Below are 114,676 nucleotides of genomic sequence, written 5' to 3' on the forward strand. Positions count from 1 at the left end.
ATGCAGGTGGGCTTCAGCCCACACTGCATGCCCCAGTCAGACTGGGGTTCTTTAGAAGTGGAAACAGATGCATTTACAAGTCCCTGTGGACCCACAGCATGGGTGGGTGCCAGGAAGCCATCGGCGGTACATAAATATATCCCATTGCATTGCCCAACACAGCGGATGTAACGTCAGCTGTAATGCAGGTGGGCTAAAAATTAAGGAATTTCACAGGCAGGAAAGAAAGTGGCGCAAGCCTGCTGTAAAACGTAGCTGGCTGTGTCTGATTTTTTTACGTTCTCCGCGCAGCACACACGTACCCAGAGCCCTGAGGACTGACAGAGGCAGGGCAAATATACTTTTTTCCCTTTTTTTTTTTAAAGAAAAGGCCCACTGGCTATATTCAATCAATAATATATGTCTTCTAGCCCTGCCTACACAATTCTGTCCCTGTAGTATCAATGCAGGGTGCAATGCTCTGCACAGCCGATTTTGAGAAAAAGAAAAAAAATGCAACACAGCTAACAGCAGCCTGCACAGTACTCCACACGGGTAAATGTGGCCCTAGAAAGGACCGTTGGGGTTCTTGAAGCCTACACTCACTCCTAACACTCTCCCTGCCTAACCACCACTTCTGTCCCTAATGCAGGGTGCAATGCTCTGCACAGCCGATTTTGAGAAAAAAAAAATATATCCACTGCTAACAGCAGCCTGCACACAGGTAGATGTGGCCCTAAGAAGGACCGTTGGGGTTGTTGAAGCCTACACTCACTACTAACACTCTCCCTACAGCAGCTCCGGCACCAGCAGCACTGTCCCTCAGCTAACTCACAAGGCATCTGAGGCGAGCCGCGGGAGGGGCCGATTTTTGGTGAGTTGTTATACCACGGTTGTTATTTTGTTATCCTCTTTGATATATCTCACTCCTGATATATATATAGTTTTTTCTTGCTCTCAGAAAGTTTTTTTTAAAAGCAGAGATCGTCACGAACAGGATTTGAACCTGTGCAGGGAAACCCCATTGGATTTCGAGTCCAACGCCTTAACCACTCGGCCATCGTGACTGTTACATGAGGGTATGTCTAGGATTTGAACCTGGGACCTCTCATACCCAAAGCAAAAATTATACCACTATTCTGAAGCCTGTTTTTCTAGTTAGGTTTTTTTCTTCAGCATCTTTCACAGATCACCTAAGTCTATACACGAAAGACCCGTTTACATGCTAAGATTATCGCTTAAACAGCCGCAAGATGGAACTTATTGCCGCCATTTTTGAATAAAATTACACCCACAGATAATGGATTTGCATTTCCTCCACAAGTTCTTTGCTCAGCTGGGCGTGTGTTTATGTGATGCTTATCTGGGCCACAGGATTTCATTGTCTCCTCCCTGCAGATTACATAATGAGTAAACAGTGTACTCATTATGTATGCAAGGAAAACAAAACCCATCATGCAGCAGCTCAAAAGCCCCTCAAAAATCCATTCAAACATTCATTTTGGGCTCTGTTGTGCATAGAAACATAATATAAGGGTCACAATGGGTATCTTTCTGAACATAGGACAAACGGGTATCCATTTTGGGCTGTAAATTCTCATTTTCATGTGTACTATAGAAAAAATATGTCTTTAAAATGACATATTTGCAAAAATAATTTTTTTTTTCTCCTCTAGATTTCATTAATTCCTGGAAGAAAAAAAACGTGAGGTCAAAATACTCCTGACCCCCTCAGTGAATACATTAAGGGGTATAGTTTTTAAAATGGGGTCATTTGTGGGGGTAGCTATCATTCTGACACCTTGCGTTGATTTGATCGCTCCTGCAGTATGATGCAATACTACAGTATTACATTATACCACCATCTGACAGGCAATCTGCAACGACAGCCCTGTATGTCATGGAACGTTAAAAAGGTATTCCCAAAATATCGATGGGATAGGTGATAAGTGTTTGATCAGTGGAAATCCAACCTCTTGGACCTCCACCCTTAAGGAAAATGAGGGTCCCATGTTTGAATAGAATGGCAGCTCAACCTATGCGTTGCTACTTCATTCAGACTCTATGGGACTGCCGGGGATACCCAAGCTTTGTACTTGGCTATGTTTAGTAGTAGGCCATATTTATTGGTCCAATAGAGTTTCAATGGAGCAACAGGACATATTTTTAGCTGCTTCATTCATATGAGGGACATGGGAAATCTGTTCTCATAATCAATGGTGGTCCGAGCGGTCAGACCCCCCCATAGATCAGACAGTTATCACCTGGATAGGTGATGTGTTGTAATTCTGCAAATACCTCTTTAAAGGGAACCTGTCATCAACTGTAAGGACACTCTCACACATGCGCTTTTAATTGCGATTACCGCTGCGTGTTGAACTCCACGTTAATCGCGGTATAACGCTCCCATTGATTTCAATGCAGCCTCGCAGACATGCCCTTAAACGTGGTGTTATCTAATGCTACAATCTTCGGATGCTGCCTGCTCTATTTTGCTGGAGTGCATTAAAAACCGCTGTCAGATGCAGTAACCCAAGTCCAAAAACAGCGGTCAAAATGTTGTGTTGTTTTGCCAATGCTATGTGTGAGAGTGGCCTAAGCACCATGGTGCCTATAGTTTAGGTGATGTAGAGTTCGGGGAGCCTCTTTTTATACTCACCCACACAGCTAGCTTGACTGTGTCCAGAGGGGCTTCCCTAAAGGGGAGTAGGCACTCATCGATTGGCTGAGGCTGCGATATAAAAGGATAATTTCTGCTGCAAGACAGGAAGCACACAAGATGTTATCTGCTGAGCTGGAGGTGATGCAAGAGAGCTACTGGAGATTGCAGAGAGCAGCTGTGGAGAGCTGCTGGCATAGAGCGAGCACAAAGAAAGCAAAGGCGAGCCGAGTCCCGGGCTCTAAGGAGGGCTTGGAGAACAGAGCTGTCAGAGGAGGATTCCGCAGCTCTGAAAGAGAGAGAGACGACCAACATGGTCACGGAGAGAGGAGATTGGAGAGTTTTTCAGCAACGACTTGTGAGGCACTTCAAGGAGTGGAGAAGCAAACAAAATATTGTTAATTTCTTTTTTTTCCTTTGTTTTTAATAAATATTGTATATTTTGGTGACTCCTTCTGCTGCATCGTACCCTGAATCCTGCGCTGCAACAGCTCACCCGTGACATGCACACACTCCCATTCATCTCATGATCAGCCAATGTACACTCATTGTCAAAAAAATCCAGCACTTACAAGGAGTTGTCAGAATAGAATGAAACTTTATTTGTGTGATTGTAATGTTGATATAAGGGCTTCTTCACACAACCGCGTTTGCATAGGTATTTGCGCGTGAAAAATCTGCAAGCACAAAGCAGAGACAATACAACCCACTGATTTCAATATGTTCGCTCTCACGAGTGTGTTTTGTGTGCGTGCAAAAAAGTAGGACTTGCTCTATTTACCTGCGTTTTGTGCAGCAAAGGCCCCCATAGAAGTCTATGGGAAGTGCGCAAATATGCAAGGAGAAGCGTGAAACACTGCGCAAAATGCAGGCAAAAGAACACATCTCGACCTCATTAGGCTAAATAGCCTTTTATTCCATGGAAAGGGTGTTTCGCGTGCCTGTGAACTGGCCCTACATGCACAAAACGTACAGTACTATGCGCAGACATGCACGCTAATGTATCTATAAGTAGAAGAAGGAGATTAGCGCTCCAATGTGAGGTGGAGAAAATGGCAGGGTAAAGAAAAATAAACGGAAATCCAATTGGACTCACCCCAGACGTACCGGACCCTGTGTAAGGTCACGGTGCGTCTAATGATCCTGGCAGGCAGTAATATCCACGGTCAGGTTCTTTATTCAGCCGAAACGCGTTGCACCCTGTGAATAAAGAACCTTTATAAACGTCATAACCTGGACAAGCCTTATTTCTACGAGCTGACCTGGATTTTCAGGGGTGTCATTTGCACTGACACCCCTGCTAAGTAAGTTCCTTCTGCCTTCTCATTTCGCCTATCCGATCACTGGAGCACGGGGGTTTTTTCTAAATTGTTGTCTATTGCTAATGTATCTATCCAACTTTGTTCATGCGCAAATACAGTGCACTGCAGCGAGCATATTTGCGCATACGGTCGTCTGAATAAGTGAGTACAATACTGGCGCAAAAGCATAATTTATTGTGGAGAACTGAACACTTGAAAGGAGCCTTTAGGACCCTGTTGTACCGCCTCTAGCTTGGATGCAAGATGTGACAAAGGCGGGCATGGAGGCTCTAGTACCCTGTTGTACCACCTCTAGCTTGGATTCAAGATGTGATATAGGCGGGCATGGAGGCTCTAGTACCCTGTTGTACTGCCTCTAGCTTGGATGCAAGATGTGATATAGGCGGGCATGGAGGCTCTAGTACCCTGTTGTACCGCCTCTAGCTTGGATGCAAGTTTTGATATAGGCGGGCATGGAGGCTCTAGTACCCTGTTGTACCGCCTCTAGCTTAGATGCAAGATGTGATATGGGCGGTATGGAGAGTCTAGTACCCTGTTGGGCCACCTCTAGCTTGGATGCAAGATGTGATATGCGTGGACATGGAGGCTCTAGTACCCTGTTCTACTGCCTCTAGCCTGGATACAAGATGTGATATAGGCGGGCATGGAGGCTCTAGTACCCTGTTGTACCGCCTCTAGCCTGGATACAAGATGTGATATGCGCGGGCATGGAGGCTCTAGTACCCTGTTGTACTGCCTCTAGCTTGGATACAAGATGTTATACGGCGGGCATGGAGGCTCTAGTACTCTGTTGTACTGCCTTTAGCTTGGATACAAGATGTGATACAGGTGGTATGGAGATTCTAGTACCCTGTTGGGCCACCTCTAGCTTGGATGCAAGATGTGATGTGGGCATGGATGTATACAGTTTCTGAATGGTCCACATTTGCTGTATCTGAGCCTCTAGATGGTGCAAGCTTATAAGCTGTCGAAGTTGGCATTGCAGATGGTGCAATACATGTTCTATTGGCAATAAATTAGGCGACCGGGCAGTTCACAGAAGTGTTACAATGTTGTGGGGACATTCCTGTGACCCCCTTGTGTGTGCGGCCAAGCATTATCCAGTCCTATCATTAGAGGAAACACGCGTGGCTGCAGGATTTGAGCTGAGCTCTCACTGTCCCTCATACCAGTACTAGGAGTGACCAACTGTTGTATGCGATGACCCCTTAGACCACCACACCAACAGTGGGGGCAGTGTGCCGCTCCACAGCCAAGGCAGGATTGAGGCGCTCACACCTAAGTCTCCAGACACGAACATGGCCATCAAAAACTGAATTAAACCTGGATTCTTTGCTGAAGACAACCCGGTTCCACTCCGTAGCAGTCCAGTTTCATAATTCATGTCACCACTGCAAATGGTGGGTGTCAAAGTTAGTACACATAATAGGCACCGTGAAACCAAATGTCCTTCAGTCACGTGCCTGGTAATAGTTCCAACAGACACAGGGGTCAGTAACGATGATGCCACCTATCTCTGGATGGTGGACAATGAAACATTTGGATGCGTATGTTTTTATCGGACGATCAGACAATACTCTCTACTGGTGGTCAGTCGAGAATGTCCTGCGCCCAGCTGCGTTGTGTGCCCTCACACATCCACTGGTCCCAACACCTCCTAACAGTCGGGTAAAAAGGGCCCAGGTGGGGGACAATTCGTCAACCTGACCATTCAGCTTTGAGCATTCTAAAAATGCGCCCCTCTCAAACTCTGTTAACTGGACGAAATCCGTGCGTGAAAAAATCTGCACCCCATCGGAAAGCATTGACCATCCTCAGTTAATTAAATAGCCGTGGATAGTATCTTAAGTGAATTGTGGATTTCACGCGCATGAAAAAAAATGCGGCATCCGGCACAGAAATGTCAGTGGTGACGGGCCGGCTCCTCTCTGCGCATGCGCCGACAGCCAGCGCATAACAGAGAGTGAAGACGCCGGGAGCAGGTAAGCCACAGGACTCTGCAGGGGCACGGGTCTGCATTCCACTGCGAGAATTCTCGCAGCGGGATCTGACCCGGCTGTCTGCAGGCGGTCTTAGTGCGGATTACACGTGCGGGAGCTCATACAGCTCATATCTTAATTGATCTCCCGCATGAAAAAAAGACAATTATACTGCATCCGCAGCAGAAATCCGCGCTAGCCTGATTTTCCCCATGGACATGAGCCTTTAGGGACTTAGGTGACAAGACAGTTCATCGAATCACATCACAACTCCAATCATTGGCATATGCGCCTGAGATGCTGAGTTTTGCAACAAAAAAACAACTCAAATGCACTGCACATGTGTTATATGTATGAAGCTTGCATATATCTTAGCTTGGGTGGGTGCTCTATGGCAACTGATGATTACATGCAAACCAGAGGTGTAATTTGAAGCTCCCGGGCCCCGATGCAAAACCTGTAACAGGGTCCCCAACTATAATGCTTTACCTTTAGTACTGGGTTCCCTATATGGAGAAGAGAGGCCTTATGGGCCTCTTAAGGCTCCTGGGCCCAGGTGCAGCCGCATCCCCCGCATCCTCTATAGTTACACCCCTGATGCAAACTACATGGGAAAAAGAACCAATGAATGTTGTGGGAGTAGTGTGTGTCGTGTAGATAGATGAGAGATAGATAGATAGATAGATAGATAGATAGATAGATAGATAGATAGATAGATAGATAGATAGATAGATAGATAGATAGATATGAGATAGATAGATAGATAGATAGATAGATAGATAGATATGAGATAGATAGATAGATAGATAGATATGAGATAGATAGTGTCGCGGCAAAAATATATGGCCGTCTAGGGAAAGCGGAGTGTACCTCGTGAATGACGTCATATGACCCATGCTACGGCGATAGCCTGATGAGGGACAGCAGAGTGTACCCTGTGACTGAAGTCTAGGTGGCCCGTGCAGTAGGGCTGCTCACACCTAGAGTTCAGTACGTCATATGACGGAGGAATTAAATGACAGAGCCCACACAGTTATGGATTCATCAAGGAATTCCCAACAAATCGATGTCGGGCATCTTTATTTATAGTCCCCTTACAATGGGGTGTCGCAACATCATTGGACAATTAACTATGCAGTTTATTGGTTAGTTTCCAATCCAACATTTGTCATAGGTCAACTTAACCCTTCATTTGCATACCTTCCAGAATCTTCCAAGTCAGCAGTGAATAACCTCTTGATGGAGTGCTGAGGGGCCCAAGTAGCTCGAAGTCCTTATCTTATCTCACCATATGTGTTCCTTGTACTTTAGCTAAGCATGTGGTCGGCCATTTTGTGTAGTCCTTTTCATCTGACTGTGGCGTAATATTAAATATTACTTATATACCCACATTTACATACATATAGGCACACATACATACATGTGCACCTTCATATATACATACACATACATATGCACATATATATATATATACATATACATACATGTATATCCATATATATACACATCCACATATTTCTAGTTTATGAACATTATTCTCTAGTCTTAGTGTGAGGCGTCAACCCCTCCCTTAGTATCTTGTTATTCCTAGGGCCCCTTCAGCTAACATGTGGAAGCTTCTTGATATTCTTATCTCATCCAGACATATGTCCCTAGTTTATGAAGTAACTTCTCCTGGTATATTTCAATGGTGTCTCTCATTGCGCATTTTAAATTCATATAATTATTATAATACCTTACAATCAAATAATTTCCATTACAGATAGATACATAGATATGAGATAGATAGATAGATATGAGATAGATAGATAGATAGATAGATAGATAGATGGATATGAGATAGATATGAGATAGATAGATAGATAGATAGATAGATAGATAGATAGATAGATATGAGATAGATAGATAGATATGAGATAGATAGATAGATAGATAGATAGATATGAGATAGATAGATAGATAGATATGAGATAGATATGAGATAGATAGATAGATAGATAGATAGATAGATAGATAGATAGATAGATAGATATTAGATAGATAGATAGATAGATAGATATGAGATAGATAGATAAATAGATAGATAGATAGATAGATAGATAGATATGAGATAGATATGAGATAGATAGATAGATAGATAAATAGATAGATAGATAGGCACTTCTCTCCTTTGTGTTATGCTTGAAAAAGGCAACTTTGTCTTTACCTGTGAACAAAAACAGCAGAGTTGACATCATGATGTGGAACTGTGATGATTGCGGGTACAGAGTAAAAAATGCAACTGAACTGGAGGTGCTGCCCAAGACTCAGGGTACTCACTCAAATTCACAGTTCATGATACAGACTTTTGTCCAGGACTTGGGGTTCTGAGTTCCAACTGAGACAGGTCCAAGATCTGGACACAAACAAGGACAGCCCAGGTCAATGGATGTTCAGGAATGCCTAAATAATCTCTACATAAGAAGGCGGTCCCATCAGTGACTGACAGCTGTCTGTTATGGCTGTACATACAAGCTGTCAATCACTGGTAGGACCACCCATTGGACTGTTCAGCTCAGAATCTGCAGAGGTTTAAATGACTAACACAGAAGTTATACTGAATCTTTCCCCATAAACCTAGATAACAATCTGCTCCGCTCATCCTGCCGTTTGGACAACATGTTCCAGCTGACAGATTCTCTTTAAATAAAGTGACCAGATTTTCCCACGTTCAAAATGGGACAAAGGGGTGTGGCCAGAGGCGGAGCTTATCACGGCGTATGATTTTACGTCCGTCGTCATAAAAAGTACAGGGCCGGTTCAAAAAAGACAGGGAGCAAATTCCGCAGCATTTCTGCATTCAAAAAACAGTCAAAATCTGTACCATTGGTGTGGATTTTAATTGGAAATCAGGCGTGAATCCACAGCTGATTTCATAGTATGTGGCGCTCCCTCTCACCTCCTCTGTAGGATTCACGCTGTCAGTGTTTCCCGGCTTCTGGTTCTCAGCGGCCTGTAGTGGCATCACCTGACCAGCGGCGTTGCACCTGACCAGACTGCTGGGAAGCAGGAAACCTTTGGTATAGGGAAGGGGGAGCGCTGCATAGCATGAAATCAGCTGTGGGTACACGGCTGATTTCAAGTCAAAATCTGCCCCTACGCGACAGATTTTGACAGTTTTTTTAGATGCCTCAGTAGTATTAGCGCTCCCCTATACCAGCCGCAGCAAAATTTGTGACCCACACACTAGCCCAATAGTAATAGCACTCCCCTGTATCAGCTCCAGCAATAATAGTGACTCCCACAGTAGCCACAGTAGTAATAGCGCTCTCCTAGATTAGACCCAGCAATAATAATGACCCCCAAAGTAGCCCTAATAGTAACAGTGCTCCCCTATACCAGCCCCAGCAATAATAGTGCCCCCCACAGTGGTTCAATAGTAATAGTGCTCTCCTAGATCAGCCTCAGTAATAATAATGACCCCCACAGTAGCCCTAATAGTAATAGCGCTCCCCTATATGAGCCCCAGCAATAATAGTGAATCCCACAATAGCCCCAGTAGTAATAGCGCTCCCCTATACCAGCCCCAGCAATAATAGTGCCCCTCACAGTGGTTCAATAGTAATAGTGCTCTCCTAGATCAGCCCCAGCAATAATAATGACCCCACAGTAGCCCTAATAGTAATAGCGCTCCCCTATATGAGCCCCAGCAATAATAGTGAATCCCACAATAGCCCCAGTAGTAATAGCGCTCCCCTATACCAGCCCTAGCAATAATAGTGCCCCTCACAGTGGTTCAATAGTAATAGTGCTCTCCTAGATCAGCCCCAGCAATAATAATGACCCCCACAGTAGCCCCAATAGTAATAGCGCTCCCCTATATGAGCCCCAGCAATAATAGTGAATCCCACAGTAGCCCCAGTAGTAATAGCGCTCCCCTATACCAGCTCCAGCAATAATAGTGCCCCTCACAGTGGTTTAATAGTAATAGTGCTCTCCTAGATCATCCCCAGCAATAAAAATGCCCCCTACAGTAGCCCCAATAGTACTAGGGCTTCCCTATATCAGTCCCAGCAATAATAGTGACTCCCACAGTAGGCCCAGTTGTAATAGCGCTCCCCTATTCCAGCTCCAGCAATAATAGTGCCCCACAGTGGTCCAATAGTAACAGCGCTCTCTTAGATCAGCCCCAGCAATAATAATGACCACCACAGTGGCCTCAGTAGTATTAGCCCGTCCCTAAGACCCATATAATTACCCTCCTCTTGATTTTCACAGCGCCGATGCTCCTCTCAGCGCTTTTCCCAGCGGAAGTGTGTGCGCCTGCAGCACCGCCTCCTCTCTTCCAAAACCAAAGAGAAGAGGTAAGGGGAGGAAGATCCTGGATGCACAAACTGCTGTCAGCCACGGTGCTGCAGAGTGAATACCATCTGGGGAGCTGCAACACCCTGGCTGGTAATCACTTTAATGGTGACCAGACTTCCCAAAAAGCGAGACAGACGTCCTGAAAGCGGGATAAATCGCTGTCCCGCTGGGGTCACAGCAGAAAGCAGAACACATGGTCCCAATGCGGGACTGTCCCGCCTAAATCAGGAGTCTGGTCACCTTACTTCAATACATGACTAGAAACAGAGAAAACTTATCTGGATAAAACCAGAATAAGCAAAGCTCTAGCAGAATCGGAAAGGCTACAATGCACAACAGGAAAGTTCAGGGTTGACATATACAGTTTCTGATACCATACAGCGTGGCCTAGTGATGAACAGCTCACTGAAAAATGTGGGACCTAGGAATGTCTCAGCCTGCCCCTTGGAATGGTCTCATAATTATAATACATATTATATGTTACTGTGCATTTACAAGGAATGTGTAACACACTTGGTCACAAGCATCGTGCTTTTAAATATTGATGGCCTATCCTTAGGACAAGCCATCAATAGTAGATCAGCAGGGTCTACCGCCTGGCACCTGTGCCAATCAGCTGTTCACCAGGTCAATGCACTCATACACTCAGCTGATTTCTGCAGGATGCAGACATCTTCATTCTTACTACCGTAGTCAAGTTTGGTATTGCAAGTAAAGTTCCTATGCACTTTAATTGGGATTTGGCTTGCAATACCAAATCTGGCCACTGCAGTGAAAATGGAGCTGTCTGCTTCCTGCAGAAAACAGCTCAGTGCACTAACACACCGGCCCAATGAACAGTTAATTGGCAGTTGTCCCGGATGGAAAACCGCTGCTGCTTTATCTTTGATTGCCTTTCCTTATCCTACGGATAAGGCCATGACTAGTTTACAACTAGGCAAAGTCTTTAAATGGTCAAAGAACACTGTGCCATAAAGGAACTAATTTCCCAATACCTCAGTTCCAATGAGCGTTATATCTGCTTGTGAACTTGCACTGATCTAGCTGCGTGGAATATTTTCCTTTGTAACCCGTAAGACCATTTGAGATGGTTTATAGCACTAATATCCTAAATGTGATGTTCCTTCACTGTTCATACCTCTCTTATTCATTTTTCTATGGTGTTGCCAAAAGACTGTTTTAAGGAGGACCTTCTCTGACTCTGTCTTCTCTCCTTCACTGTGCCTGTCTCTGTTCTGTCTGTCTGCAATGTGTACTAAACAAAGGACTCCGGAAAAGTATATTTCATACATACAAAACAAATCCTGACCTCGCTAGGAAGCGGCACAGACTCCTCTAGACTGACTGCGAGTAGAAGCATTGATTATCTTTTCACAGACTTTAGAATGGGGTTCTGTGACTTAAAGGGCTCGTCTGGTTTAACCCCTTAGGCCTCATGTCCACTGGACAATTTGAATTAGCAAATCCGCATGGGTGTCCCGCACGCGTGATCAGCGCCCATAGGGATGCATTGGACACCTGCAGGTAAGTAAATACCTGCGAATGTCAATTTTCCCTGCCGCGCGGAGGAAAACACCCGCAGCATGTTCCATTTTAGTGCGGGTTTTCCCGCGGGGACGGCTCCCGCAGACTTCCATAGAAGTCCCCCCGAATCTTTTCACCCGAGTACGGAAGTACTCGAAAATCGCGGTGCTTGATCGAGTAATTACTCGAAACGAGTAGGTTCGCTCATCTCTAGTCATAACTTTTTTATTTTTCCATCGATGCAGACGTATAAGGGCTTGTTTTTTGCGTGGCGAACTGTAGTTTTTATCAGTGCCATTTTTTGGGTACATAGACTAAATTGTAAAACTGTTTTTTTTTTTTTTATGATCATAGGGAGAGAAATCGCATCAATTCTGCCATAGATTTAGAAAAATTTTTTAAAGCGTTAATTATGCAGCATAAATGACAATACATTTTTTTCTGCGGGCCGGTACTGTTACGATACCAAAATTCTTACTTTTTTTTAGGTTTTTCCACTTTTCTGTTATAAAAACCCTTTGTTTTGAAATCTTTTTTTTTTTTCTAAATCGCTGCATTCAAAGTCCTGTAACTTTTTTATTTTTCCATGGGCGGAGCTCTGTGGGGGCTTATTTTTTTAAAGACAAGCTGTTGTTTTTATTGGTATCATTTTGGGGTACATAAGTTTTTTTTAATCACTTTTAGGGCGCATTCAGACGATCGTAAATCGGCTGGGTTTTCACGCCCAGCCGATATACGGCGTCCCTCTCTGCAGAGGGAGGAAGCTGGAAGAGCCGGGAGTAGTGCACTGAGCTCCTGCCTCCTCTCCACCCCCTCTCCTACCCTCGCCACTATTTGCAATGGGAAGGGCATGGCAGGGGCAGAGCTACGCCCGGAAACGTAGCTCTGCCCCTGCTCCTGGCTCTTCCAGCTTCCTCCCCCTTGCAGAGAGGAACACCGTATATCGGCTGGGCGTGAAAACCTAGCCGATATACGATTGCCTGAATGCGCCCTTATTGCATTTTTTGGGAGGCAAAATGCTAAAAATTTGCATTTTGCCTCAGTTTTTTAGCGGTTTTTTTTTACCCTTTTTGCTATGCAGGATAAAAAGTATGTTCAATTTATTGTACGGGTCTTTACGGACATGACAATACCAAACATGCGTTTTATAGTTTATTTTTCAGTTTTTTTATGCCAATATGAGAAAAAACATAAAAAAGGGTGTTTTTTAACATTTTTTTTAACATTTTTAATTTTTGTACATTATTTTGATTTTTTTTTTTACACCATGTGTGTCCCTCTGAGGGACTTACACCACAGCACTGATGATCGCTACGATAAGGAATTCCACGACCTTCAATGCCTTATCACATAGAGTGATCACAGGATATGGCAATACAGGACTCTGGTATCTGGTGTCCTGTTGCCATAGCAACCAGCTGGGCTCTCTGCGATAGCATCGCGAGAGCGCTCTCTCTGTGAATCCTTGCCCTGCCGATCTACTTAGATAGCAGCAGGAAAGGGATTAACAGCAGGGGGGCGCATCTCCGATGCACCCCCGCTGTTGCAGCGGGAGGTCGGCTATCAGTGACAGCCGTCTCCCGCTGCCGGATAGCGCGAGATCTGTCATGATCTCGCACTATCCTTATGACATATGGGTACGTCATTTTGCGGGAAGTACCCCGCTCCGATGAAGTACCCTTACATCATGGGGAGGGATGGGGTTAAAGGGGTTTTCCAATTTATAATCAGTAGTAGCACACATACTCACCTCTTGCTGCTGCAATGCTCCCCCGTTTCCGGTGGCAGCTGTCATGTGAGTCGTTTACCCATGTGACCACTGCAGCCAATAGGAGGCCAGCAGGTACATCATCAGTGATGTCTCATAAACCTGCCTTGTGGCTTCTACATTAGAAGTCCACATGACAGGTTTACAGGATGTCACCTGGCCTTTTGGCTGGGTGACATCACAAGCCAGATGCCGGGCGGTAGACCACTGAAGAGGCGGTTCATCGCCTTAGTGAATATATTTCTTTTATAGTTTTGGGCATTTGCAAACAAAACTATTAAAAAAAATAAACTTCGAAAACCCCTTTAACTTTACTGGCACTATATGAGGTTATACTAGCAGTGGAAACACTGTAATGAATCTGTATGGCACTCAATGACACTATTTGGGGAGAGTATACACTATTTTACTGACAATGTATGCTAGAAATGTACTGGAAATGTATGCAGCTCCCTGTCCAGCGCTGGAGCCCCGGTGCCAGCTGCTTGGAACCAAGAAGAAACAGGCGGGCGGTCACGTGCCACTCAGTTTATCACAGTTTATTTATGTATCTGTTCACTTGGCTGTATTTTTCACAGGCGTGTATTAAAACGGCCGCATGCACTATTTTTGTCAGTTCTTGCTTTCATTGCTTTTATTTTCTATTGGGCAAATACAGATCTAAGTTTGGAATTACAGGTAAAGTTCCTATGCACTTCACTTGGGATTTGACCTGCAATACCAAATCTGGCCACTGCAGTGAGAACGGAGCTGTCTGTTTCCTGCAGAAAACAGCTCAGCGGCCTAACACACTAATTGGCAGGTGTCCCAGATGGCAAACCCTGCTGCTTTATCTTTGATGGCCTTTGCTTAGGCTATCACTATTTTACAACTAGGCAACTCCTTTAAATGGTCAAATGGTCAAAGAACACTTTTGTAACAGAATTATGTGCCATAAAGGAACTAATTTCCCAATACCTCAGTTCCAATGAGCGTTATATCTGCTTGTGAACTTGCACTGATCTAGCTGCGTGGAATACTTTCCTTTGTAACCCGTAAGACCATTTGAGATGGTTTATAGCACTAATATCCTAAATGTGATGTTCCTTCACTGTTCATACCTCTCTTATTCATTTTCCTATTGTGTTGCCAAGAGACTGTTTTAAGGAGGACCTTATCTGACTCTGTCTTCTCTCCTTAAAGGGCTCGTCTGGTTTAACCCCTTAGTGAAGAAGCCTGCTTGTGCTTTAATGAACAACTAATTTTTCAGGTTTTTTTTCATTGCCGCATTCCAGGAGCCATAACTTTTTAATTTTACACATAGCTATAGGAGCGCTTGTTTTTGCGGGACAAGATGTTTTTTCTAATGGCATCATTTTTGGGTACATATAATGTATTGTATAACCTTTATTTATTTTTTTAGGGGGATTGGGTGAAAAAAGAAATTCTGTCTGTTTTTTTGGATTTCGTTTTTACGGCGTTCAGTGTGCACAACAAATAAATTCCAGCGATACCAATTTCGTAAAGTTTTGGCCCCGGGGCCAGCTGCTTGGAAGAAGAAGCTAGCGGGTAGTCACGTGCCACTCAGTTTATCACAGTTTATTTATGTATCTGTTCACTTGGCTGTATCTTTCACAGACGTGTATTAAAAACGCCACATGCACTATTTTAATTGGTTCTTGCATTCATTGCTTTTATTTTCTATTGGGCAAACATGGAGGCAAATACTGATAACATACGGTTGCAATGTCATCTGGAATACGTCCATATTACGGATGTGAGAATATGCTCAGGTGGAAATGGCCTAAGGCCGGTTTCACAAGGCCGAGATTCTTGCGCGAGATTTGTGTGTTGCGAGATTCACAAATCTTGCACGCCATTCTTTTAATGGGGTCATACACATGAGCGATTTTTCCTGCACTACAATGCACTGCTGGATAAGAACAGCGGCATGCACTATCTTTGGGCGCCCCCTTGCATCGCCCATTGTTTTCAACGGGTCTGACGGCAGCTTCACCTGGGTCGCTAGGTGCACGAGGTGCAATGCGTGGTTATTCCATTGGAAACAATGGGAGATCGCTACTTCCCTGAAGCGATGCTAGGCGGCTTTGATACAAAAACGCCTCGCATCCGTGGGGGAATCTCATCTTGGCACGTGCGATATCGGGTTGAGTTTCAGGGCGAGATATCGCACTCGTCTGTGTGACATTAGCCAACATGAACGTCCTTTTATCACCTTATACAACCATTATAACTGGACAAACCGATCTTCTGATCTCTATGGGATTTCAGTGGTTCTGTTTTCACTATCTTTGTTCCCGACCGTGATTTGTACGGCTGGGAATAGATAGGACGTGCCCCATCCTCCCTGCACGTAGTGAACAACACATGTGGAACAGACCGGTCAGCCGCTAGCTTTCCACCTCATTTTACAAACTCCTATGCTCTGGCGCTGAATTTGAATTGCCGGCAAGAGAGAAGGGATTCCCCCCATTCAGGCGCAACTACTCTCCATGATGGCAAGCATAGTAGCGCCTTTGCCAGTGTAAATAAACCGTAAGGCTGGTGTCACACAGGCAGTTTTTTGAAGCATATTTTTAAGCAATGTGCCGTGATTAAACAAAGAAATCACACAGCTCAGTGCCCAATTTTGTGTGGACAGAGTGCACATTTGCGCACCCTCATAGTGTCCTATGGTGCCTTGGGTGCGCAAATGCGAAAATATAGTGCAAAAAAGCTGAATGTGAGGGAACCCTTTGAAATCAATGGGTTCTACTCTCTGCGGTTTGCGCAAGCGATTTTGCACATGCGAAAGCGCGCAAAATCGCCCGTCTACAGAAGCACTTAGTCCCCATAGTAACCTGCGTTACAAAACCATCACACATTAAAATAGCATGCAAATCGTACGGCACACGATCGCAGTGCATTTTTTAACGCTCCCATAGAAAATAATGGGAGATTCTTGAAGAAGAGCAGAACCTGCATCAGAAAACTGCCAATGTGAATACACCCTAGGGGCTTATTCAGACGACCGTATTTACACAGGCATGTCAGTGCATTAAAAAAGAAAAAAAAAACGCACATAAAACGCTACTATGCGAAACATTGGATTTCAATAGCTTCATTCAGACGAACAATTTTTTTCCGGACAGAACATTCGTGCGAGAAAACAAATAGGACCTACTCGACCTTGCTTTCAATGGCGTTCGCGGCAAAATCGCCGGCCCTATTGAAAGCAATGGGGGAAACTCTGCGATCCCCGAAGTGATGTGAGGCTGTTTTGCCATGAAAATGCCTTGCATCTTTGGGAAATCCCCATGGTGGGGAGCGCAAGTTAGCCTAAGGCCTCATGTCCACGGGGAAAATCAGGCCCGCTACGGATTCCTTATGGAGAATCTGCAGTGGGTCCCTCGTGCCCCGCGGACATGAGCACTGAAAATAGAATATACTCACCTGCAGCTGTCCGTGCGTGTCTTCCCTTCTTCCCGGCCGGATCTTCTTTCTTCGGCCCGGCGAATGTGCTCGGCACGCCGGCTGCGTGCCGCGCGCATGCGAAGGGCACATCCGCCAGGCCGAAGCAAGAAGATCCGGCCGGGAAGAAGGGAAAACACGCACGCCCCGCAGCAGGTGAGTATATTCTGATTTTAGGTCTCCCGCGGATCCGGATGGCTTCTATAGGCTTCAATAGAAGCCTGCGGGAGCCGTCCTGCGCGGGAAACCTGCACCAAATGGAGCATGGTCCAGATTTTTTCCTGCACGCGGATTTTAAATCCGCCTGCGGATTTTAAATTTTAATTTACAAGTGGACATGGGGCCTTAATGGACATGATAATCACGGCCGTATAACGGGGACAAAACGAAACCACTGATTTCAATGGATTTTAGTGGTTTTATTTTCACTATCGGGATTTCTCGTCCGCGAATACTACGGCCGAGAGTAGACAGGATCAGCTCTATGTTCCCCGCACGTAGTCTTCACGCGTTTATTTTCAAACTCCTGCGTTCTGGCATGTAGTTCGAATGGCCAGAAAAGGGTAAGAAATCTCCCTTGTTCAGGCACAGCTACTCTCCGTACTGCCAAGCGTAGTTGCGCCTACTCCAGTGTGAATCCGTCCTTAGCGCATAAAATATACGTCTGCAATATGCAGAGAATAGAATCCATTAATGTCTATGCGTTCTTTCACATCAACAATTTTTTAGCGCACATTTCAGTCAAGCACAAAAAAGTAGGACCTGCTCTATCTTTGTGCGCAAAGTCACCATAGCAGTCTGAGAGGTGCGCAAATGTGTGTGCAAATGAGCAGTACGCTGCGCAATTCCCTGACAGAGAATCTGGACTTCATTAAGCTAGATAACTTTTTAAATCAGCATATTTGCACATACGCTTGTCTGAAGAAGACACATGGCAGGGTTCAAACGGGGCGGAAATCCCGCGGGAATCTCGCAGAATGTCCGCAGCGGGACCGCACAAAAATTCCGTGAGATTTCCCCTGTGGTAAGGCAGCGGGTTTGAAGCAGCTTGTCCGCCTGTATTCCGTTATGGGAATCTCTCGCCTTAGAGAGGAGAGAGCCGGCAGCGGAAACAGCAATACAATGGACATGCTGCGGATTAGAATTCCGCATGGCATGTCAGTTTCTGCGTGGCTTGGCCACAGCGGACTATCCACACTATCCACTGCTTAGTCTCGGGTTCAAGATTGCAGGCGGAATTTATATGTGGAAAGTCCACACTGCAGCAATTCCGCCCCATGTGAACCCAGCCTTGGCCTCATGCCCATGGCTGTGACGGACTTCGCTAGTGGAATACTGCAACGGAGTCCGTCACGACGCCACCCCAAAGACCCCATACTCACCTTTCGGATCTGCAGTACAGGGCATGATGCGCCGGCAGTGTCATATGGCGCGGCCGGCAGGAAAGCGTATACAATGGAAGATGGCCGCGCGTATTCCCGCGACATTCTGAACATGCCGCAGTTTATTTCACGCTGCGGAATTCCGTAGGGTGAGCATTGAGCTATTAGGTTCAATAGAATCTAATAGCTGCGGGGCAATGCCGCGGATTTCCGCCACGTAAAACGCGGCAGAAATCCAGCCGTGGGCATTAGCCCTTTAGGGTGGCTTTACTCGGAGGAATGTGCGTTTACTAGTACTTCAGCACAACATATTTGCGTCATGCATGAGTCTTTTTTTTGCGCACGGGACACGACCACGCCCTGATTTAAATGGCGAATTCATCTAATGATGTCCAGATGTGTTCTTTTTTTACGGACAGTTTCAATTCCTACATCCCCATGTGTATTGCGCGCACATTCGCACATCACCCATGGACTTCCATAGGGACATTTGTACACAAAAGTAGAGCATGTAAAGTTTTTTTTCGCAGGCAGGAAATGCGCACACAAAACACGGAAATGTGTATGAACCCATTGAAATCAATGGGTTGTATGCTCCGTGTGTTGCACACACACGTTTTGCGCATGTGAAGGAGCCCTAAAGCTCACCACCACGTTTAATGACCCTGAACTACCAGCATCATAGATCCCTAAGGGCCTCCGCAGATGAACGTATACGCTAATACGCTCGCCGCCACGGAGCGTATCTGCGCCTGAACAAGGTTTTGAGATGGCAATAATCAGGCTGATATACACATGCCAGCGTTTAGTACTGCAATATTTGCGTTCGCCATGCCAGTTTACACGCGTGATACTCCCTTTCTGTGGAATAGAATGGCTATTTAAAGCCAAATTCGGGCCGGCTGTCTTCTCTTCCCTGCGCCGTCCGCCGCGTCACACCCTTCTGCTTGCTTTTTTAACCCGCCATTGACTTTCATGGCAGCTTTATACGTAAGAGCGTCTTCACGTGAACGTATTTTTGTTATGTTTTGCAGCCGTGAAAACCACGGCCACGAAACACGGTGAAACAAAACCATTGATTTCAATGGTTTCATTTTCACGAGTAGGATTCTCGCGCGTTAATACTACGCACGAGAAAAGATGGAACTTGCCCTATCTTTCTCACACACAGTTTCTCTACGTGCGAGAAAGATTCGTCAGGACCCATCTTACACTTTTCTTTTCTTTGCCGGCGCTTATTAACACGAAATTTGAACGGTAAAAAAAAAAAAAATTACTTTTACCTGGTTCATGCGCTAATACACTCTGTAACGGCGAGCGTATTTGCGCATGCGCCAGTCTGCTTTGGCCCTTACATGCAGAAAATAGGGCAGGCCCCATCTTTTATGGTGTGCAGAAAATGCGTGTGGGAAGCACGCTTGTGAGAATGGACTCATTGAAATCAATGGCTTCAAAATGTTGCGTTGTTTATACGGGCGTGATTTTCAAGCGCGCAAAAATGTGTGAAACATGTTCGCCTCAGATGTTGGTAATTCAGCACAGTAAACCCAGTGGTCAGGCCGGTACATATTGATTCTGGACGCAGAAATGCGGATATAATACGCTTGCCAATGGCTGTCCTTAGGGGCCGATTTCTGAGAATGTGTTTTTGTTGCCCATAGCAACCAATCACAGCACAGCTTTCATTTTGCTGTCAGTTCTTGAGAAATGAAAGCTGCGCTGTGATTGGTTGCTATGGGCAACAAAGCCAATGTTTTCATTAGGGTTTTCATAAAGTTGCCCCATAATCTTTTGAAATAGGTGTTTTACTATATATTATATATTTTTTTTAATGCTCGTGTTTTTGGGCGCGTTTCCTGCAAATTATGACGCGTATTACATGCCAAAACGCCTGTAAAAAATGAAGACTTCATAAAGGAAGACATGAGATGTTTTTGTGGTGTTCTTTTTAACATCCCACCACAAAAAGCCCAGTGGTCGGTGTGAGGGGAGCGCCGTGCAACTGCGCCCATGACGGGCGCGTCACCCCGTCAGAGCTGTCGTTAGCGGCTGCAGTACCAGTGCCTGCCTGAAGAGGCGCTGCTGCAGCATCTGCAATGTGAATAAGCGGCTGCGCTGCTATACCGGGGAGGAAGCGGAGACAGATGCGAGCAGGGAGATAAGACGGAGGAGGCTGACAACCCTGTGAGGACGGAGGTAAGGAGCTGACAGGCTGTATATGGGGTAGGTAGATAGGGGGACATGACTGGGGGTGTAGCAGAGATGCGCCCATTGTCTGTGCCGGGATAGCTGTTGGGGTCCATTGTGTGCTCGTCCTCTGCAGATGGTGCCGGGATGCTGCATTGTGTGCGCTCTGCTCCAGCCCGGGGCTAATGGCGATGCCTGCCTGACGTCTGTGTAATCTCACTGGTGACATGTAATCCTACAGAGCCGGATTATCATCTGCTAGTCTGTATCCTCTCTATGTACAGTCGTATCCTCTCTCCATGCTCCATATATACAGTCGTATCCTCTCTCCATGCTCTATATATACAGTCATATCCTCTCTCCATGCTCCATATATACAGTCGTATCCTCTCTCCATGCTCCATATATACAGTCATATCCTCTCTCCATGCTCCATATATACAGTCGTATCCTCTCTCCATGCTCCATATATACAGTCGTATCCTCTCTCCATGCTCTATATATACAGTCGTATCCTCTCTCCATGCTCCATATATACAGTCGTATCCTCTCTCCATGCTCCATATATACAGTCATATCCTCTCTCCATGCTCCATATATACAGTCGTATCATCTCTCCATGCTCTATATATACAGTCGTATCCTCTCTCCATGCTCCATATATACAGTCGTATCCTCTCTCCATGCTCCATATATACAGTCATATCCTCTCTCCGTGCTCTATATATTCAGTCGTATCATCTCTTCCTGCTCTATATATACAGTCTTATCCTCCCCGCATGCAGCATGTATACATTCATATCCTCTCTCCATGCTCTATATATACAGTCTTCTCCTCTCTCCATGCACCATATATATATATACAGTCTTCTCCTCTCTCCATGCACCATATATATATACAGTCATATCCTCTATCCATGCACCATATATACAGTCATATCCTCTATCCATGCACCATATATACAGTCATATCCTTCCTGCATTTACCATATATAGTCATATCCTTCCTGCATGCAGCATATATACAGTCATTTCCTCTATCCACGTACAATATATACAGTCATATCCTCTGTCCATGCACCATATATACAGTCATATCCTCTGTCCATGCACTATATATACAGTCATATCCTCTCTCCATGCACCATATATACAGCCATATCCTCTTTCCATGCACCATATATACAGTCATATCCTCTATCCATGTACAATATATACAGTCATATCCTCTATTCATGCACCATATATACAGTCATATTCTCTCTCCATGCACCATATATACAGTCATATCCTCTATCCTTGCACCATATATACAGTCATATCCTTCCTGCATGCAGCATATATACAGTCATATCCTCTATCCATGTACAATATATACAGTCATATCCTCTATCCATGCACCATATATACAGTCGTATCCTCTCTCCATGCTCCATATATACAGTCATATCCTCTATCCTTGCGCCATATATACAGTCGTATCCTCCCTGGATGGGAATGGAAGGAGAGAGATGTCACTATTTCATGAGTTGCTTTTCTATGAAACGATTTATAGTTCCATAAACAATTGAATGATAATGGTTCAGGTGTAAACACGGCAGCTGGTGTGTGATAATTCGTTAGTTTATCATTCATTTCATGCGTGAAAATCATTGTCAGCTCCTTCGGTGAATGGTAGAGGCCAGTTTTCCTCATTTAACCCCTAGTGACCAGGGTGTTGTGCACCTAAAGTACCAGACAGGTTTCAGGGATTTTTCCCATGTGGCGGTTTTACTGCCCTGTGTTTTTTCTTCAGTCACTTAAATTACTTTTGCTGTGTTTTCCCGTCACATACAGGGATATTGTTTTATAGCTTTTTTTCACAATTTTTTTTAAAGCTTTTTTTGTTAAAAAACGATTTTTTTCAATTTATAGTTTATTTTTAAAATTAGTATATTTACGCTAAAACGAAGTACAGGAACGGGTTCCTCAGTTTTGCTATATTTTTTATATATAACTTGTATAGTCTCGGATTACAGGACGCGTATGGCGACGGTTTTGGTTGGCGTCGGCGGTGGGTCATTTACTTTTCTTTTTATATATAGAGGAGAAAGGGAAATATGAGCAACCACGGATATAGGAAGGCCTATGAGGGGCCGCCTGCATTCAGTCGCTGCGGGGTCCCACAACATGCCCTTGCAACGCAACATCACCGAAAAAAGGGGCTCTAAAAAATGTATATTCCAATTTAAAAATGGCTGTTTTTGTTGGCCTGTGTTTTTAGGGTTAAAAATACCACCAATAAAGTGCGCGGGGCTCATTCACGGGGCGTATGCGGTTGCGGTCTAAATCCGAAAAATCAGATCTGTTCAACTGAACTGGTGTGCGCACACGGGTTTTTTTGTTACTCGGACTGATAGTCCAAGTGAGGGCAAAAACACGTGGGCGCCTGTCGTAATACGCTTGCCGCTACAGAGCGTATTAGCGCATGAACCGTTTTTTTTTTTGACTATTCAAACTTCGCGCTAATGTGCGCCAATTTAAAAAAAAATTGGGGAGAGAGGTCCTACCTTTTTTTTGCACATACTATCTACAGACGAGAACGCCGCTAATGAAAACGGAACCAATAAAATCAATTTGCTGCGTCCTATTATGCAGCCATGATTTTCACGGCCGCATAATGCGACTAAAACACGCCGATGTGAAGAAGCCCTAAAAAAAATAATAATTCACAGCATGTCCTATTCCTGTCCGATTTCCGTACAGGTTCAGCACATTGGACAGCACACGGACGGGATGACCAAGCGCTGTCCAATGCGGGTTGCTCCCCAGAATCTTGAGCGCAACATATAGAACGCCTGTGTGTGCGGGCCCGAAGAAAGATGTGCCAAATTCACTGTGTGTGCGTCGCACGATACTTTGTCGCATTGTTACATCCGCGTCTCATTCATTTTTCACGCAGACAAAAAAAAAGAAAGCACAAAAATTGAGGTAACTTTTTTTTCTTACAAAATATGTAAAAATCGCGGCGCAACCACATGTAATATCCGTGTTCGCTGGGTTTTTATGCTCCCATAGACTTTTATGGGCAATTTTGAGCATTTTTTTTTTGCGCAACATTGATTCTCATGAAAAAAAAAACGTATTTGAATACAGCAACTTACTTTAAGGGGTCCGTGTTCTGTCAAGGCGGTTTCAGGGCGTAGTTATACATAATATTTTTTTTTCTACTCCGGCCGTTCCGTGCCATTGCACAAGAGTTTAAAAAAAAAAAAAAAAAGCGCGGTAAGATCGTCCCTGCCCTCGTTGTATTAACCACCTGTGGGAAAGATAAGCCAAGCCCTATCTTGTCTTGTAAGTAGAGTTCGCACCCAAGACGAGAGCTGGTGAACACGAAACCGCTGCAATGAATGGTTTCCTGTCGTCCCCCTGTGCGGACGTGAACATCTCGGCCGCATAACGGGACTAAATCATGTAGTCTGTTTAAGCCCTTAGGCCTCATTTACACGGACGTCATTTTAGCGCTCTGATAGCCACGCTTAAAAAAAACGTGGCTATCAGAGCATTCAATCGCGTGAATGAAGACTAGCTGCCTCCAGGTCGCGAAGACCCCCTTCATCCTCACAGGGAAGTTAAACGCCCTTCCCCTCCCTTTGCTGGCCGTCTCGCATAGCGAGACTATGGAGCCGCCGGCGTCGTGCCGTGAAAAAACAAGACAAGTCCTATCTTTGACAGTGAGAAATTTCAGCGGCAAAAAAAATTGCGCCAAAGTCCTATGTTTTGATATGCGATTTTTTTTTCTTTAGGCACGTCAAAAAATCGTTCATCTGAAAGAAGCCATAGGAAAGCGTAGGTTCTTTTAGATACGATTTTTTGACGCATCTACTCTGCATCACAATGGCGCTCGTGTGAAAGAGGCCTAAGTCCGTAAAAAATACGGACAGCTCACAGGCAGAAATACTTCCATGCAGGCGGAATTGTCCTGTAGGACGCAGCAAACTTTGCCGACATTGCTCATGCTTCATATTCATTGGAGATTTGTGCGTCTTGCAACGCACAAATCCCGCGCAATTTTCTCACCCGCGTGAAGCCGGTCTTACGCCTTCACACAGCTGTATTTTGCATCAGTATTTGGAAGCCAAAACTGGTCCAAAATACAGAAGAAATGCAAATCTTTCCATTATGGCTTCTTCGCAGAACGAGGTTTGAAGAGGTAGATTTGCACACGTCTGCGCATAGGGCTGTACTTTTCGGCAGGCAGGGCCCGTTCACAAGCGTGTGCGACATATATCCTTTCTATGCAATAAAAGACTCATTCGTGTTTTGCGCAGTGCATCACGCTTCTCCCTGAGTATTTGTGCCCCTCCCATAGACTTCTTTCTGACTTCTTTCGCATGCGTGAAATGTGCGCGCAAAACGCTCTGGTGGGGTTGAACCCGTTGAAATCAATGGGTTCTATTTATTGTGTTGTGCACACGCAGACCATGCGTGCGCAATTTCCGTGCAAACACGGTTGTGTGCAGAAGCCCTTAGACGTCCTGTAGACGCCATGTCTGGTTTTAGCGTCGCACACACGGCGTACAAGTTGTTAAATATTTCCGCGGATCTCTCCCCCGCACGCCGCTTGCACTTTGGGGTAAAATTGTCTGCATCTTTAGGGCTTAAACAGACGAACGTGTTTGCGCAGGTTGTGTGGAACATGAGAACGCAAAGCCATTGATTCCAATGGGTTCATACTCGCAAGTGTCTTTCTCGTGCGCAAATCCTACGCTCAATAAAAAATAGGACGCGCCCGATTATTCTAGCACATTTTTGTTATTTGTGCGAGAAAAGATAGGACTTGCCATAGAAGTCTACGGCAGGTTAAAAAAAAATAAAGGGAAGGTGTGATGCGGCGGACGGCGCAGGGGAAAGAAGACAGACGGCCTTGATTGAGCTTGCGGCAAGTATATTTGCACATACATTCATCTGTGGAAGCTCTAAGGGGGGCTTCACACAACATATGTGCAAAAAACGTTCGCCTTAGCGCACATGAAGGAGGTTGATGAGGTACATTTGCGCACATATCAACCTTTATTACCACATTGGCCAGTTCACACGCTCGCGCGACACACCTCTTCCGTGAATTAAAAGACTATTTAGCCCATTGAGGTCCAGACGTGTTCTTTTTTGCGCGGTTTTGCGCAGTGTTTCCCGCATCTCCTTGTGTGTGCTCGCCTCCCGTAGACTACATTGGGGGCCTTGCTGCTCAAAAGATGGAGCAGGTGCTACTTTTTTCCGCACACGTAAAATTTTCCAGCGCAATTGCGTAGTGTTTCGCAAACACTAAAAACCCACTTCGGCAAGCGTGACATGCGCTCGCCCGTGTGAATCCGGCCTTAGGGGGCCTTTACACTTGCAATAAAATTGCGCGACGCGAGAATGAGTGAAAACACAGAATTACGAGATTTTCAATGGTTTTATTCCCATTTGCGATGCTTTAACTCATGCGATGCTGCAGGGGAAAAAAAATCTCAGCATGTCCTATTTTTTTTAGTTTTTTTTTTTATTATCTCCCTTGTCTCCTTTTTACCGCAATGCGTTTTTAACATTAAAAATTCCTATTGACTTTTACGCGACAAAATTGCGAATATCAGCAATGGGATACGAGATTATTCTCACCAACATGCGGTATTCCCACGCGATGCCTTTTTGGGAAGTAGCGATCCTCCGGCGCGGCTGACAGCCACTACAGAGGATCGTGGAGTGTCACTGCTTTCAATGGGGAGGCCTCGCATCGCACCTTGCATGCCATGCGGTGCTGCTGCCGGCCCATTGAGGACAACGGGCGATGCGATGGCACGACCAAGGATAGGACATGCTGCGATCGCGCATCTGAATGACCCCATTTAAAACAATAGGGTTCATATTTGTGCGTCTTGCAATCTCACACGATTTTCTTGGCTGTGTAGAAACGGCCTACAAATCTGCAGTAACCGAGGAGCTGCACCTTATTACAGCTGCAGTCTTTCCTGTAAGACCCGTTTTAGATTCACGTAGTCAAAAAAAAGGAAATATGCCAGGCATATATATACATAAACTTACACCCTAAGGCTTACACATACGATCGGGATTTCGTCATCTTTTGCGGGCGTATGAAAACATTTATCTCAATGGTTTCATCGTAATTAGCGCGATTCTTGAGCAATTTGATCACGAGCGAGAGAAGGTAGGGCCGCACCTATCTTCCTGCTTTTTGGGTTTTTTTTAACGTAATTAAACAGTAAAAAAAATTGAGTTTTTTTGACTTGTTCATATGCAAATACGCTCCGTAGCGGCGAGCGTGTTAGCGCACGCACTCGTCAGTTTAAGCCCTCGTGGCGGCTTCACGCGGTGCAGCAGGCATCCCTCTTTCTGCTTCATTTACTCGTGTGCTTCTCTTATTCCTCCGTGTTGATGGGTGCGTGAAAACCTGACGCCGGGCTGTAAACGACGCACCGCGTGATGTATACAATAAATTCGGCGCCATGCGAGAGTGAGTTTAAAGGCAGAATTATGAAACCAATGATCTTCAATGGTTTCCTTCCCATTAGCAATGTTTTTACTGATGTGATGTTGCGAGAAAAAAAATCACGTGTCCTATCGTTTAGCGACGTGCGTTTTTTGTATTTTTTTATTGCCCAGGTTTCCCTATGGAGCCTTTTTTTTTTTAATGCAACATACGAAACTTTCAATTTTCATGCAATGCGGTTTTATATTAGAAGGTCCTATTTTCTTTCGCGATAAAAAAATGCGCGATTGTATCGCGGGCGGCAGCGCCGAAAGATACTTCTCAAGAAAAAGCATCGCTGAGGCGCAGAAATCGCGGGAATGAAGTAAAATCGCGGTCACCCTTGTAAAACTAGCCTTAAACACACGACCGTGTTTATGGAGCTTTTTGTGTCCGTGATTTTTTTTTTTTTACGCGCAATAGATCGGGGGGGGGGGGGGGGAGTTTTTTTTACACATTAATGTTGCCAGACACATGTGATCTTCTTGTGGACCTAAGAGCTTCTTCAGATGATCGTACTTGCGCATTTTTTGAGCGAGTAAAATATACGCGCGATTGGCAGAGAGTAGAACAAATGGATGTCAGTGGGTTCGTTCTCATGACCGTGTCTTGCGCGCACATTTTATACACGCGAAAAAAATAGTGCCCCCTCTATTCTTCTGTGTATTTGCACATCGAGGGCCCCATACAAGTCTATGGGAGGTGCGCAATTCTGTGAAAAACAGGAACGCATCTGGACCACATTAGGCTAAATAGCCTTTCATACCATAGAAGGGGTGTGTCACGCGCACGTGTGAACTGTCGTACGCAAAAAGTACAGTACTATGCACAGACGCGCAAAATCTATCAAACCTCGTCCACCGCACAAATATGTTGCACTGAGGCGAGCGTATTAGCGTATACGCTCATCTGGTTCCGCTCAAAATCTTGAAGATAGGTCAGCAATATCTGAGTCCCGGAAAACCTCTTTAAGGCTACTTTCACACAGAAATTTTTTAGCAAAATGCGGATAATTTCTGCATCAAAAACCATTGGCGCGGACTAGGATGTAGAATTCGGCTGCAGTTTTGCAGCTGATCGCAGCTCTTCAGCGACCGCTAGCTCCTGACAGAAGTACGGAAACACACCTACAAATGGACGCTTGCTGCATGCACATAGCGGCAATTCTCTCAATACTTTTCACAGTAACAGACTAAAATATAAATTCTTTATTAGGGATATATTAAAAGACATAAATGGGCTAACACACAAACAAAAAAAATATAAACCAGAAAAGTCCGTAACTTTTTGGTATACTACTGGCCTCCACTCAAAAACCAGATATGTGTGTGGGGCCAGATAACAGATCAGTGCTACAAGCAAGTAGTAGGAAGAGCTTAGTCACTTCCTAAACTGGTAAAGATCATACAGCATCAAGATATGGAGGTATGATGCTCCTCTAACTTGGTATTGAAGTGCTGTAATGATCTACCAGAGTGATTGCTGTCTTAGACAGTATCCAACATAAAGACGTGTCGATATCTCAAACTCTTTAACATCAATCACGGGCAATGAGAAAAAGTTTTCCTATAATAAGGATTTTTCACAATCGGACACTCATAATCGGAGTGTTTAAATGAACTGTGCTCGACGCGTTTCCCCACAAGAAAAATTGTGGTTCATCAGGAGCTCAGATGAACCCCGCCTGCCTTCTCCTCCGGGTTATCAGCTGTGACTAACAGCTGACAACCTGTCCTGCCTCTCTGATTGATTGTAGAAGCAGGAGGCTTAAATCCCCGCCGTAATTTTACATATGGCTGGGCTTTAAGCCCAGGATCGGGCATCGTATATTTACTGTGCCTGGTCCTAAATGGGTTAATTAGTATGAAATATTATTTTCCAACTTTCTGTTGGCCAAACCTGGGGTGCGTCTCTGAAAAATATAGTAAATCCATGTACACACTTCAAAGAAAGTCGGCACCAAACAGATGCTGGAATGAAGAGTGTGTTCTGGTTAATTTAGGAGGGATAGAATAATGTAGCAAAGTCTATATTATCAATATATTTCCAAGCGATTAGATAATGCGTCACTATTACAGTTGATGCCCTGTTTAAGGCTGGTTCACCGGTCGTCTTGTGTGCCACATAGCCAAGTACCCCTGAAAATCTGAAACAATCAAGAGGGAATAACAGAGAGGTTCCATAGTTGCCTAAGGAGATATGGCTTCACTTTTTGAGGACTATATTATTGTGGGATTCCTGGAGACTGTGTCTGGTTGTCCAGTTATAAACTATGACCTATATGCAGAATAGGCCATCAAAAGTAGGTCAATAGGTCAGGGTCCTCTGCCAATTAGCTGTTTTGTTGGGCCGCTGCGCTCATGCATTGAGTTGATTTCTGCAGGATGCAGACAGCTCCGTTCCCACTGCACTGGCCAGGTTTGGTATTGCAGACCAAGTTCCCATTGAAGCATGTCCTATTTTGGTAAGGATTACATGCATAATATGCACTAATATAGGCTGTGGGGGTTTAATATATGCAGCAAATATGCATATACATGTGTATTTGCTGTATACTGTGTATTTTACCCATGTGAAAAATACACACATAATGCATACACCTGTGTGGGTGAGCCCTGAGGGGTTCTGTGCGCAGTCAGTTGTAAACACACTGGAAGTACGCCTCTGTGAGTAAGTCATAAGACTTCCGTCACACAGTTTATTTTGTGGCCTTCTTTTGGTTGAAAAACATTGCATTTAAAAATGCTAATTTTTTATGTTACATACTTTATTTAATGAGGCTTTTACAAAATAGTGTGTGTTAGTACCAACATTTTTTGTTTCATCTTCTTACTGGGGCTTTTAACTTAAATGCAATTAAAATTTTTTCTTCAAATCTAGTCGTCTCTTTAAAATATTCCAAAATACTGCAGCAGTTACGGCGGGCCCGAATAAATCGACCTTTTGGAATATTTAAAAGCCATGTGTGCAAGTGGACAGGATATAAAAACTTTGTGTCAATATCCTTGAGATAACTCTGTCAAGAGTTTTTTCTGGTACTGGTCTATATATATGGTGATGGGTAGAAAATTGTAATTCTCCCTACTATAACAAGGAACAAAAAGAAGTCATTAGAGTTGATATAGTTAAAAAAGTGATCCCGTTTTGCCTCCTCACCGCTCCATATAAAGATGACATCATCAATAAACCGCTTCCAGAGGACCAGGCCCGACCCAGAGTCGCCAGCCAATGAGATGTTAGATCTTTCCTACTCACTAATGTATGGGCTGGTGTAAGTTGGGGCGAACTTGGTACCCATTTTTTAACAATTTCACACGGTTTGGAAAAATTAAGATAGGAAAAACTCAAAGAAAAACTTTGTTGCAGTTAAAGTTTAATAGACGCAATGTAATGAACAGACAGGCTTGATTTAAAAAAAAAAAAAAAAAAAAATCCGTAAATATTGGCCACTCCTTAAACAAGATAAAATTATTGGGCCACTCCTATCAGTTTTGTTTATAGAAAGGCAAAATATTTAGAGAACCTTGTGGCCCCTACGCTGGTGAAAAAAAAACTACATATGGAAAATACAAGAGTAGGTTTAGGTTTTACCCCTTCTAGAAATTGCTCATTAAAAATCATAGTCCTATTAGAGGTTTAAAAAAATGCAGATATGACCCTGTCACTCAAAATTAGGGACTCAATGCATTGCGCCACCAAGGGGATAATTTATATAATGAAATACCCTTGCAATAGATTATATGTAGGGCGGACTAAGCGTACTTTCAAAACCAGAGTGGGAGAACATTTAAGTAATATAAAAAAAAAAAATAGTAATTGTGGATCATTCCCTTTCGAAACATTATGCCAAAAAACATGGGGGTTCCTTAAAGGGCACCACCCACAGCTTTGCTATTGAGAATGTGTGTCCTAGCATGACGGCCGGTGATTTTATTATGAAAATGTCATGAGCGGAATCCAAATGGATTTTTAATTCGGATATGTTGGCCCCAAAGGGGTAAAAATGGGGTATTGAATAATTTACTTTTAATAAGTGATTTTTGATTAAAAGGTATTTTTTTAGTGTTGGGTTTTTTGTTTGTTTTTTGATTATAGATTGTCTATTTGTTTTTTGAACTATAATGTATAGTTTTTTAATTTGCTACTGATTTATAAATCTTTTTGCTATTTTTTTCTCTTGGCTATTATTTTTTGGTATGGAGGGTTGTCATGGCTGGACTTCTGGTTAATTGTACTGATTGGAAGGGGTTTTTCTTGTGAGGCACCTACTGCTATATGTAGAACCACTTTGGCGCATGTGCGCTATATCTGAGGAAGAAACATTTGTTTTGAAACGCTTTGGGTTTTGGGCTGCTGTGTGACATTGTGAGTTAGACGCTACCGATCGGGGCGACTCTTATAATATTGTTCCTGCTGACGTCTATCCAGTAGTTCATGTAGCCTTCCTATCTTTATAATGGGAGAGTTTTACCCGGCGCCGCTCACCCTTGCGTATATGAACCACGCGTCCCACATGGTTTTCACCTCATCAGTGGCGAGATAAGATGTATTGGTACTATTGCTTTGTATTTCACCTCTCCTCTTTAGCTCTGTTATATTTGCTTTTATTATTATTTTACCAGCTCGATACTCTGGCATCGTTATAACGCATATTGAATGTGGCTTTTATTAATCTCCTCAGTTTTGGACTAGCAACGTTACTGTTAATTACCAGAAGAGGAAGAATTAACTTCTTTGACCTCTCAAATGAATACCGTAAAGAGGATCATTCCACACCTCAAAAAACAGAAGAAATATTCAGGTTGCTGGCCCAGCTTCAGAGTGTTTTGGCGGTAAAACATGATATTATATATGTAATTTTACGCACATGATAACCGTACCGTGACACTACTGGTCAAACAGCTTAAAAGTCTAGGGAAAACATGAGATGTCTTTTAGAATCTCCCGGGCATAAAATTACCCATCCACAGGAAATTGCTAATGCATTAGCCTCTTGATACTCCTCCCTTTATACGGTAATCTAAGAGAAGATACAAAACGCATCAACCCCAACCGAAAGACATTTCAAACTATCTTCAAAACATTAATCTCCTGCGCCCGTATACCGACCATTTGGCCTTTCTTTCTACACCCATCTCTATGTCTGAAGTTCTAGAAACCATAAAACCTCTCAAATCTCTGGGCCCAGATGGCTTCTCTCATGGTTATTATATAAGAAATAATCTTCCCTTCTGGACCCATATCTGGTGGCCCTTTTTTAGTGAGGGAAAGTATAGGATAGGAGTTCCTTTCGATATTGTTGTATCTTGTCTCCACCGGAACTTAGGGGTGGAGACAAGGGTTTGGCAGTGTCTCTGACAGGGAGGGGCTAGCTCACACCCCCAGCAGTGGATTGGATATAAGTGTCCCCGGAATGGTGGTTCAGTTCTCCAGCAGCGGGGTGGCTGACCGCCAGCTGCCGCCACCTGTCACTCACTGCTGGCGTCCTCTTCTGTCACTTACCCCGCCATGCTCTACGTTCTAGCAGCTGATACTGATAGCTCACACGCCGGAGCTCAGACTCTTCTTCTGCCCAAGCACCTTCCCTGTATTGGAGCCCGTTGCCATCACTGTGTTGGTCTTCTGCTGACAAGCAGTGGGCACGGCACTAACGCAGCTGATAGTGCACCAGTGTTGCTTTCGTGGCCACCTTTTCCCCATGGAACTTTCCCCACTGCGCTCACATTGTTTCCTGCTCCACGCTGCCCTGCGATGAGTGCTCCCTGGTCCACTGACACACTCCCGTGCCACCGTCTGTCTGCGATTTCTGTATGCTGCCTCCTATGCATGGATGCTTTTACGGCATCCCAGTCCCCGGCATCCTCGCATGGCTACTACTTGTACCTCTATTCAGCCCCGCCGGATCACTGCCGCTGCTCTATTCTGTCTGGCAAACACTCAGTGTCCCCGGATGCCTTGCTGCCCACTCACTTGCTGTCCACATACACACTGTCCTGCTTGCTCCCCTGGCCCTTACTGCTGTATCTTGTCAGCCAATCCGAAGCTAGACAGGGGCATTAACTCCTGGTGACATCTGTCACACTCCTACCTTCCGGTGGCATCAAGATACAATACTACCGTTCCTTTCCCCTAAAAATGCTAGCGGTCCTTATAGCAACTTTAAACAAAACTTCTAAAGAAGTGATATCCTCAACTCATTTTGGCCTATTTTCTTATTGAACACTGATGTAAAAATATGTATCACATATAGAAAAATACATGTGGAGAGGATGCAGCTCTTGTATCAGTAAGTATCTGGCCGCTCTATGTGATTGTTTGATGTAAAATATGTGCTAAGATCCTCCGCATCCGACTTTTTTCTACCCTTCCAACGTTAATTGCTGTAATCAAGTAGGCTTTGTCCCACCGAGACAGGCTGCCGATGGAACCCGTCGGTTCCTGAATCTCATCAAAACTGCTGAACTTCGTCCTAGAACTTCTTTATTTTTAGCCCTAGACGTAGAAAACACGTTCGATCAGATTCACTTGGGTTATTTGAGGTTGCCTTAGAGAAATTTGGTTTCTCTGGCCCCACTAAATCTGCGATCCTGTCATTATATTCAGCACCATCTGGGTGCATTTCCTCTTTATTTCCATTGGTTCTCGGCAGGGCTGCCCTCTCACCCCTTATTTTTGCCCTTCTTATGGATTCTTTAGCTGAACTGATTAGAGTGAATAATAACATTAGAGGAATTAAATTAGGACATCAGAAACATAAAATAGGACTACATGCAGAAGACATCATCTTAGCTTTAGGCCTCATGTCCACGGGGAAAATCAAGCCCGCCGCGGATTCTTCATGTAGAATCCGTAGCGGGTCCTTCCTGCCCCGCGGACATGAAGCCTAAAAATCAGAATAAACTCACCTGCTCCGGACGATGCGGAGCCTGCGGGAGCCGTCCCCGCGGGAGACCCGCATTAAAATGGAGCATGTCCATTTTTTCCCCACACGCGGATCCGCGCCTGACGGGAAAAATGACACCCGCAGGTATTTAACTACCTGCGGGTGTCCAATGCATCCCTATGGGCGCGCGGATCCACGTGCGGGAGAAACGCTGCAAATTTTAAGCCCGTGGACATGAGGCCTTAGTGAACCCTATCCCCTCTTCTCAATCTAATCTCTGATTTTGGAAACATTTCGTGCTATTGGGTAAACAATACAAAATCTTAATAGCTGGGTATTGGGATTGATGATAAAACAAGGCAACATATAATTAATTCCTTCCTGTATGTATGGAATAATCACCCCATACCTTATCTAGGTATTCATTTAACAAGCCCTAACTCGTACACATTCAGCAAAAATTATTTGCCAATGTTAACTACTTTCCACAACTTTTAAATAACTTTGGTAAACCGTTTATTCCCTGAGCAGGGAGGATAGCAGCAGCTAAAGTAATGGCTTTGCCACACATTCTCTACATTTTTAGGACGGTAGCGATTTCAAACTGCTTTACTAAACTACAGACTGTTCTTAACAATTTTATTTGGGTTTGTACTCATGCTAGAATTTAATTTTCCACTTTAGCTAAACCCTATGAAATAGATGATATGAAGGTCCCTGACGTTAAATGTTATTTTCACATAGCGATCCTGGACCAAATCATACATTGGTGGGAGTATTTAGCCTGCAAAAAAGAAGGCTGAGATGAGACTTAATAGCGGCCTACAAATATCTGAAGGGCTGTCACAGTGCAGAGGGATGAGCCCTATTCTCATCTGTACAAGGAAAGACTAGAAGCAATGGGATGAAACTAAAAGGGAGGAGAGACAGATTAGATTAGAGTGGAACAGGTTGCCACGGGAGGTGGTGAGTTCTCCTTCAATGGAAGTGTTCAAACAAAGGCTGGACAAATATCTGTCTGGGATGATTTAGTGAATCCTGCACTGCGCAGGGGGTTGGACCCGATGATCCTGGAGGTCATACAGGACAGAGCTCCGATGTTGGAGGCTGTTCCACATATGTATGTTACAGTATACAGGACAGCGCTCCGATGTTGGAGGCTGTTCCACATATGTATGTTACAGTATACAGGACAGCGCTCCGATGTTGGAGGCTGTTCCACATATGTATGTTACAGTTTACAGGACAGCGCTCCGATGTTGGAGGCTGTTCTGCATATGTATGTTACAGTGTACAGGACAGAGCTCCGATGTTGGATGCTGTTCCACATATGTATGCTACAGTATACAGGACAGAGCTCCGATGTTGGAGGCTGTTCCACATATGTATGCTACAGTATACAGGACAGAGCTCCGATGTTGGAGGCTGTTCTACATATGTATGTTACAGTATGCAGGATAGTGCTCTGATGTTAGAGGCTGTTCCTCATATGTATGTTACAATGTACAGGACAGAGCTCTGATGTTGGAGGCTGTTCCACATATGTATGCTACAGTATACAGGACAGCACTCCGATGTTGAAGGCTGTTTTGCATATGTATGTTACAGTATACAGGACAGCGCTCTGATGTTGGAGGCTGTTTTGCATATGTATGTTACAGTATGCAGGATAGCGCTCTGATGTTGGAGGCTGTTTTGTGCATGTATGTTACAGTATACAGGACAGAGCTCCGATGTTGGATGCTGTTCCACATATGTATGCTACAGTATACAGGACAGAGCTCCGATGTTGGAGGCTGTTCTACATATGTATGTTACAGTATGCAGGATAGCGCTCTGATGTTAGAGGCTGTTCCTCATATGTATGTTACAATGTACAGGACAGAGCTCTGATGTTGGAGGCTGTTCTGCATATGTATGCTACAGTATACAGGACAGCACTCCGATGTTGAAGGCTGTTTTGCATATGTATGTTACAGTATACAGGACAGCGCTCTGATGTTGGAGGCTGTTCTGCATATGTATGTTACAGTATGCAGGATAGTGCTCTGATGTTGAAGGCTGTTTTGCATATGTATGTTACAGTATACAGGACAGCACTCCGATGTTGGAGGCTGTTCTGCATATGTATGTTACAGTATGCAGGACAGCGCTCCGATGTTGGAGGCTGTTCTGCATATGTATGTTACAGTATGCAGGATAGTGCTCTGATGTTGAAGGCTGTTTTGCATATGTATGTTACAGTATACAGGACAGCACTCCGATGTTGGAGGCTGTTCTGCATATGTATGTTACAGTATGCAGGATAGTGCTCTGATGTTGGAGGCTGTTTTGCATATGTATGTTACAGTATACAGGACAGCGCTCTGATGTTGGAGGCTGTTCTACATCTGTATGTTACAGTATACAGGACAGAGCTCTGATGTTGGAGGCTGTTCTACATCTGTATGTTACAGTATACAGGACAGAGCTCTGATGTTGGAGGCTGTTCCATATATATATGCTACAGTATACAGGACAGCGCTCCGATGTTGGAGGCTGTTCCACATATGTATGTTACAGTATGCAGGATAGTGCTCTGATGTTGGAGGCTGTTCCAAATATGTATGTTACAGTATACAGGACAGAGCTCCGATGTTGGAGGCTGTTCTGCATATGTATGTTACAGTATGCAGGATAGTGCTCTGATGTTGGAGGCTGTTCCACATATGTATGTTACAGTATGCAGGATAGTGCTCTGATGTTGGAGGCTGTTCCAAATATGTATGCTACAGTACACAGGACAGAGCTCCGATGTTGGAGGCTGTTCTGCATATGTATGTTACAGTATACAGGACAGAGCTCCGATGTTGGAGGCTGTTCCACATATGTATGTTACAGTATACAGGACAGCGCTCCGATGTTGGAGGCTGTTCTGCATATGTATGTTACAGTATACAGGACATTCTTCCGATGTTGGAGGCTGTTCTGCATATGTATGCTACAGTATACAGGACAGAGCTCCGATGTTGGATGCTGTTCCACATATGTATGCTACAGTATACAGGACAGAGCTCCGATGTTGGAGGCTGTTCTGCATATGTATGTTACAGTATACAGGACAGCGCTCTGATGTTGGAGGCTGTTCCATATATATATGCTACAGTATACAGGACAGCGCTCCGATGTTGGATGCTGTTCCACATATGTATGTTACAGTATACAGGACAGAGCTCCGATGTTGGAGGCTGTTCTGCATATGTATGTTACAGTATACAGGACATTCTTCCGATGTTAGAGGCTGTTCTGCATATGTATGTTACAGTATACAGGATAGAGCTCTGATGTTGGAGGCTGTTTTGTGTATGTATGTTACAGTATACAGGACAGAGCTCCGATGTTGGATGCTGTTCCACATATGTATGCTACAGTATACAGGACAGAGCTCCGATGTTGGAGGCTGTTCTGCATATGTATGCTGCAGTCTATAGGATAGAGCTCTGATGTCAGATAAGAGACCAACACTGAATTGGAAATTGATAATTTTTATAAAAATAGCTAAATAAAATCTTTTTTTTTTTTGAGTAATTCCAAGGAATCCGCAATGCGCTTTCCCACCTAAAATAAATAAGAGCAGGGGAGTGTGCAGGAGGCAGGGAAATTGGATTGGAAAGGGTTAATGTCGGCTGTTTTGTGATATGTTTATCGAGTCTGTTGCCCGGACTGTTACCTCTCAAGTTTGTTATTTTATGTTAATTATTTTAAAATAACTTCAATAAAAAAAATCATGAAATTAATGGAGTTTTTTTTTTGCAAGCTAGAAAAACACGATAAAAAACTGTGCAGGATGGAAGCCCCGTGCAGCCTGTATAGACTGAGCATGCTTGTAAGCATATATTCTGCACTATTGCACAGCCTGAGTGTATATAGCGCCCTGGAGAAATCCGGAGCTGACAGAAGGGTAGAGGGGAGCGGAGCTACCGGACGGAGAGGAAATGATGCAGCGTGATAGCTCTTCCTGGAAGGAGGTATTTTTAGGTCTTGTTTGGAAAAGCTGTAAATGTAGGAGGTTCAGGTCTTGTCATCCTTTTATGGGAGAATTAGCGGAGCGCTTTCAGAAGGGCTGGACCTCTATGGAGTCCTTAACTGTGTAGCACAAGACTGATGCCACGAAGATGTAGGGGCAGAAATATACTGCTCTGATCACATACTGCGCTCTGGAGAATGAAAGATGGTGTGAGAAATCCTGGTATCTGCTAACCTTGGGAAATAACAGATTGCACTGAAGGTCTGTGTAAACATCATTGTGGAGATAGCCGCAAAGAACGGAGAAACCGGAGAACACAGACATGAAGAACCTTTCCCTCTAATACACTAAACATAGAAGATGCGTCACATGGAAAGCTACATTTGCTTTGGATCATGTGTACTTCTGGGTGCACCCGAGTATCAGATCACTGCTGGTTATGGAGATTTCATATATTAACTTTAGACTGCCTGTCCACGGCCGGGAGAGCAGAGGAGCGCACTGATAGGCTGATCGCAGAATGCCGCGAGTTCAATCCTGCGAGCGGAGAATCGCTATGATTCTCCGCTTGTGAATGTTGGGCTGTGCTTTCCATAGTTAGCCTATGGAAAACTTTTCATAGCGTGATCCGCAGGTGATCTATCGCATGCAAATCATCGCCCGTGGACAGGAGCCTAAGGCTGGGTTCACACAGCCGATTTGCTGCGGTTTTGCAGCGTTTTTTCCGTTTCGGTTTTGCCGCAGAAGAAATGCTTCTGCGGCAAAACCGCTTCAAAGGTTTATTTTGGCTTGCGGATTTTCTTGCGGAAAAGTCCGCAAGCGTTTTTTTCCGCAGCGTTTTTGACTTTTTGCCACGGATTTTGCTGCGTCCATAGAAGTCTATGGACAAAAAAGCGCTGCGGAAAAGACAGAAGAATGCTGCATCTTTGAAAACCGCGCCGCAGTTGCATTTCCGCACTGCAGCTGTGCGGAAAAAAATCCGCCCTGGTAGAACAGCTTTTTTGCAAAACTCATTTGTGCTGCATTGCACTGCAAACACAGCGGTTTTGCCGCAGTGCGGATATGCAATGGCAAACCGCGGCAAAACCGCAGTAAATCCGCCCTGTGTGAACCCAAGCTTAAGGCACTTTTCCGGAAATAGAAAACATGGCTGCTTTTATTCCAAAAACAGCAGCACACCAGTCTAAGACCTCCTTCCCTCTAGTGTAATTTGGGGCCGTGTGCCATGTAAATCTACAGACAGCACACAGACCCATTATAGCCCATGAGGCTGTACACAAGAACCTTTTTTCACATGGACCCTGTGAACATAACTCATCGCATGTCCTATTCCTGGCAGTTTCATGAACAACAATTAGGACATGTCAATGCATGTCAATGTATTGTGACCGCGTACATCGGGCTGTACATGAGGTGTGTCCGGGTGTCTGCAGTGCAAGTTGCACTACAGTCGTAACTCACACTAAGGGGCTAACCACACTGTCTGTCGCTTTGTCTGATTCAGCAATGGAGTTCCAAAGTGTGTCCCGGCCTGACCACGGGTCTCCCGACTTGAATTCAAAGCATGTATGATGCTCCGAGTCCAGGTCCGGCAGCCCATGGGCAGGCCGGGACACATGTCAAACTCCGACAGTGTGATTTGCCCCTTTACAGGTAGCGTGCACCTGGCCTCAGGGTTGTGTCTGGTAATGCAGCTTGGCTCTACTGAAGTGAAAGGGGTTGAGCTGCAATACCACGTTTAACCTGTGGACAGATGGAGAGCTGTTTTTGGACAAACTTCAGTTTGTCTAGTAATGAAAGCCCCTTTTGAAATTGAAGCCGGTGCAAGCTAAACTGACTGTCACAGAAAGCCCCTAGCAATCTTCTGTGGCTGGAGGAATCTGCAACTGTAGGGCCGACCATGTAGTACTGGATAGACCGGCTCTGTAAGACTGCCAGCGGCCTGTAGCTAGTGGCTCTCTGACTCCTAATGAGTGACTCTTAGCCCTTGTGTTCATTGCCCTAATAGGGCATCAAAATGTGACAAAAAGATTTCTATATTGATGGCCTTTTTATTGATATTACCACATTTTCCCTCCATGGCAAGTTATCACATTTCCCTAGATCTGATTAGTGGGGTCCCATTACCACCTATGGTATATTTGGCTTTTCTCTGCATAGTGACTCCCCCGACCAGGCAATGTACAGTAAATGCAGCACTGTCCCATTCAGGTCAATGGCGCTATATTGCAGTTCTCCGTTTATCCCCCAATCAAGCGTGCACAATGTCTAGGAGCTAAAGGTTGCCGACCAACCAGATAGCTGATGTAGATTTTTTTCAAGGCTGTGTTTTTTTCCCAGTATTTCATTACTACAGACCTGTTTGAAGGCCCGTTAGACAATTACTGATCTTGTTTATACGCTTTAGTCATTACAATGTTATCGGGAGGCGGAAAAGGACCTTAAAGGGGTTGTCCCGCGGCAGCAAGTGGGTCTATACACTTCTGTATGGCCATAATAATGCACTTTGTAATGTACATTGTGCATTAATTATGAGCCATACAGAAGTTATAAGAAGTTTTTCACTTACCTGTTCCGTTGCTGGCGTCCCCGTCTCCATGGTTGCCGTCTAATTTTCGCCGTCTAATGGCCAAATTAGACGCGCTTGCGCAGTCCGGGTCTTCTGCTGTTCTCTATGGGGCTCCGTGTAGCTCCGCCCCGTCACGTGCCGATTCCAGCCAATCAGGAGGCTGGAATCGGCAATGGACCGCACAGAAGAGCTGCGGTCCATGGAGGGAGCAGACCCCGGCGGCCATCTTCAACCTGTAAGTATAGAAGTCACCGGAGCGCGGGGATTCAGGTAAGCGCTGTGCTGTTTTTTTTTAAGTCCCTGCATCGGGGTTGTCTCGCGCCGAACGGGGGGGGGGGGGGGGGGGGGGTTGAAAAAAAAACCCGTTTCGGCGCGGGACAACCCCTTTAAGGCCTTCTACACACGAGCGTTACGATTTTATGCTCCGCAGCTGACACAATAAAATCGCATCAATGAAGTCGCGATTTTTCAGGAAAATTACGCCGCAGCCCCGAAATTCCTCGGTCGGCCTAACTACTAGGAATGACTTTTAAATAATAATAATAATCTTTATTTGTATAGCGCCAACTTATTCCGCAGCGCTTTAATAAAAAAATGCCTCAGCTAGAGGCGCCTTTCAGTCTTTAGCAACGCAAATTGCTGCTAATTTCCTCCCTTTTATACGACTGCCATAGCCTCCAGTGTTGTTCGGTCCAAAGATAGGGCAAGGTCTATATTTTTCCGCAGAATCAAGTTTCGGTCGCTGCATTAACGCGCTATGGGCTATATATATTTCGCTCCGATATTTTTGTGTGCCAAAAAAATCGTTCACCTGAATGAATACATTGGAAGCCAACACTTCAGGTGGTCGCAATATTTTTGCGCGGCTAAATTAGCCGCAATATAATGCTTGTATGAGTAAGGCCTCACCCTTCTGCTTACGGGACTGTCCTAACAAACCCTGTTGTCGGGCAAAAGCTTTCGTTCTATGAAGATGAATGGGATCCGTCAAAGATAACACTAGAGTGGACCCAGCTTATATGATTTCCAAAGCCAGGTGACTTGTAAATCCTGGGAGAAGGTGATTTTATTACAATTTGCAATGCAAATGATCTAAGTGCGTGCAAAATTACAATACAGGTAATTCCACACATTACCCCCCCCCCCCCCCCCTCCCCCGGGAGCACTGCAAATATCCTCCGCTCTTAGTACCTGCTGGCCATTAGCAGCACATGGTGATCATTATACGGCTAGGCTGCTTTCACACCAGTGTAAGGCCAGTGTTAGGGCTGGCCAGGGCAGATGGGTCAGGGATTCCTTACGCCAACCCTCTCCCGTGTCCCTACCTACTTGCCCCCCTGGGCTAAACCCCAGGATGACAACTGGGTAACAGTCTCTGCGCTGCACTAGTGTCAGGGACCCCAAGAAGGAGAGACAGGGAACCAAACAGGTGGGAACTGTGTGACGACGAGGACAGGGAGACAATAACCAGAGAATAGTCAGGAAGCAAGCCGGGTCAAAAGCAAAGGTCCGAGCAAGGTACAGGAAGATAAGGCAAAAGCAAGGTCCAAAAAAACAAGCAGAGGTCTAAGAACAAAAGTCAGATCGCAGAATGCCGGTGTAGTCAGAACAGAGTCAAAAGAAACACTGGCAAGGGGGAACTGGCTGAGCAGGTTTATATATGGAACTCCCCGCTCAGGGGGCAAGGAGAAGTCACATGACCACCATGGGAACTTATGAAACTGCCTTTCCCGGCGGCATGCACTGAGCCGCGTGGCCAACCAACTGGCGGGCGCGCCGCCGACCGCCGCGACCAACCACCAGAGTGGGGAAACCCCGGACAGAGACGCCAGCCCGGGCCCCCGCACACCTGGCGGTCCCAACAGCTGGGCTCACAGGGGCAGATGATTTCCGCGTATTACGCAGGCGCTATACTCGCAGGCAATCACTTACATTGTCTTACGCATTTCTGATCACATTAGCGTGACGGAAATGCGTGATACGCAAGTGCAAAAACAAAGGCAGCAGGTTCTCTTTTGCGGGAGATAGAGCCCATTGTACCCTATGGGTGCATATACATGGCACCCATGTGTAATCACCCGAAGGAATGGGAGATATAAACATAAAAAAAAACAGGTATACTACACATGACAGCATTCGTGAGATACGTTGTCATGCGCAGTACAATTTCGCTGCCATACGCAGCAGTACTGTAAAATGCTACGTGCCCCCTGCAGTGTTTAATGCTTACTGACTTGTGAGCCTGGCCTTAGGTTAGGTTCAGGGTTTCCATCTCTCTGTGCTGTTTTGGGAGGAGAGAAACTGAAAAAAACATATCTGATTTTTTTTTTCCGCATTGATTTCAATTGGGGGGTTAAAAAAAGGCTTCCAATTGCTTTGCGTTTTTTGAAATCAATAGAGGAAAAAACGGATCCTTTTTTTCCTTGTATTTCAGTTTCTCTCCTCCAAAAACGGAGCAGAGAGACGGAAACCTAGAACTGAGCCCTAACGCAGGTGTGAAAGCAGCCTTAGGGCTTCTATAGACGGGCGCATGTGCAAATACGCTGGACGCTACGGTGAAGGCTATGGGCCTAAACATACATATATTTTTTATCCAGTCTCCTATGAACATCTTTGATATACGCTTGTACATTCATGTGTTGTTTACACAGCAAGATTACATTGTTAGGGCGCCCACCCACTGGCGATTTTTTTCCCTGCGAAATTCGCAGCATTTTTTTCTCTGCAGGGGTCTATGGGACTTGTAATGTTAAAATCGCGATCGCGCAAAATCACAATTTACCGCGAAATTGCGATTTTGCGCGATCGCGATTTTAACATTACAAGTCCCATAGACCCCTGCAGAGAAAAAAATGCTGCGAATTTCTCAGGGAAAAAAAATCGCCAGTGGGTGGGCGCCCTTACAGGGATTAGAAATAGAGAATAGTACATAGCAAAAGTATATATCTTACATCCTTCCTTATCTTCTGTTATACTGTTCAAATGTCAGTGCAATGACAATGTCTTAATGATTAACTGCTATCTATGTAAAAGCACATGACTGACTAAAATGTACACATATTGACAATAGACCACTCTCCTTTAACCCCTTAATGACGCAGCCCCCCCCCCCTTTTTTTCCATTTTCGTTTTTTCCTGCTCCCCTTAAAAAAATTATAACTCATTTATTTATCCATCGACGTCGCTGTATGAGGTCTTGTTTTTTTGCGGGACGAGTTGTATTTTTCAATGGTGCTATATAAAGTACCATATAATGTACTGAAAAACTTTTAAAAAATTCTAAGTGGAGTAAAATGAAAAAAAAAAAGACATTCCGCCATCTTTCAGTGCGTCTTACTTCTATGGCGCACAAACTGCAACAAAACGACATGATAACTTTATTCTATGGGTCGGTGCGATTGCTACGATACCAATACTTGTATAGTTTTTTTTTACTGTACTACTCTTTTTTTTTTCAAAGACATTTAATTTCTTTCAATTATTTTCTGCCGCCATCTTCTGTGCGCAATAGCTTTTTTAGTTTTCCGTCGACGTAGTTCAGCGATGGCTCATTTTTTGCGGGATGTCCTGTAGTTCCAGTACTAATTCGGAATACATACGGCTTTTGGTTCGCTTTTTATTGCGCTTTTTCTGGGAGACAGGGTGACTGAAAAAGTGCATTTCTGGCGTTATTTTGGACGACGTTCACCATGTGCAGTAAATAATGTGCTACTTTGATAGATCGGACTTTTACGGCCTCGGCGTTACCAAATATGCATTTTTATTTTATTATTTAGACTTTTTAATTATAGATATGGCAAAAGGAGGGTGATTAGAGATGAGCGAGTATACTCGCTAAAGGCAATTGCTCGAGCGAGCATTGCCTTTAGCGAGTATCTCCTCCGCTCGAGACTGAAGGTTCAGGTGCCGGCGCGGGGGAGCGGTGAGTAGCGGCTGTCAGCAGGAGGGAGCGGGGGGGAGAGAGGGAGAGAGAGATCTCCCCTCCGTTCCGCCCCGCTCTCCCCCGCAGCTCCGTGCCCGCTGCTGGCACCCGAACCTGCAGTCTCGAGCGGGGGAGATACTCGCTAAAGGCAATGCTCGCTCGAGCAATTGCCTTTAGCGAGTATACTTGCTCATCTCTAAGGGTGATTTAAACTTTTATTACTTTTTTTTTTACGATTAAAAAAACTTTATTGCTCTTTTTTCTACTTTACTTTTAAGTCCCCCTGGGGGACTACAATATGCGATACTTTGATCGCTCCTGCAGCATGACGTAATGCTATAGCATTACGTCATACTGCATTCTGACAGGCAGCCTATGAAGCCACCCCACTGTAGTAAACAGCTGACATCCGCGCTGTATGCAGAGAGATCGTCCCGCAACCTCTCTGCATACATACCCCGACACTCCAGGACATAAATGTACGTCCTGGAGTGGGAAGGGGTTAAAATACTATATAAAGGAAGATGTTTTGTAACAAAGGCAGATTTCTTTTAGACACAGTCCTGAGTTCTGTGTTCATTGCTTTCTCACGGCGGCCGCCATAACCACCTCTGATTTGGAGCCTCACAGCATATTGACGGAACGATTGAATTTCCCTAACACTACGAAGCATATTTCCATATGAAACTGTCAAGTCTTTTTTAATTTTTTTTTTAAACGATCAAACTTCGCACTATTGCATGTGAAAAAAAATCTGAAGGTAGGTCGTGCCCTATTTTTTCTCGCGCGCAGTACTTGTGCGAAAATCACACTAATGAAAATAAACCAACAAAATCAATGGTTTCGTTTAGCCATGTTTTAAGGGTGTTATTTTCACGCCCTGCAAAACGATCCGAAAACACGGCTGCCCGAAGCAGCCCCGAGACTGCTAGGACCATTTACGGTCAAGGTGGATGTAACTGCAAGTGCTGTGTGACCTTACCAGTTTCCTTCTACATTGCTGCAGTCACATTTTAGTCTGCTTTTATGATTTTCCGCCATTACTGCTTGTTTAGAGCCTATTATTTTTATACAAGTTCTCATTATATGATCAGTATAGAAACTATAGAATCACCATAATTGTTGTGATGTGTTGGCTAATTTCCGGGTTATTCATTCAGAACCTTACGTTCCATGCTGCTCTGAGCCAAGACGGGCGCGGATGGCAGCGGTTACTTACTGTAGTGGAACTCCTCTGAATCTTTTCATGACCTGCATCCGATTTTGAAATTTGTATTAGGCAGCTTCACACAGGCGTATTATAAAATACGCTCGCTCCTGCGCAACGTTTTTTTTTTATAAAACTAAGGTAGTTTGCGTACGTGTATCATCCTCGCATGCACAAAAAGAAAATGCATGCAACATGCAAATAGTTAAATTGGTCAGTTTTTCACGGACTGAAGTTGCATACCCCCATGTGAATGAGCCCTAACAGCGTCTTGTCAGTTTATCCATAAATTCTAGGAGGAGCAACTGGGGAGCAATCACATATTTTTAGAAAAAGGTGCTCTAGAATTATTATATCATGAAGAATACATGTATTTACTAAGGCTAGTTCCATGAGGGTGATTGTGCCTTGAGAAAATCACGTCTTTGTTCACTACGATTTTTGAGCGTCAGCAATGCTTTTTTTTGAGCAATATTGCACCGCTGCCACCCAGGATAACATCGCACAATTTTTTTTTGCACAGAAGTCAATGGGACTTTCTAAGGCTATAATCGTATTGCAGCGCGTGTTAGTTGTTAGTTGTTAATGCACATCGCAGTAAGATAGGGCATGCTGCGATTTTTTTTTTTTTATCTCTCAACATCACATCAGTGAAAACATCGCCGATGGGAAGGAAGCCATTGTAAATCATTGCTTTTTTACTGACTAATGCATCAGGCAAAAATCGCGAGGATGAAAAAAAAACAAAAAAAAACCCACAGAATTTTCGCCTGATGCGGGCTTAATATCCTGGCCAAAATACAAACAAATACCTCGCACATTCCATCTGGTTCTGAGTTCCGCTCACTGTTTCAGAAATGTCTGTCCGTGAATTATGTCCCCAGTTTCCGAGTTCCCCCGGAGTTTGCCAGTTCGTGTGTGTGAATGACGTAACATTGAGTTGGGAAGGGTATCATCTCTCCTTAAGGAAACATAACTAAAGATCCATTTATACGCCAGATTGAAATGATTGAAAGATTGACAGTTTTAGCAATCGTTTTGCATTAAGTGCTAATGGACATGAATATCCATTAGCACTTTATCATCTTCATTTGTGTGTAAATGAGCCTCCAGAGCTCTTTGCAGCTCACAGCAGGTGGTCTGAGCTCTGCAATCAGCTCTATTATCCTCCCACAGGCTGCTGAAAGAATACAATGTAATCTCCAGCTCCTGCGGAGATAACAGCCTGTGGTATTAAGAATGGATTTTAGACTCAGCTAAAAATTGTCATTTAGACAAAAAGTGCACGATCGTAGCGTTTACACGCAATGATTACCACTCCTATGCAATTGTTTGAACGGATTTTGAGTGATAATTGTTGCCTGTAAATGGGCCTTAATTAACAAACATAAATCAAGTAATTTTAGTTGTTTATCTTCATTGAGCTGAGCTCTTTCTCCTCGCTGTATTAGCTCTGTAGCTTGTAACCTCTTGCCCATTGCTTTATTTTATCATATTGACCCTTTGGCCTGCTCTCATATTTGTGCATCCAGAATATCTTGACCTGGCTGCTTTGGCTCCTCGGCATGTCCTGCCTTTCCCCCAGTATCCCCTTACCCTTTAGTCTAGCTGGGCCTTGACCTTGTGGGGCTAAAGCACTGCAGAATAATCTCTTTCCCTTTTCCTCTCTCCCCCAACCCCCTGTTTTTTTCTCTCCCACTTGTAGTTTGTTGCTCCTTGAAGTCATCTCCTTTAATGTAAAAGGCCTGGAAGTCCCTAAAAAGAGAACCATGCTCCTCAATAAGCTCTGCTGCCTACGAGCTCAGATCATGCTACTTTAGGAGACCCATTTCATACAAGACCATATTCCAGGCCTCCTCTCGAACGGAAGGTATAGTCATGATTATCATAGCTGATCCACAAATTCACGCTCTATGGGGGGTTTGTTTCCTGGTTTCCAGCTTCCTAGCGTGGCAGTTACTTGATAACGGCTATGACGGTGAGGGCAGATTCCTGGGTGCTGGGCTCCCTCCTCCCCTTTACTGAGAGTACACTGGTAATAGGAGGGGACTTTATCTTGGTCCGTGACCTTGAGTTAGATGCCTCCTAGGGTGCTACAACTCTCTCACACTCTTAAATGTTTCAAGCGTCTCCTGCACTCATACCAGCTTCTGGATGCCTGTTGTATTCTCCATCCAAAAGACAGAGATTTCCCGCCCCCCCCCTTACACACACTCTCTTTATACTAGAATTGATCTCCTCCTCATCAGACACTTTGAGCTGGGGTTGTTGTCCGACTCACTTATAGAGCGGTCATTACTCTCTGACCACTCCCCAGTCTCCCTTTTACTCCTTTTAGTGGCTCCGAATCCACCCAAGTGTACTTGGCAGTTAAACTAATCTCTATTACAAGATCCCTCTATATCTCAACAAATTTTCTTAAGATTGGAGCTTTTCCAATGCACAAATGCAGATTCGACAGTCAACCCCCTTGTGGTCTGGGAGGCCCACAAAGGCTACATAAAACAGATACTCATTAAGCATGACACTCTCTTAAAGAGAGAACGTATGCAACTTTCTCAAAGCCCCCTAGCTCAAGTTCGGCAGATTGACGCATCCTACAAAGGTAACCCCAGAACGACTTGTTGAGCTCACCTCTCTTAGGGATCGCTTACACTTCCTGGAAATGACCAGGGCTAAAACCACTCTCGGTAAATGCTGTAGCTTATTTACGAATTTGGTGAGAAATAGGGTAGACTACTAGCCAATGCACGTCCAGCCGAATCAACCCACTCTTGCGTCCAACACATTTTTGATTATTCCGTTATCACTCATCACTTGCTCAGGGATATCTCTGATGTTTTTCAACATTCCTATGCCAAGTTATACAACCGTAGCTCTCCGGCCCACCCACATACCTCCACTATCCAAGACTAGATCTTAAAATCTAGCATGCCCTTCCTTTCTAATGAGATTGCCTCTTCCCTTGAGGCTCTGCTTTCTGCCTTGGAGCTCTGAGGACATTGAAGAGACCCCTAATGGAAAAGTTCCTGGGCCTCATAGATTCACACTAAATTATTACAAACAATGTCTCGCATTTATCAAACCACTTTTTGCGAGCCTTTAGCTCCCTAGCTCAGGGATTTGAGAACGCTCAGTGAATGGAGGCGGAGTAGTGCGGAGATTGCGCCGGCCCCCCGTCTCCATTCACAGTAAACAGGCTGTCATTTATAGATGAACATCTGCCTGTTTACATTTGATTTTTATGTCTGCTAAAACTGGACGACAACCGAATTATCATTCGACATTCAGTAGCTGTCGGCATTTACACTATCATCGTTACCCGTCAGTGGTTTTAATATTATTGGCTGATTGGTGTATAGTTGCAATGTGATGATATGAGTACATACATATGACACCACTGACATTCACACCTGTAACATTTAATGCATTGTGACTACACTGTACAACTTCAAATAACATTATCTATTGAATGGTATTCGTTTAATCTTGAGCAAACAAAGACTGAACTCCAGATACTAATCCTCTGCTTGCTCTTCTGCTGCCACTTATTGGCATCTTACAGTGCAAACTAGGGCACGGTATTGCTATGTAATACTGAGAGCGGATGGATAATATGATCCGTCGTAAGTATATTGACGAGCTGTGGTCTTGGAGAAAACCTCTACGAATCCTCTGGACAGCTAGGGTCACCAACAAAGCTGTCGTGGACCGTATCAACCCAGAGAGGTCCCTGGAAGGCAAGATCATGAGACAGAGACTGACTTACTTTGGACATGTGATGACGGCGAATTCGCTGGAAAAAGAGATGCTACTTGGAATGGTCAGTGGTAAAAGGAAACAGGGAAGACAAAAAACACGTTGGCTGGACACCATCAAGAAGGACACGGGAATGGACATCAGGCAATTGAAAGCAGCCGTAGAGAATAGAAAAGCCTGGCCTACAGAGTATCCAAGAGTCAGACATGACTGGACGGATAGAATTGGAATATAAGTATATACACAGTTGAGAAGTCAATCACTGGTAATGCTTACATTTGCACCATGATGTAATAGCTTTCTTGATGATATTATGGCTAAGTAGCCCTTCTATCAGTTTTACATTACAGCCATTTCTTCTTGTTGTACTGACTAACTGTGGTGGCTGATTCAAGAATGTCCAGTAACAAAAAAAGATAACTCCTGCAGCTCTATCGGTATTTTTAGGCTATGATCATGGCACATTTGTGTCTTATTTTCCGACTTTAAAAAAATCTATTAAAAATGTATACCGTTGGCACATAGTTTGCATCCATGTAACATATTTGGGTTCAAGACACAGAGCACCTAACTCGTTTAGACAGGCAGATCCTCGTTGAGAATCCTCATTCCTATGTGAAACACTGATTGAGGACTGTTTAAAATTTTTAGTTCTGTAGAAACTGTTTGGGTAATAAAACAAGGCAAGAACAACAGAAAGGACACCAGTGTAGGCATTTACTATAGGCCGCCTGGACAAGCAGAAGATATGGATGAACTCTTTCTACATCAGATGACCAAGCTCTCAAAAAAGCATGACATAGTGATTATGCGAGATTTTACCTATCCAGACATTTGTTGGAAATCTCTCTCAGGTAAAAGCATTGGATCCAACAAATTCTTATCCGCTCTTGCTGACAACTTTATCTTCTAAAGGTAGAAGAGAAAACAAGGGGATCTGCTATCTTTGACCTAATTCTTACCAACAGGGAGGGAATGGTTGAGGAAGTAAGGGTGGCTGGGATCTTAGGAGGCAGTAATCACGCTATCCTTGAATTTTGGATGAAAAGGGGAGGACGTATCCAATGGCTGGATGTTCTTAAGGACAGAAATGTCTGAAAAGGTTGGGAAATATTGTGAAATGAGAATCCAAAAGCACAATCGTTAATCCCTAAAAGAAGGAAGAATGGGAAGCATTTAAAGAGACCAGGATGGATGAACACAGAACTTGCACACGTTAAAAAGGAAGAAAATTATTTTTATCAAATGGACAGGGGGGGGGGGATATTTAAAGAAAAATATAATGTGGTCTGCAGAAACTGTAGGACAAGTGTCAGAAAAGCTGAAGCTAATAATGAATTGAGGCTTGCAACAGAGGCCAAAAGCAATAAAAAAAGGATTTTGGGGGTATGTCAAAAGCAAAAGAAAAGCCCAACTATGCTATTGGATACTTACAAGATGAAAATGGTGAATTGGTTAAGAATGATGTTGGGAAGGCTAAATTTTTTAATTCCTATTTTGTATCTGTTTTCTCTCAGCAAGTAGATGGAACATCACCTGATCTTCCCTGTGCTAGTGGGGGAATAAAATAATGCAGGCTATCTGTAAGCAGAGAGATTGTGAGGGAACACTTAGCTAACTTAAATCAATTTAGGTCTCAAGGCCCAGATGGATTACATCCTAGGATACTTAAGTAAGCAGAGAAGGTAGTTGCTGAACCACTTGCCATAATCTTTGAAAATTCCTGGAGAACAGGAGAAGTCCCCAAAGATTGGAAAAGGGCAAATGTTGTCCCTAGCTTCAAAAAAGGAAAGAAGGTGGATCCAGGAAACGACAGGCCTGTGAGCCTGACTTCTATACCGGGAAAGATCTTTGAACAAAATATTAAACAGCATGTATGCAAGTACTTGGATAAAAATGGAGTAATTAACCAGAGCCAACATGGGTTTGTAACAAACAAGTCATGCTAATTTTCTTCTATGACAGAATCATGACTGGGTTGATCAGGAAAATGCGGTGGGTATAGCGTATCTTGACTTTAGTAAAGCATTTGACAAAGTATCTCATACCATACTTATTGAAAAAATAAGCAAATATGGGATTGACAAGGCAACTGTTAGGTGGATTCACAATTGGCTGAGTGATCGTACTCAAAGAGTGGTCATAAATAACTGCACATCCAAGTGGAAGAATGTATCAAGTGGGGACCACAAGGCTCTGTCCTGGGCCCAGGGTTGTTCAACATTTTTATAAATGATCTGGAGGAGGGAATTGATGGCAAACTGATCAAAAAAAGATCTAGACAAGCTTGAACAGTGGGCAGCAACTAACACAATGGTATTTAACAAGGAGAAATGCAAAGTCCTACATCTGAGCAAGAAAAATGAAAAAAGCACATACAGAATGGGAGGAATTGGACTAAGCAGCAGCACATGTGAAAAAGACTTGGGTATACTAATAGATCATAGACTGAACATGAGTCAATTGGGATTTATCAAGAGAAGTATAGAGTCTAGATCATGTGAGGACATTATCCCCCTCTACTCTTCCTTAATTAGACCTCATCTGGAATACTGTCTCCAGTTCTGGGCACCCTACTTTAAAAAAGACATAGACAAACTGGAGCAAGAGTTACCAAGATGGTGAGCTGTCTGCAAATCATGTCCTATGAGGAACGGTTAAGGGATCTGGGAATGTTTAGCTTTCAAAAAAGAAGGCTGGGAGGAGACTTAATAGCGGTCTATGAATATCTGAAGTGCTGTCACAGTGCAGAGGGATCAGCCCTATTCTCATTTGCACAAGGAAAGACTAGAAGCAATGGGATGAAACTGAAAGGGAGGAGACACAGATTAGATATTAGAAAAAACTTTCTAACAGTGAGTGTGATGAATGAGTGGAACAGGTTACCACGGGAGGTGGTAAGTTCTTTTTCAATGGAAGTATTCAAACAAAGGACAAATATCTGTCTGGGAGGATTTAGTGAATCCTGCACTGAGCAGGGGGTTGGACCCGATGTCCCAATTCTACCATTCTATGATTCTATGAACCAAACTCACTTTCACTCATTTAAACAATAATCGTTATGTCTAAACACACCTTTAGGCCTCCTTCACACGGGTGACACGGCATCGTCGCGAGAAAATCACAGCGATATCGCATCGCTGCACTGTGCGATATTACTGCGTCTTCTCGCGGCAATACTGTGATTTTCTAGTGCTACAGTAGCATGGGGGGTGTTTGAAATATAAGCCCTACCCCAAAAATAAGCTGTAACTGAAGAAAAAAAGGAAACATCACCTCTCCTGCACTGTCTGGGGCGCCGCAGCAGCTTCTCCCTGGGTCCTGGCACTAATCATCTTCTGGCCGGGGATTGAAAAATCATAGCCAGTGCTCGATGAATGGCTGTGATTGGTTCATTATGGCCTCCTGCAGACGGTCGGAAATTCCACGGCGGGATTTCCCACAGATTTTCTACCCGTGCACACTGCCAGAAGATTGCATCACATAATGTAATCCTATTCACACAGCTGTGATTTGTCCGCGTGATAACATGCGCGGAAAACAAATCGCGGCATGCTCTATTTCTGTGTGGGTCTCGCAGAGGCCCGCACAGAAATGTCACTGGTGACGCGCCAGCTCCGCTCTGCGCATGCGCCGGCTGAGGGGCAGCCGGCACAGAGCAGAGTGAGATGCTGGGAGCGGGTGAGCGCCGGGTCACTGCAGGGGCATGGGTCGTATCCCGCTGTGAGAATTCTCGCAGCGGAATCGGACCCGGCCGTCTGCAGGCGGCCTATATCTAGGTTCTTAGTGGTTACCTACAGCCCTATCATGCTGTGGTACCAATTTTGGACAAATTGGACCCTGTGTATTCTCTTTGACTTAGGACATGGGATCATCAGTGAATCTGATTATCTTATTCATTTAGGTTCCTGATGAACCCAAATGCTAAAGATAATTGTGCGATGAGTTTTTAACATTAGAAAGTCCTATTGACTTTCACGCAAAAAAAATAAAAAAATCGCAGGAACAAAAACGCGGTTTTGCTGCGATTTTCTCACAGAAAATCTCAATCACCAGTGTGAGGGAGGCCTCAGGGTGGTTTCACATCTGTGGCAGGGATTACGCTTTCCTGCGCTATTCGAGGAGGAGGAAAGGGGAATCCCCGTGCCAAGCGGTCTGCCCACTTTACAACCAGCTGGCTTTTAGATGGAAGAAAAAATGCTCCAGCAGCCTAACCTGCTGTGCTTGCTCATTTAAAAATGAATGTCGACAGAACACAAAAAACAGAAGTACGGAAAGTAGAAACTTGTTTGCTTTTGTCACCAATTGACTACAATGTTAAAAAAATAGAGAAGCGTCCTTTCCATGTGATTTTTTCCCCCATAGAAATAGGCCAGCAGTTGACGCTATTATTTCCATTTCATAACTGAAGCTCAGAAAACCTCATTGAAATCAGTGGGACTTGAAGTAGGAGCCCTATTTTCTCCGTTTTGCAACTTCTCTAACAGAAATGCAAAACGGAAATGAAAAATGGTGATGTGAATGAGCCCTAAACTAGAAAATGAATGAAGATCTCCATCGAAACATTTTTCTGTAAAAATGACAGAACGGCACAGAGAGAAACACTAGTGTGAATAGCGGGTTACCTGTACCTGGCCAGCAGTATATAACCCCTCTCTAACCCTACAGTGCAGTGGGCAGTACTCCTAGCTGATATCACAAGTATATTGGAAAGTGCATTTTGTGATGTAGAATAAAAAGCAGTAAAGTCATTGAACAGAAATTGACGAACTTTCTCTAGCAGGCACAAAATGCTGCATAACCGGTTCATCGGCCTACTTCAGTTATGTTGCCTGGAGCAGGAATCCTTACTCTTGTTGACTACAGGTTTGTCCAACACTCAGTGTGGCATTTTTTCCAGAAAAAACCTTTTAATTCCAATGATTTGCAGAGGTAGTTTCTGATGTGTAGCTGGCCATACCTAAGATACCTGTCGACTGATCGCTCTTCGGGCCGACAGCTCTCTCTCCTGATGCACCCATACATTTGCATGCTCGGCAAAGTGGAGGAAGAAGGGAGAGAACCGCTGCCAGACTCTTCTGTCGGTGGCTTTTCTCCCCTAGAACAAAAGGATGAGATATGTTGTTGGAATCCAACTACTCAGCCTTTATCTCCCCAGATATCTGCCATCGGGGAAGAGTCGGGAGGCCGGAATAAACATTAAATAGTTGTCCAATTCCGCTAAGATCAGGTTTGGTTGATATATATATAATGTGTATGACGAGCTTAAAGGGGTTGTCTGAGTTATAGATCCTGTGTAAAATGCATTCATCATGCACTGACATAATAAATAGGTCTATACTCACCTCCACCGCCTGTGGTACCATTTGGTCCTCCGCCCCGGTGTTTGTTTGCTGGCTGTAGTCCCGCCCAGATTACCAGACGTCAGAAGTATGACGGGCAATAACAGAGCTCAGCAATTGATCGCCGAGTTCTGTTACTGGCTGCAGCGCCTGTGACGTCCCGTAAAAATAGGCTGGGGTAGCCTGTAAATGTGATGTCAGAGGGGAGACCCGAAGCGGCACCACGGGATATAGCGGCTGAGTATAAGCCTCTAGAAGGGCTGGAACAGAGGCCTACAGGGCTGTGAATGGGGGACCACATGATAGGGTTAACAGGGAAGTGGGAAGGAAAGGGTTAAGAAAGGGAAGTAGCAGGGGGATGGGAGGAGTTACAAAAGTTCGGAAAAGACCATTCGAGGCGTCAGCGATGCTTTTTTTTTTAGAATAATCTCGTACCGCTGCCGCCCGCGATAAAATCAAGCATTTTTTTTATTGCATAAGTCGATGGGACTTTGTCATGTTCAGATCTCATTGCAGTGCAATGCGTGTTTGTAACGTTGCGTTGCGATAAAAAGAAGCCTCCATAGAAATACATGGGAGATAAAAAAAACAACAAAAAACGCACTTCACAGAAAGATAGAGCAAACCACGATTTTTTGAACCCCTCAAGATCGCATCAGGGAAAACATCGCCAATGGAATGAAACCATTGTAAATCATTGGTTTCATATTCTGCTTTTTTACCATTTTCGCAGCAGGCGAAAATCGCACGATTTTCTCACCCATGTGGAGCCAGCCTAAGACAATAATAACATCCGTTGTATCTTGTATATCTTTTATAGTTAGGGGGCACAACCTTTTTACCGGTCCGCACTCCAGAGAAGACAAGATCATACATGTAGATCTCTCCATTGGGTGTTGTGGTAACATCTCCAATAGGCTACAGTAGAGAAAGCCGTATGCATAGACGGCCACCCCTCTAATTCATATACTTCTCTCTGTGACAAACAGGTTAGCTGACCCCATTCTCCTGATATAGGGGTGAACTAGAAATGTCTATATAGTACACCATTAGTAGAAGCATGTCCCTGCCCCTGAGCTGTGGGCATGTAAGCATTTGTGTGTCTAGGTGTCTGGGGGGGACACATAATGGCATCACAGGCTGCATGTAGCCCCCAGGCAGCTGCTTGTGCATCCCTGTCCTACAGCCATGACCCATAGCATTGTGCACTAGTCACTCTCTTGTAAGGGATAAGCAAGAGAAAACAATATCAGCCTCACTCAGATTTTTCTATGGGCCACATAGATGGTCATTATAGTCAATGGCCATCATTGAGGCAGCATGTAAAAAAAGCAGTAGAACAGCACTTTCCTAGTTCCTATTCAACAGCCCATTGGTAGTCTGCAGCAAGTGTGTGCCCCTTTGTCTAATGTCGTCCCCTCTTGGATTTTTCCAGGGGGCCACATAGACGGCCAATGGCCATCAGTGAGGTCATCAGAGAGTCCCATGTTTTAGTCTTGGGTGATTTGTGTTGATGCTTTGCAGAAGCTCTTGGGTCTGCGCACCTCCAGTGTTTACGGATGTAGATCGGATGCTGTTTCCTCAATATTACAATGATGTTTACAACACAGAACATTTGACAGCTGGATTTAATGAATCAGCACATCTTGGCTGCTCTACATGCGCTATTCAGTCTCTGGGACCCGGGAAGCTTGAAATGAGCCCCAGAAATCCTCACGTTTCCCCTAATTCAATCCTTCTCTCCCTCTACAAATTGAATGAGACAAAAGACAGAGAGATACTAAGTGCAGTAATGTATCCGGTCTGCGATCCAAACAGCAGTCTGGGTTAAGAGAAAGCGTCGCTGGCAACTTCCTGCAGAACTTTTTTGTTGGCTGCCAGCTCTTTTGCCCTTGTACCGCTAGGCTGGATTCAGACAAGCATATGCATATTTGCGCCCCGCATTTTTGCACATCAGCTGTTGCATATGTGCGAGCGCAACTGCATTTTTTGCTGCAAATACACAACAAAGCTATCAGCCATTGAAATGGTCAATTAGCTTAATGAGTTCAAGATGTGTTTGTTTTTTCCAGTGGAAAGCCTTATTCACACCAGCGTTATATCGCAGATAATTTCGTCGCACAGAAAAGATTGTGCAAAATGTTGTGCTAACCCTACGCTTGTGGGAAGGAACAGTTGGAGTCATCAGCAAGTGTTGTTGCTCGTTGCAGCTGTCCTCGGGGTGAGGGATGGGCAAGTGATTCAGCAAGAAACAGCACCCTTCCCCTGAGATAATCCCGTGTGAGCCTCCGCTTATTGTTAGAGATGTCATTGCTTTCTCAATAGTAATGATCTATTCTTCAATGCTCTTGTTTAGTATTAGGGAACGGCATATGCAGCCGATAGTACTGCACACACTCAGCATCGGTCTCTGTACTCTTCACAAGACCCAAGTGACAGACCAGACAATATGTCATTCCTATGTTAATTACCTTCCCATCATCAGGTGTTATTGGCCCATTTACACGTATCGTTCAGATTCTCGCTGAATCGCAGGAATCTGAATGCTAATGTTGCCAGCGACTGAACGATGGACAAGAAGCGTAAGCGCAAAAACACTCGCTCCTGCGAAACGTATTTGCGAAGTGAACAGGTTTTTTTGGCACCTGTGCGAATGCTGAGCGTTTTTGTGCAATCACCCTGATTTTACCCTTTCCAATCCACTCTCTGACCTCTGAAGACATTATAATTTAAGGCTGTACAGCTCCGATGTTGGAAGACGTCCGTCAGGGTTCTCTTACTGTATATTGTCAGCCTCTCTGCTGCCGGAGCCTATCCAATGTGTCACCTCATGCAGTACTGGCTTTAGCCAGTATATAGCGCCGTTGTATAATGGCAGAAAAAGAGTAAGCCCCCTAGGAAAACCAGAATACAAATTGGATTGGAAAAGGTTAAAAGGCTATATAGCCTAACAAGGTGCAGTGGTTTCTGCATACCCGCGCGTACTTCTGTGCACATTTGCACGCCCCCGTATGCTCCTATAGGGACCTTTGGTGCACAAATATAGACCAAAAAAGAGCTGTGAGAATGAACCCTTTGAAATCAATGGGTTCTATTTGCTGCGTATTGTGCGCTCAAAAATTTCCTGCACAAATACGCCGCTGTGCAGCTGCCCTAATTCATTCATAGAATGGTAGAGTTGGAAGGGACCTCCAGGGTCATCGGGTCCAACCCCCTGCTCAATGCAGGATCACTAAATCATCCCAGATGGATATTTGTCCAGCCTTTGTTTGAACACTTCCATTGAAGGAGAACTCACCACCCCCGTAGCAACCTGTTCCACTCATTGATCACCCTCACTGTTTAATATCTAATCTGTGTCTCCTCCCTTTCAGTTTCATCCCATTGCTTCTGGTCTTTCCTTGTACAAATGAGAATAGGGCTGATCCCTCTGCACTGTGACAGCCCTTCAGATATTTGTAGACCGCTATTAGGTCTCCTCTACTTTTTTGCAATCTATCCATGCCCAGATCCTTTAACCGCGCCTCATAGGACATTCGCTTATCATTCATTTGACATTCACTTTTTGGAGGCATAAAGGTCAAATGACAATCAGACCAAGTGAACAGGCAGTCATTCATCTACGAACGATGGCCTGTTTACTGTGAATGGAGATGGCCGCTCTGCCGCCATTCCCTGGTGTCATCCCTTGTAAAAGGACTTTTAGTTGTTTGGTGTCACAGAACTAAGCTCCTCCCATAGTGGGAAACATGGGAAAACGGCTGCTGGAAGTGATGTGTTGGATGGAGGCCAACTGAAGAAACAACTGAAACTACATTTTTCAGCTTACTTGTCACCAGGATCGTTTTGCTGTCATGCAGCAGTCCTAATTGTAAAGATATATGTCAAGGGGAATTGGTCATCGTAGAATGCTTCAGGCATCCGCTCGTCTCAACGTGTCTGGGCGTAGCTGATAATCTCTGATTAGTATGCGGTGTGCAGCACTATTCGTTCCATTTAAATATCGAAAATCCTAACAAAGCGGAAGCAAGCTGAAAGCTTTCCATGTGCTTTCTTGTTTATGTAAATATTGAACCGCTTAATTCCCTTTTAATTCTGTCTTTCTGCTCCAAAAACGTGAAAATGGCGGCCGATATACGCTCGTGGGAAAGCAGCCTTAAGCTAAACATTTCCATTGTTTCGCTAAACCCTTTCCAATCCACTGTCTGACGTCTAAAGACATTCTGATTGAAGGCTGTACAGCTCTGAAGTCGGAAGACGTCCAGTGGTGTATTCTTACTGTATATTACTCGCTGCTCTGTTTTCGGGAGCCTCTCCAACATGTCACATACCGCAGTACTGGCTCTAGCCAGCAGATGGAGCCATTGTATAATGGCAGAAAGAGAAAGCCCCCTAGGAAACCCTGAATCCAAAATTGGATTGCAAAGGGTTAAACTGGTAAGCAAAGGGAGGGGGTGGAAGGTTAGCTATGTATGTATGTATGTATGTATGTAAGTATGTATGTATGTATGTATGTATGTAGTGAAGGTTTTGTGCTGGCCGGGCGAAATAAAAATCTCTCTCTTTCCTACGCGCGAGAAAAGATAGTCCGCGCTCTATCTTTCTGCTTTCTTTGTTTTTACGCGCTCAGTGGCACTAGGTTTGAACAGTAAAAAAAAAAAAAGACTTATAACTTGTACATGTGCAAAAACGCTGTGTTGCGACGAGCGTATTTGCGTATATATTAATCTGCTTAAGCCCTTAGAGCTGAGATGTTCCTTCATTCTTCGGTCTTAGGGCTGCTTCACATTGGCATGTGCATTTTTGCACAAGAATCAGTCTTTTTTGCATACATAATCGCTGTATTTTTCTGTCCTTTCTTCGCTGGCAGGGCGCGTTCATTTGCCCGCTGGAGACGAGCACGATTTAAATAACTATTTAGGATAATGAGTTCCAGAGGTGTTCTTTTTCTCACGGAATATTGCCAGCGCAAATACGCCAATGTGAATCTGACCTTAGGCTGAAAATCTTGCGCGATGTCCGCAGTGGGACCACACGGAAATTCTGCAAGTTTTCCACAGCGGAAAGGCTGCTTCAAAACCCACGCTGTTTGGCGCGGGTTTTCCGCCTGTATTCCGCTGCAGAAATATCTTCCTATAGAGAAAAGAGAGCCCAAAGCGGAAACGGCGATACAATTGACATGTCGCAGATTTGAATTCCGCGCTGCATGTCAGTTTCCACGCGGCTAGTCCGCAGCGGACTGTCAGCAGCGTGTGAACAAGATTTATTGCAAATCTCATCCACTTTGCTGCTTTGTCTCAGGTTTATAAGTACATGCAGAATTTCCTTGCGGAAAGTCTGCATTGAAATTCCGTAGCAATTCCGCCCCGAGTGAACCAAACCTTAAAGAGCACCTTTATATGTACTCATGTCAGGGGGCCGACTGAAAAGCTTTTATGAAAACATGTGCGCCTCGGTAGCCATGTGCCATTGAATTTTGGATGGTTTTATCTCTGAAATCTGGAGCATATTATCTACTGCAATACTGTAGTTCAGTATTACAACTTTGGAGTATTGCGGTCTATAGTCATCGAAGTTCTCCCAAGTTTGTACATATTTTATGCCACGATTAATGTTTTTTTAATGGAAATATCACATTCTAGGCTGTTGTGAAGTGAAAACGATTTGTTGCCATCACTTCGATAATATTAGTTAACAGATAGCACTGTGGCAGTGATTCTAGAATGGACATGCGGAGGAGAGGCTGTGTGGGGTTTTCGTCTATCATAGCTATTGGAATATTTAGCTCTTGTAACAATAGGATGCTGTAATTTGTCTGAATCCCCACATTGTGCGGCATGCCTGACCCCGGGTGTCCAACAAAAGAGCTTTCATCCCGCAAACTGCAAGCCTCCTAGAAATAGAAAAATGTGGATGTTACAAGAAAAGGAGCCGCAATTACTACAGACGGCTTCCAAGGGTTCTTATCTGCTCTTTGCAGCCCTGTGTAACATCACCAAGGGTACAAACCGCGTACAACGGCGCTGGATGTAAAAACACATTCTGAGGGTGTTGTTCGTGTGTCTCTGCATATTACTGTAATGTTTGCGCACGCAAAAGTCACACGTGCGCTTGACACACCGTTTCCGTGGAATTTAATGCCTATTAAGGGCAGGCTGTCTTCTTTTTCCTGCATTTTCCGCAGTGTCTCTCTTTTTCCATTGTGTATTTTCGAACTGGCCATAGACTTCTGTGGCCATTTCGCTGCGCAAAATGCAGGAAAATACAGTGGGTCCTATTTTTCTGCACGCACACAAAAACGCGCCTATGAGAACGAAGCCATTGAAATCAATAGGTTATTTTCTCTGTGTTTAGCGTGCGCAGATTTTAGGGGCGCAAATATGCTCTTGTGGCGCCGCCCTGGATCTGTGAAGTAGACTTCTTTGATTCACATGGCTTCCGTCCATGTCAGTCTTTTTAGCTGTTTAATGCTTATAAGACGTAAACCTGAGATGGAGAGCGGCGCCCGATGCAAAACGAGTCTGAAAATAGCTATAAATGTATGAATTTCCCCCTCTGAATGTATAGGAAGATGGTGGTACACAGTGGTGAGCATGTATACGTTGGATGTATGACTCCACCATGGGTAACATATCCATGCTGCTTGACAGATTTACTTCTCTTTGAACCGTATCCACTAAGAATCGTGTTCTTCCTCTCTTCGCAGCATGCGGGCCAATAAGAAGCTGTGCGTCTTTGTGGTGGTCTTTGTGCCAATGCTGCTATTCTGCTTCCACATGTGGAACAAGTCTGAAAAGGTGGTGGCCATCTGGGACAGAGAAGCCCCCGAGGACGTACCGGATGACAGTCTACTGCAGCCGCACGAAAAATATGCTGGGATATCCGTAAAATGGAAAGATGAAGTTCTAGAGTAAGTATTCGGTGTAAACGGTGAATAATCGGAGCGCCCTGTTTGTTCAGCGGTTTGCATTGTTTGCAGTATGACAATAGACATTGCTGCAGAGCCCTATGATAGAGGCGTGAGCACAGAGGCGGCAAACATTAATAGGAAGCCTCCGGCTGCTGCCATACAGGCCCTGTCTACGAAAGCAAAGATGTAGAGAAACAGCAGCACACCTTAATAAATACCACCTTACGTGGAGGTGCGAAAAATACAAGAGGTGCAAGCTTCAACAGGAGTCCGGGCTTCAATAGGCTCCAAATATAGTCCATAAAGATATAGGTGAGAAGCAGCACAACAAAAAAAGAAGGTTTTCACAGCATCCTCTTCCAGAAGTAATAAATATTTATTGGAACACCCAGGTAAAAAGGCCGAGCAGAGCTACGTTTCGGCTGATATATCAGTCTATCAGCTGAAACGTAGCTCTGCTCTGCCTTATTATTGCATGCCTCAGCGGGTATTGACTTGGGTCCTGACTAATATTTACGTAGCTTTCTATAATCTCCCTGCTGTCATGTGGATGTCTTGCAGTATTTCAGCTTCACCCTGGGAGTGATTGTATAGAACACTAGTAGAGTTCCCCGGCTTCACACGCCTCTGTTTCATGTAACTAGTTGTTGTTTCTGTGTGCGGTTAAAAACTTGGTTTGCTACTGATATGAAGCCAACATAAATAAGTACAGTCTGTTCACGGCAAGAAAAGACAAATGACTGGGCTGTAGTGCACAGAAATATGAAGTCTCGGTAGTCGCTTCCATAAGAGTGTTTTTAGTGGTTGTCCGGTTACTGGACAACTCCGCCTCAATAGTGAACTATACTTACCCCTTCGTGGCCGCCGGGATCTAGCGCTACTTCCCCACTCTGGTCCCGGTGATTGTTGTGACAGATGAGGTCACAGGAAATAAGGGAACCGCTGCAGCATCACCGCTCGTTCTCCTGGCATCGGCACTCCTATGCTGAACGCCATGAATGTGCCGCTGTAGCCCCTCATTGGCAACCTATTTCTTGTGACATCATCTCCAGCGCTGGATCCCAGCGGCCGCTTAGGGGTAAGTATAGTTCACTTTATTATTTTAATATAGGGGGTGATATTGAAGCAGGGTTTGTAGTGCGGGTCTATGCGAATATAGTCGAGAACGGTAGGTCCTAGAGAGCTGAAACGCTGAAAGTACATTAGAATGTGCCGATACGCATGCAGATAAACCATAGCGCAAATAAGTTGTGCAGAGGCATGCTCAAAAAATACATCCGCCAGTGAAGAAGCTTTCAGGGCTCGTTTACACGAGCATAGGCGTATATACTCTCACAAAAGCGCAACGTGATTGCGTTGTGAAGGGAGCACTCTCAAATGCTTTCGCGCATGTATCCGTGCATTCTACTGCAGTTTTTTGTGCTGCCAGTCCCGCACCTTTATTAAATCGGGTGAGCGACCTAATTAGTCCCAGGTGTTATCAATTAACACTACAAAACTGTGCAATTCTCCCATAGACGACCTACGGTGCCTTGGATGCGCAAATACGCCCCAAAATAGAGCATGTCGCAAATATTTTCACACGCGTGAAAATATAGCGCAAAAACACTGAGTATGAGGGAACTTATTGAAATCAATGCGTTCTATTATCTGCGGTTCGCGTAAGAAATTTTGGGCATGCAAAATCGCCCGTCTGCAGGAGCCGTAAAGGTTTAAAAAAAAGGCCCCGGGGCCTCGGCCACTCGTTTATGTATTAGAAATGACACGTTTTATCTTCGCAGCACTGAAAATAAATGTGTTTGCCTGTGATTATTCGGGCCGGGGGATGCGACATGTAAGCCGGGCCCTGTGTCAGTAATGTGCTCCATGGCCTCTGTCCTGACACCCACTAATGGGATTCTGGAATTAATAATGGGTGCACGTGTTGTGGAACTATTTTTGGCTTATTTTTGTATTGTTCCACAGACTCTTGCCAAAGAAGAACTGCAAATGTGAAGTGGAGGCAACGCTGAACATTCCCTTCAGGCAGGAGTTAATGGGAAAACCTTACGCGGTGAACTTTACAGAATCTGTGGAGTCTTCAGAGTATGGGGAAACACACAAGAGGAGAGAATCTGAATTTAAAAACTTCAAAAAGAGGTAACTAATCAAAGCAAGAATTGTACCACTTTTCTTAAATAAGGGCAGAACTATATGCATGGAGCCCGTAGAGCAGTGGAGCATGAGATAAGGAGCCATACACCCTCTGTGCAGGCGTGTACAGCCTCTTTGTGCAGCCGTGTACAGCCTCTGCGTACAGCCTCTTAGTGCAGCCTCTGCGTACAGCCTCTTTGTGCAGCCTCTGCGTACAGCCTCTGGGTGCAGCCTCTGCGTACAGCCTCTGGGTGCAGCCTCTGCGTACAGCCTCTGGGTGCAGCCTCTGCGTACAGCCTCTGGGTGCAGCCTCTGCGTACAGCCTCTGGGTGCAGCCTCTGCGTACAGCCTCTGGGTGCAGCCGCGTACAGCCTCTGGGTGCAGCCGCGTACAGCCTCTGGGTGCAGCCACGTACAGCCTCTGGGTCCTCTGGGTGCAGCCGCGTACAGCCTCTGGGTGCAGCCGCGTACAGCCTCTGGGTGCAGCCACGTACAGCCTCTGGGTGCAGCCGCGTACAGCCTCTTTGTGCAGCCTCTGCGCGCAGCCGCGTACAGCCTCTGCGTGCAGCTGTACAGGCTCCGTTGTGCACTGTATGTACAAAGCAATGCTTCTAGGAAACAATACCTTTGCTCACACAACATGCAATAGAGCTTCCATAATTTTTTCTGTTGTATTCCAAAGATATTTGTGTAAAAAGACGTATAGTGGAGGCTCCATGCCTCTCTACGGAAAGATGGCCACACCAGCTTCTCTGACTGCAGCCATCTGCACAGGGGCGATCTGGATTCCGCATGTTGGAAGCCCGCAGCAGACTCCGGCTTTGACCTCGGCCAGCGACCCCATATACCTTGTCTTTCTGTACTGCGGATTTAATGCCATTGGCTTTGCACAGTAGAGATTTTTTTTTTTTTTTTTTATTTCCCATGCAGCCGCTACATAATGACACGGGTACCCGCGGCCTGTCCGCAATGTCAATTGTGAATGGGCTTCGGGTCAGGCGGCTTCCATTGACTTTAATGGAAGGCCTCCGTGCGAAATCCTCACTAAAATAGAACATGCTGTGAATTTAAATCCGCTTGTGGAAATCACAGTAGCTATCTGTTCATGTAAGCGAACACGCGAATGTTCTATTTATTCAATGGGTTTAGAATACCACGGATTGTCCGCACAGGTGACAATTGCGGATTCTGCAGTTGAGATCCAGTCGTGTCCAGGTGGCCTACCTGATAGACTAATGATACATACTAACTGCGGAATAAGTTGGCGCTATACAAATAAAGATTATTAACCTCTTTGATTGACCGATGCTGTCCACATGAGTAGTGCTGACCAGTCAGAGTAGGTGTAGTGTCTTAGACTACCAATGGATGCTATGCACAGTGTGCATCAGGTAGCCAGAGAAGCAATGTGGCCATCTTTGATCCTCCAGGATCGGAGAGTCACTTTAATGGAAGGTATTACACTTATATGCATGAGTCCTTAATGATTATATACATATATTTACAACCCATGATTGCTAAGTTCTGGTTAATCTAATTTAAGTGTACCTTAAAGAGGTTGTCCAGTTGAAAAGCAAGTATTTAAATTTGGTCCAATGCTGTTAAAATAATAAAAGCAGAGGTACTTGCCCATCCTGTGACCCGGCAATCCAGCACTGCAGCCCTCAGTCTTGATTGTGAAATGGCTACCACAGCAGCCAGTCAGAGGACATAGCGTCACTGTTCCGATTTCCTGGCATTATGGCGCTCAGGCTGTGAGCGCTGATGCCAAGAGAACGGGCAGTAATGCTGCAGCCTCTGGTTGGCTGCAGCAGTCACATTTCACAAGAAAGACCATGAGGACCGGGAGTCTGTAGCGCTGGATCGCCGTCTTGTTTTGTAATTGGACCACCCCATTAAAGGTATTTTCACAGGTTGTGTATATGCTGCTTATTTTCCACCAAGGATTTATTGTGCAAACAATACTCATGTTTATTACAGTAGTAGATTTCAAGAAATCTCACCATCAGGGTGGCTTCACATGACCATGTTTGTGTGGCAGTCAAGCGAAGGCCTCTGTGGCGAGACAGCGGGGAATAAGATGGTGGTCAACGGGGGCTTTGCTGTCCCTCCTTGGAATATTCAGATGCGGCCTGGCTGCGCACAGTGGCAAATATACTAACAATGGTGGTAAATGCGGTAATTTGAATGTTCTCGTGACGCCAGTACCTTTTCAGTGAAGCATTCTGGCAGTGATGAAATAAAGAGTCCAAGCGAGATTTGATAAAGTAAACCAAAGGTACACAGTTTACATACTAATTTCTTTACTCTCTCTCTCTCTCTGTTCGGGAAGATGAGCCCAGTAGTCTAAGTTATCTGGGGGGGGGGGCTCTTTCAGACTGGTGTTTGTAGAGGAATGGAGGGAATTGGGCCGGCTCTCCCGGGATTAGTTAGACTCACTATTGATAATGGCCATTTTCCTACGAGTTCTGAGGGGTCTATCCTGTCTGTGATTCCTTCTCCAGCAGGGATGAAAAACACTTTTAAGTTCGGTCTCTAGACCTTGACTTTCCTTGCTAAGTTTGACCATAATCCCTCAGGACTGACTTCTCCTGACTTGAGCCTGGCTTTATTAGACTCTACTCCCAAACAACTGCTTCTCTTTCCACTTTACGACGATGAATCTCCTCCTAACCACAGCCATATTCTGTCCTTTTTCTAGTCTCACCTAAAGTTATGGGGTGCACTGTCTATTCAATCCCAGGGCTACTTAAGGTGATAGACAAGACACAGAGTTAAGCCCCATTTACACTGGATGAATGTCGGGCAAACGATGCCTGAGACTCATCCCTGTGTGTACTCGCTCCCGTGCTGCTAGACAGGATCGAGTATTGCTGGCTCTCTGACAGGGCGGCCAGCAGGGGCCTGGAGGAGATTTCTCTCCTCGCGCTCCCCCGCCCCCCTCCATTCACTTAACAGAGCGGCCGTTCAGTACTGGTGCGAATTTTGTACAGCAGCGTTTCCTACGGATTCGCTGTGGAGAACCCGGATGGTAAATCTTCAGCGCTTCACATAGAATGTGGGAATCCCAAACTTTTTTGAAATGGGAAACAAAACCAGGACCCAAACTGTCGTAATCCTGCTGAATAAAGAGAAGGTGGTCTAGATCCTCCGAAACTCTTTGGCACTTGTTTGTAGTCTTCAGCCAGCGCTTCCTGGTCAGGGGGTTCAAATATCCTGCATCATCGCATTGAATGGCTGTGATTGGTTCATGGAGCGCTGTGGTGATTGGCTGAGCTGCGGCACTCGATTACCAATCAGAGGCAGCGCTTCCTGCCCCCACAAACAGATTTCATGCGATGCAACACAAAGTAAGGCTCCATAAGGAAACATGGGCTGCAAAACATTGCAAATCGCGGCTGTATAGAGCATGGTACGTGTCCCCCCCGCAAAGTAGCAGCTTAAAAAACATCGCTAATGGGAGGGAACCCATTGAAAGCATGGGCTGCACATACATGTAGCATTGTTGCACAACAAGAAAATCGCTCGATTTTCTCGCCTGTGTGAAAGGGGCCTTAATGTTGCGAAAGCTGCACATATCTGCTGCGTATTTTTTCCATATAGATCAATGGATAACATAAAATCTGTGAATAGACTAATGTTACGGTTTTTGCTGCTTTTCTGTTGCGGAGATGCACTGAATCTACTTGGAAATCTGTGTTTGTTGAGGTTTGAAAATAAAGTTTGCCAGTGTGACCTCAGTGCAGAAACTACCACTGCAAGAAAACAAAAACGTGACGCATCGCGCAGCAGAAAATCCGCACGTAAAAATGCGACTACTTATACAAAATCCGCAGCAAATTCCGCAAAGCTCGTGAACTGCAGAATAGTAAGAAACCTTAATGTGTTCATTTTTTTTCCGTTTCCTCCATCAGATCATATAGTCCAGCAGACCGGATCATTATTGCAGAAGCTAATTCTCCCTTGCAGTACCCCGTTCAAGGTGTGGAAGTCCGCCCCCTGAAGACAATACTGATACCAGGTGTGTGACTCCAGCAGGTCTCCTGTTCTTGTTCCATCTCATCTCCCTTATTTGCATATTACCCAGAGGAGCATGCATGGCCTTATAAGTCTCCTCACTCACCTTCTAGGTGCTCTCCCTAAGGAGAAGAGATAGCGTTCCTGACTTAGGATCGGGCAGCATCTATCTCTTCGCGGTTTTTTTCAGACTTCTGCGCTCTGGCCGGTGAATGGGAAGAAATTTCTCTTGTTCAGAAGAAAAATAAGCTCCGTAGTAGTGAGCGTAGTCGCGCCTACAGCCGAGTGTTTTCGCCTTAAGGTGTTCATTATGATATGTTTACATGCGACAGATTCCTTCCGGAGATTTCTCTGGCTCAAAATTTGGCTTGTGTCACACAAACGTATATGTGCAGCATTTTGTACGCGCGATATGCAGTGAATGGAACCCATTGATTTCAATCGGTTTGTTCACATGCGCACATTTTGCTTGCACATTTCGTTTGCGCAAAAAATACATACAGCATGCTCTATTTTCCTGTGCCATTTACAAACATATTGAACCAATTAACTCAATTGCCTATTTGAATGAATGGAAGCATGTTTGCGTGTTTGTTTGCACACGCAAATGTGCATGATTTGTGCATGCAAAGAGCACAGTAAAGAATGCACATACGTGCAAAAATATGCAACACCCAGTGCACAAAAACGGGAGAAAATGGGCTTACGCCTGAGTGATGCCAGCCTTAGGGCTTATTCACACGGGTGTCACGTTTTGCCAACTGGAAAACAAGTTCGGATATGGCTTCAAAGAAGGACAAGCGAGTCAATACAACAGAATTTATTAATATAAATGAGTAAATCATAAAAATAAAACAAAGTTACCTAAAAATAGGTGATATTTAGAGATGAGCGAACGTGCTCGTTTAGGCTTTGCTTTTTTCGAGTAACTGCGTACTAGGACAAAAAGATTCGGGGGCGTCGGGGGGTAACATGGGGGAGCTCTCTCTCTCTTCCCTCCCCAACGCAACCCCCCACTCACCCCCAGCGCCCCCCCCCCCCCCCCGAATCTTTTCGATTACTCGAAAAAAGTGATGCTCGATCAATCGAGTAATTGCTCTAAACGAGCATGTTCACTCATCTCTAGTGATATTCCATAATCGTTTTGATAAACAATAGTTAAACAGTGGTTACATTAATACTCGCATCACCAAGAGCCTTAGGTGATCAACAGCAACAATGAAAAATCAATAAACAGGAGGGCGCCTTGGGAACGACACTGTGAGAGAGCGTTCCCCATCACAGGCTCTGCTCTATTAGTGTCCTATTATATACACTATAATGACTTAGTCATATATCATATGCTCCAAGCTTTGTATCTATGGTTGACCAGTTTCTATAGAGTGATAAGATCTTGCCAAACAAGGTCTACCTCCTAGACAATAGACGGACTGATTGGTATCATTTGTGCTTACAATAAACATTCTCCTACCCACACATGATAAACATGTAGAGCCGGTCTGGCTTAGCTCCTTAGATTGCGGTCTGGGTTAGGTCCTTAGATTGCGGTCTGGGTTAGGTCCTTAGATTGCGGTCTGGGTTAGGTCCTTAGATTGCGGGGATCTCAGCCGCACATCATCATCCTAGTATTCCTTGCTGGAATATTTCTCCTATTAGTTTAAAAGGGGAAAAGGAAAAACAAAAACCTAATGAGACAAACTTCACATTAAACAAAAGATTATTCCAATCATTATAATCTTTCCACATTGGAGGATTTGCAGTTCTATCGGGTCCTTTTTTCCTGAATTCTTCCTATTTTCTCATGCATTCTCCACATGTCATCTGCATGGATCCCATCTATTTTCTCCCATGGGACCCCATCTTTAAATAAAACTGGGAACATATCTTTCCTGCTCACTCTACCTTGATTTATCTGTGTTCCATTAAGATTCGGATTATGATCTAGTTGTGACTCCTCCTCTTTATGTTTTAACTCTTTCTTACCTCTGAATGAAAATCCTCTAACCTCGATGCAGTGGGTGGTTCCGACGACATGGAAGGAGGGACGTCTCTCTTGCCACATGCCTCACTGCACCCCCGCTGTGGAATTTCTGAATCTTCATGCTGCTAATTGCCGGCCGCATGCGGAGAATCGCAATGATTCTCTGCTCGTGGACACGGGGCCAGTGCTTTCCATAGCAATGCTATGGAAAGCTTCAGGCGGCGTGATACGCCAGCGAAATCACGTCTGTGGACAGTGGGCCTTAGGCCTCCTGTCCACAGGGTAAATCAGGCCCGCCGCGGAGTCTTCATGCAGAATCCCACAGCGGGTCCCTCCTTTCCCGCGGACAGGAGGCCTAAAAAGAAGATTTACTTACCTGTCCGGACGCTGCGGATCTTTCCTCCATCGCGGCCAGATCTTTCTGCAGCCCGGCGGATGTGCTCGGCATGCCGGCAGCGTGCCGCGCGAATGCGCCATGCACTCCTTTTTCTTTTTTTTTGAACTCCTGCTCTCCCGCGCCGGAGAGCAGGAATTCAGCTGCGGGTGTGCCTCGGATCCAGACGGCTTCCATAGGCTTCAATAGAAGCCTGCGTGAGCCATCCCCGCTGGAGACCCGCACTAGAATGGAGCTTGCTGCGGGTGTTTTCCCGCACACGCAATCTGCGCCTCAGGGGAAAATGACATCCGTAGGTATTTAACTACCTGCGGGTGTCCAATGCATTCCTATGGGGCGCGGATCACACGTGCGGGACACCCGCTGCGGATCTGTCCCCGTGGGCATGAGGCCTAAATCATTACTTTTTTATTTTGGGACCCCTGTTTCTTATTCAGCCCCCTTTCCTGGTACATACTCCACATGTCTCCTACGCTTATACCATCTATTGTATCTCTCATGGCCCCATCTTTCAATATTGCAACAAACATTTCTTTCCTAGTAACCGGAGTCTTATCACTAGTATTCTGTTCCCCATCTCCTCTTTCTCTGGTTAAAGGTTGCTGGGGACCCCATTCTCCTAAATCTCCCAATTGTCTGACCGCCTCCAGGACGGCTCCTGTCTCCTGTGCAGTCGGATTCACCAATAAAGCCATAATAACAGACTTGTATGCTGGCGGGGCACATCTAATAATTGTATTCCTCACACCCACCAGAAAGGGCACCTGTATCATTTCATCTGCATGTCCCACAACAATAGCTGTTTTCATCATCTCCTCTTTAATCCGCTGAATACAGTCTCTTACCGTAAACCCCTGTATATCATTAGAGGGCCAATCAGCTTCACTGGGATATTTCCCCTTACACCTCCTGGCTGCTATAGTTAGCACATTTGTTAACCCTTCTTGCTCAGTATAATCATGGATTGCTCTTTGGACATTTGACTCTTGACTAAGGGTGACAAACTTTTTCACCTCCTGTGCATCCAAATTAACCCCTGATGCTCCCTGATCATACAGGTGGACCATCCAAGCTATTAAACTTTCTCATGACTTCTGCTGAAATCTACCAATAAGATCAGTTATTTCTTGTTGAGAAAAATCTTCTATTGTGTTAGTAATTTTAGTGTTTACCTGACCATTGTCATGAGTATCTGCATGCTTTCGAACAGCTGGTTTAGCCTCAACAGATAAGGAATCTACTCCTCTTTGTTCATCAGTTGGTGAACTGTCTCCCACTCATCCTTCATAAAACACTTATCACACTGGATAGCGGGCCTCACTCTTCTTTACTGACTGCTCCGGCCTCACTCTTCTTTACTGACGGCTCCGGCCTCACTCTTCTTTACTGACGGCTCCGGCCTCACTCTTCTTTACTGACGGCTCCGGCCTCACTCTTCTTTACTGACGGCTCCGGCCTCACTCTTCTTTACTGACGGCTCCGGCCTCACTCTTCTTTACTGACGGCTCCAGCCTCACTCTTCTTTACTGACGGCCCCTGCCTGACTCTTCTTTACTGACGGCTCCGGCCTCACTCTTCTTTACTGACGGCTCCGGCCTCACTCTTCTTTACTGACGGCCCCGGCCTCACTCTTCTTTACTGACGGCTCCGGCCTCACTCTTCTTTACTAACGGCTCCGGCCTCACTCTTCTTTACTGACGGCTCCGGCCTCACTCTTCTTTACTGACGGCTCCGGCCTCACTCTTCTTTACTGACGGCTCCAGCCTCACTCTTCTTTACTGACGGCTCCGGCCTCACTCTTCTTTACTGACGGCTCCGGCCTCACTCTTCTTTACTGACGGCTCCAGCCTCACTCTTCTTTACTGACTGCTCCGGCTTCACTCTTCTTTACTGACTGCTCCGGCCTCACTCTTCTTTACTGACGGCTCCGGCCTCACTCTTCTTTACTGACGGCTCCGGCCTCACTCTTCTTTACTGACGGCTCCGGCCTCAATCTTCTTTACTGACGGCTCCGGCCTCACTCTTCTTTACTGACGGCCCCGGCCTCACTCTTCTTTACTGACTGCTCCGGCTTCACTCTTCTTTACTGACTGCTCCAACACACCTAGTGAAGTCACACTGTACACAAACAGACACAAAGCCACAAAAAAAGTACAGAATGAATGAATCACAGCGGAAACAGCAATTAACCCTTTTCCTGTTTTAAGAATTACCACACATTATGTTATCCATGTACTACGATGCGGGGAAATCGCACCTTGGCGAGCACAACATCATCCGTGTGAAGTTAGCCTAATGGAACGGACGAAAAAAGATAGTACTATCTTTCCTGCATGTAGTTAATACTACATTTGAGAAAGATAGGACAGGAACTATCTTCCCATTGGTGTTTTTTTCAGGCTAGCGCGCATTAGTGCGCAGTTTGAAAAGCCCAAGAAGCAAAAAAAAAACCCACTCATGCACAACTACATTCCAAAGCGGCGAACGTAGTTGCGTATACGGCTGTCTGTTTCTGCCCTTAGGGCTCTCTCACAGGAACGTTGTTTTGACACAGAGTAGTCAAAAATTGCACCTAAAAGAACCTATGGGTTCTTTCAAATGAATGATTTTGTCATGTCCCGGGAAAAAAAAAATAAAAAAACTGCACATCAAATCAATAACCGCCATTTTTTTGATGCAGAGATTTTTCTCCATCAAAAAATGGGACAAGTTCTCTCTTTTGACAGCACAACGCCAGCAGCTCCATAGTCTCCTATGGGAGTCTATGGAGCTAGCCAACAAAGGGTGGGAGTTTAGCAGCGGGAGCGCTAGAACAATGAAGGGAGTCCCCACAGATACGAAGGGTGACCCCGTGAGCATTCCCCTCATTGTTATAGCAGCAGAGGGATTTCGGGACAGCAGTGCATTGCAGGACACCGCATCCAACCTTGTAAACTCGCGGAGTCTATGGGAGCCGTCGGCATTCTGCAGTCAAAACATAGAACTTTTTCGGTGCCTCACAAAATTGTTCATCTGAAAGAAACCATAGGTTCTTTTAGATGTGATTCTTTGACATGCCTCGTGTGAAAGAGCCTTTAGGGCTTAAACAGATGACCGTGATTTCAATTGTCTAGTTTGGATTAGCGTAATTCTTGCACGATATTACTACCGTACGTGCGAGAAGAGATAGGACAGGACCTATGTTTCAGTTTTTTCTTGTGGGGGGTGGGGGTGGGGGTGGGGTTAGCCCAATAGCATAGAGTTTGAATTGTAAAAGAAAAAAAAAACTTTTCACTGGTTTATGCACAAATACGCTTCGTTGCGGCGAGCGTATTTACGTTTGCACCCGTGTGTTTAAGTCATTACATTGATGTGATTTGCTCTTTTATCCGTCATATTTCCAAGAAATATCTCACCAGACATGTCTGACATACATGTTTTTCCTTGCAGGACTTAGTTTGTTGGATCTCACAAAGAAAAATACTTATAAGGTAAGGAGCTTCTTGACACATTAGTTAAACTACTAATGACCACTTGCCAATGAGTATGTATGTGTTTGTGTGTGAGTGAATCTTATGCTCCACCCCTGGTGATGTCATCACAGTTCTTACAACATATATAAAACACAGAGCCTGACCGACAGAACAACAAAGTTAGGGCTATTGGAAGGGGAGGACAAAAATAACAAAATAAGAATACAACTAAGCCATTGTTATCTCAGACACAACTCAGCGGTCCTGACAGAAGACACCGACCTACCACCATCATAGAGATCCAGTGGGCTGAAGGGCCTGCAGTGACATCACTACTATAGGAGGAGCCATTGTGCATGGTAAAAGAGATCCGGTGGGCTGCAGAACCTGTGGTGATGTCACTGCTAATGGATCTAGTAGGCTGCAGCACCTAATAATTACTAGTACATTGTATATGGGTCATTGTGATCTAAGGTTTGTGCGCCAGGCTGCTGCCCTTACATTGGTTTCACACCTGCGCCGGGGATTCCACTGTCTTGCACCATTTGGGGAGCCAAAAAGGGGAATCCCCAAAGTTCACTCAGTTTTTTGGATAAATGTAAATCATGTACGAGGTCGTTCAAATCCCCCTGGTTTAATAAATGAGGTTCAGATGAAGCACTTGCTTCAAAAAATGAGTCATCCAACTCTTGGTCACGACTATCTGAATCATTGTCAGTAAATGTCACACTTTCGGGAGGCTGTGGTACAGCTAAATCATCACTATGAGGAACTGGTCTCCTAGCAGAAGGCAAATCTGGATATTTAACGGAATGTTTTGATTTAGATGGAATACCTGTAGTAGTTGTAAATCAGAAATAACAGTCTGAAGAATGGTCTTTTGGTTCGCTCCATACCATTGGAACCACAAAAGGCATATGACGTTCAACATTGATAAGGAGCCCAAGCCTTATCTTGTTCATCCACTTTACATCTAAAGTAAAGTTCATAGTACTTTTTAATCAGCGGTATAAAGTTTCAACTTTGAACTTCGAAAGTTAATTCCCCACCGATGTAACAGAAGGCATTTGGACTTTTTACACAACACCTTGGTATATTGACACAGTCTTGTGCACACGATCTGTAATAAAAATTCGATAGAGATTACTGTATATCCCAATATGTATACACCAAAAATATAATTTAACGAAAATGCTGTCACGCAAAAACCACGGGTGATGGAAAATGTCTGATTACATTTTTGAATTCAGCATGAAAAGTTACATTAGAAACAGCATCAATGTTTCTTGTGACAAAAATTGTGTTTACCAGTGTTATTTTGAGCGACTTTTGAGTGATCATCTTTTTGTGTAAAAGGGCCTTAACAGTCAGGACTGCACAGGGCGAGCTGATGTCTGTCCGGACCTACAACTTATTAACCCCTTAAGGACACGGCCCTTTTTTTTTCCATTTTCGTTTTTTTTCTCCCCCCTTTAAAAAAATCATAACTCCTTTATTTATCCATCGGCGTCGCTGTATGAAGGCTTGTTTTTTGGGGGACGAGTTGTAGTTTTTAATGGTGCTATTTAAAGTACCATATAATGTACTAAAAAACTTTTAAAAAAATTCTAAGTGGAGTAAAATGGAGAAAAAACCGACATTCCGCCATCTTTCAGTGCATCTTGTTTCTACGGCGCACAAACTGCAACAAAAACGACCTGATAACTTTACTCTATGGGTCAGTATGATTGCTATGATACCAAACTTGTATAGTTTTTTTTTTACTATACTATTTTCTCAATTATTTTCTGCGGCCATCTTGTGCGCGCAATAACTTTTTTATTTTTCCGTCGATGTAGTTCAGCGACCTGTTTCAGTGGTCCCTCTCTGTGGTATTTGTGTGCCCTTTTGTTTTGGACTTTATTTGTCTGTGGTTTATTCATTTGTCTAATCTTTCCCTCCCTGTCCTCAATTATTCTTGTACTCGACATAACATCTAGGGACGTTTAGGTTGGGTTCCCACAGAGCGTATTCCCAGCTGAAATCTTGCGGTTTGGCCGCAGCGAAAAAAGTAAATTTTTGCCGGGAAAGCGCTGCTTCAAAACCTGCGGCACTCAACCGCGGGTTTTGAAGCGGCTTGGCCGCACGCTTTTCCGTTGCAGCTGGCACTCCCATAGAGGAGAGCGCGGCCGCAAGGGACAAAAAAAAAAAAAGAATGGACATGCTGCGGCTGTCGAATCTCTGAGAAATCTTGTCCACATGGCTGGCTAATTACAGGATTAGGGGGGTTGCTCTCTTCAGGGCGGGTGCTTCGCCTTCAATGGCAGGCACAGTCAGGGCTGTTCTAGGGAAAGATCCTAAACCTTTCTTCCATTTTCAACTCTGTTGTACAGTCTCGCACGTTTAGCTACCTTATAGCCTCCTGTATTTTTCACGTCACCCAGCCTTTCTACTCTTTCTCCGTGTCTGTTACCTCATCACATCTGGTCGGACATGACAGCCATGAGAAAAGCCATAAGTATTCACATACATATACGTAGAAATAACATGCTGTCTTTTATTAATTCTTCCTATTTAAACCTAAATAAGCTTAAAGATAGTAAATGCAATGACAGTGTACAAGGCGTATAGTTATAATCAGCGCCTGACATCCCTGTTATGTCTTTATGATGGAAATCAGATTCCAACATATAGGTATTGTAGCAAGCAGGGTGCACTTGCCTGCGGATCGCCAACTCTCAGACCGGAATGGGCACTGACCACCTAGAAGTACTCTCTGGAGACGCGGATGTCCGTTAAACCTGACTCCTGCCAGTCTTTATTCACAGTACAACCAACATAAACAGAGTCCATATAACGTTCTTCAACAAAACATAAAAGTCCACATACACACCCCACCTGGGTGTCAAGGTTAGGGTGGTCACTGGCCTGCAGCAGCTTAGCTCTGCTGCACAAGTCCTCTCTGGCTTTCTCAGCCAACATCTCCTTGGGTGTAGCAGGAATGTACCCTTATATCCAACTTCGTGACCACACCTATGGGCATTTTCCCTTTTCTCAGGCACCAGAATGCCTGTCTGTTGCTCCCTACAGGCCATTCTCTGTAGTGCACCTCTACAGTATACATTTTACACAGCTTTGCACAATATGTGTTTGAGGCTACTTTCACACGGGCGACAAAATTGCACCGTTTTCTCGCAATGTGACAGCGCTACAAATAGCATGTATGTGAAGCCCATGCACACAGAGGCCAGATATATTCTCTTCAATATATACACAGAGGTGAGATAGATTCTCCTAAGTATATACATACAGAGGAGCTTTAGATTCTCCTCAGTATATACACATAGAGATGAGGTAGATTCTCCTCAGTATATACACATAGAAGGTAGGTAGATTCTCCTCAGTATATACACATAGAGATGAGGTAGATTCTCCTCAGTATATACACAGAGTTCAGTAATATTGTCCTCAGTATACACATATAGGTGAGGTAGATTTTTCTTAGTATACACAGAGGTGAGGTAGATTCTCCTCAGTATGTACACATAGAGGTGAGGTAGATTCTCCTCAGTATACACATAGAGGTGAGGTAGATTCTCCTCAGTATATACACATAGAAGGTAGGTAGATTCTCCTCAGTATATACACATAGAAGTGAGGTAGATTCTGCTCAGTATATACACATAGAGGTGAGACAGAGTCTCCTCAGTATATGCACACAGTGGTCAGATATATTTGCTTCAGTATATACACATAGAGGTGAGGTAGATTTTCCTCAGTATATACGTAGAGATGAGGTAGATTCTCCTCAGTATATACACGTAGAGGGGAGGTAGATTCTTCTCAGTATATATGCATACAGGTGAGGTAGATTCTTCTCAGTATATACACATACAGGTGAGGTAGATCCTCTTCAGTATATACACATAGAGGTGAGGTAGATTCTGCTCAGTATATACACATACAGGTGAGGTAGATTCTCCTCAGTGTATACACATAGAGCTGAGGTAGATTCTCCTCAATATATACACAAAGAGGAGCGTTAGATTCTCCTCAGTATATACACATAGAGGTGAGGTAGATTTTCCTCAGTATGTACACATAGAGGTGACGTAGATTTTCCTCAGTATATACACACAGAGGTGAGGTAGATTCTTTTAAGTATATACACAGAGAGGGGAGGTAGATTTTCCTTAGAATATACATAAAGGTGAGGTAGATTCTCCTCAGTATATATGCATACAGGTGAGGTAGATTCTTCTCAGTATATACACATAGAGGTCAGTTATATTCTCCTCAGTATATACACATAGAGAACAATAACACTGTGCAACAAATTAAAAAAGAAACGTTATAACAGAAAGTAACTGATATGTTTTTGTAAAATTGAACCCTGCTGATTCTACTGGTAACATTGGATACTCGCAGCACGTCTCACTTTCATGTTACGAACCATTTCCTTTATTTAAAGGGGTTGTCCCGCGGCAGCAAGTGGGGTTATACACTTCTGTATGGCCATATTAATGCACTTTGTAATATACATCGTGCATTAAATATGAGCCATACAGAAGTTATTCACTTACCTGCTCCGTTGCTGGCGTCCCCGTCGCCATGGTGCCGTCTAATTTCAGCGTCTAATCGCCCAATTAGACGCGCTTGCGCAGATGGGTCTTTTCCCTTCAGCTTGGTCCAGCAGCAGCGGCGTTCTGGCTCCGCCCCCTTGTACGCATCATCACGTAGCTCCGCCCCGTCACATGTGCCGATTCCAGCCTCCTGATTGGCTGGAATCGGCACACGTGACGGGGCGGAGCTACGCGATGATGCGCACAAGGGGGCGGAGCCAGAACGCCGCTGCTGCCGGACCGAGCCGAAGGGAAAAGACCCATCTGCGCAAGCGCGTCTAATCGGGCGATTAGACGCTGAAATTAGACGGCACCATGGCGACGGGGACGCCAGCAACGGAGCAGGTAAGTGAATAACTTCTGTATGGCTCATATTTAATGCACGATGTATATTACAAAGTGCATTAATATGGCCATACAGAGGTGTATAACCCCACTTGCTGCCGCGGGACAACCCCTTTAAGATTATAACAGTCTGGATGCGCCGTAATATTATTATTCAACTGTTTTTGGATCTTGACTTCCTTCTGTAAGAAACATTACTTTCCCTCTGTAAGAACCAGCAAAAGTCGCCCATTATATCTAGATTGTACTTCCCTTTGTAACAGTCTTCAATGACTGAGATGTCTTGTGTGTGGAATACGCAGTGAATAGAAGCCATTGATTTCTATGGGTTTGTTCACATGAGCGTATTTTATTGCACGGTGTATAATTGCGTGAAAAAATATGCAGCATGACTTTGTTGTGGCGTATTACACACTGCAATAACCATTGAAGTGAATGGGCGGGCTCAAATTTTCAGTGAGTGCGCAGTAAACCTGCCTCTTTGCACATCATTTCAATGGGCCTGTCTATGTTCTTTTTTGCATGTGCAAATATGCAGTGTATTTGTGCACTTAAAAACACTCCAGAGCAGGCGAAACACACAGGCGTAAGTGATTTTTGGTCATGCAAATACATATCGCATGTGCACGACTGAAATGCGCTTACGTCCATTGGAATGAGCCCCAATAGTGACCCCTTTAGTAGCCCCAGTAGTAATAGTGACCCCCACAGGGGCCTCATTAGTGATAGTGATCCCCATAGTGACCACATAAGTAACAGTGATCCCTTTAGCTGCCCCAGTAGTAAGAGTGTTCCCTACATTGGCCCAAATAGTAATAGTGACCACCATAGTAGTCCCAGGGATGCTGTCCAGCCAGAGGCCAATAGCACCCCTCCCATTGCATGAGGCACAGTCAGTATGGGGGTGTTTTTGTTCTCGCTGTACCATGGGAATAGTAAATGGCATTCTACACTTGCCTTTCTGCCCCTGTGTGAGATGAGTGTTACTTGACACACAGTTGTTGTGCGGTGCCACTTCTTATCTTGGTCACCAGGCTTTATTCCTAAATACTTGTGATGGGCACACTTTACCAAGGATGTTATTTTCCTCCGCTGTGTTTGCTGTGAACTGTCCGCAGACATAGCAAGAATTGTCTGGTTGTTTAGACATCCGCGCCGCTCAGCCATATACTTATTAGATTTTGAAAAATAGTCCCAGTCTAACCATTAACCTGTAAAAACACAGATCATTAATTACAGCTTACTGGTGGATGATCGGCAGCATTTCAACGACGTTACATATGTTACATAAACCTGCCCTTATTGTGTGCAGTCAGCGCGCGGCATGTAACAGCAATTGCGAAATATTTGCGCCATCACTCTTGTTCTTATTAAGCAAGGTTAATGGCGAGCCTCCTGGATTGTATAGGCATTAGAGATGAGCGAGCGTACCAGGAAAAGCACTACTCGCTCCAGTAATTTGCTTTATCCGAGTATCACTGTGCTCGTCCCTGAAGATTCGGGTGCCGGCACGGAGCGGGGAGCTGCAGGGGAGAGCGGGGAGGAACGGAGGTAAGATCTTTCTCTCCCTCTCTCCCGCCCGCTCTCCCCTGCTCCCCGCTGCGACTCACCTGTCAGCCGCAGCGGCACCCGAATCTTCAGGGACGAGCACAGCGATACTCGGATAAAGCACATTACTCGAGCGAGTAGTGCTTTTCCAAGTACGCTCGCTCATCTCTAATAGGCATATTTCCAAAAAATAAAGTACAGCGACAATTTGATTACATTATTCCCCATAACTGGAAAACCTTACGTGGCAGAAAAAACTGATGTAATATTTGAATTCAGCGCACTAAAGTTACTATAAGTCGCCTGTCTGCTCATCAATTTCACTTCGTCTATAAAGATCTCATTGTACATTTCATTTAAAAAATGCCTTTTTGAAGCATTCTATAAGACGACCGCGAGCATGGGCCAAGATCACCGCTGTATGATAAAAGCACATGACCCTGATATCTGCCTGACAGTATTCTTCTTCCATATCCCCCATCTTTTCTCAGGTGAGCTTGTCGTCCACCTTGGGGACATTTGACGTGGCTGCAGAAGTGGTCAGCGTCACAACAAAAGGAGCAGGAGAAAAGCAAATCACAATATCTAGTTCCTTGCTGGATAATCTGAACCGCCAGCTTCAGTTAATTACTTATACCAACACAGTCTTCCACCCAAACACTGCGGACCCTGGTGAGTACAGTGTCTAATATTAGATTTACAGCTAAACGTAGACATAATAATCAGTATTACAATTACTTATATCACTCACAATCCTCTCTTCAGTGGGAGTATGGAAGCAACATAAAACAGCCAGCTCGGCAGTGTCCATAATCCCGGCCTTCGGTCGAGAGAAATCTTCAGAAATGTTTCTACTGGCTCAAAAGAGCCAGCTGACATGGTTTAGCAGCGCTAGCCGCTGCTAGACTCCCTCCTCCTCCCTTTGCCGGCAGCTCCCATAGAAGCCTATGGGAGACGCCAGCTGATCTGGGCCAAAAGATTTTTTTATTGGGCTAAATTAGCCGTGTAAAAAGACTCATGTGAATGAGGCCTTAAAGGGAGGCTAAGGTAGTTTGAAGCTCAGGCTGCCGCTCCTTCTCCTTCATTCTTTACACTGCAGCTCTGACTGTTTAAATTGCTTGCCATATACAAGGACAAACCAGAATGTTTGGGTATGGAGTACTTATTTCCATTACATCACATGCAACAATATATACTATAATATAGGACTGGAATATTACCTGCACTTCCATTATCTGTCCATCTGATATGCCAGTTCCGAGTCCCATTTTTGACTATCCAAGATGGCCAATGCAATCTTCAGCTAGGTTCCCACGGGGCGGATTCCCGCCGGAAATCTCGCGGTTTGGCCGCAGCAAAAAGCGCGAGATTTCTGCTGGGAGAAGCGCCGCGGAAAAACCCGCGACGGCTTTGAAGCGGCCTGGCCGCTCGCTCTTCCACTGCGGCCGGCGCTCCCATAGAGGAGAGCGCGGCCGCAGCGGAAAGAAAAAAGAATGGACATGCTGCGGTCGGCAAAGCCGTGCCGCAGCCGCGGTTTCGGCCGGATTAACCGCAGTGGATTGGCCGTCCCATGTGGACGAGATTTCTGAGAAATCTTGTCCACATGGCTGGCTAACCCCGAGATTAGTGGCCACAGGCAGATTTGCCGTGGCGAAATTTCGGACGGAATTTCTGCGGCAAATCCGCCCTGTGTGAACCCAGACTCAGACTACCTAATTTCCATAGTGCATTGGTAGGGTTAGACACCTGCTCTCTGATTAGCCAGTGCTGCTCTCTTGGTCAATACTGATCTATCAGTTGGCAGTGCATTTTTTGCATTACCTAGATAGAAAAGTGCAACAGCCACTGTGGACAGACGAAAACCGGAAATCGGAGGGACAGCAGATCGGAGGTACAGCAGAGTAGAATGACTGCAGCTAATATACCCCCAACTACTCTGGTACCAGGGAGGAATTTTGTCCTGAAACCGGAGGGTCGCATTAAGGAGAAGGGATAGATGAGCATTACTGTTCCCTGCATACAACCCTGGTAGCAGAGACAACAAAGCATCTGAAGAAAGTGAGAAGATGTGTCTTCACCTGAATATTAAGAAGGCAATGATCATGACTACTGCAAGCAAGGAAGTCCACATAAAGGTCAACAACAAGAAAATCACAGTGGTTAATAGGTCCCTATTGGGTCCCTCATCGATCATAATGGCAGCTTGAGCAGATGAGATGGAGCGTCATTAGCACTGGGGCATACAGCCATGGTAAGCATGGACCTATCATGAACGTGCATGGATGTCTTAGTTACTATCAAAGTTTAATCCCAGCCATCGTCTTCCCTATTCCAGCATATGGCTGTGAGATGTGGACATTGAGCATAGCAGAAAAAAGGAAAATTTATGCTTTTGAGGTGTGGTGTTCGGGAAAACGTCTACAACTTCCCTGGACAGTTAGGGTCACCAACAAAGCTGTCCTGGACCGCATCTACCAAGACTTGTCAATGGAAGGCAAGATCACCAGACAAAGACCGACTTAGGCCTCATGCACACAATGGAGGCGTCTGCCTCCGGGTTCCGCAGCAATAATCCTCCATAGCATGCTATGGAAAAATGATTCTTCATGCACACAAGTGGAAACCAATTGCGGTTTTCCCTTGTAGAATGAAAAATCGCAGCATGCTCTATTTTCCTGTGATTTTCCTCAATGGAAGCCGTCCGACCCACAGCCCGTCCGTAATTGACATTGTGGACAGGCCGTGGATTCCACAGCAAAAGCAGGACTTTAAAAATAAAAATCTGTACTGCACATGTCCGATGGTGAGACCATCCACAGTACAAAGAAGCTGGAAGAAGACAGGTTCGCGAAGAAGGTCGCCTGCACACACAGGTACGTAGCGTCACCCACCACGGTCAGGGCCGGTTCCCTTGCAGGTTTCTGCAGGCGGAATCTGGACCTGCCGTGTACATGAGGCTTTACTTTGGACACGTGATGAAGGGGAATTCGCTGGAAAAAGGGATGCTACTTGGAATGGTCAGTGGTGAAAGGAAACAGAGAAGAGAAGACACGTTGGTTGGACACCATCAAGAAGGACACGGGAATGGACATCAGGCAATTGATAGCAGGCATAGGGAATAGAGGAGCATGGGGAGGCCTGGCCTACAGAGTTTGGATAGAATTGGCATTGTATTGACTTGGACATACCATTTAATGTGTCATGCTGCACATGAATCTTCCTTATATAATTACAGTGTTGAAAACCATCTTGCATGTTGTAATATGAGCACTGTAATTAGAACACCAGTTACGTAATATAAACTTGTACCATAATTGGGCTATTATTGTGTAAATAAACTATTAGTATCATAACTAGAGATGAGCAAGCATACTCGCTAAGGCAAACTACTCGAGCGCGTAGTGCCTTATGCGAGTACCTGCCCGCTCGTTTCTAAAGATTCGGGTGCCGGCGGGGAGGAACGGGGGGGGGAGAGATCTCTCTCTCACTATCCCCCCCGCTCACTCCCGCAACTCACTGCTCTCCCCCGCCGGCACCCGAAGCTTTAGGGATGAGCGGGCAGGTACTCGCATAAGGCACTACTCGCTCGAGTAGTTTGCCTTAGTGAGTATACTCGCTCATCTCTAATCATAACCCTTACAAATAAATAGGTTGTATGAACAGTATCAGATCCCAGTGGAGCGATATTCTAAAAGTAGAAGGGCCCCAGCTGTCTGTAATAGAGGTGCGGCCGTACCGTGCAGCGCAGAATATAATAGGGTGTATACCAGTACATTTCAATATGCTCTTTTGTTTTAAAACGGTCGTAGAACATGTTTGAAAACCATTAAGATTTCTTCTTTTGTTTGCTTTTCAGTCCAGATTCAGAGTGATGGACATACAGCTACATTTATCATTAGGATCCGTCATCCCACTATTCCTAAGTTATATGACATGGGACCTAGTAAATGTAAGTAACACTGTATAGCGGAGGTCGAAGTGAACTTGTCTTGTTAACTAGTGATAGGGGTCAATCAATATTTTTAATAACCTAACATAAGAAAGATAAGGAAACAGTGTAATAAATGTGACATTAGTTATTTGGTTATATAATGTTATGTATTATATGTAAAACATTCCGGAAGTTGCTAGTAGAATTTGGATATAGAATCATATGTAAAAAGGTATATTCAAGCGTTTATTTGAATATTGATTTTAGAATACTAAATGTATGATTAATTAGATTTTATTCAGCTATCTTGCTGAATACCAACTTATCAACTTTGTGCTGACTCCCGAGTAGGTGGCTGAACCAGTTTTGTCTATGTGTAAACTAAAAACAATGTCCCCTCTTTTGATGTGCAAATTGTTGATGAACTTTGAAGATTACACTTCTAGTCAAACAAGAAATGTAATTAACAAAAGTACTCAGCCAGTAGACAGCCAGGAGTCAATCTTTATTATCACACTGTAACTGTTTTTATGTCTACTTCAAACAGTTTTGTTGATACCTTTTGTTTAGAAAAGCTTTTTGATTTACAGTCACCAAAAGTACTTTGTAACTAGGCATCAGGTAACATTTGGAAACACCTTCTTTCCAACTTGCATATAAACTAGCAATGTACAACAATAAACAGAACTCATGCTGATTTACTAGACAGTCTGTGTGTAGTGGGTCATTATGGTTCTCAACTATGAGTACTCTATATAATATTTCCTCTTAATTTGGATACAGGCAACATTCGCATTTCGGTCTGCGTTCAAGACCCCCCACACTAGTATATAGTCCTGTTGGATAATATTCAGCATAAATTGTATTAGAAAGTGTCTATAGAATCCAGGGGCAGATTGGGAACCCAAAGTGGCCCTGGAAAAAAATACAAAGTGGCCTTATGTTTTAGGTGGGCCCAAACCATCAGCAAATGTGGGAAACACAAGTAGGCAGGGGACAGCAAATCTCCAGCAGCAGCCATGTGGGTGGTAGCTTATGAGGTGTGTGTAGCTCTCCACCGTAAATTGTCTCCAAAGCACAAGGAAAAGGGGAGAAAAAACGACACAAACGGTATCACTGATTCACCAGGAGCCATATAATCACCTATATACTGTCAATGTATAAAACCCAATATACCAGGACCAACGTTACCAATAACTCTATATAAGGGCCACACCATGACCACATATTACAGTCACATAAACTAATACCACCATACTGTAACTAAAGACCAGTACAAAGATCAATATTACCAATAATAAGACTACAAATAATACCCCCAGACCATGCCCACTATTACAGAAAAAAGCACAATACATGGGGAAAATTGGCTTCTACCTCATTAGGAGTTTTTTTTGCCTTCTTCTGGATCAACATTAGGGGTTAATAGGCTGAACTGGATGGACATGTGTCTTTTTTTAGCCTTACATACTATGATACAAAGACCAATATTACAACCGTACAGTGAGCATATAGTGATAGATATCCACTCTACACAAGCGCTCTGCAGGGCAAATAGATGAATACAATACCATTATAACCAATAATCCCTTTTCTTTTGCATCCGTCCCAAACCGCCATGGCGACCTGCCACTGAAGTGTAATGTTTAGTTGTTTTGTGTGTGATAGCAGGAATAACTCAGCATGCAGCATTCTTCTTTCCACCAAAACAACGTTATAAGACAGATCCAGCACAGCGCCATAACGTCCATTTAAATACAGGACCTTATCAATGTGCTCCATTTATTCTTTTATATATATATATATATATATATATATATATAGCTGCACCTGTTTAAAGCGGTTGTTCTTCAATAGTAGATTAGTGGAGTTTTGTTACCCAGGCCCCCTGCTGATCAGATGTCCAGGCTGGTGCACTCGTGTACTGAATTGAATTCTGCAGGAAGCAGACAGCTCTGTTCTTACTGCAGTGGCCAGTCTTGGTTTTGCAAGCCAAGTTTCCATTGAAAGAAATAGTAACTTTGCCTACAATATCCAGCCTGCCCATTGCAATAAGAATGGACTTACACACCAGCCTGGCAAACAGTTGATCTGTAGGACCTTAGGCAACAAACCTCCGACAATCTAGTATTGATGACTTATGTTGAGGATAGGCTATCAGTAGTTTACAACTGGACAATAGCTTTAAGGCTAGGGCTATATGGCAACGTTGGGCACAACACATGTCACACAGCCAAAGATTATAGTGTCGTGCTGCATCCATCACAAGCAAAAAATGTGAGTATGGTCATGTTGTGATCCATAAGTTCTTATGACCGCAACAGTCACAACATAGTAACATAACATAGTATATAAGGCCGAATGAAGACAATGTCCATCTAGTTCTACCTGTTTATCCTCCTATGTTGTTGATGCAGAGGAAGGCAAAAAAACCCAAGAGGCAGGAGCCAAGGTATCCAAACCTGCATGATTTCTCGCGTCGTGCAACAAGATCACGATAACCTCCATTGTTTGTGATGAATGAAGCTTTGGCTGTGTGAGATGGGTCACACTTAAAGGTGGTGTGTAGCTCCAGCCTTAACGGGGTTGTCCAACATCTAGCTGTTTGCTGCAGAAAGCAGATAACTTGTACTTTCACTTCAATAGGACTCAGCCTGCAGTGCCAACCTGAGCCACTGCACATTGTACGGAGCTTCCTGCAGCAAAACAGCTAGAAGTGGAACAATTCCTTTAAGGCCTCAGTCTGTGTTTTGCAAACAAAGTGCTTATTCACACGGGCGTATGCGTACAATTCTGCGAGTATACCGCAGCGTTGCACGCATCGCAGCTCATATGCTCTGCTGCCAGAGATCGTGTAGGGATCTGATTGACATTGCACATTCTTGGGAATGTGACGTCACGGACATGCGCAGTGGGATTTTTCACAGTTGTGTTTAAAATATACATCATGCTCTACTTTTGTTCATTTTTGATTAAAAATACCCCCACCATAGGCTCTAGAAAGTGAGTAACATACAGATTTATCTATATTTCATCAGGATTTGCCTCTGTATTATACCGGTGGCATACGGTTGACATACCGATGTCATTTCATCTGTAATATGTCCGCATTAGGCTCCGACACAAACAGGCTCATCTAAGAGGCCTAAGGCCTCTTTCACACGAGAATCATTTTGGTGCAGAGTAAGCACGTCAAAAAATTGCGGCTAAGAGAACCCGTGGTTTCCTATCGGTTCTTCCAGACAAACGATTTTTTTTTCCTGTGCCGAAAAAATTGTGTGTCAAAAGATTTTTTTTTTGACGGCACAACACTGGCGGCTCCCATAGACTCCTATGGGAGCTGACCCGCAAAAGGAGGGCGGAGCAGCATACTCGTGAATACTAGCAGCAACGTACTCGCCGCTGCTATTCTTTCACACGATTTAACGCTCCGATAGCCGCAATGTTTTAGCACGACTATCTGAGCGTTAAACCGACGCTTGTGTGAAAGTGCTAAGGCTGCGACCCCTACATACATATGCCGGAGTGATTCCACAGTCAATGGGTCACTATTGTAGTAGTGAATTAACTGGACCTTATTAAAACAATTAGTGACTATTAGACAATGAAGTCGGGCTTGTGGAAAATATTTCCTTTTAGATGATTAGACTGTTAGGAAATGGATAGGGAAATAAATGGTGATGGGATTATGGTATATCACTAGATGTGATCTAAGCAGGGTGTTGCCATCTACTGATTGACACATATAGATGGGTGAGGCTGCTTCATTCTGTCTGAGCTTCTCCCGCAGCCGGGTTCACCTCCCGCAGCCGGGTGCTCTAAGCTAAGTGCAGCCACTTGTCCCATAGTACGTCACTTGTGAGGACTCCAGGCATGCAACTAGATTTCTAGTGCATTGTTAAGGAATTCCGGTTTAAGGTGGACTTAAAGACAGACTTATTTGTGCACTCAAAAATTGTGCACGCAATACGTAGAGAAAAGAACCTATTGATTTCAATGGATTCATTCTCATTTAGCGAATAAAAACGCAGCATGCTCTATTTTAGTGCGCATTTGCTCAACAAAGGTCCCATAGGAATCTATGGGGGAGTGGGGGGTGATGCAAAATTTACAAACCCAATACCTGTGTTATTACGGAAAAATGCACACATTGGGAACTAATTAGGCTGCACAGCCTTGTAAATCACAACATTAGTGTGTCCTGCACCCATTTGAGCGGTTCCCAACAGCACAAAATGTACAATAAAATGCACATTAACCACGGTAAATATATGGCGCTTGGTCATGGGCTTTAATCTTGGCCGATAGCAAATTTACAGTGTGGGATTAAAGCCTCTCCTTTTGCAAACAAGCAGGAGCAGGTCGAGTTCTCAGCTGTTAGTCACAGCTTAGAACCCGTGGGAAAAGGCAGGAATGGTTTTTAACCACTTCTGCCTTCCCCTTTTCCCGTGTAGATAGCGCTCAATGATTGCTATGTACTAAAAACAGAAAGTGGAAGTATTACTTCCACTATGCAACCGGGGGTCACATGACCACCGTGTTTCCCTGTTACAGCAAATCTGCAAGGTGCTAGCAGACCCTGATCAGCTCTGCCAGTGACTATTGTCACTACAGGGGGATGTTTTCCCTATAACTGGAGCTCCTATGAATGCTGCTCTTATGGATGCCCCAGCTACAGTGGAAAAGTGTGTAATAAAAAAAAAAGACAATGTGAATGACCTCCAGAGGTCTTATTTGACATCATGGGGAACATAGATGGTAAAAAAAATAGTTACAAAAATAAGTTTAAAAAAAATGACAGAATAAAATAAAAATATATACATTAAAATGAAATTGACCCAAAGCCAATCTCAAGCAAAACTGCCGCTGTATGCGCCCTGTAATCTGAAACGATACATATTATATATCAAAACGTCCGAAACATAATAAGGAACCCATATTAGCGTAAATATACTCATTTAAACGAAAAAAAGAACTATAAATGTCAAAATCTTTTTTTTTTCCCACTACATGAGAAGTCAGCGCAGAGACTTCCTCTGCAAATACACAGAGGTCAGAGCAGAAGCCTCCATGCAGACCTCCGTATAGTGGCCGGTATTTGTAACTGCAGGCACGGCTCGCATTGATTTCAATGAGACCCGTGACTGCAGTCACAAGCGCCGGCCACTACACAGAGTTCAGCGCGGAGGCTTCCGCTCCAACCTCTGTGTTATTATGGGGCTGACAGCTTACGCCCGCTCAGCTGATCAGTCGGGGTCCCGAGCGAAAGACCCCAGCCGATCAACTATTGATGACTTATCCTGATGATAAGTCATCAATAGTATTTAACGGGAAAACCCCATTAACTAAGGGGTTAATGAACTTTTTGACATACACTATGGATGTAGAATCCTTATCTTCCAACATCCCACATGAAGATGGACTGACCGCCTGCCAGGCACACATTGAGACAAACGGGATCACCTCTGAATCACTGTTACAGCTCACAAGATTCATCCTCCCACATAATTATTTCTCCTTTGGCAAAGAGATATTCCTGCAACTCACTGGACCTGCCATGGGCAGTAAAATGGCACCGCAATATGCCAACCTTTTCATGGCAAAACTGGAGAGTGACTTTCTGGCCTCCTGCCCCAACAAACCATTGGCTACATTGATGACATCATAATCATCTGGCCCAACTCCGAACAAGAAATAATTAGATTCCATGAGAGATTCAATGCATTCCCCTCCACCATGAACCTGACATTAAGCTACTCGCATACAGAAATCAACTTTTTGGACACCAGCATAAAAATTTCAAACAATTCAATACAGACATCCCTGTACCGCAAACCGATTGATCGACCCACAGACCTCAGATGGCACAGTTTCCATCCTAAACACATCAAAAGGTCGATCGTTTACACCCAGGCTATCAGATACAACCGGATCTGCTCCAACCCAACAGACAGAGAGGAACATCTATACCATCATAAAAGGACATTTATAAATCAGGGCTACCATCCCACTTCAATTGATGACCAAATCACCAAAGCCACCAGGATACCCAGAAATCAGCTACTCTAATACACAGAGAAGGAAGGAAATGATCGCATACCTCTAGTAGTGACCTACAATCCACAGATGGAGGTACTAAGGAAAACTGCAAAGAAACTCCCTCATACCCTACACAAGGATGACCGTCTGAGAACCATATTCCCGGACCCTCCCCTCCTATGTTACAGGCAACCAAAAAATTTGAGGAACTTTATAGTCTGGAGTGCATTGCCCTCTGACACACAAAAAAGGAACTTATCCCTATAATGTAAGGGGCTGCAAGACCTGCTCACATATACTGACTGCGGACAGGATACGGATCCCCAACATACAGCAGAACTAGAAGATCCCCGGGACAGTCACATGTTGTACGTCTGATGTTGTGTACCTGATCCTGTGCAGTGAATGTCCTGTTGGGGGGCTTTATGTTGGGGAAACAGGACAAAAATGAAAGCGAGGATGAGATCGCATCGCCACACAATTAAAGAAAGAAAGACAGAATTACCTGCGGCCGGTTACTTTTCTAGTCATTTACACACCATAAAATCCATAGGCTACCATAGGCAACTTCAAATCTCTACGTCATAGAAGAATTTGGAAGTACAAGTTTAGATCTATCTTTGACACTTTCACCAGAGGCCTAAATTCTTCAAGAGGGTTCATGTGTGACTGGAGATTATGAGAAATCTATATCAAAGATAACACTCTGGCCTGGTGACCCCCTAACACCAATTTAAGGACCATAAAACTTTCACATCCCTTATCAGCGGACTAATTAAGTATTTACTTCTCTACTCATCCTGTTCTGATATTGTTTTAAGTGCAAATTAATCACACCATGTCTGTGGCTTTTCATGTCGATATGTATATACAGTATATGTATACGTCTTCGGATCTATTCCATTATGCCTGAGGAAGAACCCTAAGTAGGTTTGAAAGCTAAGCAGTAACATCATGTATTTTTGTTAGCCATTAGTAGGTATAATATCTAAAAGATTACTTGTTTTTTCTTGCTGAGAACAATCACAGTCTCCATACACCAAGGCATTGAAACGATTCTCCCATTGGATGAAGTGTTTACTTTAAATGGTCCTGCCATCTCTGCTGTCATAGGACTTATTCACACAAATGTATTTGCGCAGGGTATTGCACATGCAATACGCAGTGAATAGAACTCGTTGGTTTCAGTGGTTTTGTCAACATGAGCATATTTTGCCTGGGCATTAAATTCTACTTTGTGAACTCAGTCCTCCCACCCCCATAGCCTCGGAAGGGAATTTATATGTTAGGCTCCATTCACACCGGGCAGTTCGGTTGCAATAAAAACTGCACCAAAAAAGTGCATTGGTGAAAGCATGTATGTTTTTACTATGTTTGTAGTAAAATGTGGCATAAAATGCATGTTTTGGTGCGGTTTTTATTGCAGCTGGACTGCCCCATGGGAATGCAGCCTAAATGTGCGCAGTCCATACTTGTAGAAGCAGAAGACTCATTTAGTAATAAGTAGTTTAACAAAGCCGCGGGGCATCATAAATCATACATCAGGGGTAGATAGTATCTATATCATATAACCCATACATATAGCAAATGATGAGTAATATGTTACAAAGAGTTTTATACGTTTATATGCTCTATTAGGCCCAAATCACACAAGGCTATATGCGCTCGCCCATTGATTGACACTTAGGCTGCCTTCACAATGGCATGAAAATTGTGCAAGTTTGTGGGTTGTGAGACACAAATGTGAACCCCATTCTTCTAAATGGAGTCACACACGAGTGATGTTTTCCTGCATGGCACCACAATACAGTGTTAGGGTACATTCAGACGACCGTATATCGGCCGGGTATTCACACTAGCCAATATACGGCGTCTCTCTCTGCAGGGGGAGGAGGCTGGAAGAGCCAGGAGCAGTGCTCTGAGCTCCTGCCCCCTCTCTGCCCCCTCCCCACCGCCCAGCACTATTTTCAATTAGGAGAGGCGGGACTGGGGGGGAGCTAATTCCCAAAACTTAGCCTAATAGTGGAGAGGGGGCGGGGGCTCAGAGCACTGCTCCCGACTCTTGCAGCCTCCTCCCCCTGCAGAGAGAGATGCCGTATATCGGCTGGGCATGAATACCCGGCCGATATATGGTCGTCTGAATGCACCCTTTCGCAGGAAACAAATCACAGCTTGTTCTATCTAGCTGCGGGATCTCGCATTGCAGCCCCATTGAAAGCCATGGGAAAACTCTGTGAAGCTCTGCCGCGGCGGGGATTCCCTTCATCCCAGAAGAGATCCAAAGGCTGTTTCCACATGAAAACGCCTCGCATCCACGTGGCTTTCACACGGTGGCGAGTACAATAGTGCACTTGTCAGTGTGAAGTTAGCCTTAGGGCTCCTTTACACTGGCAAATGTGATCTCGCCGCCAGAAAAATCGCTGCAAAATTGCAATTTTAGTCTTGTGATTTTTAAGCGTCAGCAGTTTTTTTTCCTATGAAAATCTCGCCTCGCTGCCAGACGTGATTTTCACGTGCGCAAGTTAATAGAAGTTTCTATTGCAAGTTTGTGCATTGCAGTGCGATAAAAAGGAGGCTCCATAAGGAAACATGGGCTAGAAAAAATCGTGAAACGCAGACAGATAGGACATGCTGCGATTTTTAGATCTCGCAACATCACATGAATGAAAACATCGCAGATGGGAATGAAATCATTGAAAATCATGGGTTTCACAATTCTGCGTTTTCACTCACTTCCACGTCACACGAAAATTACGTGACTTTATCGTAAGTGTGAAAGCGGCCTTATTGTTTGGTTCTAAAGTGCCATTTTCTGTGATTCGTAAATCCCGCGATCAGACAGGGGAGAAGTTATGCTTCCTTTATAAATCCACAGGTCACATTCCTCCCGCGGTATCTCGGTCTGTAATCAGCAAGTAGCTGAGTACAGAAATACAAGTATCAGCAGGAACAGTACAAGTTCTACTTTGTGACTCAGTCCGCCCCCTCCCATTGGCTGCAGAAAGTGATTTATACGGAAATGTGCGCAGTTCGTACTTGCAGACTCATTGAGTATGTAATCCAGTTGTGTATCCCGGCCTGACCTACGGTGCTCCAAGTTGGGTCAGTAAACCCCACGGTGGCGCTGAAACACACATCCGTATTACGCCCATAATATGCACGACTGAAACCGGTCCAAGAACCCCAACGGCCGAGCGTTTTTTGTGCACGTTTTCGCCTGTGCAGAATCGCTTGTGCAAGCTGCAGACAATAGAACCCATTGATTTCAATAGGTTACCTTACATGCTGCGTTTTTACGTGACATGCTCTATTTTTGCGCACCTAAGGAACCTTTGTAGTCTATGGAAGTGCGCAAATGTGCACCCCGTCCACACAAAATTGTGCAGTTCAGCGCTTCAGTTCATTTTGCATTATTAGGTGATAACACCAGGGACTAATTATGCTGCCCAGCCGGTTCAATCATTGCACGGGGTGTGTCCCATGCCGATGTGAACGGGCAGCGTACAAGAGTACAGTAAACAGCATTGCTACCTGCAGGAAAGCTTGTGATAGCGCTCCCTTCACAGCGCAATCACGTCACGCTCTGGCGAGCATATATACGCCTACGCTCATCTGCAGGAGCCTTAAGCCTCACACTCACGTATGAGCAAAAATACATAAGCACAATACATTTGCACCATAAATTACGAACTTTTGCCATTTTTGCACATATTACTATACTTTTTGCACTCGTTGGGCAATATCACATGTACGCAACACAGCTGCGCCCAGATTTTAATGGTTGTTCAGCCTAATTAGTTCCAGATGTGTTCTTTTCCCCACATATTGCGCAATCGCGTAGGTATTGAATGCGCATTTCCAGTAGACATCTATGGGGCCTTTGGTGCGCAAATACACGCAACAATAGAGCATTCCGCATTCTCTTTCGCCTGTGTAAATGGGCCCTTATGCTAAAACATCATCTAAAGGTAAAGCATTGAATGGCTTACTCCGGCGGACAAAACTGCACATTAACCCTTTCCAATTCCCTGTCTGACGTCTAAAGACATTCTTATTGAAGGCTGTACAGCTCCGATGTCGGAAGACGTCCAACAAGGTATTCTTACTGTGGATTACTGGCTGCCCTGTTGTCAGAGGCCTCTCCAGCATGTCCTATACCGCAGTACTGGCTCTAGCCAGCAGATGGCGCTGTTGTATAATGGCAGAAAGAGAAAGCCCCCTAGGAAACCCTGAAACCAAAATTGGATTGCAAAGGGTTAATGCCTTCTGCAGCTCGCAGTTGTTTGCTATAGAGTTCAATCATTAGCAGCGCCTGGTTTAATCTAATTATTTACTTAATGACATATTTCTCTGGGACACTAAATACATAAAGTCAATAAGTTGAGGGGTTGTCATACAATGTTCACTTCTGAATGCTGATGTGAGATATGTAATCTGTATACAAAAGACTGAATACTTGTATATTGTTCCCACAGCCAAGTATAATATCAGCGCCCTGGTTACCATAGCAACCAAAACTTTCCTTCGCTACGACAAACTGCAGGATCTGATTGACAGCATCAGGAAGTTTTACCCAACAATAACCATCGTAATTGCCGATGACAGCGAGAAACCGCAGAAGGTTGAGGGGCCCTTCATCGAGCATTACACCATGCCTTTCGGGAAGGTACGGTATTAAAGTATTAACATATATTCCTCCTGGCGTCTGTTTGTAGCACAAGGGGGTGTGCCAGCAGACTGGATCCGGCATCCATAAGATCACGGCTTTATTAAGACATATTAAAATTAGAGATGAGCGAGTATACTCGCTAAGGCACTACTCGCTCAAGTAATGTGCCTTAGCCGAGTATCTCCCCGCTCGTCCCTAAAGATTCGGGGGCCGCCGCGGCTGACAGGTGAGTCGCGGCGGAGAGCAGGGGAGAGCGGGGGGGGAGAGGGGCAGAGAGAGAGATCTCCCCTCCGTTCCTCCCTGCTCTCCCCTGCAGCTCCCCCCCCCCCCCCTTCTGGTCCCCGAATCTTTAGGGACGAGCGGGGAGATACTCGGCTAAGGCACATTACTCGAGCGAGTAGTGCCTTAGCGAGTATACTCGCTCATCTCTAATTAAAATCCCAACAGCAGGGGCACATGCGGGACGCATTTCAAGTTACAGAAGCACCAGTGGCGAAATGCACTACATAAGGGGTGTTACAATGAATATATTGTTTAATATCAAATGGTTTCCCAGTGACACATGGGAGAAGTGTTTTTGAGACATGCAGAAGCGAACACCAACCTTTAATTTACCCAGGATGCACCTATTTTGCAGATTGATCTTCACTTCTGTTCTCTGCATTTAAATGTAGACATTCCAAATGTTGGTGGTGTTCCGTTCTGCATATCTCACGTGGGCCGGGAAATCAGTTGATATTAAACAGTATAATTATAGGAACACTCCTTATGTAGTGGATTTCATCACTGGTCTCCTATAAACTGCAGTATGTCGGCCGCAGGACTTGCAGTTTAAAAATATGTATCAGACGTCACATCTGTGAACATGAAAACGCCTTGCATCCTCGGGGAATTCACATGGTGCGGAGTATGATATGGGGGCGGGTTACATGGCCTCATATCGCGCTCACCCTTGTAGCCTAAGGGTTATTGGCCAGGTGTGCTATCTCAATTTTTTTCTGCTTAGTCACATGATTACTTTTTTCTTTGTAAACTGAGGAAGAGCAGCTGCAACAGATTGAAACTCGTCAGTGGTTGCCATTGTGTGTCCTAACACGTCTCAATAAAGCCATGATCTTATGGATGCCAGATCCTTTTCTTGCTGGCTTCTGCAATTGATTCTGGCCAAGTCCAAGCATCCTGCTGGTGAGCTGGTGCATTTTCTCTGTATACAGGCTATGTAACCAAAAAATACGCAGCACTCCCAGCTGAATTAAGTGGACTAATTGTTATTCACCAATTCAGTCCTGAAAGGACGCCTTCACACTGGCATGAAAATCACACGAGACGCACAACTATGAGACACGTTCTTTTGAATGGGTTGATTCACATTAGCAATGTTTTCCCACATAGCACCACGATGCTATGCGGGAAACACATTGCAGCATGCCCTACCTTTCTCAGAGATCGCCCATTGCCTTCAATGGCGCCAGCGCCAGCCCCATTGAAAGCAATGAAAGAATTCCGCGATCCTCTGCTGTGACAGCCGCGGCAGGGATTCCCTTCATCCCCGCAGTGATGCTAGGCTGTGTTCACATGAAAATGCCTCGTATCCACACAACTTTTACATGGTGGTAAGTGCGATGTCTGGTCATGAATCACGACCCGATATCGCCCTCGCCAGTGTGAAGGAGCCCTCAGGGATCTTTCACATGAGGTGGAATTACGCCACAAGCCGCAGCCAAATCTGCAGCAGAATTTCACGCCAAAATCTGCGGGTACAACTGCAGCTTTTGATGCGGAATCGCAGGCAGGTTTTAAGCCATTTTCAATTCCCCATCAGGTAGCCTGCGGATTTTGGGGTCTAATTTACCACGGCCTGCGGTGTGCTGTGCGGCCTGCTCCATCCCTTTCTGGGACCTTTTTCAAGTAGTGAATTAATACACCAGTACAATACTCATAGGAGTTCCACCGATTGATCAATTACAATCAATTTGTAATTCAATTCAAAGACAAAACAGCATTAGCAAAAAACATTGTGTGTGATATAATGCTTATGCAAAGGCATCCATGCAAAAACATACATAAAATTAATCTCAATTTGTCCACAATGAATTTTTTATCAATAATTATTCTTAAAGGGGTTTTCCAGGGAGAATACTATTGACCTATCCTTAGGAAAGGACCCCGACCGCATGCTGTCAGCGCCGCAAATACACAGAGGTCGGAGCTGAAGCAGCGGAAGTGGCCGGCACTTGTAACTGCAGGCACGGCTCATGTTGAATACACAGAGACTTCTGCTGCTTCCACTCCAACCACTGTGTTATTGCGCCCGCTCAGCTGATCAGTCGGGGTCCCGAGCGATGGACCCCAGCCGATCAACTAATGACAACCTCTCCCGAGGACCTATCCAGTAGTATCCTCCCTTCAGGACCAGAGATTTTACATTTTTTTCATTTTAATTTTCTCCTTGCCGCTTTCTAACAGCCAGACCTTTTTCATTTATCCCTTGGCATGGCCGTAGGAGGGCTTGTTTTATGCAGGACACGCTGTATTTTTTAATGGTACCATTTTATGTACCGTATAATGTACCAAAGAAGTTTTACAAATTTTTGGGGCCGGCAGCAGCATCGCACCACGGGCCATGTGCATGAGATGTGATGCGAGGTCTCCTCATAGTGATGTGAGGCATAAAAACGCCTCGCATCCAAGGGGAACTCACATGATGGCGAGCGCAAAATTGGGCCGTGATTCATGACCAATATTGCGCTCACCCATGTGAAGTTAACCTAAAAGAAGAAAGGAAGTGCAAAGACGTTCATAGCCTATAAGTAAAAAATAGAAATGTTAATGAAGATGGTCCTCGCCCGGAGATAATAGGCCTCTTGGGCTGGTTGTTCAACCTCCTATGGATTTTAGGTAACAGATAAGGAATTGGTGTGATCAGGTTCTCAGATGCTTATAAGTCTTATCTCTTATTACTCATTCACCAACCTAGAGATTTCTATTTCCCACTTGGGATCTCCACCGAGTTTTTGATACACAGGGTCATCATTTAATTGTTTGTATGCTTCATTTAAATACCCGGTAGAGTCCTTAACATGACAGCACCCCGGCCTCCGCAGGTTGATGGTGTGCTTGAAGCTTTGCACTAACTCATTCACCACCAACACTTCCTCTTTTGCCGTATTAGGGGATTTTACGTTGTTACTCATCACATGCTTTTCTCAGTACCTCTAAACCACATAGTATCACCTCCATACGTAGGTATGAAACTAGATTTCACCATAGGCTGGAAATTATGACAGATGTAACGCCTCATTCCGAATGATGTCACCTTGTGGGTAGATGGGAGAGATTAGCCTGTGCTTGTCTGCCTGGCTCATAATGTAATAAGACTGTAGCAGTGTGCCCCCTAGCTGCTGTCCATGGTATGGGGTGTGTAGCTTTGGATCTGTAAGTGTAATCAATGCCAAAGTGGGGTTGACCATACGGAGTATTGGGTAGTAACATCTGCCAAGGTCAGACAGCCGCTAGTGAGTTGGGCATTTCTTCCCCGCAACTTCCTTTACTTGGATGATTAAGTGTGGCATATACAGAGCACTATTGGAGTTCAGCTCTGGATCAAACTGCTGTCTAATAAAAGCCAGTTTTTCTTAAATGTTACTTGACATCAAAATTCCACATTAATATTCCACATCCGAAAACTTGGAAGTCTCTTACAGCACCAAGAATATGAGCTTGAAAAGCCCCCCGTGTCTAATTAGACCACAACTGTAGGCATTTACATATGAGACATCACCGCAGGCCGAGTCTTGCAGCAATTCGACATTTCTATCGGGATGCATTATTTTTTTGGCAATGACGGTATTTTCCTGTGTTGCAATAAGATATTTAATAGTTACATTAATTTACTGAATATCCTGATCACAAAGCAACTTTTCTACATTAACCTATTAACCACCATACATTTTTGGGGTTTTCATGTTCTTCCTTTTATCGTCCTTGCCGTTCTAGAGCTATGGCTTTTTTATTTTTCTGTAAACATAGTCATACGAGGGCGTGGTTTTTTTTTAACAAGCACAGGACAAGCTGTATTTTTTTATGTTACCATTTAGTACTATCAATAAATGTATTACGTAATGTTGCACCTATTTTTATTTTTTTTTGGAGGGGGGGTTGCTTTTATGGCATTTATGTTGCGGAACAGCTGACATGTTAACTTTATTCTGTTGGTCAATCCATTATGATGATACTATGTTTATAGTTTTTTTTTTATGTTTTACTACTTTTTTACTACTAAAAAATGAAAAATCTTTTTATTCAAAGGAGAATTGATTTTGTCAGCATATTCTGAGCCACACAGTTTTATTTTTCTGTCGATGGAGCAGTGTAAGGGCTTGTTTATGGCGGGGCAAGCTGTAGTTTTTAATGCTACCATTGATGGCAGAAAAATACACACGGTCCATTAAGTCTGCCGTTACCTAATTCCTCTCTTCTAGACTAATTACACACAGGTGAGCACGATATGGGGTCGTGAATCCTGTCCCCATATCATGCTCCCCACCATGTAAAATCCCCAAGGCGTTTTCATGGCAAAGCAGCCTCTCAGCACGTCAGGGAGGAAGGGAACCTCTGACACCGCTGTCTGTGGAGGTTCGCAAAGTCTCTTCCATTGTTTTCAGTGGGAGACTTGCATTGCTTGCACCTAGCACATTGCGCGATACTGCCGCTGTGAGAGCACACAACAAGATGGAACTTGCCGCTACTTATTTCTATTTTAAAAACTTTTATTTGACTTAGTTTAACTCCCTTTAGTCTCTGTAAGGGTCTTGAACGTGCAGTCATTTGACTCACTCAGTGCTGACGCTGATCATGGCTATTAACTCTTTAAATGTCACTGTAAATTCTGACAGCACCATTAAAATATTCTGATAGGAGGTCGGGGGTCCTGAATGCCCCCAGCTCTGGATAAGCTTGTGAGGTGTTTTTTTTTTCGTTGTCATGGCAGTTGAAGTCACCCGTGTCTGCCACTTATTTCTGCCTATTAGGAATGCCAGCAGAAATAGCATATATTGCAATGTTGAAGTATTGCAGTTTATTGTATAAGTGATCAAACTTCAGGTTCAAGTTGCCTATAGGGAATAGAAAAATAGATTTAAAAAAGTGGAAACTAAAGTTTTTTATTATTATAAAAAAAATAAAGAATAGAAAAATTTTTTAAAAAACCTTTTCCCATATTCATAAGAAAAATCCAAACAAAAAAAAACATAACATATTTGGTGCCGCCACATGCCGATCTATCAGAATAATGGAATATTTATCCCATAGGGTGAATGTTGACATTAAAAAAACACAACTCCAGAATTTTGTTTTTTTGGTCACCCTGTCTCTATGAAAAAATATAATCAAAAGCAACCATAGACTTGCGGTGTATGTGCTCCAAAATGGTACCAATATAAACCACAGGTCGCCCCTCAGAAGACAACCCTCACACAACCCCACCCACGGAAAGATAAAAAAGTGACGGCAGCCAAAAGATGGCGAAAGAAATTTGTCTTAAAGATACTTAATAAAATTAGCAGAGCAAACTAAAACGTATCGTAGTAATCGTACCGACACACAGAATAAAGTTATCATCAGAGATGAGCGAGCGTACGTGCTAAGGCAAATTACTCGAGCGAGTATTGCCATTTTTGAGTACATGCCCGCTTGTCTCAAAAGATTCGGGGGGCCCTATGGGTGACTTGATTTGCGCATCTTCCACAAATCAAACCCGCCTGTGGACATTGGGTCTAAGTAGCACCAGAAGGTCTTACAGGCTTTCTCTACAAGCTCTGGCAGCATTTACACTGCTTTTTGTATGAAAATACTGTACTAAATCAAAGAAAATGAGAGCGGGCGCCGCAGGACTGGACAGATCTGCTTCAGGAGTCGGAGCTTGCTGACTTGTATGGGAGGTTTTTGCTGTTCTCTTCATGCTGTTATCACATTGTTTATATAGGCTTATCTCACCATTAATGCCATCTTTTCCAGGGGTGGTTTGCTGGCAGAAACCTTGCCATCTCCCAGGTGTCCACGAAGTACGTCTTATGGGCCGATGACGATTTCATCTTTTCTCCCCAAACAAAAATTGAAAAATTCGTGGATGTTCTGGAGAAGACGAGCCTGGACCTGGTGAGTGCGTGTGTTCCAACCCCGCGTGCTGTTGTGTGGGCGAGGAGGACGCTCTACATTCATGGGTTGCTGTAGATTGAGTATACACAGTAGGTGACACATTACATGCTACACAGGCACAACTTTACCCCTTAATGACACGGCCTATTTTGGCGTTGAGGACCAAGCGAGTTTTGGTACTTTTTCATCTTCATTTTTCAAATGCCATAACTTTTTTATTTTTCCGTCGACGCGGCCGTATAAGGGCTTGTTTTTTGCGTGGCGAACTGTAGTTTTTATTGGTACCATTTTTGGGTACATAGACTACATTGTAAAACTTTTATTATTTTTTTTATGATCGTAGGGAGAGAAAACCCATCAATTCTGCCATAGATTTTTTTTTTTTTTTTTTTAAAGCGTTAATTATGCAGCATAATTGACATACTACATTTTTTCTGCGGGCCGGTACGGTTACAACGATACCAAAATTCTTATATTTTTTTTTAGGTTTTTCCACTTTTTCACAATAAAACCCCTTTTTTTGGAGACCCATGCAGATTTTTAAAATCCATTTTCCCCGTGGACATGAGGCCTTAGCTGCGGATTTCTGCGACGCATACAACTCTAATGTGGGCTCTGCCGTATGAACATAAGATACACTATTGGTGTACATGCGCACGGACTGAAAAAACATTGCCCAAAATTCTCGTTCACAACTCACACCCCATCCATGTGCCGTCCGCTTTGCGGGAAATCACACATTGACATGTGTTCTTCTCATCCGAAGATCAGACAAGAATAGGGCATACTACCATTTTATTCCACTATTCATCCGAGCAAGAAAAAGCAGTGCTGACCCTCAAAAATCACGGGAGACAAAGTACAATTTTGCCGCGATTTTCTCACAGCGATATCGCAAACGCCACTGTGAAGGAGCCCTGAGGCTAGTTTCACACGGGCGTTAACTATTTTGCCATGAGAAAATCACAGCAAAATCACATGTTTGTTCTTGCAATTTTTGGGTGCTTTTTTTAAAGAATAATAATGCATTGCTGCCGCCCGCCATAAAATCGTGCAATAAAAATTCAGGATTTTTAATTGCGAAAGTCAATAGGGCTTTCGAATGTTAAAAATCACATTGCAGCGCAAAGCAAGTTTGTTGCAATGCAATAAAAAGGAGGCTCCATAGGGAAACTTGGGAGCTAAAAAATAAAATCGCACATCGCAGAACGATGGAGCGTGACGCGATTTTTTTGTTCTCTCAACATCGCATCAGTGAAAATATCGCAGATGGGAAGGAAACCATTGTAAATCATTGGTTTCATAATCTGCTTTTTTACTGACTATCGCATCACGTGAAAATCGCACAATTTTCTCGCCCGTGTGAAACTACCCTAATTGGACTGCAAATAATAGGGCTTTAGCGACATCTTGTGGTTGACTGGGATAAGACAAGTCTAAATTGATGTCTATAGATTGGATTTCTGTACTGCATCACCAGTCCTGAGATAGAGACATGTTGGTGCACTCTTGCAGTGTTGCAGAATCTCTGTGCTATGTAATTCTTGGGGTATAAATAACTAAAAAGTCCCCTCTTCCTATTTAATATACAGCAGTTTTTTCTCATTAAGACTTCAATAATGTTAAGCTTCGAAGAAAGAAACTTCTACACTTCATAAATAATGGGTGAATTTGGCCTCATTCAGACAAGCGTGTATTCGCACACACAAAACCGCGCGGTTACGGATGTGCTAAAACACACGTGAATGAAGGTCCGTGCCCATTGCTTTCAATGGGAATGCCACTGCTGATGGCGGCCCCATTAAAAACAATGTGCTGCCGGCAACCCTTGCAGTGATTTTTCGAGGAGGGGCTTTAAATATAAGCCCTTCCCTGAAAATCATCCCTAGCATGTGTAAGAAATGAAAAAAATATATACTTACCACCACCACTGTCAGGGCTGGGAACGTCTAGCTGCTTGTCTCCCTGCACTCCCTCCTCTTTTAGCAAGCGTGGATTTCAATGAAGGACTGAGCACTGGCTGTGATTGGCTGAGCGCTCAGCCAATCAGACACAGCCCTTTCAGCAGGAAGGGATTTTAAATCCCTGCCTGCTGAAAGAGCTTCAAAGCAGTGCAGGGAGACAAGCAGCTAGATGCTCCGAGGCGGAGAGGTGAGTATATATTTTATTAATTTTTTTACATATGCTACACATTTTTGCTGTAAATTAAGCCAACTAATTAGTGGTATGAACTTAGACTAAACAGACTTAAAAGTTGACATATTTACCTTGCGTATTTTAAAACTGTCTAACTTTTGGACAGCATTAGTAAATGTGCCCCATAATGTCTTAAATGTGCCCCATAATGTCTTATTAATCATTTGATGTGCATACTCATATGGCAAGTGTTGTGCGGAGAGGGTACTCCATCTTGTAATAGTAATCGCTCATGCTGTGTGTATATCTGTTTTTTAGGTTGGTGGTGCTGTAAGAGAAGTTACAGGATATTACGCAACATACCGGCAAACAATTAATATTGTACCTGGAGACAAAGAAGGGGATTGTCTCAAGGTCCTTCAGGGTTATCATCATGTCATCGAGGGCTTCCCTAACTGTGTGGTGACAGATGGTGTAATCAACTTCTTCCTGGCACGGACGGACAAGATTCTAAGAGTTGGTTTCGACCCTCGGTTATCTAGAATTGGTCATTTGGGTAAGCTTTAGAGTCTCCATGTTGATAAGCTGCGTAATTCTTACCCACCTCCACTGTCCATTATGATGCATCCTACAGCTCATCGCAGCACGCTGAATTTGTAGCTGTTTATTTTTAAAATGAGTATATTTACACTACAATAAAGTACAGGAATGGGTTCCTCGTTTTGTTTTGGACGTTTCGCTATATAATTTGTATAGTTTCATATTACATGGAGCATATGGCAACATTTTAGGTTGGCGTCTGCAGGCAGTCCTTTTTTTTCTATGTACTGTATATATTTTTTTATTTTATTTTATTTTTTTTTTACTTATTTCTGTAACTATTTTTTTAACATCTGTCTCCCAACGTCATATAAGACCTCTGGCGGTCATTCACATTGTCTTTTTTTTTTTTATTTCACACTTTTCCACTGTAGCTGGGGCATCCATAGGAGCCTCAGTTGCAGGAAAAAAACATCCCCCTCTAGTGACAATAGTCACCAGCTGAGCTGATCTGGGCCTGCTAGGACCCTGCAGCTCTGCTGTGGCAGGGGGCAGCTGGCAGTCACATGATCACTGGGTTGAATAGCAGAAGTGACACTGCAGCTTCCTCTCTGCATTACATAGCACTCACTGAGTGCTATGGAGCGTGTAAAGGAGGAGGCAGAAGCAGTTAAAATATGCATCTGCCGTCTCCCCTGGGTCCTCAGCTATGACTAACAGTCAAGGACCCGACCAACTCCTGCTATATTTATTATCGTCCAGGATTAAAGCCCAAGACCAAGCGCTGTAAAGTTACGGTGCTTGATCCTTCAAAAAAAGGACATGTGACAGCATAAAGGTGCAAAAATAGCAAAAGTTGGATTTATTCCCCCAGCAGCAACATTTCGACTTGTCGGTCTTTGTCAAGCACAGCGACAGTTTACATTACTGAGAAATCTGTCCCAGTAACTTCTGTACTTGAACCTGTTTATTCTACTTTTTATACATTTTTTTCTGTTTATTTTGACTCCTTTGTAGAATTCTTCATAGACGGACTCGGTAGCCTTCATGTCGGCTCCTGTGATGACGTCGTTGTCGACCATGCCTCCAAAATACAACTCCCGTGGGCCAAGTCAAAAAGTGATAAAGAATATTCCAAATTCCGTTACGCCAAAACCTCTCCAAAAAGCAATATCCGACATACACTGTTTTACTTCAAGAACCGCTTCAAGTGCATGACTGGGAACTGAACAGTCTGAAGACCAGGTTAGGGAGGGAAACGGGGCCAATTACTTAATTCTGTATCATAGCTTGATGGAACGGACGGGTGCTGGTAGACTGTAAATGCTGCATTCAGCAAGACTTCTGTAGAATATTTCTACCGTCAGATTCACAAGTAAAGGGAAAAATATACGTCAAGACTTCTTACGGCGTATATGGGACTGGAAGAATTATTACGCAGCACATATATCGAGGGACATTGGGTTTACAGCTTCTATAAACAGTAGGGCTGATCTAGCACCGAGTTATGTGCAACAATGCTGCTAATTTTAATTACAATTCTGAATATTATTGCACATGATGTAGGAAGCGTTTTGGCATCGCAACGCAATATTTATTGCCATCCGGTGAGTGATGCGGAAATCTGGTCTTTTTCTAATGCACTTGCAAGGATGTCATTGAGTCTTATCTCACATGTCCATAATATGAAATGAATCGTCATCTGTGGTTTATAAGATGCAAGGAATAGTAAGTGGTTGAATGCAGAAAAAAGCTGCCACCCATGTGTGAGGCCAGCGATCCTTTTATGGGCCTGTAGAAAGCTACAGCACCAACACAAGATCAGCCTCTTTCCTTCATACTCATGGCAATTCAAAGTACAAACATTAGCAAATTCCTCATTTCATCTACAAAAAATGACACGGCATCGCTGCGAGAAAATCGCAGTGATATCGCATCACTGGTCCGTGCGATATAGCTGCAGTTTCTCGAGGTGAGGCCGCGACTTTGTAGCGCTACTAATTCGCATGTGGTGCTACAAAGCCGTGCGAATTTGCAGCACCACATGCGAGGATTTTCAGGGAGGGAGGAGGTGTTGAAATATAAGCCCTACCTCAAAAATAAGCCGTAGCTAAAGAAAAAAGAAGAAAAGTATACATCGTCTAGAAGAGCTGTCCGCGGCTCTGTTGCAGCTTCTCCCCGGGTCCCCGGCACTGGTCGTCTTCTTCTCTTCTGGCCGGGGATTGAAAAATCCCCGCCTCCTAGATGTGCTGGCTCTGATTGGCAGACGCTTAGCCAATCAGAGCCAGCACTCAATAAATGGCTGTGATTGGTTTATCGAGCGCTGGCAGTGATTGGTTAAGCCTCAGCCAAACAGCCAGCGCTTCCAGAAAGCAGGGATTTTCCCCCTCAAGGCTCCTTAGGGAAACACGGGCCACAAAACCTAACGAGTTGCGGGCATATCACCGAACCTGCGAAGTTTTAGTGTCGCATGCTCATACATGCGATTTGTAGCAACGCGACTTTGTTGCCGGTGTGAACGAGGCCTTAATGGCCATGGTTAGGTAGAGGTAAAGTCCCCTGGTGCAAGCACCGAGCCATGACTGACTCCTTGGGTGATGTCACATTGATTAGGACACTCATGTAATTGCATTGCCACATTATCGATGGGGCGTTTCACTTTGATACATTTTGTTTTAGGCGTTGCTTTTTTTTTGTATGTGTTTAAAAGGGAACTACAAGAATAGTATATAAGAAGGGTTTAGTGCAAATCCACTTTCACACGGGGTGACGAAATCGCACAATGCCTTTCAATGGTTTTCTTCACATTAGCAATGTTTTCACTGATGCGATGTTGCGAGGAACAAAAATCGCGGCTTGCTCTCTTTCTGTGATATGCTATTTTTTATCTCCCATGTTTCCCTGTGAAGCCTCCTTGTTTATGGGAAACCCCAAGTACAAACTTATGATTTTCCTGCAATGTGATGCGTTTTTAACACTGGAAAGTCCTAATGACTTTCGTGATAAAAATGGCGCAATTTTATCACGGGTAGCAGCAATGCTATGCGGGATTATTCTCCAGAAAAAGCATTGCTGACGCTCAAAAATCACGGGAACAAAGTTGCGATGTCGTGCCGATATCGTGATCACCCGTGTGAGACTGGTCTTAAGGAGACATTTTTTTTATCAGCTTAGTATTTTAGTGTATTCACAGCGTGGGAAGCAGTCGGACAACACTTCCCTGCCTCCAAAATACAATTCCTTTGGTCCAAAACCCCCCAAAATGAGAGAGAATATCTAAAGGAATATTAATTGTCTCATTGTCATGTAGACATATTATACATCAAATCACCGTCTGTCTCTGTGAACATGACATAAGCTAAAACCACGTAGTCATCAGGTCCAGAGCATAGAGACGGTAAATAGACGATGTCTAGTGGCTGTACCGTTTACTGATCTCCACCACACAGTCCTGTCCATCACTTCCTAAACAGTCTCAGATTAAAGGGGTTGTCCAAGGTTAGAAAAACATGGCTGTTTTCTTCCAAATGCAGTGCCACTCTTGTCCATATGGTTGTGTGTGGTATTGCAGTTCAGGTACTGCTAAGGATGGAGTGTTTTGCACTTTAAGGCCTTAGTCAGATGGGCGTTTTTTCGCGCTATTTGCGGATCGCATGACGGATGCGCATTCGCAAATCGCGTGACCGGTGCGCGCAAGTCGCCCACAAATCGCCCGAAAATCTGCTCCTAGCCGCGTTTCATTAGAAACGGGCCGGAGCTGTCCAGCGCATTGCATTCAATGGAGACGGCAATACAGCCGTCTCCATCGAAAGCAATGCGCTGCGGGCGAGCCCGGGATGAATTGTCGGTAAGGGCTTAAATATATAAGCCCTTACCTGCAATCCATCCTAAAATGTGTAAAAATAAAAAATATGTATACTCACCTTCTCCCGGCAGCCGGAGCTCCGCGCGGCCGTCCTGCAGTGGGTGTGAAGGGGGTGTGAGTCAGACCTGCCCCCTGATTGGCTCAGCGCTGAGCCAATCAGAGGCATGCCTCACTCACACCCATTCATGAATGGATGTGAGTCAGACCTGCCCCTGATTGGCTCAGCGCTGAGAGGCAGCAGTCACTCACCCATTCATGAATTCATGAATGGGTGTGTGAGTGTTTTCAGCCTCTGATTGGTCAGGGCTGTGACCAATCAGAGCAGATCATTCAGCAGGCGGGGATTTTAAAGCCCCGCCGGCTGAATAGTGCCAAGAAGCAGTTCAGGAGAACTGACAGCGGCCGCGGCTGGACTCCGGCTGCAGCGGAAAGGTGAGTATACAATTTTTTTTTTATTTTAACACATTTTAGGATGAATTGCAGGGAAGGGCTTATATATTTAACCCCTTCCCGACAATTCACCCCGCACACGCCGGCAGCCCATTGCTTTCAATGGAGCGGCTGTATTGCCGCTCCATTGAATTCAATGGGCAAACATCGTTCTTCTCTGCCACAGCTGTTACAGCTGTGGCAGAGAAGAATGATTTGTCTTCTATATGTTCTCAATGGGGTCGGCGCTGCTGCCGCCGGCCCCATTGAGCGCATATACAGAAGAGAACAGGAATCGCAGATCGCAGATAGGTGCGATCTGCGATTTCTGTTCTATAATTTATCGGACGAGCGCATAAAAAGCGCTCATGTGTCCGATACCATTGCAAAGCAATGGTTTTAAAAAATCGCCGGACGCATGCGCATGCGCAAATCGCGGCTAAAAACGCCCGTCTGACTAAGGCCTTAAGGTGTACTTTTGAAAATATTTCAAGGTCATCTCCAGCAATATGTTAACATGTATCAGAGGTGCAACCATGATTATTTTACTCTAATTAGGGTCAGAGCCCCAATCTTCTCGCACGGAGCTTCAATACTCCAACCACCTGCACCGCTGACAGCAAGAAATCTAGCAGCTGAGAGTTCATAGTTATTGTCAGAGGGACTTTTCAGTGTCCTGATGTTTGTTGTAACTGTTTGTCTCGAGGTTCTGTCTGAATCGCAGAAAACTACATTCCGACAGTGCCATAGACTTCAATGAGTCAGACGGAAACCACTTTGGTCTCTGACATTGTTTCCGTTCGTTGTCATCATTTTAGGAGGACAAAAACCCACAATTGTTTAAAGTAAATTTGTTTTTACTAGTCATTAGAGATGAGCGAGCACGCTCGTTTAAGGCTGGTGCTCGAGCGAGCATCGGTCTTCTCGAGTAACTGATTACTTGTCCGAGCACCAAAGATCTCTCTCTCTCCCCCTTGCTCCCCCCCCCCCCTTCCCAGCATGGTGCACAGACGAGTAATCAGTTACTCGAAAAGACCGATGCTCGCTCATCTCTACTACTGGTAGTTATACTTGAGCCTTTTATGAGGGAGGAGTTGGAATCCTATATTAGATGCACCGACCGTTGGGGGAATTTATATCAAGAAGGGCGTTTGGAATGCAGGTCTAATTAAAGACCCCTGTTTTTTTTCTCTTGTCTACTGATTATCCCATGTCAAACCCCCGGTAGGTCTCCTTCCCAGGCCTGGAGATCTAGTAACACTACATAAGCCATACACAGGTAAGGAGGAGCGCTGCAGGCTGCTTCCTGTTCTGTTAGATTCTTGCTGTATATGGTTGTCCATATTACTTGTAAGGTATTTATTCTCACACACCGTGTTTTATGTATCAAAATGTCAAAAAGTCCTTGTTGCCTATATCAACCAATCAGGGCTCATGTCTCATTTTTCCAATGATGTTTAGAAAATCACAGCTGAGACCTGATTGGTTGAAATTGACCCTCTAGTTTTCATACTTGAGAGACGTTATTTCTGAGACAGAAGGGACTGATTATCATATGGCTTCTAAAATCTGGGCCTACAAGTTAGCTACACTGGAAAACTTTTTAGTAGGCACTGTAGGGGGTTCATAATGGCACCACCATAACGTGTAATGCTAAAGCCATCGCACTGATTCCACATGTCATACAGCAGTATACTTAGAGGAGACCTCAAGGATTAGGCCACTTTAATAATAATAATCTTCATTTGTATAGCGCCAACTTATTAACGATTATCGTACAAAAAAAAATCGATGGATTGTGCAATTTGTTTAGTCATTCACTGATACGGTGAATCTGAATGACCGGACGATATGCAAACGCAATTGCAGACAATTTATCTGCCTGTATAAACAGGCTGTACGAGCGAACTCTGTCATTGAGCGATTGATCTCCCACAGTACACACATTGCGTTCGTTGTCATGAGCGTGTTTTGCACGCGCAAAAAAAAGTAAGACATGCTCTATCTGTGTTTTGCGCAGCAAAAGCTCCCATAGAAGTCTATGGGAGGTGTGTAAATACACAAGGAGAAGCGTGAAGCACTGCGCAAACTGCAGGGAAAAGCACACACCTGGACCTCATTAGGCTAATTAGCCTTTTAAACCACAGAGAAGGTGTGTCGGACGGGTGTGACCTAGACCTGCCTGCTCACAAAGTACAGTAATATCCGCAGACGCGCGTGCAAATCAACCACCTTCTTCCACAAAAACATTTTTGCGCGTATTCCCTTAGTCATGTTCCTTGGCGGTCATAACATGATACTCATTAGTCACATTATGGCTAAATGTATCTCTCATGTATATACAGGACTACAATGTGGACCTTTTTTTTTTTTTACTTTCTGTGATTTATTTTTATAGGGATTAATGTAATAATATTAAAGACAATAATCAATTTAGGAAATTAAGAGTTTTATTTTAATTATTACTTGAAAATAGACGAATAAACAAAGTGCATGTGGGGCTTATGTGTGAAGTGTTCATAGTGGGTAATGTAATGTATTTAAGGGCCATAAATGACTCCTAGCTGGGATCTCTATCAGGAGAATGGGCTCCTGCGTCCTCATGCACTGACGCAGCCACATACGCCATCATCGGGGAGATAGCCGCACCTGTGCACAGGCTTGTCCATCGTAGCAGGCATTGAGCGGTAACTCACAAAAGGGCTCGGGAGACATTAACTGAGAGAAAGAAAAAGCAGCCAAAGTTGGGAGAGAATCAGTAACCTGAATGCGCCAAAAAAGGAATGTATGGCATGTACCAAATTTATTGCGTTTGTGACAATTTTTATACCTACCTTTGGCAGGTTTGAGACGGGTCCAGAGAGCGGGTATAGCTAGTGTGTCAAATTTATAGAAAGTTAGGTTCCATCCTTGTGGCAATCTATTAATGTACATGTATGCCAACCATGCATTGATTAACCCCTATTTGCCATATTTTATTTTTCAAGATATTTTTTCACAGATTTTTATTTTTTTAAGTTAAAAAATGTGTTTATTTACACTAAAAAAAAGTACAAAAAGGGGTTCCTCATTTTGTTTTGGATTTTTTGCTATGTAATTTGTATAGTCTCAGATTACAGGGCGTACATGGCGCAGTTTAGGTCGGTTGTGCGTCAGTTTCCACTTTCTCTTTTCTCTACGTAGCACTCAGAGAGCACTATGTAGCTTGCAAGAGAGAAGGCGAAAGCAGTTAAAAACCACTTCTGTCTTCTCCTTTGGGTCCTCGGCTGTGACTAACAGCCAAGGACCCAACTTGCTCCTGCTACATTGCAGGAGCTTTAATACCACGCAGTATTTTTACTATCAGCCAGGATGAACGCCAAGGACCAAGTGCCGTAAATTTATCGTGCTTGGTCCTTAATGGGTTCAGGGAGAGAAATATGTCACATAAGCTCAGACAGTTTACATTAAAGGGGGTGTCCAGTTGTAAACGACTGATGGCCCATTATTAGGACATCCCATCGATAGTAGATCGGTAATAACTTAGTGAACAGCTTATGAGCGGGGATCCCAAGCAGCCGGCCCCCACTGATCTACTATTGATGCAACTTGCACCCTTTTCATAAATGCGACATTTTCATTTAATTTCCTAAGTGCGTGTGTCTTACAATAGTGGTAAAACTTCCTCATTATGTATCCATGGAAGAAAGCAGGATATTAGTTTGAATTAGTTTAAATTAAAGCACTGAATTATTTTGTAATGGGTGCAAATCCTTTCGGGTCCAGACCTCATCAGAAATCAAAAATTGGCAGCACCCGTGATGAAAAAACAGTGTCTTAATTCAGCCCTTCTACATTCTGACTCTCTAAATGCAGTCAGAACTCCGAAGAGAGATATAAAACTATACAGATCTGTACAGTCACATACATCTGCCATTGACTCCCAGTATAAAACCATGTATACTTCTCTACATGCGGCCGAGTGCACATGGCAGGGCCGGCTTCTGCATGTGGAATCCAGCCCCTGGAGCAGTGGCGTCCACGCGTACCTGGTACTTTCATTTTCAGTCTGTACTGCAGATGGTCCACACGGTACAGATGTTTCTTTTTTTAAAGTCTTGCTTCTCCCACATTATCGCTAGGAGGTCAGACAGGTTCTATTGACTTCAATGGAAGTTGTCAGTGCGGAATCCGCACAAAAATGGAGCATGCTGTGATTTTTCCTCCGCTTACAGAAACGGCAATTAGTTGCCGCAAGTGTTCCCATGCTATGGGCGCTATTTGCTGCGGATCCGTGGGCAGGTGCCCTAATCTTATTTTGCATACAGTTGTGTTGAAAAGTATAGTCAGACAATATATATTAGCCAAACATATGCCAGCCCTAGTCTTATAGACTTATTTCCCATCTTAATGTAGATATTAAGTTATTAGCAAAGGTCTTCGCTACAAGATTAAATAGTGTGATTCTCACGATCAGCGTGGAGTATCACAGGACGGACGGCTTCCATTGACAATGATGAATAGAACAAGCTGCGATTCTTCCCCGCGAGCGGAACATTACAGTTGATTTCCGCTCATGGGCAGGGGAGAATCTGTTAACACAGCATGTCTATGGATGGCTATTGCTGCGGGATTTGCGACGGGTGTCTGACTGCGAATCCCGCAGCGAATATCTGTCCGTGGGCATTCGGCCTTAGGGATTCTGCTTTTGCATATAGGAGTTTGTGTGCACGTTGGGAGCATTCTAGGCATGTACGCTGAAAACAGTGCCTAAAGCCTTAAAAGCTAGGGTCCACTTTGGGGGCAAACATTTAGTTCACTTGTATTTTGGGCTGATAATAATCATTTTTGCGATAGGATTTCATTAAAAGTTTTGCACCGTTTGCTGCAGTTTCTACATATCACTGTATACAGACACTGCAGTCTTAGGGCCCTTTTACATGGATCTAGCAGGTAAATGCACGCCCCAACTGAACAACAAATTTGTTTGCTTCTCGTTCCTTATTCAGTTTCTGAATGCATAAAACTGAATGATAAATTTGCCCGTGTAAACAGGCCTTCATTCACTTATGAACGACTGCCTGCTTACTGTGAATGGAGGCTGGTACAATCCCTGGTTAGCTCCGCCTCCATTCACTAGTAATGATCATTAGCAGTGAATTAAAAGCACAGGAATGATTATCGCTGGGACGACCTGTCAGCCAGAGCCCAGACCTGAATCCCATTGAAAACCTGTGGGTTGACCTGAAGAGGGCGCTACGCACAAGATCCTATCACTATCTGACAGATTTGGAGCACTTTTACATAAAAGAGTGGGCAAAGATTGCCATTTTAACAGGTGTGTGTAGACTGTTTGTATCCACTGTGTATATATATATTTATGTAGAGGGTGCAGAGGACCAATGGAGCAAAGTTTTAATCAAACCATGATGATTGTCAGCCCAAAATATAAGCATTTCAGTGCATATCCTATGGGCACTTATGCCCCCCAAAGGTTTCCATCGCATTTAATTTACAAAGTCTACAAAAAACCAGAAAATAACTATTCATAAATATTATTTAGAAGATCTGTCCTACTTAAAGAACTCTTTCCAGGTTTTTATCAGGACATATTTAAAAGAACATGCCCCAACTTTGTACTATACTGTACTTTACTTCAGTCCAGGATCTGGGCACCTGCACTATGGGGGGGGGGGGGGGGGGGCAACGTTTTCTCCAGAACTGGGATTCTTAAGTGTTTATTGACCACATTGCATAGACGCTTTATTACAATGTTGAAGGAGGTCTAATGTCCCGAGTCATGGACTTTGCTTCCATAGTTCTGCTCCGTCATATGGTGAACGATGAATGTGGGACATTTAGACCTCTGCAGTTTTCCATATGAAAACTTGAAATCTTTATTACAACTGATGGAAAATGTCATCAGTGCTGCGACTGTCATTCTCTAGGCCAGTATAGCATATTAATGCTGCTGGCTGCTATGTAACAGCACAGATTTGGGTTCTTTTCATCAGTTTTACTAATTATCAGTAATTACAGTGACCGGTTTAGCGTGAGAACATAAGGGAGAATTCACATTGTTCTTTTTTCACTATGTGATTGTGCCAGTACTCTTTTATTTGTCCGATGAAACGTTTATTATCGTATGTATTGTAATATATTTGTACATTTTTATTTTGGTTGTAATTTTATTTTTTTTAATTAAATATTTACACTACTAATGACACGTCGCTTGAATTGTTACTGTTTTTGAATGTTTAAGCCATTAACAATGATTATATGGGGAATAAATTATTACACAGTTATTAAACAGCAGTTTAGAGGTGCACTTCCGCAAAATTTTAGGGCCTATTCACACGGTCGTTGGCGTTTTCACGTGCGCCTGCCGGTGCCATAAAAACACATAAACGGCCACACAAAGCTAACATTTGTGCACAAGTTTAGACGGCCCGAGCCCGGCACATATACGCCAAGCCTGCATGCCGCTGGGTGGGGGGAGACAGTTTAGCTCTGCTAAACAGTTCTCCTCCTTCCCTCCTCCTCGTCGGCTCTCTGCAAGGGGAGGAGGCGGAAGCTAGTGTGCTAAGCTCCCACCTCTTGCCAGCAATGGGAGGGAGTGGGACAGGGGCAGAGCTTAGCTCCATTCCATTGCAAACAGCCGGCAAGGGGCAGAGAGGAGCAGGGAAGGGGTGGGAGTTTAGAAGTCATGCTGCTAAACTTCCTTCCACCTCCCTTCTCCGGCAACTGTCATAGGCTCCCATA

The 114,676-nt window shown here is 44.3% G+C and overlaps 1 protein-coding gene and 1 non-coding gene across 5 annotated transcripts; one reads left to right on the forward strand and one right to left on the reverse strand.

The window, feature by feature from the left end:
• Nucleotides 1-964: 964 nt before the first annotated feature.
• TRNAS-CGA (transfer RNA serine (anticodon CGA)) lies at nt 965-1,046 on the reverse strand. Its single transcript has one exon. It is a non-coding gene; the product is annotated as a tRNA-Ser (tRNA).
• A 19,466-nt stretch (nt 1,047-20,512) lies between these two features.
• On the forward strand, nt 20,513-107,626 carry B4GALNT1 (beta-1,4-N-acetyl-galactosaminyltransferase 1). 4 transcript variants are annotated; one of them, XM_066584408.1, is made up of 12 exons: nt 20,561-20,603; nt 31,784-31,934; nt 61,497-61,700; nt 63,666-63,839; nt 67,747-67,853; nt 73,654-73,694; nt 80,662-80,842; nt 84,027-84,119; nt 94,616-94,806; nt 100,825-100,965; nt 103,420-103,657; nt 104,659-107,626. In XM_066584408.1, the coding sequence occupies exons 2-12, from the start codon at nt 31,849-31,851 to the stop codon at nt 104,868-104,870; spliced, it is 1,668 nt and encodes a 555-aa protein (XP_066440505.1). In that variant the 5' UTR covers nt 20,561-20,603; nt 31,784-31,848; the 3' UTR covers nt 104,871-107,626. The 4 variants fall into 4 exon arrangements, with proteins under 4 accessions (XP_066440507.1, XP_066440505.1, XP_066440506.1 ...); XM_066584410.1 differs by lacking the exon at nt 31,784-31,934 and having other exon boundaries at nt 20,513-20,603; nt 104,659-107,625; XM_066584409.1 differs by lacking the exons at nt 20,561-20,603; nt 31,784-31,934 and adding an exon at nt 20,609-20,630.
• Nucleotides 107,627-114,676: the final 7,050 nt, after the last annotated feature.

The sequence above is a fragment of the Eleutherodactylus coqui genome, chromosome 1 (assembly GCF_035609145.1).
Source record: "Eleutherodactylus coqui strain aEleCoq1 chromosome 1, aEleCoq1.hap1, whole genome shotgun sequence".
Classification (NCBI taxonomy): domain Eukaryota; kingdom Metazoa; phylum Chordata; class Amphibia; order Anura; family Eleutherodactylidae; genus Eleutherodactylus; species Eleutherodactylus coqui.

Bases quoted from the DNA above. Each gene is read 5' to 3' on its own strand.
- B4GALNT1 (XM_066584408.1), top strand. From the start codon at position 31,849: ATGAATACCGTAAAGAGGATCATTCCACACCTCAAAAAACAGAAGAAA. The intron at 84,120-94,615 runs GTAAGTAACACT...TTGTTCCCACAG, and splicing joins TGACATGGGACCTAGTAAAT to CCAAGTATAATATCAGCGCC. The intron at 94,807-100,824 runs GTACGGTATTAA...CATCTTTTCCAG, and splicing joins ACACCATGCCTTTCGGGAAG to GGGTGGTTTGCTGGCAGAAA.